General features: G+C 40.0%; 6 protein-coding genes and 1 long non-coding RNA gene across 13 annotated transcripts; 5 read left to right on the forward strand and 2 right to left on the reverse strand.

Moving 5' to 3' along the window:
* Positions 1-337: 337 nt before the first annotated feature.
* On the forward strand, positions 338-14008 carry LOC120724708 (caytaxin-like). The gene is given in 15 exon segments (XM_040017044.1): positions 338-449; positions 572-757; positions 3936-4042; positions 5232-5281; positions 5380-5510; positions 5512-5608; positions 7128-7286; positions 7480-7582; positions 9277-9408; positions 9577-9663; positions 9908-10006; positions 11793-11828; positions 11926-11973; positions 12308-12354; positions 13364-14008. Coding segments are annotated over 12 exon segments (1059 nt in total). The 5' UTR covers positions 338-449; positions 572-757; positions 3936-3965; the 3' UTR covers positions 12348-12354; positions 13364-14008.
* On the reverse strand, positions 9270-24003 carry LOC120724734. The gene is made up of 4 exons (XR_005693981.1): positions 23690-24003; positions 23273-23460; positions 9614-9710; positions 9270-9387 (listed from the first exon to the last, which is right to left on the reverse strand). It is a non-coding gene; the product is annotated as an uncharacterized LOC120724734 (long non-coding RNA).
* Positions 16168-18766, forward strand: LOC120724716 (nicotinamide riboside kinase 2-like). Of its 3 annotated transcripts, none has more exons than XM_040017056.1 (8): positions 16168-16356; positions 16445-16535; positions 17261-17309; positions 17547-17724; positions 17825-17896; positions 18004-18110; positions 18261-18346; positions 18447-18766. In XM_040017056.1, the coding sequence occupies exons 1-7, from the start codon at positions 16331-16333 to the stop codon at positions 18344-18346; spliced, it is 609 nt and encodes a 202-aa protein (XP_039872990.1). In that variant the 5' UTR covers positions 16168-16330; the 3' UTR covers positions 18447-18766. The 3 variants fall into 3 exon arrangements, with proteins under 3 accessions (XP_039872990.1, XP_039872999.1, XP_039873006.1); XM_040017065.1 differs by having other exon boundaries at positions 18450-18766; XM_040017072.1 differs by lacking the exon at positions 17261-17309 and having other exon boundaries at positions 16335-16356.
* Positions 24004-25858: 1855 nt separating the features above from the next.
* LOC120724705 (protein-lysine 6-oxidase-like) lies at positions 25859-34962 on the forward strand. The gene is made up of 7 exons (XM_040017032.1): positions 25859-27059; positions 27908-28016; positions 28464-28601; positions 28802-28958; positions 31666-31761; positions 31869-31984; positions 32806-34962. Exons 1-7 carry the CDS (start codon positions 26135-26137, stop codon positions 32810-32812), a joined length of 1548 nt encoding a protein of 515 aa, XP_039872966.1. The 5' UTR covers positions 25859-26134; the 3' UTR covers positions 32813-34962.
* A 10550-nt stretch (positions 34963-45512) lies between these two features.
* On the reverse strand, positions 45513-54846 carry LOC120724737. Of its 2 annotated transcripts, none has more exons than XM_040017104.1 (3): positions 53385-54846; positions 50881-51522; positions 45513-46112 (listed from the first exon to the last, which is right to left on the reverse strand). In XM_040017104.1, the coding sequence occupies exons 1-2, from the start codon at positions 54372-54374 to the stop codon at positions 50983-50985; spliced, it is 1530 nt and encodes a 509-aa protein (XP_039873038.1). In that variant the 5' UTR covers positions 54375-54846; the 3' UTR covers positions 45513-46112; positions 50881-50982. The 2 variants fall into 2 exon arrangements, with proteins under 2 accessions (XP_039873038.1, XP_039873027.1); XM_040017093.1 differs by having other exon boundaries at positions 45513-46115.
* A 28716-nt stretch (positions 54847-83562) lies between these two features.
* On the forward strand, positions 83563-114907 carry myo9b (myosin IXb). Of its 4 annotated transcripts, none has more exons than XM_040017146.1 (41): positions 83563-84020; positions 84206-85046; positions 92414-92508; positions 92669-92731; positions 92913-93012; positions 95183-95283; positions 96294-96417; positions 96638-96727; positions 97405-97521; positions 97795-97929; positions 98292-98413; positions 99941-100082; positions 100307-100496; positions 100703-100772; positions 100988-101110; positions 101188-101227; positions 101334-101456; positions 101634-101714; positions 101817-101927; positions 102046-102168; positions 102422-102571; positions 102752-102894; positions 103426-103752; positions 105659-105737; positions 105972-106163; positions 108511-108596; positions 108721-108800; positions 109355-109539; positions 109885-109989; positions 110152-110322; positions 110414-110446; positions 110533-110644; positions 110732-110805; positions 110913-111105; positions 111284-111412; positions 112239-112344; positions 112418-112549; positions 112652-112775; positions 113330-113427; positions 113516-113649; positions 114115-114227. In XM_040017146.1, the coding sequence occupies exons 2-40, from the start codon at positions 84267-84269 to the stop codon at positions 113643-113645; spliced, it is 5379 nt and encodes a 1792-aa protein (XP_039873080.1). In that variant the 5' UTR covers positions 83563-84020; positions 84206-84266; the 3' UTR covers positions 113646-113649; positions 114115-114227. The 4 variants fall into 4 exon arrangements, with proteins under 4 accessions (XP_039873080.1, XP_039873053.1, XP_039873062.1 ...); XM_040017119.1 differs by having other exon boundaries at positions 83564-84020; positions 113516-113637; positions 114115-114907; XM_040017128.1 differs by having other exon boundaries at positions 83565-84020; positions 103429-103752; positions 113516-113637; positions 114115-114907.
* A 1483-nt stretch (positions 114908-116390) lies between these two features.
* Positions 116391-138098, forward strand: mfsd14a2 (major facilitator superfamily domain containing 14A2). Its single transcript, XM_040017160.1, has 12 exons — positions 116391-116646; positions 120461-120556; positions 124286-124348; positions 127064-127191; positions 127326-127440; positions 127527-127745; positions 129197-129310; positions 130202-130273; positions 131111-131223; positions 132934-133031; positions 134051-134208; positions 134317-138098. The coding sequence occupies exons 1-12, from the start codon at positions 116560-116562 to the stop codon at positions 134527-134529; spliced, it is 1476 nt and encodes a 491-aa protein (XP_039873094.1). The 5' UTR covers positions 116391-116559; the 3' UTR covers positions 134530-138098.
* The last annotated feature ends 5467 nt before the right edge of the window (positions 138099-143565 follow it).

A 143565-nucleotide genomic window follows, 5' to 3' on the forward strand; every position in this document is an offset into this window, starting at 1 on the left:
GGAAGGTGAATTAGAGTCAGAGCCAGCAAGCAGGAGAAAAGGAGGGGAATCTGTGTGGAGGAGGGGCTTCATCGAGGGAGAGAGAGGTTATAAGAGATGGTGGGGGAAAAAACGAGAGAGCGAGAGACTGTGCGCGTAATGGGTGAAGATGCTGTTGCCAGGGAACAGCGCTGAAATAGAAACATCCATTTTTTCCCTGCTCTCCGGAGGAAACAAACTCCGTCAGTGATGGAGAATCCAGAATGGACTCAATGTGAGGGAAACAGGTGATCCTGACTCCGAGTGGCCTGACAGAATCAAAGAGAAGGTAGGCAGTTGTTATTACGTAACCATCATAACACTGTTCCCATACGGCTGACATCATCGCAGCAGGATTAAAGCCTGGGGTGGGGGCATTAGAGTTGGTGGAGGGAGGAGGAGGAGAGTGATCATCATTGAACATGCTAAAGGTACACGGTCAGGATTATTGTTATTTAGATCAGAAAGCAGCACAGTGAGGACGCTGGGAAGGTGAGAGCGGGATGTTTCTGCTGCATGGTGACAGACTCTCCTCTCATTCGCCTCTCTACAGGAGGACACAGTTACTGCCTCAGCCTCCATTAACAGCAGGGGTAAACAACAAGAATTATCCAGCAGCCCAGGCCCTCAGCACACACCTGCAGATGTAATCAGCGATGATCCACACTCAGCAGCTTTAAGGAAGGGGGACCATCTGAAAGGGAAGCAGGGACGCAGAAAGCCTTTGTAATTACAGTATGTGAGTATCCTGCTTTTAAACCATGGTTTTCTCCGCTTTCCGCTCTCATAAAGAGCTCTTCTTCTGAACAGATTCTACTGATGGGAGGCCCAGAGGGCAGAACATCAAACGTGACATTCAGTGCTTTGTTTCTTTCTGTGACTGCACGCAATTAATCACTGAGACGGTTTTCGTTTTTCTGCTAATTGAGGACTGGCAGTCGTGACACAATAGCTTCTTTGCACGCATTTAAAGGCCACGCAAACACAAATTTTCTTTGTCAGTTTCTCAATAAGAGTGATACAGTAAGACCCAAGATTATTCTTTTTATTATTAGTTTGTTTATTCTGCAGTGGAGCGGGCTCAAAAAAGGAAAAAGGGAAATGTTTAGATCACAGTGGGATGACAGTCGTGGGAGCCGCTGGTTTTCTGTGAACACAAGCTGATCTGATCAAACTGCAACTACACAGTCAGGATGAAGCAGATTTCAGGTGTCACACTCTTCAAACAGATCATTTTTTGACTTTGTTTTCAGTGTTGTCAGAGATATTAAGAGATGTTGAAAAGATGAGAAGTTTTTAGGCTTTTGACATCCTTCTCTTCAGGCTGTACATGACCACCTCTCTGTCGCCTTTCATCTTCAACTGTTCTATTAATGCTTATCTTTGAGTAAATGATTTCATAACAGAGACGAGCGAAAACTACCTCTCCGCTTCACTTGATCCCACCTGTTGTGTATCAAAGACAGAGTACTTGTCAGAAAAAAGTATGGGGTAACATTTATGCAAGTGTTGCGCCTGTTTCAGGTCTCAGGTTTGCCAAGCGCAACAGCATCAATAGTTCACGAGACAGCATTTGGGAAATGAGGACAGGCCTGCCATCTGGACATAAATCCCCACCAAACACGTGCCGCTGCAACATTACTTTGTGTCCATCAATCAGCAGTTCACTGTGCATGCAGCTGAGCCTTTGAAAGAGACATGCACACCACAATAAACCACATGCAGTCATCGTGTGAGATCAGAGGAAGGCAACTTGAAATGTAATTTAAGCAGAAAGGTCTCAGTTAAAATGGCATTTAAGGATCTGCACCAAACACTGCGACTTTCTTATCAGGCAATGCAGTGCAAATACCTCTTTTCTCCATCATTTAGAATCGATTTACAATACAGCTGTACTGGGAACATGTAGCTGGAGGACCTGCACCTTTTAGCCCACATTTGCTGTTTTTTTATTCCACACATCAGTGCCAACCCAGTGGACAAATGGATCACAGTAAAGTCTGCGTCTGTAGCCTGAGGAACTCTGGCTAGGAGAGTGACATAGGGAGACACAAGACTTACACATGATGTTTACTTTGTGCATGACTAATCCCTAATGGTCAGGCTGCTATAAATAAAACACTGTGAACCTTTACATCAAATACCAAATATAGAGCATGATGTCATGGAGGGAGATATCTGCTTTGATTCTATATAATATGGAAGCTTAGATCATGATCTGCTTTACAGAAGCACGTGCTTGTTGTGCCCTGAGGATCTGTATTGTATGAGAAACTGGATGTTTTATTTATGTCACCCTCCCCCAGGGATCATGGGGAAGGAAACCCACTGGGACTTGGTTATGTCAAACTATCATTTCTGTGATTTAACTACAGAACACATGGGGCTAAATTGTTCTTGGGTTCAGATTTTGTTCTTAAATACAGTCTGCCCGACACAAACAAGACAACGCATCTACTCTGCTTTCCTGATCGTCCAATTCCAGTCTCTAATTCCTCTGAGTCCATTGCTTCACCTGTTTATGATATACTCAACTACTTTAGTGCAACAGCTACATAATGAAGTTCATTTTATTTAACAGAGAGAAGCTGACAGAATCAGAGGTGGGTGACATATCCAAATTTTTGTGTCACCTCCAAGGTTCAAGCTCCGGACATGACACATTTCCCATGATGCAACTAGAGACAATACTGTGCATACTGTGACTTTTAATGCATCATCTGCCAAGATGATCCCACACCGCTGCAGTGATGTTGAGGTCTAGGCTCTGGTAGTGCTCCATTGTGTGTTTTGTTCTATCCAAGTGCGCTTTGCAGCATTTACAGTGTGTTTGGGATCAGTGTCATGCTGAAAAAAATGATATTGTTTCCAATCTGACATTTTTCACATGGTCTTGCATGCTGGATCAAAATCTGATGGTTCTATTCTGCATATATGTTTCCATCAATTTCGACATAATTCCCAACACCACCGACTGAAATTCAGTCCCAACCATGTTTTACAGACGACTATAAACACTCTTATATTGCTCCCCTGACCTTAGACATGCATCCCTCCATAAGACCTGTTTATGGATGGTTTTCAGTCTAGTTCTTGTGTAATTTGGCACACACCAGCCTTTTGTCCCTGCTTCCCTTTCTTAAGAATAGTTTTGTGCCGCCACCCTTCTACTGAGGTCATTTCTGAGGAGACATCAGTGAGGAGAAGAGAGATACATCAACTTAGAGGCCAGATGCATCTCTCATGCCACATCTTCTCTGTTTTGTTTTGTTTTTTTCCATTTTATAAGAACATGACTTTCAGATGCTGTTCATCTGCAGTAGATAGATTTTAGGTCTGCTACTATGTAGAGTTTTCAGCTAAGAGCTTTTGGGGAAACACCTTGTTGCTGCAAAAATGTTATTTTATGTCTGTCACATGGTGTTATCTGTGGTATTTTTCACAGATTCAACCAAAGAAACAGGAACAAATAATGTGTTTCACAACAGGCTGCTAGTAACAAAGTGCCTAAAGATATAATTTAAAACAGGTTCTTCCCCAGATTTTCTGTTAAGTGAAGATACAACACTGGTTCATCCCTTCAGTTAGGTGTCTTTTTTAATGCCCGAATGATTGACAGGTCAGGTTAAGCGTCTAAGCAAACAAAGAGATAAACAAACTCCTTGGTAGTGGCTTAAAACTTTTTTATGTTAAATCCTGATCATAAAGCAGCCACACTCATCTATCTCCACTTTCAGTTTGTAATAAAGACAAGTATAAGAAGCCAGAAAAAGACATCATTCAGGTTGTGTAATTTGGGTGGAGTGTCTAGTTTAATAAGGCTGCAACGACTGAATGTTTTAGCAGTGTGTTAAACCATTCGGTGAACTTCCTGGTGAACGGCTCAATGAATTCTTTTGTTTGTTTGCCTATTACAGCGAGCTGAAGCCCATCCTCGCTGTCAGAGGATGGGTACAGCGGAAGCCACTTTACGCATGGACAGCATGGAGGTTAAGGACGAGTGGCAGGATGAAGACTTCCCCAGGTACGAGGCAGAGAAACAAACAGTCTGTGTTTGTGCGTGCAGTTTGTCTGATTTGTGCAGAAGCTTTTTCAAAGAGATCAAGCTTCGATGGAAAGTCTGTCACATGTTGTGTGAGTGCGCGGAGGGCCGAAAGGAAGCAGGTGTGTACTTTCCATGATGTAGTCATCAGGTGTTATGTGATGAGGCTGTAGCAAGTCAGCGAACAAAATAGCAACCAGCAGATGGAAAAAGAGGAGCAGTCAAATACCTCGCAGTGTCCAAGCTATGGGAGACTAGCCACTCGCTCTACTGCTGGCCAAAATCTTTCTTTGACAGCAGGGGAAATATGCTTTTAGAAGCTGATCAGAGAAACCTTCATTATGTTCCAAAAACATCCACACACAGTACATGCAGCAAAGTCCTGTGACTGTCTGAAAAATGCTTTTGTGTCAGAATCACTAATGCGTGTGTTTAATGCATTTAACAAGGCTAAAAATATCTCAGGATGACTTCACATGAATTATGGTGGTGGAATATTAGGTAAGAGAAGTGGAATATTGTGATTCATCTGTGGGGATTTCAGACCTGGAGGTCTGTGTTAGAAGCAAATTATTTAACACTGAAAATTGTTTTTCTCTTCCCTACTGCTTAATTCGCTCTTGAATACTTGTCGGTGCGATCTTAACCTTGCTTCTACATAGCTACTGACAATTTAATAACAGCAATTATCCAGCAGCTCCATCAGTCCATACTTGTGGTGTTTCAGGGTGTGTTTGTCTGTGTATGCAAGTCTCTGTTATTGCCTGTCTGCATATGTGTGTGCACTCTAATCTAGCCTGCTCAGTCCCTCACCGAGGTTTCAGCTGTCCTATTATAAAATCAGAGGGGAGTTGGTAATTGCTGGTGTTGCTTTCTCAAACGACAGGGTGAAATATATTTAAATCGGGTTTCGCATCGCAGCCTCTCTAAAAACAAAGGGCAAAGAGCAAAATGCTGAGACTGACTGTTAGTACTTCATGGTTTTTTAGTGGTTTTCATCATCGCAGATTATTTAGTTTAACAGTTGTGCTTATAATATACAATTATATAACGGCCAAAACAATCGTTACTTGGCAGCAGGAAGACATTAAGCCAGATATAATTCCTATGTATGTACAATTATTTCCAATTTAACTGTTTATTTATGCTGCGTTCTTGTCTTTCCTTGCAGGCCACTACCAGAGGATGGAGATGCATGTGGCCTCTCTGACAGCAGGACCAGTAAGTGGACTAAATAGACACCATTATATTTTTTATACAGACACACACATGTTTATACGTATAAGGTGTATCCATACTTTCATAACATTTTGTCTTAGATCCTCCCACCACTCTGAATGTCGGCGAATCCATGACCCAACGTAAGCGTCGCACGCTGGTCGCCCCCGACATGAACCTGTCTCTGGATCAGAGCGAGGGGTCGGTGCTCTCTGATGACTTCCTGGAAACGCCCTGACGACCTGGACATCAATGTTGATGACATCGAGACTCCAGATGAGACTGACTCACTGGAGTTCATCAACAACGGCAACGAGCTAGAGTGGGAAGGTACATGCATGTTCAAATTTAGCATCCAAAAACTTCTATGGGGGAAATTATTAGAACACATAATGAGGACAAATCGACAAACTGTACATAATCTTTCTGTAATGATATAGTTTTATATGGTAGTTGTAATAAACCAGAACAAATGTAGAATAGAGGCACATTTATTTCCACAAGCTAAAAACAACACAATAACTATTAAACACACACAGTATAACAATGAAAACAATGACACACACTCTAAAAAAAGGGAATGCTGGGTACTGTCACAAAAGACAAAGCATAACAATAAAACATGATATTACATTGTACTGTGTGTTGATTTAAACAAAGGAGAAAAGCCGAAGAGAGTTAAAATTAGCCTTAACACTAATTTAAGGCTGGTGGCTCTAACATTATCAATCCTAACTCCTGTGTTGCTCTGGAGCTCTAGCAGTTTTACAGTCTAGTGAGGGGTTACATTTGATCCTTCAGGTCCCAGGTATAAGGGAGGCTTTCGTGTCTGTGCAGTACATGAATGTAAGCACAGTCAGTGATCAGCTCAGGTCCAGATGTTACAGCTTTTTCTAAGCAGTAGTTGCTTTTCGTTCCCCTCTGCAGGGGCTTTTGTTAGGAGCCCTTTGGTGTATCCTTTGCTGCTTCTCATTCTTCACATCTCTTTTAGTCATTTTTCCTCTGGATTTTCTTGTTCTAAATCTGTGCTTCCAGCTTTGATGGATCGTGCTGGTTTAAAACAAATAGCTGCTGGGTCTGTGTATCCTTTTGGGATGAGTTTTTACCCAGCTGAGCAGGTTTTTTTGTTTGTTTATTAAATTTTAGCAAAGCAAGAAGGTCACATCCAAGGGGAGCAGATATTTTGCTCTCTGGTAACATATTTTTGATCGCGTGCTTGAGCCATGCAGTGACGTCAGCGTTTTTTCTATGTTCCATTTAAAGGCGTTGTCTCTGTCAGTCATGTTGAGTAGTTGTATTGTGCGTTATTGTTGGTGTGGCCTCCGAGCTGTCTGAACAAGCCAATACCACATATTTAGTATAAAGGTGAGCTGAAGAGTAAGCCTGCATTGTAAATGAGGTGGAAAAATTCAGGATTTCATGATATTTAATTTTACAAAGAAGGGAAAATTTGAATTGCACCAGGTTATGTGCAGTAACTTTGGCAATATTGTTGTTTACATTGACAAATATGGACCTTTTTTGCCTCTGGGGTGGAGCAGGTCAGCTACTAACTGGAAGGATGGTGGTTTGAGGCAATTCTAGTCAGCCAAAGTATCCTCGGACAAGATGCTGAACCCCCAAATTGTTGTTTGAATGTTAGATAGAAACATTTAGAAGAAGAAAAAGGTGCTTGTATGAATTAGACATGTTGTAAAAAGAGCTTAGAGTACATTTTACGTTTGTATGCTAAATGTCATCATAAATCATGATTTATAGCTTTGAAAAGGTTCATTTCCCTTTTCCAGCTCTGCTCATGTTGGCTACATGTGTTGTGAGCAGCTGCTTTCTGGTGTCACCTTGTTTTCAGACGACACACCTGTGGCTACTGCTAAGCGTCTCCCAGGTGAGAGCGAAGAGGAGAGAGACTCGTCAGGTCGTCTGTGGCGAACAGTGATCATTGGCGACCAGGAGCAACGGATCGATATGCAGGTCATCAGGCCGTACCTGAGAGTGGTCACACATGGAGGTTAGTTAGACTGTTTCCCCAAATGGATTCCTTAGGATGGTTATGCTATTATAAATCTTATCGGCCCACTTCCTGGTATTAAATGTAAAACGTAGGTGAAATGTAAAAGAGTACAGACACATTTACATGTCCTACCTGCCACGTGATAATTTGCCACTACGAATGGAGCAACTGCATCTCTCTCTTATGTCAGGATATTACGGGGAAGGTCTGAATGCCATCATCGTGTTTGCAGCCTGCTACCTTCCTGACAGCAGCTGTGACGACTACACGTACATCATGGAAAATCTCTTCCTGTAAGATCCTTTCTTTGTTATCACATGGCGACAACCTTACTTCCTTCTTTTCTCACTCTACAATCCATTAAACGTTTCCAATGTAGAAAGTCTCCTATCCAATGAGGATGTAAAATAATGAATCAAATAATTCTTAAAATTAGAGTGGACCTGTTATGGTTTTTTTTTATATTATTTAAATCCATACTGTTGTAATGGGAGCGCTTATATTAAAGTTTGAGATAGTGATCCCTGATTTCAGACTGCTCAAAATAGTCAGTTCTAAACGGCTTGTTCTACTCTTGGCGCTGTGTGATGTCAGTAAGAGAGGATATCCTGATATGGTCATCTCAGTCACGCTGCTCTGGCTTTGAGCATGGAAGCCCCGCCCCCTGACCTTAAAGGGAGCTAAAACAGTTTGTTTCTGATGAAGAAAAAAAAACAGACGTCATGTTGAGATCTTGAGCCAGTAAAGTGCCTGAAATCTGTGCCATTATTTCTAATAGCCAGCAGGTGGCACTCCTGAGTTCAGATTCTAGAGAAGAATCCTCTGCTCCTATGACCTCAGTAAATGCCTCCAGTACTGTGCATGAGTTTTGAGTCACCCCTTTCTTCTTCTTTTTTCTCCTCCTGTCTTTTCCAGCAGTGTAGAAATCAGAATTGTTGTCTGAAGGCCATAAAATGACAAACAGATTTACTTTCACAAGTGGAGCATTACTAGGCATTATTGGCCTGAGATGTTCTAAGAGAGGTAGAGACCTGACCTGACACACAAAGACAAACAGGACAACACAAGCATGCATTCCCACCCTCATGCACAGGTATACAAACACTCACACACACACCCAACATGGAGACACAGAAATGGACGCCGTACACATACTCACCCTCCCCATACACTCCCAGGTCCTGGAACCAACAACCCGTAGAAGGGCAATCAGCCCACAGACCCAGGAGATGGCCTCCTTCACTCTGGGATGGAGACAAGTAGACTTCCCTGGCCTCCGCAGCAGCAGAGCAGCCCAACAGCCTCATAACCCTAACCCAGACCCTGACCAGACAGCCAGCTCTTCCAGCCCTGGATGGCGAACAGAGAATGGGAGTGTGTGTGCTTCACTCCGCCCGAACTATACCCACACCAGCATTCAGGCAACTCCCAGACTACATAAGCCAATAGAAACCCAGGTTAAGGGTTAGCTAAAGAGGCCCCTCGTTCCCCCAATACACCCAAGCCCCCCAGGTCCAGTCAAAACCCCCGCCCAGAGATAGCACGCCCCCAAGTCCCCAAGCCTGCCCCAGACCCACCCAGGAGTAACTACCAGACCGGTAACATTTGTTTGCCAGCACAGACTACCCAGCAGCGCCACACACAGACACCAGAAAACACCCCCATTGAAAAGGGGTGTTAAAGTAGGATATGGATCGGGGAAGACCGTGGGCAACATGTTTGGCTTCAAAACATGAAATGGTGATGCCAAAAATACTTAGCCTAAAGCTTCAAAACAGGGCCTCACTAATCAAAGCATGACATCCTGCAGGTACAGTTTATGAGATGAACTAGAGCTGGAAATGAGTTTAATGGATCCCCCTTTAAATGAAAGATCATTTTATCTCCACAAATAAAATATCAGAACTCTTTTTAATCATAAATCAAATGAGGGGATTTTATGTGCTGTTTTCATGTACAATTATAGGTTGTTCATGTCTGTTCTCAGGTATGTTGTGAGCAGCCTGGAGCTGCTGGTAGCAGAGGATTACATGATTGTTTACCTGAATGGAGCAACTCCTCGCAGAAAGATGCCTGGCATCAGCTGGCTGAAGAGATGCTACCAGATGATAGACAGAAAGTAAGATGAACAGTGCCAAAATAACTCGGAAAACAATTTGGGAAATTAGAAGCTAGTGAAGCTGAAGATGTTCTTGATGCTAGAGATGAAGATAACCAATATACATGGGATTTCATGCAGTTAAAAGTTATAATGGGGATTGTAATAAACTCTGTTTGTTTCCTGTAGACTGAGGAAGAATCTAAAGTGTCTCATCATCGCTCACCCAACATGGTTCATCCGCACTGTCCTGGCCATCTCAAGACCCTTCATTAGGTATATTTATGACACATTTGGCCGTGAAAGTTTGTCTCTTAACAAATCTAAAAACAAAAGAGAGAGAGGGGAAAATAGGTTGGAGCATTTTAAAGTTGTCACATCGCTACACTGAAAACATTAAAAAGAGAAAAGTGTTGCTGTTTCATAATCAGAGTACGTATGTTGTGCTACGTGGCTGAATGCACATATATTTTAGGATTAATTTGTGACAGTAACCCAATGTTGTTTATATTTTTTGAAGTGTGAAGTTCATGGATAAGATCCGTTACGTTCACACCCTGAAGGAACTCGGTCAGATTATCCCCATGGAGCACGTGCAGATTCCTGAATGTGTGCTGCAGTAAGTACTCTCAGCCACCAAGGGTCCCTGTTGAGATGCTTCAAGTGTCTTTCATAGCTTATACTCTGCTTTGCAAGCTTACAGCAATATAGTCAGCTCCATAAGTATTTACTACTGAATGCAAGACTCAACTCCAGGTCTGTTATCTGCTTAATTTGTTATGGAATAAAGAGGGAAGAGGTCACGAAACTGTTGTTAGTCTATTGTTCAGTCACCACTGACTCTCTGACAATTAGGGAATATATAAAAATAGTTTTTATTCCTAATCTATTTTTGCAATACTTTTGTTTAATTCCTTGAATTAAAGTTGAAAGTCTGCACTTTGGTCACATCATTAATGTTTTTTTGTGATATGATGTCCAGAGGCAAAATTACAAAACATGCATCATTGTCCAAATCCTGACATCTTGAAAGAATTCAAACAGTCCAACAAGACAGTGTTTATGGATAACTAAGAATGATGTACAGTTTTTCACATTTGTTTAAATGTCTGCTTCTCACTGTTTACTTAGATGGACTTGTGCAGACGAAACAGCAGGTGATTAAAATAATATTAATATTTAAAAAACACTTTATATATGTAGCAAAGTTACAACGTGCCTCACGGAAAGAAATTAAAAACATATAAGAAATCCAGCATGAGCTTTACAACTCTGAGTAGGCATTCACTTTTTATTTTTTTTGTTTATTATGGCAAACTGTGCAAGAGTGCTCAAAACTGAATTATGGCAGACAGTAATGGTCCAGTGAGTATTCACACTGATTTTAAAACAAATTCAAAAGATGATTGAGGCTTTGGAAGAACTGCAGTGCATAGTTAAACAGAAGAAACAGAGCCAACATCAGACAAACTTTTCCACTGTCGTGTGCAAAAGAAAGTCTCTGTGGAATCTGTGGAAAACCAAGTGCACCTTTACTGCTTCCATAGAAATTAATACATGCTGCTAATCAAATGTTAACACAACCCCACAATCTTCCCATGCAATGCTTAGAGAAACTGCAAAAAACCCAAGAGTTACATATCGGACTCTCAAGGCTTTGGTTAGCATGTTAAATTTTACCTTTCATGATAACACAAATAGAAAATGATTAAATAAGTGTTGCTTGTTTGGAAGGATTCCAGGGGAAAGTTTCGGACAGATTAGACCAAATGGCCGTAATACACAGCACCACATTTCAATAAAATCAAACACCACAAATCAACTGTCAAGCATGGTGGTGGAGGTGTGATGATTTGGGTATTTTGCACCTTGTAGCCATTAAGTCAGCTCTGTATACCAAAATATTCTAGAGTCAAATGTGAGGCCATCTGTCTGACTGCGAAAGCTTGGCCGAAACTGTGTCATGCAGGAGGACAGCGATCCCAAGCACAGCAGCAAATCTTCAACACGATGGATGAAAAAGAAAAGGATCGAGTCCAGACCTCAACCTGATAAAATGCTGTGGAAGGACCATAAGAGAGCTGTCCATACACAAATGCCTTTAAACCTCAATGACATGAAGCAACACTATAAAGAAGAGTGAGCTGAAATTCCGCTTCAATTATGTGGGAGAATGATAAAGTCATACAGAAAATGATTCGCTTAAGTTATTGCTCCTAAAAGTGCTTCTGCAAGTGACTGAATTTTATCTCAGGACTGCAGATTCCTTTAAAAACCTTCTCTTTAACATGTCTCTGCATATGAGCTGCATCAACACAGAGCGATGAACTTTTAACTTCAGCACTGGTGAGAAGGATGTTACAGAACTCCTCATCATTCTGCATTTCTATCCCCTTTTTTTAAAGGTATGACGATGAGAAGATCAGAGCACAAAAGGAAAGGTGAGTCACATGTTTTCAAGTGATTTTATATTAAAATTTCTTTGTTTACGTATGCTCATTTAAACATGCACGTTACTACTATGTGCCTCTCCCCCAGACTTGAGCAAGACCAGCAGCAGAGTAATTCAACACTCCCCAAAGAAAGGTGACCCAGTCCTACAGCGCATGCAGCTACAATATGGAAAAGTACTCATATATTGTTGCACTTAAATCCCGTGGCTGCAAGAAGCCACTGATTTTATATTTCATCTGTTAGAGCAATAAAAATAAAACAACTTCCTCCATTGGCATGAAGAGCATATTATGTAAGAGGTCCACCAGCAAATTGATCAGTGCGTTGCTTCTCTTTAATGTGATTGTGAATGCTTGAACTTCTGCAGACATATAGATTTGATTAAGCAACACAGCCTAACATGGTTTAGACGACCAGGCAACATATTTATATTTGTTTATCGTCAATTTTAATCTGTTATTTCCAGGCCGAAGTCAATGATAGCAGAGGTTGGCCGTGACATCTGACATTAAGGTAAGGGACTCATCCATCTGAGTGCCTCTACATCAACTCTTCAGGTTGGTTTGTAATGTCAGCCCACAGTAATTAATCTTCGACATACATGGAAATGTTCTTTTCTGCACATATCTGCTTACGTGTGCTAAAGAGATATGATACAGTAAATCACATGCTGGATGATAGCCCGTCTTGGGCCCAAAGGGTCAGCTTTCTGTTCAGTGGCTGTGGGATCCAAATTTTACTATGACACAGACTCGAAGATTTCCAATTCCTTGAAACAGTGCAGTCTCTGTGCAGTGCAAAAGACAACAATCATCCGCTTTATGCTGAGTTTGATGAGGTGTTGATCTAAAAATGCAAAAATCGCACTTCAGTTTCCTTCCGGGTTTCCAATTCTTCTCTGAGAGTGCTGGACGCTGAACAGGAACATGTCATACACTGCTGACTGACTGCTGTCACTCATCCCGTCCAACTCATTTTCATCTTTGCCAAGTCATGTTTAACTTCTTTAAATTCCGACCGTGCGTGGATCCAAGAAACGTTACTCAATCCTCAAACATCACCCCATGTTACATAAAGCACAGCTGCTTGTCTCTTCAGGCCTGCCTGCGTGCAACCAATCAATTCTATTTTTATTGGGCAAATTGATCTGCCCCACCGAGCCTGTCATAAACTGGGTGAAATGCCCACCACAGCCAGCCGGGATAGGTTAGGGCGGGTGAAGTGGATTATTTTAGAAACTGTCCCCGGCTGCTGACTGTTCCTATAGGCCCTCATATATCAAACGAGATGCCAACCAGTGGACTGGCTGACATCTCGGGAATGGACACGGGGACTGTCCCCTAACTAAATGCCAGCACAGGAAGCAGGGGGAAAAAATGAATGGTCAAACCTGATATGTGTCAAGTAGTTTAGATTTACTGCCGCTCACTGACACACTGCCAATTTTAACAACTGCATTACATGAAACTTTGTGACTGACGGGATTAAAGTGAGACTTAAACTTTCTGTATTTGCCTTGCAGAGCTTTAAACTGAAGAGCCCGAGGGGGAATCGTTAAAACAGAAGCCCACAAGCTTCTCAGCTGGGATTATATCCCCTAAATGGATCTATTAGCCAGAGGACAATCATTCCTCAATATTCCTCTTATTTCAAGTGACACGCTTGCTTCTAACAACTTAAGGTTCAGTTACACCAAAGCATCGCAGCTTAGTTAAATCAAAAACTGTCCTGCATGTCAAGTTGACCTTTACCTACAGCATGACTTTGCCTATGCGTGAATGAAAAGACTTGCCGGGAGCATTTTGTACATATTTGTAATATATTTTTGAGAAAAAAGTGTTTGCACACAGACGGTGTTGGTATTGTTTGGTTTATTGGCTATTTCCTGAAAAAAAGAAGTGCAATGATATCGCTCCTCCTAAATGTTTCTGATGCAAAAAGTGTGTTTTCAAGTTTTCCGGAGATGAATATGCAGGTGGCATGCTTGTTTATATCCTTCCTGTCTTTGTTACATTTGTTAAATTTCAAAAAGTAATTTTGCAAGATGGGAAGAAACATTGTTACAAATGAAAAGAATTCTATTTAATAAGAGAGTTAAAATGAATTGCTTAGTGTTATTTATGAAAACGTGCCATTTACTGTTTGTAAAAAAAAAAACTGTAATAAATGAGTGATCTAAAGCAAGTTTTGTCATGATTATTTGTCCCCCGCATTCAGCCTTAAGTCCTAAAACAGAAGAGAACAAAAGCACAGACTTGCTCATGTACTTTGCAGCTGATATTTTCATCCTTTTATTGCAGCTGCGTGTTTTCATCTTCCGTCCAGAATGTTTTTGGCAGTTGAGTTATTAACGGGGATAATCGTCAGTGGATGCTCGGTGGATGTCACCTGACCGTCCTGTGCTGCGTTTTATGGAGGTCTTAATGCCCTTGGAGTAACCCGTTTCTGTTTATGTACACAATACATAACCAATTAGAAACTGAACTTTGCCCTGCATTTTTTATTTTATTTTAATTATGTTCTATTGTGTAAATTCAATCATTCAGATGTGAAAGAGAATCAGCTTGAGTTAAATTATGATGTTATATTTAATTATGTACTCTTAATTGTTATTTAGTTTTATAAGAATAATCCTGCCTTTTGAAATATGGATTTCATTCCATGAGATTGGAATAAAGAGACGCCTGACACACAAAGGCATGGAGCCATAACACATTTAGATTTTGTATTAATACTTGAAGCACCAGGAAACAGCCTGCCTCTGTCCAAAGTTCACCACCACCTCTAAAGCTGACTGAATAACACTGCTGTATGCAAACAAATCTATACTTGGAAAGAGTTTTTGACCACTGATTTTGGGATGAAACGATTTTCCAGATCCATGTTGTCCAGAAGGACTTATGCAACATCCTCTGAAACCACCAAATAGCATTTTTTATTTTTTTGTACATCTTGAAACTAAACAGGCATTGCAGATCTGGTTATTGACTAATGTTGTGCAACCAGACTAGCTGCTTGTCTCTGCTGAGTTAAACTAAAATATTTATTACAGATCTACAGACATGCAGACAAGAATCTGCCTTTTTGTCTTCCAGTGTATAAGCCCTGGTAACGAGCGTATGGACATATATTTAAAAAGCCAAATTTAGACTGAGAGCAAAGGTAAGTCTGTCTTTTGATTCCAGGATGGAAAACGTATGTGCACCACATGCTTCCCTGTACTAGACCAGATGGTTTGATCCCCTATATGGAACAGATTTGTACTCTCCAGGTTCTTACGTGTACGTAACATTTTCTGTTTACTAACGCCAAACTACTACACAACATAAGACCTGTCAGTAACTTAGTGTGAGGCATCACTTTTCCACTGAGACTTTCCTGGCAAAAAGACCACGTGCTCCTGTATCTCCAGGTCAGAGTTCAACTCCTTCCTACACCAACAAAGAAAAGCGCAGTAGTAACATAGATTGCTCAAATACTGTGCAAACAAAATGAACGCGAGTTTATTCCGCACACATCCGGGAATGTGCGGCAATCTGAGTTGATAAGCAGCGGGCGCTTAACTTCAAAGAAATAGCCGTGGTTTATCACACCTGTAGCTCGAGACACTGTGGTCACATGGCTGGCTGCCATTTACTCCAACTAGTTGCATCAGAAATATTCGTGACGCAGCAGTCAGACACAGCCAGTTAAATATAGTGCTCCTGGTTTTCATTTACCCAGAGCTGTCTATGCATGGAAAATTCCCCCTTAAAATCACAGGTTCCACACTATGCTGTGATGCAGATTGTTTGGAATATATATATATATGTGTGTGTATATACATATACATATATATATATACATATATGCACACAATATTACATTTTTAATGATTTTTACAGTCTACACCCTTGCTATATAGTTTCTTCCATTATGAGAAATGTCCTCTGCATGTAAATCACAGTCTACTTTTAAATGGGAAAGCTTTTCAGTTTTTGCAAAAATACATCCCAAATTTTAGAACAAAACAAACAGCTTCCTGTTTGAGGCACTACATACGACCGTGGCACACACCTTAGTCTCATATTATTTTCTTTATCTTTTTAAGAAGTGTATTGGGTGTGGGATTATTCGTGCATTCGATTGGCTGGTGTTCACTGACTCCTCAGAGCAGGTGCAAATTATGGGCTTTGCTTTCACGAAGCTGTGAGGCTCCCGAGTCCTGCCCCATCATTGGTGCCGTGGACTGTGAAGTGGCACCTTATTGGCTACGAGACAAAGCACGCTGATTGGTTTGGGAGGCTGTGACACTGAAGCCAAATCCTTTAAATGCACGGCAAAGACTTTGTCTATCAATGAAGTAGTAAAAGGAGGGGACATTTGTGGAGGAGGAGAAGGGAGAAGGTTTTCAGTAGAAGCCTTTGAGAGAGTGTTTGCTTTGGCTGGGTTCCCTGCTTTTATTTACTGAATTCCAGAGGTGACCAATACAGAAAAGAAATAAGAAAAAATGAAGTTCATCATTGGCATAGGAGGGTAAGTCTTTTATATATATATATATACATATATAGATGTTTATTTATGGAAATTGAGAGAAAATAAAACTAAGTGGCACCCATTTCAGAGTGACCAACGGTGGGAAGACCACTCTGACAAATAGACTACTAAAGACATTACCCAACTGTTGTGTGGTGCATCAGGACGACTTTTTCAAGGTAAGATGCATGAAAGTATTTTATTTTTTTCTCATTTGAAGTAAACTTGAAAGCTAAAGTAATAATTTAATGGCATTAAAGTTGAGTTAGTGCAAGGCATTTTTATTTTTCATATGTCATTCGCTGCTTTATAATTTGTCCTTGAAGACATTTTGTGCTCAGAAATAAACCCTCAGTCTGACCTGCAGATGTCCTGTCATGGCAGTAGTCTAGTAATGCATTTGGCTGATTGTCTCCTGGACAGCTAATGAAAGGGCTGAGCGTCCCCACTTAAAGTCAGACTTAAACCTCACTTCGAGTAAAAGAAGCCAGAAGGTCTTACATCTACCACACCCATCTTTACATGATCCACTCACAGTCAGTAAAGGATGACTGACGTCGAAAGCCTTTTTCTTAAACTTTCCCCTTAAATGTTTTTAAGCCTTTTGAAGACAAATCAGAATCTCTATTTCGCAGACTCAAGATATTCCATCTCAAAGCATGTTTCACTATCAAGATGAGGCGACAACAAGCGTTAGTACCTTTTAGAATAGTTTTAAGATTTGATGAAAAAATTGTCAGATTTTCTAAGCCTAACGTTGGGAAGCGAATTCAGCCGCATCGAAAGCCGTCACCGTGTGTTCACTTTTGGTGGAGACGAGTCCTTGACTTGTCCTGTCCAGGTGTGATCAGTTCCGACTGGTTACTAGGTTGCAGCAATGTTTTATTGGTGACTGTTATTTCAGAAACCCGATCAAATAGAAGTCGGGGAGGACGGCTTTAGACAGTGGGATGGTAAGAATGGATTTCGCGTAAGAAAACCATGCAGTAATGTACTCTTTCTTTCCTGCACATTTCTGTAGTTTGGTAACCAATCAATCCTAAACTTTGTGATATTCAATCAAATATTCTGTGGATGCTAGAGACATTCACTAACCGTGACTAATGTGTGTTAAAGCACATTGGTGAGGAGTGTTGGTTTCGTGTGTGGTAAAACGTGCTCTTCTCTTTTCTCTACTTGTTCTGTATCAGTGATCACCGCTCTGGACATGGAGGCTATGATCAACACTGTCAAAGGCTGGCAGGAGAACCCCGTCAAGTTTGCCCGCTCACACGGCGTGAGCCTGTCACCTGAAGCCGAAGAAGCCGGCTCTGAGGAGAAGGGGATCCACATTCTCATCGTGGAGGGGTTCCTCATCTACAACTACAAGTGGGCTTCCCAGGACCTTACTCATTTTTTCTAAACTGTGCCCTACAAACCTTCTGACCTCTAAACCTTTTGAGTAATCTGACCTCTGCTTTCTCCGCAGGCCTCTTATTGATGTCTATGACAAATGTTTCTACATTTCCATTCCTTATGAGGAGTGCAAAAGGAGGAGAAGGTAACAAGTTCCTGCAGTGACTTTACCAGAATCCCCTTAAGAGCTGGACACCACAACACAGCCTTTAATAACACAACAACCCCACACTGATCTCTTTTTCTCTGCAGTACAAGGACATACACGGTCCCTGACCCAGCCGGCCTGTTCGATGGCCACGTCTGGCCCATGTACTTGAAACACAGGAAAGAGATGGAGGACAACTGCGACAGAATAGGTTTGTAAAGCAAGTGCTTTTCCTCTTGAAATATAAATGAGACTCTGCATCCCCGCATTCGTCCATAAGCCTATCCACAGATCTAAAAAACCTATTTAACCACCAACCAGTGAGCAGAAATGCTCTCATACTCCTTTCATTTCTGTGCAGAGTACCTTGATGGGATGACTTCAAAGGAAGAGATTTACAACAAAGTGTATGAAACCATTAACAACTCCCTTCTAAACAGCTTATAGGTAAATAAAAAAATCAAATCTTGGACATTTTCACTGACAGATCAGTAAAATCATTTGATTCAGCGTGGCTAACTTTGCTTTTCTCTCTCTCTCTTTACAGCAGAACGGGTCTAACAGCGGATTTGTGTATAAACTTGTAAATATAGAAACCTGAGTAAATGTATAACATCAGTTCAGTAGCTCTAAGCCTGATTTGTAAATAGATAATCATGTAAGATATGAAGAACTAATGGCAGAAGTGCTGCGTTTTGTATAATCCTCTGTAACTGTTGTTTTTCTAACAAAGATAAGCCACCTCTAGACCGCCCAGTGTTTAAACACCAGTAACTTTGGTCTTGCTGTATTTAAAAAAAAATAAAAACAAAGTCTCACTGTTTGGAAGGATTTTTGTCTCCTGATTTAAAACCCCACTGAAACCACTTGATGTTTCCTGTTTTTCTTCCTTCTGTATCTCATGAAACAAACACACATCCGCGTAGTTCCTCTTTTGAGGCACAAACCTAACATCTGGCTGCACTTGAATGAGCCTTCTTATCATATAGATAAGATTTAGTGCTCCACAATAGTAGGAGTGGCTGATTCCCCTTTGAAAGACAGGAATGGAAATATTTCAGGGAAAAGTTATTTATTAGACCTGCCTCCTTTTTTTCTCAAAACTTCTGATAAAGCAATATATTAAATGTACTTGGAGCATTCATGCATTTGAGAACATGGTGAACAAACATAACAAACATATATAATATAATAAACTCAGTCATACTCATTAAAGGTCTTTTACTTTTAATCATCTATTTGTGTAACTAAGCTGAATGATCTGTCCCACACACGTTGCTCATTTTTCATAGTGTGTATAATTTTGGTGATTAATGTAGAAAATAATAATTAACACAGAGAAGTCTTTCAGACATTCTCAGGTTTATTCAGAGAGTCATTCTGATCCTCATTCAGAGAAACCTGCACACCATCTTCTTCTACTGCTTATAACAACAAACGCTTTATGTAGTCTTGGAGAGAAGAAGCAGCAGCTTCAACCAGTGAGCACTTAACAAGACACAGTGTCTCCCTCTAAGGCTCTTGTGAAATTAACAGCGTGATATTTCTGTAAGCTCTGATGGGGAAATGATTTTCTCGCTTACATCTACTCTTAGAGGTCACAGCCCACCAGGAGGTCGTGCTAAAGCTTTAGCACTGGGAGGTAGGCTGGTTGAAAACTTCAATATGCTTCCCAGAGGTGCTCAACACCCCATCCAGCAACATTACACGACCTCTCTATCACCTATTCTGTAACACTCCTACAGAAATAAAGGAGCAAATCTTTCATTTTTGGCATCAGCTTCATCAAGCAGCAGTGTCTGCACTTCTTCAAAGTCCTTTAGAGTCACCCACATAGCACAATCCCCGGCCTCAGCCGACAGAAACAAGGGGAGACACTGAGCAATGCATTTTCACTTTTATTGATATTTTAATATCAAGCACCAAAATGAATTATATGGTTACAATAAGGGGTTTTAATTACTCCAGCTGATGACACAGAATCATTTTTAAACCATTAAATGGACAATTTCTGCTGTAAGGGGTCAGTGACAACCATAGCAATACTCAGTTCAATAGCTCAGTGTTGGATAAAGGTTTTGGTCATAAAAGTTTACTCATACTGTACATTACTGTGAGAAAAGTCCAGCCAGCTCTGTCCCTGGACTTGGCAGAGCCACAGAGGGTGTGTCGGGGAGAGTTCAGGGTCTTGTGATTCGTTTCTTGGAGTCTTCACATGCCAGCGTTGGCCTGCAGCAGGGGGTAGCTGCTCTGTTAGTTTATATTTAGGCTAAGTGCCTGAGGTGTCAGGGGAATAGATTTAGCATGCCTACAGAAATCACTTATTGCCACACACCCACTCGAGGCTCCGCAGCCCAGTCTGACTCAGGGGCTATCTGCCTTCATGCAACCGCCCAGTAAGGTGAGAACCTCGATACGTGGCATGTGCTCCCACGTCACCCCAACGCCATGGAAACCCCCCAAATAAAGAGCCGGGGTGTCCATATTAGGGTGGAGAGGCAGTGACACAGGAGATGACTGGCTGTCACAAGCTCAGCAGAGCCTCTGTATGAGAGAACGAGGACCCCTGAGGTATGTGAACAGTTGTGGTTTCACCAGTGAATGAATGACAGGAAAATTTATGGTGGCTCACTGAGACAAACATGTATGAACAACTGAATCAGTTCTGGTCTATCATATGACTTACACATGTAACAATAAGCGGGGATTAAAACATTTCAAATATTTTCAAATAACTTTTAAGCTGCTTTAAATTAATAAACCCACCTCCATACTTACTTATGGATCCCACAAGGTTGAATTGTAGGTGATAAACAAACAAATTTTTGTGAGTTACTATAAAATATTAAATGTTTAATTGGAGATCTTCAACTGATTTGTCATTTTTGGAATAGCATGAAGAACTGCAGACACAGCAAGTATTAAAGGGTAATGTTAAATATCTCTATGAAAAGATGATGAATTAATAAAGATTTAGGCTTTTGTGCTGAAAGTGCATGTTAGCTTAATCTGCATGACTTCTTCTGCCAGTCAAACACATGACTGACCATAATAGAGTCATATGTGTATTTTGGTCTTAGGCCAAAATACACACATGACTGTATTCTGGTCCTGTCCTCCAGCAGTATGTGTGTTATTGACAGCAACTATTAGAAACTCGACCCACCTGATACCAACAAATGATCCTGGCAGCAGAAGATAATTAACTCAAGTGAGGAGGAAAAACAGTTGTGTAAAAGAAAGCTTCGCAGGACTTTATGCAGTTGTGTGAAAAACTAACCATACCCTGTTATTCAGTCACTCGTAGAACCAACTTTAACAACAATAACTTGAAGTAAAACTTCATTAACTTGAATTAGTGACTTTCTGTTTATCTGAATTTTGGTTCACTGTTCTTTGCTTCAGTTCATTGAGGTTTGCAGGTATTTGTTTATGCACAGGTCCCATCACAGCATGTCAGTCAGGTTGAGGTCTGGATTTTAACCAGGCCATTGTAACCCCTTATTTCCTCTCTTTTTCATCCATCCTGTTGTAGATTTTATGCTGTGCTTGGGAGTTTCAGTCAGTCTTTAGCTGTGAGACAGACACCTGCACATCGACTCTAGAATACTTTGGTATACAGAAGAGTTCATGGTCGACTCAATTACTTCAAGATGCCCCGGTCATGTGACTGCAATACAAGCTGAAATCATCAACCCCTGCTCTGCTTGGTTTTTGCCAAACATGGTGCTTTGCATTTTGCCCAAGCATCTCCGATGTTGTCTCATCTGCCCAAAGGACATCGTCCCAGAATTCTTGTGGTTTGTTCAGATGCAACTTTGAAATCTAAACTGTTGTGCCATATTCATTTTAGAGAGAAGACGCTTTCAACCAAGAAAATCCTCCAAACAAACAACAGCTGTTCACTCTTTTTCTGATTTTTCCATTGTGAACTTTAACATTTGACATGCTAACTGAAGCCTGTAGAGTCTGAGTTCTTGTTCTTTGGGGTTTTTTGGCTTGTAATGAATTTGTTGGGATGTCCACTCCTGAGAAAAGATGTCCACTGCCAAACCTCTGCTTTCATAGAGGTGCTCAGAGTTCCTGATGAATATTAATCGAGTGCATTTGATTAGCAGCACCTGGCTGCTAATTACCCTCTTAATTCCTATGGAAGAAGTAAGGGTGTACTTAGTTGTTGTTTTTTTTGACACGACTGCACTGAGTCCCGTGAAAACATTTTTTTTCCACATGATTGTACACTCCATGAATTAATGACTGACAGTTGCTATTAGAAACTGCACAATTATTGCAAATTGACCCTCCCAGCAGAGGAGCACTCCACCTACTCAGGAGCAGACACATTGTTTAGTTAACATAAACAGGCTAAAATTCAATAGTTTAGTCTTTAATACCTAACATGTACCACGCAAGAGTGATTTAATGTAGTTTTGGATTTTCATTGACTTGCTCATTGTTAATTATTTGAAACAATACACCACATGGCTGATCGTTTATTTTTACAAGTAAACACAAGATTCATTTATTAATATGTTTTTTAAAAATGTGATTTGATCTAAAACATAAAAATGTATAACAGCGCTCAACCTTTAAGTACTTTGGTATACTACAGTGTGGTTTTGGAAACGTTTCTTAAACTTACAGAAGTTTCAGAACCAAGTTAAAAAACATGCTCATCATATAGATTAGCCCATAATAAATCAATATATAATATATATGTATTAGATATAAGGCATGTATATTATTTATTGGCTGTAATGTTGCAGCTTGTTTTTGCTGCTTTTATAGAGTTTTGTTTAATTTATTACAACATATCAAACTGAATATTTTTAATAAATGATCCAAATGTGGAAAATTATTCACATCTTAAGTTTTAAATGAAACAAAGTTGAGTGAAACTGTAAAAATGGAACCACTCAGTAAAGTAAAAGGACTCTGACAAGCTTAACCTTGAAAACACAAAGTTTTTGGCCCGGGGTCACATTAAGGCAGTTTTTAATAGGTTACATATCAAAAGTTCACCAGACAAATCGCCACGTGTGAATGAATGAATGAAAACGTGACGATGGACGCAGCAGCATGTGTCTCACTGATGAAATGTGAGGAGCGCTGACGGGCTGATTTGTGCCAAGGGTTAATCGAAGATAAGCAAGAAGCGTTTCACGAGAAAGCTGACGCTCTGCCGCTCCGACAGCCTATAATTAATCTTCCACTAGACATTGAAGCATTTTATTTCAGGTTACACTAAAAAAGGAACTTGTTTTATTTAAAGCTTTTTGCTTTAACAGGCATTAAACATCCACATGAGCGCAGAACCCAAAACAGTTTACTAACAAATGTCATTTTTCAAGCATTTTTTTTTCAGTATCTCACCTGTATTGTCTCCCCATGATCTGTGGTAAACCCTCTGGATCTATCATTATACTCCTCAGAGTGGCAGTGTGAGGCCTCAGGGGAAAGCAACAGGTATATTCCATGTAGGGGAAGTTTCTTGTGGTAAAACCATTTTAAGACCATCATCTTCCTTAACAAGAAGCAAAGCTGTGAGCAGCCCTGGATACCTAGATTCACGGGATAAGATATATTCAGTGTAAAAGAATTAGTCACCCGGGGAAGGATCTGCTGCTGCTGCTGTAGGTGTACCATGAAAACAACCAGAAACTGTTTATTTTTATTTCCAAGCACTCCCAATTCACAGTCACAGATTAGTTTTTGTGGCAGCATTTGTCGTGATTTGTTTACTTTCAGTTCAGACACACAAGAAAGACTTAATTCAACATTAATACTTACTGGCTACATTTTGAGGGTTACTTGTCCTGCTCGGGAAGTCTTGTGCCAAACCAGTGCCGAGGATCTGCGTCTCTTATAAATCTAGATGCAGGGGCGGTGCCAGACTTTGGAAGAGAGAAGGTTTCTCCAGCTAAGAATAGAAAAGCATGAAGGCTCACCATCTCGATGCCCTTTTTGGCAGAGGAAAGATACTGCGACACTTCAGCAGCACTTCTCCATATGTCAGTGTCTTTTAACCTGTTCGTGACCCATATCTAACTCATACCTTACCTGAAAAAAAGATCCTGCTGATGTTAATCAAACTCTCAGCTAATTTTCAGGTTTAAAACTTAAGACACGCAGTAAAAGAAAGTATCAAAGTATATTTGTTTGTCACAATGAATTTATGTCCCTGTTCTTTTTTTAATTTAAATGCTTTTTCTTTAATGTGTGAAAGTACTGTGCTCTCCATTTTTCTGTCACAATATTACAAAAAACAATAAAGTTCTAATATTGGGTAGACATAAAGGAACTTCTTGTGAGCCAAAAACTTCACACCTTCTGTTTGCATGGGACAGCCAATCAGAAAACGTCTGGCTTAAAGGGAACTAACACAGCAGCACAAACGTCCATTATAAGATTTGTATGTCTGTTGCTTTTGTTGTGCTTTTTCTTGTTGTTGGTTCTCTAATTTCTTCCCACTTTCTGTGTTGCTGAGTGGTTTTTCTTACTGTAGTTTAAAAAATAGGGAGCATGAAACAGGACTTATATAATCATTTTAATATATTGGACTTGTCTGGAACAAGAGAGTGTTTCGTTATTGTGCATAGTCACTGCGTCTTGTAATTGCTGATGTTTAAGACAGCTGTTGAGCTCCTAATAGCAGACTGATGTTTTTCTTTCAGTACTTACTACAGATCCTCTCACAAGGTTCATACTGTTATAGCAGTTCATACAATGTGATTGGGACATACTGGCTCATCATAACAATCTTAACATTGTGCCTTGAGCTTTGACCTGCTTACCTTCAGGCTCTGCTGTTGTGTAGCTGGCAGAGAGCATCGTGGGGCAGAAAGTCCAGAGCAGCAGTGGGAGACGCCAGCATTTCTGGCACACTTAATTAAAAAACAAGGTATAATAGTATACACCAAACGTGTGTTTAAGCTTGAACCCAAGCAGCTTGTGTGTCGAACACAGCTACTATCAGGTCCAACTGCAGCCTTGCAGACCCATCGAGCCAACTTCACACTGTTACACAACACCCCGCTCCATCTTAAACCTAACTTTAACCCCTTGCGATAAAATCTCCACCTCACTTCATTCAAATACCATGTGGTGCAGTTTCAGCTAAATATACATGATACTGTTCTGCTCCAGATAAGGGCGAATGAACTGTATTTTGTTTTTAAAGAGTGGGTTAAAAATTTGTAAAGACAGATCATAGTCTTAGCTGTAATAAAACAGAAAAGATGCAAAATATATTTATATTATGTAGGATTTAAGTCTGGAATCAGATTAAACATAATAGCTTGCTTGTATTATTTATTTGGTAATATATTGATTTTAAAAAAAAAGGTATAGCTGAACAATGAAGGCACTGACCATTGTTAGGCTTTGAAAAGAAATCCCCAAAGAAACACCTTTGAGCATAACAAACAGAAGCGTGTTTAAAAGCTGTGCAGCTAGCCTTAAAAAGAGTTATAGTCATAAATGACAAAAGAAAAGATGGACATATTTTATGGGAACGGGCTCCCTCCGTGATAGCTGTTAGGGCACTGCAAACTGGGATGGTCTGATACAGATACAAAGTGCCACCTTGTGGTCAATAAGACTATTTACGCAATGTGAAGTTTTTCCAGATTGTTGCATGTCTTCATGTTTCATTTGAAACTGTCAGCTGTTATCGTTGTTTTGTTGTTGTTGTTTTTTGTTCGTTTTTTTTTTTTTTAGCTTGATAAACTGGTCGTGCGTGACTTTTTAACTCCATATAAAGATATCTTTAGCTTTTTCGCATTTTAGCCGTGATCAACGTGTCAAATAACAAGGAGTGATATTGAAATAAAAAAGTAAGTTCTGCTCAACAAAAAATATTACTTAAACACAACAACTCATATCCTTTTGTGTTCTTTAGTGTTCCCTGAGCTTTACCAGCTCGAGGTGATGCATTTGGCTGAGTTAAGTTTACACCCTTGCGTGAAATTTACTCAGCAAACGTACTTGTCTAACCGCACGTAACCACAGCAAGGGATGGGTTAAATTCTTTAGAAGCTTGACTTAGTGAAAGTAACTGGACTGAATTCGACAAACGAGCCGGGAAAAAAGGATTCAGCCCTCCTCTCCTCTCCATCTCTCAGTCCTCCTGAGAAGTGCTATGTTGTTTTGTGTCAGAGCTGAAACTGGAAGCGCACTGCCTATTTTAATCCATTCTCCACGAAGCTTCAACGTCTGTGCGTGGAAACTTACGTGATGTTTGTTAACTTACACGTGGGCTTTAATTTATTAAGTTTAATTGCCATGGCTAAACGGTCACTTTTATTTTTATATATTTTCCAAGGACTACTCCCCCTCAGCTTTGGGCAGCAGCGCACGGTTGGCCCCTGGCGGCACCGGATTCAATGGGAGAACAACGGGCAGGTTTACAGTTTAATGAGCACTGGGCTGGAGTACCAGGCTCCGTATCGGTCCACCAGCCAGTCCAGGGTTTACGTGAGCAGTCGGAGGGATGGTACCGGGAGCCAGATGTCTGGAGCGCGCAGAAGAATGACGCTTGTGAGAACCGGACCAAATGACTCCAGACAGTTCAGGACTGATAACAGTGCACAGTCGGGACTTCTCACACCTGGACACGATGTTAGACCGTATGCGCCCGTGAATCGTCATGCGTCAGGGTTCAGACAGCGACTTGAACGCCCTACAGCAGCAGTTGTAAGACATCCAGGCGCACGCCATTTTAATGGTGAATTCACCAGAACCACGAACGCCTCTTCACCGGGGAGTTCAACAGATTTTTCTGGCGGTAATGGAGGTTCTGTCACTGTGGATAATACCGCACTACATACTAGAATAGGTGAATCCGGACCTGGTGCGCAAAACCAACAGTTACGCGCGGGGCCGGAGGTGACGCCCGTCTCCAGGCAACCTGCTCAGACCGATCGCTCCATCTCAGCACACCCGTCAGGTCCGGAAAATGAGTCTGAGGCACCGGCTGTATTTCCTGCACTTACTGAGGAAAACAGCAATGGAGAGGACATGGTCAATGACGACCCTCGAAACCCGCTTAAAAACCACAGGAATTCTGTTTTCTACAACATGTATCCGACCAGAGGGAGGTCAGCGGCCCGCACCCTCCGTCCGCCTGGCACAGGGTACGGCACAGGATATTTCCAAAACGGTAGGTCAAGTGTTCCATTTATATAATATTAGAGAAGTCAGATTATGTAGATCAGGGGTGTCAGACATAAGGCCTCTGTCTGGCCCACGGGACGGTGTAAAGGATAGTTCAGATTTTGAACTTTTAAGAGTAATTTATTAAGTTTTACAGTTTTTGCTATTGATCCATTCATACTACATAAAAGTACATTTTCTGTGAATTAATGAAAACTTTATATTCTAAATTTATGATAACAAGACAGAGCCTTTACACCTTAATCATTTCGTTTCACTGATCAGGCCCACTTCACATGAACGTCCACGATGTAAAATTCTTCAAATTTTATATTTTATATAGTTAGCCAAATGGATAGATTTGCAATGTAAATTATTGAAATTAAGAGTGGATTAAGAAACTGTGTCTGTGATCAATATTTTAAAATAATACAATTCCAGCAAGCAAAACCTGTTTTAGTGTTAATTTGGCCACTACTTTAAAACAGCTTTTTATCCATTATTTGGCATGAATATTACTGGCTTTACATTCATGTAACGGTTCTATGGACACACAAAAACACTGTTATATTTAAAATCATCTGCTTGTTTGATTATTTAAGGACAATTTTCATAACTTTATGTCTCACTTTAAACAAAAAGCCAAGGAGAGAGAGAAAAAAAGTCTTATTTGGCTTTTGGAGCTGTAAGGAATGTGAAACATGTTAAATTATGCCAACAAACACAAAGCAGCTTACATTTTCAGGGTGTCTATTTCTGTGGATTATTCTCAGCATGAATAAGTTGGTAACATTAAGATGTCAGGAGGAAAAAAAAAAAAAAACTTGGACTGTCCATTTAATCTCCTCCCAACAGGACTGCCAGACCTTGTGCCAGACCCATATGCCATCCAAGCAGGTACCTATGTCCAGCGCATGCAGATGTACGCGCTTCGCTGTGCGGCTGAGGAGAACTGTCTGGCCAGGTAATCTGAGGTGCCAGAAGTGATTCACTTCTTCAGTATGAACAGAGCAGCACGTAGACACTGAGGCAGACACGCATACTTATGTCTTTTGTTTTGTTTTTTTCTCAGTGGGGATCCGTTTTACATGCTTAAGAACAACTTTTAGTTGTTTTAGGGTTGCATTCAATTATGCCAGTGTAAGCTGTTAAGCATGCTGGGATAACTGTTTTGTTAAGCGAGTTACAAAAGCATTTGATCATATTACGTAGCAATGATTGTCCAACATGGTTGTCCAACATCATGTCCTGCCAAGACATAAATGTTCTGGTTTGGTTTTCCCAAAAGCATTAAGCACAATGGAACAAACCCTTTGCGCTCTGTTACTTTTAAGAAAACTAGACCTGGGAGCTCAGCCAGTTGCACTTTTCCAATGCAGCTTACGCCTTTTTCTCCTGTGATTCATCCAAGATCGGCTTATGGACCCGCTGTGCGAGACATCAACTTCAGAGTCCTCCTGCGGTTTCCACAGAAAGTGAAGAACCAAGGCACCGCTGACTTCCTCCCTTTCAAGCCCAGATATCAGTGGGACTGGCACAGCTGTCACCAGTGAGTTTGATGACTCCTAAATCCTTTTTCTTAAAAAAAAAATTTTTAAAAGGGATTAGCCATTCAGATATGACAACCTAGGAAGAACACCAAACCCTCAAAATTCACTTAAGACAATAAAATTGCGGGTTTTTTAGACATTCCTGAGCCATAACAAAATATCCGCTATTGATTCTTTTCCATCTGTTTTGCACCCACAGACACTACCACAGCATGGACGCCTTCAGCAACTACGATCTGCTGGATGTTATCACAGGACGTAAAGTGGCAGAGGGACACAAGGCCAGTTTCTGTCTGGAGGACACGAACTGTGATCCTGGATTCAGGCGACGCTATGCCTGTACAGCTCATACGCAGGTAACACACCATCATATGTTATGTGATATAACGCCGGACGGATTGATATCTGTTTTACACGAGAGCTGAGGAAAAACATAAAGAAAGAAGACGCTCAGTTCAGTTAGGTTTAATTTTATTTAAAACATTCATCCACCTATTTGTTTTCTGAGTCGGAATGCTTGTGGATTTACAACAGTTCTCGCAAGATTTCATAGCCCAACTTCATTTGAGGGCAGTGTGGAGATAAAGTCTTTTTTAACAGGAAGAACCCTCCATACCTTTGTGGGATAGGTCAGCAGTAGACATGCAAAGTCTTAAGATCTTTGTGAAGTGAAGGTTTAAAGTTGAGATGAGATGCATCATTCCCGATCTGGTAAAAAGAGATTTGTGACGGAGATACTTTTACATGCACTTAAATTTAAATGTAAAGCTACTGCTATCGCTGACCTATGCACCTCAGGTGAAGCATGGAGGCTGAAGTCTACTTTGCTTCAGGCTATTTCCTGGGTGTTGTTCCCCCACTCTCTGCTCTCTGAACTACCCTGTAAAGTAAAGACTAAAACAGCAGTAGAGACTTGCTATATATCAACTGTCACCACCTTTGTGCCAAACTCAAGCAGTATTTGACTAAATAAACACATTTTTTGCATTGGACTCTCCAGGATTCTGGTATATTTGAGGTCTTCAAGTTCATGGTGAGATCAGCTCAATCAGACAAGCCGGGTGTAAAATGATTTATTACAGCAGCAGAAAAATATACTCTCCCTGCAAATCTGTTACATGTAAAAGCCTGAAAGTGATGAGTAATGCAGGAATTATGGCTTCACGTATCTGTGAAACATCCATCCAAAGCTCTAACTTCACACAATTCAGCCAGCACAGAGACTACACAGACACATTTATGCGAAGTCCTCCAGAAAACCAACGGCTTGCAGCCCGAAGATGATGTCGCTAACCGTAGGTAGAAAGCTGATTGGCTAAATAAACTGAAGGAGAAACAAGAAAAAACCCATCATGGATAAATATAAATAAATAAAATAAAATAATAGATAAAAACTAGACTTTTGAAAAGGAAATAGCAGACTGAAATGATTTTGCGAACTTGGAAAACTAACTGCAATAAAATATGTAAATGTAGAGAAAACATCATTAGTTTTAGTATCTGTTACTTTGATTAATGCCTGAAGAGGCATTGATGGGCATTTACTGAAGCTCTGAATGTCTACAAGACTATGAGTCAGTATTTGTATTGCATTGATTTTCTTAAATATTGCCTCTTTCCATGCAATGAAAATTAAAAAACAAAACTAGAACTATGACTGAAATTAATAAAAACTAAACTAAAACTAAAATTTTACAAACTAAAATGAAATATGAAAACTCACTCTGTAAAGAAACTGAAAAAAAAAACCATATCAAATCGAAATAAAAATAAAAAACAAATTAAAAAACTACAGTAACTCCGGTACAGACACATTCTTTGTATACTATGACTGCATCAGGCCCAACAGCAAAAACATGTGAAGTAGCTCACCGGTTCCTCTACAGAGTTTTGACCCTGCCCCCTGACAATGTGGATCTGTAAAGCTGTGCACAGCACTTACACACTTCCGGCACACTACTGATACTTAAATATGCACAGGCAGATTTTAAGGAAGTGGAAGGAGCAGCAGTGCAGGACAGAGATTGCAAATTATGAAGCTTAAACAAACCATCAAATTGGGAGGGTGATGTGAGGAAAGTGAGACATGTCACGTGTGTCTGAAGCAATGCTGCTTGAGTTGACTGAACTGGCTCACAGGCTTCTCGCCATTTATTTCACAAAGCCCCTTCAGAGCCACAGACGACATTAAACAGCTGTGTTCACAGCCACTCACCATGATGAGTAAATATACTTGAGCTGTAAAATCAGTGGAGACCCACTTTAAATAGCAAATAAGAGCTAAACAAGAAAAGTAAGAATGGGTAGGACTTTTTAAAGTAGTTCAATAGGAAAACAACTGCAAGTGTTCATTTGCATTATTCTGAAGGCCCAGATACTTTTATGAAGAGCTTTAGGAGAAAATACGAGTCTTTATTGAGGTAAAAGTGAGTCTGATGTGCAGGTGATGAATCCAGACAGACAAAAGCACGAGGAGTAGACTAAACCAGATACCAGGAAACAGAACTGGGTAGAAAACACAAGGCAGCGCTCATTAAGAGCATGCTGGAAAGCAAAGTGCACACTAAGACAGTCTGGAAGGGAAAAAAGGGAAGACATACAGCTTAAATACACAGGGAAGACAGTTAGAGGCAGTGGGACGCATTAGGGCGGAGCACGCAATCAAACAGGAGAAACGGGAGGAGGTATTTGAAATGAGAGGCTGAGTAATAAAATAACACACACAGAAAAAAAGAAAAATATGTAACAATGGAAAAAAGTTCATAAGCTATTCAACAGACTTCTGATCCTTCTGTTTAGTTTATCACATTAGAAATAAAGATGCTTTTGTGTTTTTTGTCTTTTGCAAATCCTCCAAATCCACATCAGAGAAATGTTTTTCTAACTAGAACATTTATTCCAATAAAACTAAACATCCTGTTGCCACAGGAATATTTATCGTATCTTTTGTGTGAGCTCTGTGATTCTGACTCTATATAATGTTTAAGGTTAATGCTTTCTTATGACAGATATGCGTGCGCCTGTTCAAGTTATAAACCTCACTGAGGTGACTGTGTTTTGTAGGGTCTGAGCCCAGGTTGCCATGACATCTACGCTGCCAACATCGACTGTCAGTGGATTGACATCACTGATGTGCCTCCAGGAAACTACATCTTGAAGGTGTGTCACATGTTCATTCTCTGTATGTGTATTTCACAACACAGAAATAAATGTTTATAACCTCCTGCTACAGAATTTATTCATGATTTATGTATTTTTTTTGTCAGGTTACAGTCAATCCCAATTTCCACATCCTGGAGTCAGACTTCAACAACAACGTAGTGAGATGTGATATTACTTACACAGGCGTTTATGTTCAGACACGCAACTGTCGAATAACGAGGTATTATGAGAGGGTTTCTCTGAGCATGATCGTAGCATAGATTCGAGTGAAAAACAATGCTTTTTAGAGGGCTCAGTGCAGTCCTGTGAAAAACCAAGTCCACCCTGTTTTCATAAGAATTAGGAAGGTAAGTAGCAGCTTAAGTGCTGCTAATCGAATAGATTTGATTAACTGATCAACAGCAAGTGTGAGCAAGCAGAAGCTTTGTCAGTTTGTTGGTCTGTGTTAACCCAGTGCCACAATCTTCCTAGGAGTTGACATCTCAGCAAATTCAAGGTCAGACTGCAATTCTCAGAGAAACAGCAAAAAACCAGACGGCTGCATCTCCGACTCTACAGGCCACACTTAGCATTTAAAAGATTAAAGTTCACAACACCACTTTGAAAAAAGATTGAACATGGTTTATTTGGAAGGGCTAACAGGAGAAAGTCTCTTCTTTCTTAAACAAAGAAGAAGAAGAAGAAGAAACCAAAAAGAAAAAAAGATGAAAGCACATCTTAGGTTTGTATCTTGGGTTTTCACAGGACTGCACTCGTACTGCAAACACTTTCCTGTGACTGTAGGCTGTGTTTTTGTACTCTGGACATTTTAAACACCACATTCAATTTATTGAACTGGAATGAATGATTCATTTGGTAAATATTTCAGATTAAGTCTTTATATATGTTATCCAAATTAGTTTAAATTAGTGGTTCCAAAAATCTGGGACATTTCCCAGAAATGTTTTAGTGAAAACTATCAGGTTGTTGCATCAAAGCTGTATCAAATATATTTTATTCTAATTCCTAATGCTTAATGATTTTCTCTTTATCTGTTTTCAGGGGTTGAAATATTAATTTTTCTGGAAACATGCAGAAGTTTGGCAGTAAGACCCCCTCTGTACTGCACAGGTTCAACGACATCAGTGAAAAAAGGTTTATGCAGTTGGTAAAATGTTGTATTGTAATGGTGAGCTGCATTCCTGCTATGAAGTCTTGGGGTTGCGTTTATTCAGAATAAATGCAAAATTAGTTTACACAAACTTTGTATATGGAACTAGTGATGTCATCAGAATTACTTGATTGTGTATTTCTAGAAAAGTGCTACGATTGGTTACAAATTATGTTTTGGTTTGTTTTTCTTAACAAATACAAGTACTGTTCGTAGACACGTTTGTTCCTTTAAGTGCTACTTACTCGCTTGAAATGTGTGTATTGTTTGTCATTTGATGTCGTTGTTAATGTTTTTTTCTGATTTTTGTTACTATTATGTGCACATTATTAACATCTAGAGTTTTATTTAACCTTATAACATCCACTCTTTTGGGGAAACTCTCTTCCTTAAACATCACGTTGGATCGGGCTGGTCTGCTCACACCCAGAGCCTGATATATTAGGCGTGACCATATTAGGGGAAAAAAGCTGACCATGCATTTAGAGCAGTCTGATGCCTGATCTTGTGGATCACAGGGAGTACAGTACTTCCATATACAGTGACATTATTATTTGAAACTTTGATCATATGAATATCAACCACTGTAAAACTGTACATCAGATATCATCAAATGCTCTGCAAATCAGGCTTGAAAAACCATGGCAACCAAAACACTAAAGTTGACGCTTCAGAGCCAACAGGCAAAGTAGTGATGTTTTATAACGTCTGTCGTTGTCCTGTAGACAACTTAGGATGTTACTGTAGAACTCCATGTTGATAGTCTGGTCATGACGGGTGAATTCATGGAACACCCTCCAAACCCCCTCCAAAAACTCCTCGTCACACTCCTGACCTGAAGTGTCGCCATCGGGCTTGGAAACTTAGGACGCTTCAACTGAAAACTGCTGGGTCATAGCTGGAGGTCCAATTCTAATTACCAGCAAGTACCACGAAGGAAGTCGGTCTTCAATTTGAAATTAAATCAGGTATGTTTTTGTGTTTGTTTGTTTTGTTATTTTATGATAGTGTTCCTGGAGCTTTTTGACCATACCTTGTATATAAGAAAAAATAAGAAAAAGGTTAGCTCCTCTTATAATACAGGAGCTACATTAGTTATAATAGAAGGTCCAAACACATGTATGAAACCACATCTTAAAGGTTACTGATAGAATCTGAAACCTGCTTATTAGCCTGTGGCTCAGAGACATCCTAAACAGATCACCATCCAATCTGGTGGATGTTAAGAGGTTTTTACATAAAAGATATTCTAGATCGTCGCTACTGTCAACAATTCTCATGGAAAAACATCTAAACCAAAACTGAGAAGAAGATCCACAACACATGGTGGAAGGTTTTACAAAGACAAAGAGAAGTTGTATTCTCCAATAGGTCACTACAAAACACCCCATGGGTTAAAGCAGCCCATTTTTAGTCCCAGGACTGAGCTCTTACTGGGTGACTATTGTGTAGTGTGATCGTGGCCTTCTATAGGATCACACTGCATATGTATAATATATGTGGCTCTAAAAAAAACATAATTTTCTAAAACTGCAGCACACTAAGTAAGCGAACACTACTCAAACAGCAGTATTTATGGCAGCCGGATAGTGAATGAAGACTCCAGTAAAAATAAACCACAGCATCCATGTTGATGATAAAAGAAGAAATAAGTCAGCCGGTTAAAGAGTGTGACTCAGAATATTTTTCAGTGGAGCTCTTGGGAGCAGATGAATAACATGCATCAGGTTTTGAATAAACACAGACAAGGCCTAGTAGAAATCCTTCATTTTGATCTTTTCAGGGGATCTGTTGACAACAGGAAACAAACAAAACCACATCCAGCTCATCCTTTAACTTGGACATATTAGAAAACTGCAAATACTCGTTTTATGTTAAATTGTCAAGGATGTATGTTATGAGTATGTTTCTACAAGTGTGTGTTAGTGTATAACTGAGTGAATGGAAATGTTCACATGATAAAACAGTGTTGAAAATATAGTCTGATGTCTTGATGCATTACGTTACAAATCAAAGTTTCATGTTAGAAAATGCCAAAATATGTTTGGATTTTTTTCAAGATTGTCTGTTGATTTACTATATGAAAAGTAGTATAAATTATACTTTTGACAGTTTCAGATCTTACATCACAGTTGGACAACAGCTGTGATGTAAGATCTGAGATAACTCATAAGCACACTGCAGGATTAAAGCAGTTTCTATCCTCAGTGTGCGGCCTCAGAGACAAAAACAGGCCTGCAGGCAGACGCTGGCGGCATGTTTGCTGACAGACCTCTGTGAAGACACAAGATCTTCTGCATCCTTGCCATATCTACTAAAACACAGTCAGAGCATGATGAATGGAGGCCTTTTCCAATTCTCTTCTTCGATGCATATTTTAAAAAAGGGTTGTAAAATCCTTCTTGGCTCAGAATTCACCACATTTTGGTTTGACTCACATGCGCGGGGCTTGTCCGGGATGAGGTGTTTTTAATAGCTCTGGGATATTTTGTCTGAGTGGGAGGATTGACACATCACGCCAGGGAGGATGTCCAGCGTGTTGCTGAACTTTTTTTTTTTTTTCTAAAGGCAACCGTGTTTTTGCAGCAAGCAGTAGACGGTTTCAAACAGCAATGAGTGACGGAAGAAAAAAAAAAGCAAACCTGCTCCAATCACGTTCGCTTTGAGTGGATGATGGTTTGTCTGATTCAAAGATGTTTTTACTTACTCGTGCAGGTTTTGTACATTATGAAGTGGTTTTGAGTGATGCACTGGAAAACAGGCCCCAGACAATGAATGCGCCGTTAAATGCACAGATGTTGGGTATTTGCAACGGAACAGAGCTCAGCCTCGGCTTAAAAAAGAAGCAAACCGGGGAGATTAGACACAATTGAAATGGTTTGGAAGTTGCCAAGGTGCTTCCCTGCCAGAATAGATTGTCTATGTTATTGAAAGTGTCTGGAAAAAATCCCCCCTGCTCCTATTAAGTCGACTCCATTTCAGTCTGTCCAGGAATTTTGGAGACAATATTTACAGACTGTGACTATTTCAGCAGAGGATATCTGCAGCAGAGATTTAAAAGTCTCAGCATGCTCACAGACAAAAATAAATGAAGACTAAGAGTCCGTGGCCATGGTTGTATTAAGTGCAGGGGTTCAAAGTCTCACAATCTGATTTACATTGTTCATTTATTCAGGCATATTCTTTACCACAGCATAATTTTAGTGTTGGTGATAGCACTGCATTAAAAGTGAATGTATTTTAAATTGTATTTTTTAAAGTAATGTCTGTATTTTTATAACAAAAAGGCCATCTAACTTGTGCTACAACTGGAAATGTCAAGGATGATAGATGATAACACTTGAACTGATAACTGATACGAAACTGAATTGCTAGAGGTGTTGGATAAAAACACATTAGAATCATCTTAACCCAGATTTCATCTTCTTAATATTTCACAAGGTATTTTGCTAAAAACATAATGTCAAAATCACTGTGAAATCTGAGGTGGGGAAAAGCAAAAATCCACAAACAAGATGAAAGTATCTCTGCCTTTGAACACATTTTCTACTATTATTACTAAATTATTTCACTAGTAGTATTTTATTATATTTAAAATTGACTAATGAATACACTAATGTTTGAAAGGGTCATTTTTGTTTTAAGGGTTTATGATAAAAGGTTAACCTGTGATATCAAAAAACTGTCTACACTGTTTAATATGTGACACTATTATACATTAACTGACGTATAATCAGCATGGAAGATTTATGAGGTTAAAGTCTACACTATCATTAAAGTAAACAAATGTATGTATTTATCTTCATATTTCACCACTGAAGTTAACATTTGAGTTTTGCCCATTTGTAGGTCAGGCTAACTTTACCATCTCTGCAGTTAAGATGTTAACCTTTAACTCTGTCAGATTTCAGCTGGTCTTTTTGGCCCAGCATGTCATTCTAATCATGTCATGCTGTAGAGAAGACAGTGGCTGTTTGCTCAGCTGTGTAGCTTCACACCAACATCTGGACAGAGTCTTGAGTTAGGCTTACACAAGCCTGACGAAGCCAAAGGAAAAAAAGAAAAGAAAAAAAAGGAGTTTGGCACTACTTTTCATTCAGGCTCAGCAAATATAATCAAGCGTACAGGTAGGTTAGGTGTGGAAGGGACTGGTCTGCCATGTGCCTGCAGCCTGCTGTGGCAAGGAGAGACATTTTCCGGATGCATCTGCACGTAGGTGGACAGTGTTTGGAGAAGTTACTAAGGGCAGGGTTTGGTATTTGAAGGTCATATTTCAACAAAGCGGGGCCATGTGAGAGTCGGCAGGGACGTAACTGAGGAACGTGCTGAGCCTAAAGAGAGCATCCTGGCAGGTTGGTTTAGGCACGGGGCAGAGAAATTCCTCAGCAGCTCTGTCATCCTGCCGAGATCGAGAACAGAGCTGAGGTCAGCTGAAGACCAGCAAGGGTGTGCAGGGTAGACGCACTGGGCTACTTCCTCTTACTTCCTTGGGGGGGGGGGGGGGGGGGGGGGGGGGGAGTTACACAACCAGCAGACACACTGTAGTAAATTTGGCCAATGAAAACTACACAGAGCTCAGAGACAAAACACAGCGGAGTCAAACTGATGATGAATTCTGTTTCTCTTTCAAGCTGGGTGGTACTTTGACTTGGGTGGTATTTGGAGGGATGGCTCAAAGGATTTGCTGTTCTCTGATTGTTGATCCACTGCACCGTCTATAAGCTCTTCATCTCTTACTTCAAACACTTGTATTAATTTTTCTCTGAAGCAATCTGTTTAGTGCAAATTCATTTACCAAAAGGAATCTCCCAATGATGAATGAAATGACAAAACAGTGTTTTGATTTTGAGCTGAGAAGGATTTTTAGAAAATGAATTCCTGGTATGTTTGGCTTCTGACGGGAAAAAAAACACCCTGCTTTCATGCTGCTCTGCTAAACTCTGAAAATGTTTTTTTAGTTCTGGTTTCTAGTATGAGAAACAAGAAAGGGTATACGATGGAAATTAACTGATATAAGCTCACATATAATGACAACGTATCATTCATAAGTAACCCTGTTTGAACAATGGACTGTATATAAAAGATGGATGTAGCCACAGACTTCACCCAGTCCTTGCTTAGGTGCTCTAATAAAAAGCCTCAAGCTGAGTCCATCGGGGTCTTGGAGTTTTGAAACTGAACATGATGGTTGCAGTGCAGCTTTGATTCAAGGTAGACCCATGCTAAACCAAACCCTGTATTTTTCTCCCTTTGGACTTCGATATAGGCCATAATTTAGAAAACTAACATCACGCTGTCAGTCAATAAACCAATCAGTGAGATTGACATTAGTGACTAAGATCATAAAGCTGCCAGGAAAGTATTAGTAAGGTCATAAATGATTTGAAAGGTTTTTATTCCAAAGACTTCTATACAACCAGAGAAGTCGCCCCCTGCTGGTCATTAAAAACTTTTCAGATCCAGAAACTATATCCATCTTTCATATACAGTCAGTGTTTTCAACATTACCTAACAACGTATGACACCTGCAGACTTTGTAGACATCAGAATTAAAGCTTTGCAAAAATTTATTTCCATAAATGTTTTCAAATCTTTCCTATGATTTCATCAGTAGGAGGTGGCAACAGTAAGCCACCAACTTTCAGTTTTATCTTCCTTTTTTTCCCTTTGTCTCCTTCTTGGCCTAGTTCAAATACTTTTTAAAGCTTCTTTTTTTTTTGCTAAGTCTGCCATTTCAACTTTCTGGGAAACATACCAAGAGCTACCACACAAAGCAGAATCATCAGAAACTCACTCTTCATTTTTGCAGGAGATTTTGTGTCCAATGGAAGACAGAAATGCACAGCCCGAGTAATTCCTAATGTCCTAACGTGATACACGCCACCCAAAAAAGCACAATCACTGGAAAAGGAGAAGCTGTACAGCAGTAAAAGGATTGTAAAGACCTTAATTTTTAATTCATCAGACTTACATTTGTCATTTGTATACTTTTACTGACCTTTGCTGTAACTGCTGAACTTGTGATTATGGTCATCAAGCTATAGAAAGAATTTAAGATGATGATTTTTAGCAGTGCCTAAAAACTGCTTTTTGAATGTGCATACACTGATATATATATTGACAAGAAGGCAAAATTAAAATAAAATACTATGTTTAATGCTAATATTTGCCATTATGTTGTGAATGTAAATTATTTAGCCTCGTCTCATTTAAAAAAAAAAAAAAAATAGAAATGAATTAGCCCCATGTGATGTCTGTGTTATGTGTGTAAGGTCGGGGGGTCCCATTTTCACTGCAGGGCAACCTGCTTGTGACAAATAAAGCTTGATTGATTCTGATTCTGATTCTGATTCTGAATTAAATTGAATTAAAAAAAACTCTGATACACTGATAATGTTTCTTGTTAGCCCAAATCTGATCTGTGTGCATTTTCATCTCACTATATTTCTTGTTTTCTTGCATTTCTTGTCTTTATTTGAACCCTGCTCTGCTCTTTCCCCCTTTGGCTCTGTGTTTCGGGGGGCTGGTTAGACCCATTAGCACCTAGCTGTTGTAGCTGCCTCTGAGACAAACACTGCAGTTGTTCATCATGCTGTATTTTTCCATCCAGAACCTAAACAGATCAGGAAACAATACTCCATCAGCCAAGCACTGAGCACCTCTGGCATTAACTGCATCCTACTCATGTATTATTTTTGGTAGGACTAGACAAACTGGAGGTGGCAATACTTGCAGACGGTGTTGTTCTTGGTTTGAATCTGTGTCTGACATTCCAAACTCACTCCAGTATTTACAACAGCGGCACAGCCAACAGCTCAGCCAGTGCACTTTTGGTCTGACAAGATTCATAGACAGGATGTGCAGAAAGGCCAAGACATGGCCTTTGTCAAAGTCCACTGGGCTTCAGGTTCTGCAGACATTAGCTAACATCCAGCCTTACAGACTCTAAAATGAGTGCCCAGAGGATTGATGGTAGTTTCCTTGTCCTAACATATTTGGCTTACAAGTTATATTTCAGTCAAGAATAACAGCTGAAAACAAAATAAGCTTTTACTTTCTTGCCCAGCCCTTTGAGAAAGCAGGGTGATCCTGTATCTTCATTAAGAAAATATTCTGACAGTTACAGTCTGGAAAGAGTTAGTATTCACTCCTTCAGCATATTATTGAATCTAGAGGACTAAATCATGCAATGGTGAATAAATGGCTTACAGTTCAAAGTGCTGACTCAGTTAGTGGACCATGAATGTGTCAAGAGATAGAAACTAATAACTTTTCTAAAGAAAAACAAATGTCTTCATGTTTCTGAACAGGAAGGAGGTGCTGCTTTTTCCTGTTAACCCTGCAACGCCACGTGTATCATGTTTGATACATGAGTTTTTGAGCCTTCTACACCATCAGTGTACTTTTTCTCCCCAAAAAACGAAATAAATTGCACAAATTATTTTTAAGCAATCAATGAAAATATCTGGACATAACAAATATGATGCAAATCATAACTTATGAATATTTAATTTCTTCTTTTTTTATTTGACATAAGGTTCAGTAAAAACTCAGTGTTCAAAAACGCTGAATTATTTCATGGATCAGCCTTTACAATGTTAGATTACATTTTAAAATTAAGGTTAATTAAGGTTAATCTCTTAACCTCAAGAGACCCGAGCTATTGTTTAACAAAGTATGAAGCATCTCATAGAGCAGAAGTATAAGGTACAGAAAAGTTTAAATGTGATGTCCCCCATGTAAGGACAGACAATTTTAGGGAGAGAATTGTGCTATTGCTTTTCTTTTTCTGCAACTTTTTAATTATTTTGGGTTTAAAGCATTTTTTAAATAATGGAAATAATTGAACAAACCTTAAATCTTCTTCAAACCCAGCTGACTTTAATAGTTAAGTAGTTCATCCTGTTTTGAGCTAAAGACACCATTCATATGGCCTCAACACCTTGAACTCTTAAAGCTGTATTAAGTTTAAATCTTTGGGGGGTTTTAAATGATGATAGCTTAAGTTTCATGTCAATTTCAGTATGAGTTTTTAATGTATTTCCAGTTAGAGTGGGTGACATCAGCAATGATATTGCCCAATGAACATTTTCAGCTCTTTCATTTTACAAACTTTTTCTACTTCAGCTCTTTTTACTCCTACATTTTTAATCCACCTACACATTTGCCCTTCAAATAGTAGACATTTTGGTGCTCTCTTTGTGGTCTTTCATATAGACTGACTTATAATGTTTCCTCCATATTCATTCGAATTCACTCCAAAGTTAACTTGTTTCCTCTCTCTTTAGAAAAAACAGAAGTGGAGGCACTTTTAAAACAGCAATTTCTGTGCCATTTTTAGTGTTATTAACACTAAAAAAGAAAGTGTATGGACTACCTCAGTAACACATCCTTGTGCTCATAATGGCAAAAAATGTTTTCACTAAGAGCTGCTGTCTTTGTCTAGCAAGGAGCTATTCTAGGATCCTTCAGCAGGATTTTCTGTGCATTTCTGTGTCCCACTCTATTTGATGGAGAGAAGTAAACACAGCCATCACTGAGAAACAAACTGTGACCAGATTACCAACATGCTTTCACGTTGATTGACTTATTAGGTACTCCTGTGGCCACTCTGTGAAGTGCACTTTGGCCACTTTTTTGGATACACTGGTGGTAATAAAATGTCCCAACCTTTTTTTGAGACATGGCAGTTCAGCTCCATGCTCCAGAGAAAATCATTTAGATACAGAACCTTTTAGCCTTTTATGCACTTCGACTCCTTGATATGATTTACATTTTCTCTAAGCTGCATTTTGAAGCTAACCGGCTTCAAAATGCAGAAATCCCAAACCACTGGGTGATCTCACAGTAGCTACAAACATATTTATGCCGTCTCTGAATTTTCGCATGGAAGCGATGGTGTAAAAAAACCCTGTTTCCAGTACCAGGCATTTGCTGCTTTGATTGCAGCTGTGTCTTTTTAAAGTCTGTCAAGTGCTATTTAAGATAAATAAGCCCCCCCCCCCCCAGAAATAATCAGCAGCCATTTTTGGTTTCTCAATTCATGTGCAGAATATCTTCGAGCTAAGTTTTTCAAAACTCCCAGTGTACACTACAGCCCATGGGCTCACACCAAATATTTAAACTCTTCAGGAAAGAATCACTTGGCAATAGGATTAGGATCGGATTTTTTTCATAGCAAGTAATCCAAACCATGCAGCAACATATTAATAACTAACCTCGACCTGAGTATGGATCATCTCAGACGCTCTCCTGTCTGAAGTTTGGTCTCTTTTCAGCATCTTCTTCCTTCCACATGATGTTTGTCTCAGGCAGTTCAGGCACTGAACATAAACTTTGGTTACGAACAATTTAACCCTCATACTAGATCTTCACTGTGCTCATTTTTTATATTAGCCTAACCGTAGCTCTGTAGCTAGCCACCAGGTAGCATGTCATTACTAAGGTTTTTAACACAACATCATGCACACATTGCTCAGAGCTGTCCAACCACTGGTTGCTTGAGAAACGTATACTCAGCAACAGTGGTTATTTGTGAAGAAGGTGCTACACCAAAAAGCTTAGAGTTCTTCATGTTTCTCTGTAAATATTCACCAACTTCCTGTACTGTGTACATTTGAAGAAGTGCGATGGAAATTAGAAATGCAGACTAGCTGCACACTTTTTAACATGTTGCTGTATTTGCCTGCAGTTTGTCTGCAAATGTTCACTAAAAACGAGCTGAGTGGTAACACTACTTGAAAAAGTGTGACGCAAACCAAAGAAAATAAAAGTTAAAGTTGTTCCTCAGCACTGCAGTGAACATGTTTCAAAGGGTGTTGGTAGTTAGCAAGAATTATCACGAACTGGCTCAAATTATGTAACAAGGAAAGAGTCCACACAAATTGGTTACTTAAATATAAGATAATTTAGAAAACACAATCTAAGGCACAAAGATCACTAATGGGTTGATGTCAGGATGAGTACAAGAGCAACTGAACAGTTCATCTGGGCCCGCTTTATAGGCTGTAAGACACTTACCGGCATTAGCTGACAATCCTCCCATGCCAGGCAATCAACAGCAGGTCATGGCTTTCATGAGTCTGGGTCGTAACAGGATTTTTACAGACAAACATGAAAAACTACAGACAACCATGGCAATCTGCCAGTAACCGAAACAATCACTCAGAGGCTTTTGCCAACCAGTCCCTAGCAACAGGTGGTTGTCAGATGGTTATTGGCCTGTGTCACTTGATTATAAATTATCGTCACGATTGTCACCAGTGTTGGTCAAGTTACTTGAAAAAAGTAATCAGTAACTAATTACTGATTACTTCCCCAAAAAAGTAATCCCGTTACTTTACTGATTACTTATTTTCAAAAGTAGTTAGTTACTTAGTTACTTAGTTTACTTTTTAAGACATGATTTATCCCCTAAATAGGTGATAAAGCAATAGCTTTAGCTTCAGCCCAATTCTACTTTTTCTGCATAATCCATCATATAAAACGTAATCAAATGAAAAAGTCTCTTTTTAAAACTTGTTTTATTAGTTTTAATCTTTTAACTTCACGCATGAAGCAAACATTAAATTATATGCAACATTCTCTGACTGGAAGAAATTTGTTTAACATTTAAACCCATTTTGTGCACATTGCAGCACATAAAATATTTTTTTGTGTTTACACTCACTCTTTCAAATAGATGCACGTAAAACACAGCAGAAAATAAATAAAATCAAAGACTCAGCAGTCCTGTTGCTCTATTTTCACCTGTATAGCAGGGGTGGGGCAGGCGGAGGTTTGCCCTGGTGCAGGTGTGCCGCAGCGGTCAGTGGAAGGATACGGCAGTTTCTCTGTGAATTTCACATTCCAGCAGCAGCGTATTTGGTGCTTGCTCGACGTTTAGGGGTTTTTTCGCTGTAAAAAGAAGTTTTCTTCCCACTCAGTGAGCAGCGGACGCTAATGTTTTTGTCACTTTTTACGGACTCAAACTCAAAGTAAGGTTAGTACTTCCACGCTTTAAACGCTGCACTCGATATATTATCCATTTTTGATCTGCACACAGCTGTTGCCACAAACGTTGCACTCGCTTACGTCATTGTCATGAGACACTTGCAGAAAAAATCCGGGTTTTAGTAACGCAGTGTGCTTACGGGAAAGTAACAGTAATCTAATTACCTTTTTTGCAATAGTAATCCCTTTACTCGTTACTCGAAAAAAGTAATCGGATTACAGTAACTCGTTACTGCCCATCTCTGATTGTCACACATCCAAAATGGGGGTCTGTTGAATAAAAAATGACTTTTGGAAACATGTATTTAAGTAAATGTTTTCTACAGTCATTGGTTCAGCTATTCTAGCTAGCCTAACTTCACTATCCATGAAAAGATTCCTGCTAATTAGCTTTCCATGTTTATATCCAAAGTTATAGCAGTGCTGTGTTTTAGAAATTCTTAAGTCAGAACGTGGTTTTTCATTTTTAGACGTAAACTGGTCTGCTCACTCCTCTGCTAAACCTTGTAAATCCTTATTTACATGCATGCCTGGATTTTGAACTTTATCGTAACACCTTGATGAAGTTCTGAAGGAATCTGTTTAACTCTCAGTGCTAATGGCTGATATCCTCAGAGGCATTAGCTTTAAACCTGGAGATGGTGCTTTAATCAATCTCATCAACTTAAAAAATGATCTCGTTCAGCTAATCAACATGGCCAGAACTGAGGAGTGCACTTTCCTCTGTGTGTAAATCAACATTCAGAACCAGTTGTTTAAAAATTACCGTGGCGTTTGAGTGTTAAATCCACTGCCTAAAGTGCTGAGCTGGAGAGCTTGACAGACAGCTAGAGTTGGGTTAGTATATTCAACTGTAGTGATTTTTGGCTTAACACTGAGCTGTTGAGGTGTGATAGGAATTTATCATTATTTTCTTTGTTTATTTGCAAACTTGAGAAACACTTCAGGTCAGATCAGATTATAAAACCCATAATTTAAAAAAAATCTTTGGCTACAGCATTATTGTATATTGTTACCAGACAATGGTGCAATACAAGGCCCTGCTTGAGGGGCCAAAAAATATTTTTAATTTTTAATGTTGACAAGTTAATAACAGCCTCTGGCACATGACCTTCCCCATCTATCCACAGCAGCTTATCAACTCTTTACAACCTTGCCTCCCAGTCACACAGCACAATTACTTACACCACTTCAGGCTGCAGACAGTGAGTGACAAAACACCCAGGACAGTTAACAGTTTGCATGCTCCATCTGTCACTGTAGCTTTCCATCAGCGATACGGGCACGGAAAGAGGCCAAGAAACTGGGATATTTTGTAAGGGAGCTGGATTGTAGTGGCTCTCAGAGGAAGCAACAAGCGCTTGGATAGCAGCAGGCGCTTGCGAGAGGAGAGCGGTGAAATTCTCAGACAAGATTTAAACAAACAGAGACACAGACGCTGGCATTGCTGGCCATGGATACAGCCTCAAGCGCGCTGACAGAATAAGGCCATGAGAGATCACACACTGCCATCTCCAGATCAGGCCCAGAAGTATTCCTACAACAGCTCCTCTCACTTCAGTCAGGCTCAGCGAGTGTATAAATCATTTCTCAGAGGCAGGGGTAATAAAATGCTGGTGTCATTTCTTTTATTTCATATTTAATATTTAGTGGGACATTCAGCAGTCAGTGAAACTTATCAAGAATCAGATGATTAAGATGTTGGATTTATTTGCATGAGGAAGGTGCAGGAAAATCAAAAGTATTGCCATTTAATTTTAGCTTCCTCTATCCTCACTTTCTTTCCTCTTGTACTTTAAAAGCCATGTTACAGAGAGAAATAGTTGATATGGAAAATATCTTCACCATAGTTTATATGATATAAATCTTAATATAGTACAGGTAGTATCCAGACTAGTATAAGCTGCCTGAAAATAGATAATCTTTTTCAATATAAAAATAGTAGAAATAAATACTGTCATGAAAAGCTACCTTTATGTTTCAGGTTGATGGTTGTTGAGAATAAGTTTGCAGTTTATCCTTCTCATTACTTTCTCACACATTTAAATTCTCAGACGGTTCGACTGCCTCTCCTCCACACTTGTGCGCTCACGTGACGTGCAGTCACAGGTCGACTCTCGAGGGAGCTTTCCCTTTGGAAATAACCCCACTTTCAGGCCGTGCTCTGTTTCCACCAGCTGACAGCTCGTCTCAGTGGCATCAGCTCCTGCTGGAAACATCACATCAGAGAAGAGGGGAAAAAATTATTTAAATGCAGAACTCAGCACCTCAGTGAGCTCAGGCTTGGTGCCGCCTGCCCTTCCCGGTGAAACACAGTACATTCATATTAACTGTGCTTCTTCTCAAGGCTTTTCGTGCCGCATCACTCATTGGTGGAGCCATGGAAACAGAGCGTTAGTCTGTGCTGTACTGACAGTGAGGCAGTGCGTGTAGTGTCGTGTGTGTGTCCTTGTGAGTCATGTTGCTGACTTGTAAAGAAGCACCTCAAACATGGCTTTTATCAAACTTGTGAGAAGAGTTTTGTGTGTTTGTCTGTTCTTCTACGTCTGTTTCAGAGAAAGCCGCGGTAGGTTTCTGGCTTTCAGAGGAACGATATTTCTGCCATGGAGTGGGGGTTTTTTTGGAAGTGGTCACGGTCGAGTTTATAAAGGATGCTCCTGATCTGACTCCCTTTTTTTATTTGTAACCAAGGCAGCAGTGAAAGGATAAAATACAAACAGCATACACTAAACACTAAACACGCAGAACATGAGGTGCACATTTTTAAAGTTAAACTTTTAATAGAAAAAGTGTTTCAGGACTTAATCAGATCTATTTACTTCCTGCACAGACTATACTCATTTTTAAATTTCCATCCTTTTTTAAATGTAAACTGGAAAAGAAAATCTACAGTCCAGACTCAGTAAACTGTAACAACAAATAGGCACAATCTCATCGTCACAGAAGCCAGCCACGGATGCTTTGTTTTACTAGCTTTACCCTTTTATTTCTGTTTGGTTTTTATGCCAAACTTTCCCTTTGCCTTCTTGTTGGTCTGCATGACTTTATTCCTTTCTGTTCCTCCCAGTTTTATTTTGAAAGTTACCTAATGTGGCTCTACAAGTTCTTAATGGTTAAATCCTTTAGGAAGGAAGGAAGTCTCACTGAGATCAAGAGCTCTCTTTCAACCGTGGACAAAAAGCACACACAAAACTTGAGACAGACACACCAAAAAACAACCCATTATGCAATTTTTTTAACCTTCTCCCACTTATAGGCAGCAGTTTTTAAAAATTCAGGGTGAATCAGAGGTACAGCTAATGACCAGACACTGTAAGTACTGTGTTTCAGTTCAATCAGAGAGCAGAGGGAAGCGATCCGTCTTTGCAGCAGGGCCTTGTAAATAAACATCATAGTTCATGATAATGCTGCTCTCTTTGATTCTCCAGTGGGCCCACCTCACTTTTTAATACAAGATGCAATGATGAGTAAGAAAAGAAACGCCTGTGATAAATTTGGGCCTTTGTTTTCTTCCCGCTGATTGAGTTCACCTGTGCTTTTTTGCCCTTCTCCCTGGTGTGTGCTTAGCCTTTGGGCTTTTCTCATTTCACTAATTTGTGCCTCCTCCTCTCCTCCATATTCCCACCTATGACAATCTCAGTGCGCCGTGCTGAAGGATGTCTCAATTCCTAAAATGCATCATAGCCAAGCTAAGCCAAGCCAACTTTATTTATATGGTACTTTTAAAAGAAAAAAGCATGTGCTGATCAAAGTGCTTAAAAATTAAATTAAAGACAAAAATAAATAAATAGATAATTAATATTAATAATAAATAAATAAATATATTTAAAAACGGAAAAGTACCGGCAAAAGCACCTACAAACCGATGATAGGAGAGGGACTTTTTATACAACTCATCTTTTTCATTCAGTTTGTTTAAGTTTAAGATGATCAAACTTTCTGCCCTTCACTCTTCTCTGTGAGATTTAAAAAAAAAGGTTTAATAACTTGTCAGATTTCTCCATGTTGTGAATTTAAAAGTGTTGCTAAATATAAAATATGAGCACTCTTAAACCTGAGACTATAAAATACAGCAGTAGTTGGACTTTAACAAAATAATTTATGACACAATTGTGCCATGAAGTTGTTTTAAAGGCAGTGATGACTCATTTTGTTAAATGTTTGCTCCTTTAACTCGTCTTTCATCTGGTCTCTTCCTTGTCCCCTCCACTGGCAGGAGAGTAAGGAGAGTAAGGAGGTAAGGTAAGGAAATAATTAAAGGAATCGAGGATCATCGCATCTTCTGTCTCCTTTTTATGCTTCTGCTCACAATTTTTTTTCCTTGTATCCTTTTTTATACTTTTTTTTTTTTGATGTCTTGAAAACTTTTTTTTTTCACCTGTAAGTTAGAATAATTTTTTTGGATCACCTGTCTCCAGTTTGTGTCAGCTGTTGTGTCCATTTTTGAGCTTACCTTTAACCTCTTAAACGTTTTAAACCCTTGTAAAGAAAATATAATCTGATACTTTTATTAAATTATGTATATTTACAATATTATTAACCGAATTGATGCAAATGAGCTTTGAGGATGCAGGACAGTTTCCTGCTTCTTTGGGACTGTAGGTCAGAATTGGTTCGAAAGCCTGACCAATTTATCAACGGGACGATATTATCAGCCGATATTAGCTATTTGCTAATCTATGTGTTTTGGTATTTGTAACAGTAAATATGTAAAAAAAAATTAAAATCAAGTAAGCAACCATTGCCGTTGCATAGTTTGTCCCCTAGAGGGCATTGATATTGATATTAAAATATCTGATTTTTATATAGCCAATAATAAGTATCGGTAAAAAGCCTATATCAGTAGGGCTTTAATTGGTTCTATTACATATGTACACCATTATAGTGGTTTACACATTTGCCTAACAACCAAGAGATCCCGGGTTTAATTCCAAGAGGATTCGAACCAGACTTTGGGGTGGCTTTAGGAACGACATCCAGTATAAAATCAAATCAAATATGCAGCTCAACCTGCTGTAGTGACCTCTTACAAGTAAGGGAGCAGCTTATTCATAATGAATTACCTCAGTTGAAACCACTATTTGTAAATGTACAACTGTATCACTCATTATCTGTTTGAATGACCTCTGGTTTGTTTAAAGCCAGTTCAACCAGTTTTCTCATAAATGACAAACTAGCTAATAGTGATATCAATAAAATATATCAATACGTATCATTCTTGTTAAATATTAATAAATAAACATCATTAATAATAAAAAAAACAAAGCGTAAACCCTAATTGAAGTTAGACATAATGCTGTATATAACACATTCACCTATGAGTCCTCACAAAGATACAACCAGGCAACTGTCCCCACTGGCCAGGATGTAATTTTTTCTTGCCGGCACTTTTACAAAAAAATCCAGTGATCAACTTTGAGCCTTAAACATTCCTCCTGTAAATGTCTTACCTTTAATTTTTGCGCAGTAAATGAGGTATTTAGTGTTAGTCATGCACGTCATGGGAACTGATCACATTAAAGGAAGCTAATTGAAAATCTTTTAGCGATAAATAAAAGGAGTCAAGGAAAAACTTATGGAGGCACAGAATGTCTTGTGCTTGTCATTTTGACACTGAACCTGCTCTAGATGACTAATTCAGATGACTCAGACCTTTAAAATGTCAACAGCAACGATGCTTTGAAAAACTGTGAAAGGACAGTGTTGAGCGGACGAGCTATGTTACACTTACACCCTCATCTCATTCAACTGAAAGAATGTTCAAAGGCGCACGCCTTGTCGACCCTTTTCATCTGCCTGTCAGATTCGACCTGAAGCTGCAGCCTTGGATGTGCGCCTCTTCCTGCAGCAGTGGATGTGGAGTGCTTCTGTTTATATGGACATCGCAAATAAACCCAAAGTTTGCCTCATTTTGTTTTGGCACATGGCCGGGGGGTGGGGTGGTGGGGGTTTATGATTAAAACCAGACTGTGCTTGCCCGACTCGAAGCCAGAAAAATAGATTGTAGTTACGCATACTCTGCACAAGAGGGAAGTACAGAAACACGCACGTGTCTTCAGCATCTGCAAAGGTGGACTCTTAAAACCAGTGCTTAACTCTATATCTGCTGTCTAATTTTCCGCCTCTGCTACAGGGACTTTTTCACAGAGTCATCTTGTTATTAAGTCTGGCTCTGTGATGATACATCTGTCTGTGGCATGAGAAGAAAGGCTCAGTCCCACCTCATCAGCCCATAACAGTAAATTATGCCAGTTCTGAGGCAGAGCTATGATCTTCCTGTAAATCTAATGACGACTTTTTTTTTTGTCACATGGTTGCAGTCAGGCGGCTGTGGGGTCTTCTTTTGCCAGTAACGGCTGAGCTCCTGCCAAGTTCAAGTTCCCTCGAAGTTATGACTAAGGTACACTGCAAAAAAAAGTCTCAAGATTTAAGGCCGTCACATTCAATATATTAAAGTGCTTTTTTAAGCCAAAATAACAGCAATGAGTAATAATCAACAGCTAATTGCATTTCGCAAGATCAGAAATTTCTCAAATCTACTCGTAAAAGAAGAATTTTACTTCAGCGAATGAAATTTTCTCACCCTGTTGACTAATTGCAACCACATGTGTAACCAGACTCAAGAATGAACTCTAATTTCTCATTTCACTTGCCAAGACAGACACGTTTTGCAGTGTAGTGAAGACTGGGAAATCATGTGACATCAACAAAAGCAGACGCATAACAATCCCTTCGCTGCCGCCCACACACAGACAACGCGCACACGCGCGCGCACACAAAAACACATATATCAAACACATACATCCTTTTTTGTAAAAAGGGAGGAACGCTGCAATTCATTTACTGCCTTTAAACCCTGCGCTGCCAGTAAACAGAGCCAACGTAATCAGCAGTGAGCCCGGACAGAAACATCAACATTGTAAAAGAAGAGCGAGAGAGAGACAGGGAGAAAAAAAAAGTTCCTCTAAACGTACCATTAATTGTTCCCCTGCCTGGTCCCTCTTTGACCTCCAGTCACTACAGCAGGGTCTCATGTTTCAGGCCCCCATGGCACTGGAGGACACCACCCCCCTCCTTCACACCATGCTGGTGCTCTGGCGACCTCTACTAGGGTAGGCAGGGGTCCTCACAGGCTTGGGAGGTGGGTATGGGCCCTTCCCGCAGCGGCCGTTTTGGGGGTAAGGCGGAGGTTTTTGAGTTCTTAGATTGGAGGTGCTGTTCCCTATGATGACCTTAGGGTCTAGGGTCTGCGGGTGGGGTTCGGGACGAGCTTGGCTTGTGTGGTTGGAGTCTTTCGAGGGGTACAGGTGAGGCGGGTGGCCGTTCAAACCTGGTTTTTCGTGGTCCTTAATTAGATTGGGCGGGGTGAAGCGGCTGGTCTTCACTACCGACGCCATGTGGACAGGAGAAGGAGAGTTAGATCTGAGGATGACGCGGTCTTCATCGACGTGCTGTGATGCCTGAACTGAAGCTGGCTTGTGATTGGGCAGCATGGCGACCCTGAGGTCTCCTGAATGCGTTGAGTCGTGAAAGTTATTGGATGACCCCTGAGCGATGCAGGGCGGCTCCTCACTGAGGTCGATATTCGCTGTGAGACGATCAATCTGCTCAACCACCTGAATGAAAATAGAGAGAAATACATATGAACGAACTGCAGTGGGATTTCAGTTACAGTACTTTGTTTGTGTACTTCCATTTTTATTCGACTTTCTGCTGCAGTTTGCTGGTCTGTAGCATTCATGTGTCAACAAAATGCCACAATCATCCCAGGAGTGGACATCCGAACAAGGTCAAACTGTAATGCTCAGAGAAGTTTAAAACAACCCAATCTCTACACCTACAGACCTCAGTTAGCATGTTGAATATAATATTAAACTTCATGAAGGTACAATTGCTATAAGACTGAACAAATATGGCTTCTGTGGAAGAGTTTAGGGGAAAGACTTCGCTTTTCAGCATGATTTAAGTTCAAGACTCCACACCTCTGGGCAGATGACACCAAAGTTGAGACGTCATAATTCACAGCACCACAGTTGGAGAAAACCAAACACAGCATATCAACACAACCTCACGTCAAGCACAATGGTGGGGAGGTGATGAGTTGGACTTGTTTTACAGCCACAGGACCTGGGCACCTTTTACCATCAAGTCGACCATGAACTCCTCTGTATCCCAAAGTACTTTAGAGCCAAATATGAGGACATCTGTCAGACAGATAAAGCTTGACCGAAACTGGGTCATACAACATGACGATGATCCCCACAGCACAGCTGCAAATCTACAGCAGGGTGGCTAAAAAAGTAAAGAATCAAGGTGTTGCAATGGCCCAGAGTCCAGACCTCAACCTGCTGTGTCAAAATGCTGAAGTGGTATTTTAAGAGAGCTGTGCATAAACAAATGCCCGCAAACCTCAATGACTTGAAGCAACGTTGTAGATTTTGCCAAAATTCCTCCACAACAACAAGTGAGACTGAAAAGTCACACAGAACACAATCACTTCAAGTTACTGCCGCTAAAAGTGCTTCTACAAGTGACTGAATAATGGTTTACACTTCATGTTTCGTGTGAAAACTTTAAAAACGTAAAAAATCTCAATTTTATTTATTTCTTCCTAACCTATTGCTCCACCTTAATACCAGTCACATGCTACATACATCAGTATTAGCACATGCTGTTGATAGCTGTAGCTCTTCGAGGCCATAACACTTTAGTTTGGAGACTTTTGTGGGCTTTTGAATGCAGGAATTTGTTTTTACATTTTGGTATTTGTACTGAAGTAATGGATCTGAAAGCTTCTTCCTCCACTGCCAAACTCTATTTCTAACTACAACAGACTGAGACAATTTAACCAATTAGTCAAATTAAAGCTCTTTTTTGTCTCTGGATCTCTTTTGTTTACAACTGTCTCAGTTCACTATTATGGCGGTTTTTATTTGTAACAGCAAAATGCCAGACCTTGCACCAACGCAGTCAGCTGTGAATCAATGCCATTTTACAGCTGCATGCAAAATGGATACTGTAAGAGCAGGGCATAATTTAGTAACAGTCTCAAGCCAGGCTTTTTAATGTGCTGCCCGGAACGCTGCCAATTTCGGCAGCGTTTTTCAAAAGGTCAGAGCAAATCGTTCTCAATCATTGCTTCGGTAGGAGATGATGACTGAGTTGCAAACAATGCAGTCAGCATGCACACACACACACACACACATATACATATACATACACACGTATACACAAGGACACATATAATGACATGCTCTTCATGAACGTGCACTCAGAGATACACGACCTGTGTCAATCTGTTCTGCACAGTGGATTGTTATGTCAGCATCTGAGCTTTGTGTTAATCCTTTTAAATGTCACAGTTTCCAGGAGAGAATTGATGAAAGACTGGGTCATCTGCACCAGATGCAGGTTTTTCTATATTAGACACCTGATGTACACGTAAGGATTATACAGTTATAATAATAGACCCTCCTACCTCTTTCATCTCGACGTGAACTTGCTTCAAACCCCCCAACACATCCTCCAGATCTGTCACCACTTGTCGAATTTGATCCCTCACCAAATCCTGCCGTCTCTTTTGCTTTGTCACCTCCAAACCCTGGAGCTGGTGGTTGTTTCTGGATGGTGATTTTGAGGTTTCTGGACTGGGGATGTCGGAGGGAGGGATGTAGGACCCCTTCCGTCTGCTTTGGTTCAAATTCTTTTGTGGGACCTCAGTGGGGAAAAAGCCACCACATCCATTCAAACCCTCCTCTGATCCACCCTTCAGTCTCCCTGGGTCCTGATGGCTATCTCCTTCCTCCCCTCCCTCGGTGAACACAGGCCTCGGTCTACAGTGGCCATTTGGCATGTGCAAATGGCCCAGTTGGGGATTGTATAGGTCCAAATGATGGTTCTCAAAGTTGCATCCATCGCTTTCCTCCTCATCCACAGAGACGTACCTGACAGTCCTCCTGTGTCTGTACCCCTGACCTTTGACCTGAAGATGAGGGAGAGGATGTGGTATCCCAGCGTTAAAGGGGTGTGCCCTGCTGTTGCTGCGCACCACACAGCCACACTGTTCTCTGACAGATGAATAGTGTCTCACCCCAGGCTCCAGTGGGTAGTTCCACTGGGCAGCGTTCAACTCCCAGGGGAAGACTTGGCTCAAGTCATCTGACTGGCTATAAGGGCCCTGCCCTGCAAACACAGACCTCCTCTGTGGGCTGTGATGACCACTTTTCTCAACTCTGTCCACCACAAAAGCTCTACCTCCTACATCTTTAACCCGAGGAGCCCGGGTGTCTCTCCTGAAGTCCAGCGATGGGTGGTCTGTCTGTCTGGGTGATGCTGGTTGATATCCCAGTCCACCGTGATGGCCGTACGGCTCATAGTGGATGCAGTGCTGGCAGGGGCATGGGGCAGGATTGTTGCTGTGCTGAAGAAGTCGTTGGTGTCCCGTTGCTTGTGCGCCTTCTGTGTACATGTCCGAAGAAGTCCAAAGACTTGCGTCGAAAACGACTTAGAAAACAACTGGTTTCCTCCCCTCCCAGCTCTCTCCAGCCCAGTCATTCACTCGCTCTGTTTTCCTCATCTGCGTCTTCCCACAAGAAAACTTTTCACCAGCTCTTTTTTTTTAACTCTCTACCCAAGACTCCCTCCCCTTCCTTCCTGCCTGTTGTTTCCTTTCGTCTTCACTTCTGTAGTTAGTAATCTTTGCGTAGGTACTTTCCCTATACCCTCTTTCTCCTACTTCTCGTAACTTTTTCTTACTCCTTCTTCCTCACCCTGTAGCCCTCTCTCCTGCACGGGGCCCCTCTCCACCTCCCTCCCTCTCTCTCTGTCTCTCGTTCTACCTCTCCCGCCTCGTTGTTCTGTCTCATTTGCTGCTGCAGGCTTTCAGTCCCTCTCTCTCTCTCTCTCTCTCTCTCTCTCTCTCTCTCTCTCTCTCTCTCTCTCTCTCACTCTGGCAGTGTATTTCCCGTTTCCTCCCCTCCCCTCTCCCGCTCTCTTCTCTTTCTCCACCTCTTACTCAGTCTCTTGCCTCTGGTATATTCTCTCACTTCGTCGGCTGTACCTGAATTTGAGAATTTCTTCTTCACCCACCACCTGAAATCCTGCAGCTTTGTGAGGCTCCTCCGTTAAAGGACTCCATGGATCTCTGTCTCTGAGAGAAGCGTGTGAAAGAGTCCCAGCTCCGGTGCTGAGCTCATTAGACCAACTAAAGCCTTTGCACTCTGCAATTAAACGCTGCCTGGGATTCCTCGGCCAGAGACTGAGAGAGAAGGGGAGGGGTGGAGAGAAGCACTTGGGGGAGGTGGGGTTTCTAACATATACACACAAGGGAGTAGACAGCTCTCTGAGTCAAGGAGACAGAGCCACTGCCTTTGTACAAGGGGAGCATTTTTCACTTTTCTCTACCTCTCTCCACACCAATTTCTTTTCCTCCTCGTCCTTTGCCTCTCCTATCATCCGCACTCTGTCACTGTCTCAGTTAAAGTGACTTCACCTCAACAGTTGTGCAAAACTTCCTTCTGCTGAGGCAAGCACAGGCAGGATATCTTTGCTCCCTCAAATCCATACATTGGGATTTGAATGCCACTTAAACAGCACACTGTTAAATGTTTGCAAGCCATGTTAATTTCATCATCTGTTTGATTGAGTTTCTTCTCTCTTCAGATAAGATAATCTCCAGATGAATGGAGCAAAAAAAAACAAAAACAGAATTAGATAAGCATGATGAGTAATCAAGATCGCTCTCTCTCTCTCTGTCTCTCTCTCTTTCTCTCCCTCCAAAATAGCACAGTGCGTCAGTATTGCAGCTCTTTGTCCACAGCGTCTGAGGACGGCAAGGCGTTTATTTTCAAAGAAAATAACTGGAGCTTTGAAAACAATGGGTTGTAAAAAAGAACTACTGAGAATAACAGCAGAGGAAGATGAAGGGGATTCATCCATCGCAGCAGGAGGATGAGCAGTGCAGCTGCAGCCGCTGGAAAAGACTGGTGTAACACAGCCGGAGGAATTTATATATCTGTGTGCAGTTTATTTATGTGGGCACAGATATGCATATTTAAATATACAAAGGTAAAGTTGTTCAGATTGAGTGTGTGGTGATTCTTAAAATCTGCAATAACTCAATTTTCATCCACTTGATTTCTGTGGGAACAAGCTGTGATCGGTCATCGGTATATAAATTAAGTAGAAACTTCCAATGCTGAACATGCACCAACACGACCTGTTGACACATCCAGATGTTACAGACCAACATGTGTCTGGCCACTAGATGACTGCAAGTCCAATAATAATTCCTCTCCTTCTAGCCGTGTTTTAGTCTCCACCATCTCGGGGGGAAATATCTGCCACTGTAGATGCTGAATGCTTTAGCAGCTTCACTAGTTGATAACTTTTTTTATTTGGTATGCAGGTGGCTACAGTCGGCATTTAAAGCTTTTTGAAAGCAGTGAGGTTAAACTCAGACAGCAAAGCTGCAAAACAGACAGCTAAACAAAGATCTGAAGAATGTCAAAGACTCTATAGTGCTGAAGGGAACTGACGGTTTAAAATTTCTGTGGGTTAATCACCATGAAACGTCATTTACACAAGCTAGGAGTCATATGACCCTGATAAAGTAAAAATATTAATTACAGCTGCTTTAAAGAATAATTTCTGTCAGGGTATTTGTCGGCTACAGTAGCAGATAACTGTGTACATTATTTAGTATGCAAGCAGCTACAGCTGGGTTTTTTAAAGCAGTGAGGGTGGACCTAAAAGGTAGAGCTGCTGCACTGAAAGCTAAACAAAGATCTGAAGGAAGCCATAAGACTTTATATCCCTAAAGGGAACCAACAAGTGGTTTGAATTTTGTTTGGGTTAATCTCTATGAGCAGCCATTTTAGGCTTGCTTCTAGTCACATGACTGTTAGCAATCCTGACAGGAGTGATTGATCCCCCATTTCCAGCCAGAGATATTAAAGGGATAGACGCCTTATTTAAATGTTATGACAAAATGCCCCATTGTTATCTGTCTATAGAGAACAACAAACCAGACTGAGTACATTTTGACTGCTTTTATTAGCACAATCCTGCCGATACTAAAGAGTCAGTTAGCTGAGAGGGAGGGAAAAAAGCAGTCATCAGTCACATTTGAACACTTTCTCGGTGCCATTTTAAACCCATGAATATACGTCCTGCGCTCCAGCCATCTCGCTCTCATACATATAAATTCATTCAATCCAGACAGACAGACAGACGAGAAAGTCGATAAGAGAAGACAGAGCAACACCTCAGCCTGTCATCGGGTTCTCAGAGCTTCTCAGGAGGGTTTTCTCAGCCAGATCCTTGTCTGTGAGGTAAAAGGAATATCAAAGGTTGTCATTATCACACGGTCTGTGCCCATACATATAGATGGGTGCAGTATATGTGTGCATGTTGCCTCAGAAAGTTCCCAGCTTGTGCAGCTCTTACATCACACTGTTTTTTGTCAGCCGGCCCGCTTCACTGCACGACTGGAGGGGAAGCACCGAGTAGAAAATAGGAGCCACACTTCACCACTCTGAACTCTTTTGTCCTCGCCATGGTCAAGATGACCTAATTAGCACATGTGGATATTTCAAACTGAGCCCTTAACAAGAGCTCAATATGGTGTCTGGAATGTCCTGGATGGCATGTGGCCTATTTACCCACCTGCAGATATACAGACTTACTGTGGATAATTCAATATGTAGTGTTTGAGTATGTTTTGTCTGTATTATACTGTTTATTGTCATAATGTATAGGCTAGTTTTAGCCTCTCTGAACTAGCTACTAACTTGTATAAATATATAGGTTTATTTTTATTACCTCAGAATACACTGCTGAATATTTCAAGCCATGTTGTCCCTCAATAAGTCTGCAAGCATCAGAATATGATCAAATACTCCAACTAACCCAGTGACTGAACCTAAATGTGAAACAGAAAGGGCTTTTGTAAATCTGGTCCAACAAATTAGAATCAGCTTGACCCTTTTCTGTTGCTGAATGTAAATTTACAAACTGTTCTCGTGCTAAGAAAGAAAGAAAGAAAGAAAGAAAGAAAGAAAGAAAGAAAGAAAGAAAGAAAGAAGAGAAGAGAGCTTAGTCCTTTTATCATGAGCCTTATAATAAAAAGAAAAAAGCTTTCTGACTTGACCTCTAAATCCATTCCTGAGTTTATGGGCCCTGAGTTTTGCCCTTTTATTTTGAAATCTTCTGTAGAATACCTATATCCTCCTTTGTTCTTGTTACTCTATGTTTATTGATTTATCCCCTAAACACTCATCCCTTTTCATCACAATTAAATATACCAAAGTTGTTTCCATTAGAAATAATCTCTTTATGGATTGAAATAGAGTGAATGTAAGTCTGCTTCACAGCATATTTCAAATGTGTGTATCTGCAGACTGGTATGCACTCCCTCCATTTCAGTCTTCCACTCTTAGTGTGCAATTGTGGGCAAGCTTGGCCCCAGCTGCTCACAGCTTCTCTTGCTAGGTTCCCACGTGTGCGTTTAGTTCAGCAAAAGGAGGAAAACACATTCCTTCGCTGTTTCCCCAATAAAGACAACGTTTAACGGCCTTTCCTGTATCATTAATGATGAGTTTTGACACCTCAGTGTTTATCAGTGAAGATGTGGTTTGACGACAATTACAATAGCTTCTGGATTTTTCCATGAGTAGCTCTAGAAAAGGCAGTGATCTGGAAGCAGACCTGAAACATGACAAAACCCGCTCAGTCCAGAAAAGAGAAACAAGGGTCACCCCTAGCAGGCGTCCAAGGGGGAAAGGTCATTATTCTAGCATGTCAGGGGGGTCGGCTCAAAATATCCAGTGACTGCATCTATTAAACAAAACTGTCATCAAAAACAACACATTTACCCAGATTAATGCTTGCTGGGCCTCGTAAATTAAATTACAGTAACATAAATTTTTGTCAGCTAACTCAGAAACTATAAAACATGGGCACTGCCTTCAGGTCGAACAAAATTAGCCAATGTGGAAATGCCTAAAAACATTCATCTGAAGTCCACAAGACGGCGATAGCTGTAGTTGCTAAAAGACTTGTGGTCCTTGAAGAAACAACTTTTTTGACTTTACCTCCATTGCAGAGTTTATGGGTTCAGTCACTCATTTAAGCCTATTATTTTTTTTACCTTGGTCATACCATGTTTAAATATTGCAGATTATCCTTGGTGTGCAAGTGGTTTCACAGTCTGTCCCAACCCTCAGATGGCGGCGGTGAAAATGCTAATGTTGAGCCTTCAGAAACAAATGGATGTCAGGGTAGCTGCGTCCTTTTATTATGCTGTCTAATTAGTATCACAGGGCTTCTCTCATACTTTAAGTGCACTCGTTTCATTTCAGCGTAGTGTGAGTCCCATTGTTTTTCCTGTCATTTATATTGCTGGTAGACCTTCTGTTGTCCTCTCCTGTTTCACCGTGTGAATGTGTATCCGTTTCACCGCTCCATGCAAACACAACAAGAAACATCTGACTGATGATTATCCTTGTGATATGTAATCCAGCATATAAAAAAAACACATTTTTCCAAAAGTTAAAGTACTGATTTTAATCTGCAGTGGTCCTTAAGGTTTCTGCGCCTTTGCACAATCTTTGAAATGTGCCATTCATTGTAAGTATTCAGCATTTCTGCCTTAAAAGTCACTTATTATTCAAAATCCACAGTTTAATTCCTTCTTCACAACTCAACTCATGTGCTTTCTGCTGATATTTCCTGTTTATCCCTACTGTAACTGTAACATAATATAAAATCAAGTACACAACATGAATGTAGTATACTATTAGTCCAGACTTGGATAAAAACAAAGAAAATGTCAGACTGCATGACTGAGCGACCAACCACGATAAAAACAAAAATGCATATCCTCAATGTGTCAAGGCATTGTTTGAAATTGCTCACTGTTCATGATGACCACACAAGATCTATTTAGGAGAATTTCTGGATCACATCACATGGTCATCACGAGCAGATGTAGTTTCCCCAGTTGTTGTTATCACAAAAATGTAGATTACAGAGGGAAATGGAAATGCGAACATCCTCAATTCCACGAGAAGTGGGCAAACTCCATCTGCTCAAGCTTCAGATGCAAGTCGACGGGCCATGTGGTGATATTGTCTTCTCGACTCCAGGTTCCACATTCGCGAATGAACTATCTTCTTTCCACTTCATACTCCGATAAAACAAATATTTTTCTACTATACAGCAAAGAAAAGCCATAGTTCTCAACTGTTTTCAAAACACATGCTGTCAGGCTAGCATTATAGTAAACAAAACACTATAAGATGGGCAAACTATGTCTTCAAGCAGAAATGTGATCAAACTACATGTAAGAAAAAGCTTCAGTTAAAGCTTCTGATGTTCAGCAGATGTCATAATTCAAGAAAAATAAAGTAATAGTAAAACTCTTCAAAAAAGAAGAGAGTTGTGAGACTTTGACAACAAAATGTAAAAACATGACTCCCACATCGTACTGTGCCGGTATCTTGACGGCACACAGATCAGAGCACACGATCTCCGAACAGTATGGATCTTACACGGTGTGAAAGTGGCTACAGCAACAGCTGACTAGTATTTTGATTAGTTATTCACAAGAATTTGTCTTCTATAATATAACCTTATTAGGTACACCTGTTCAACAGGTTATTAGCACTAATATCGAAACAGCCATTCATGTGGCAGTAACTCAGTGCATTTAGGCATGTAGACATGCTGAAGATGGCCTCCTAAAAATCAAACAGACTATCAAAACAGAAAGGAGAATTTTATTTTACATTGTGCCAAATCACAACAACACTTGCCTCAAGGTGCTTTGTATTGTAAAGTAAGGACCCTACAATAATACAATAATATGAATGTGGCATGATTGTTGGAGCTAGACTGGCTGATCTGAGTATTTGCAAAACTTCTTAACTCTCTCGGCTTTGCAGAAAATGCTCTGACAAAGAGGAAATATCCAGTGAGTTCTCTGGATGAAAAAGTCTTATCAGTTCAAAGGTCAAATGAGAATGACCACACTGCTTCAAGTTGGTAGGATGGCAACAGTAACTCAAATAACCAGCATTACAACAAACGTATTCAGGAGAGCAACTCTGAAGTTACAACATGTCAAACCTTGAAGAAGATGGGCTCCAAGAATCCACACCTGTTGCCACTCTTGTCAGCTAAGAGCAGTAAAAACCAAGGCTACAATTCAAACAAATCACCAAAGTTGGACAACAGAAGAAAAACACTGTCTGGTTCGATGAATCTCAATTTCTGTTGCAACATTCAGATGTTACGGTCTAATTTGGTGTAAACAACAAGAAAGTATGGGCTCATCCTGCCTTGGTTCAGGGTAGCGGTGGAGGTGTAACGGTGTCTTTTCTTGGCACACTTTGGGCTCTTTAGTACCAGTTGAACATCATTTAAACACCACAGCCTACCTGAACATTGTTGCCAACACGTTCTCACTCCCAAAGCGTAATATTTTACGCTAGGTGACAAATCGTCAACATGTTACGCTTCCGGGCACCCAACACGTCCCTAAATGAAGAGATCGGAAAAATTGAGAAACATGAGAACTGTGTGGAATCAATCTACACATGTTCGTTCATGTTACTTAAATCGCTTTGGAAAACACTATTTAACATCATTAAGGTGCTGGTTAAGGTTAGGGGTAAGGTTATGGTTATGGCACCTTTCGAGTCCCTCAGGAATGCCGCGGGACTTGACAAATTGTCACGTTACGCCTCGGGAGTGAGAATGGGCTGTTGTTGCTGACTATGTCCAACACTACTGGCTAATGGCTGCTTCCAGCAGAAGAAGGGACCATGTTATAAAGTTCACATCATTGCAAACTGCTTTCTCAAACTCACAACACTGAGTTCTCTTTACTCAAACGGCCTCTACAGTCACAGGGGCTCAATCCAGGTGAGCACTTTTGGGATGTGGCGTAACAGGAGGATTGGCTTTGTGATGTTATGTGGATATAGATCTCTCTGGGGAATTTTCACAGTTTGTTGTTTTTTTTTCTGTCAAACTTCTCTTTACACCTTTTACAGAGAGAAGCTTTCTAACTCTGACATGACCGAGAAATAGCCCTAAACCTACGTAAGGCAAAATAATTTTTATTTTATTATATTTCCTATGATTGTATTGACATGGGAGAACAATTTTTCAAAACCTAAATATCACATATTCTGATACAATAGGGCTTAAAGGTATTCAGACATCACAGTGTTAATAAATCTGGGACAAAAAAAAGGACTTTACCTGTTTTCATGTTATTTGTCAAGTACACAACAGGGTGAGCCCTCTGAGTGCTTTAATGAGGATGAAGCGCTCCTGTATCTGTAGATGAGGTCAATGTAATTTCACTCCAAACTGATCTCCCGTTGAGAGGAGATTATTGGATTTCATGAGAAGCCCCCATCACGGTAAAAAAGCAAGCAAAAAAATTTCATCTAGTCTTGAAATGAGATTACATTTCTTTAATAATACGTGAACAACTCTGTGTGTGAAACATCAAAAACTGACAAGATTCATACTTAATCATGCAGATTTCTGCTTACTAAAGGTGTTTGAAAGGCTTTGAAGCAGGATTTAACTTACTCCGACAAGAGAGATGGGCTAAAAAAAAAAAAAGAAAGAAAAAACTGCAGATAGAAGCAATATCTCCAGTGTGGGATAGTGACTTGTGTCAAGCCTCACTGATAAAGGACCGCGTTAGATCAAACGCACAGGGAGGTCTTATCTTCTATCAGGGTTCAATGTGCTTGTGCATGTCCTGCTTTAAGGGAGCACAATGGTTAGGTTGTTCCAAAGAGGATTTACAAAACAATTCCCATTTCCAAGCCAGGAAACTCAATTGCATCATAGTGCCACAGAAAATGCTGCGTCATGTATTTCATTCACAAGTTATTCTTGGTTGGGAGCTCAGAGACGCTGTGCTTTTGTTTTAAAGGTCTCAAAAGCACTTTTTTTAAGGTTTATTTTATAACTCTTTGTGCAAGGCTTTTAAAAACCATTCTTCAGAAGACAGAAAACATTCATGCATTTAAATGTACTTTACATGAATTCAAATCAAATTTATTGCATTAAGTCCTTGACATGAGTTAACGTGGTGAATCATCACATGCGACTCCTTTCACAATACATGCAGAGAGTGAATCTGCAAAGACCTCCAATGACCTCAGGGCGCTGTTGTTAATTTGTCTTTATATGACCAGCACCAAGGACACCACGTGGCAGCCAGCTGTTAAGAAAAGGCCTGAAATCCAAATGACAATGGCAAAAAGCACTAATGGACAGCATAATGATAGGAGTGAGAGTGTTGCCTTGAGAAGCACAGCTGAGATGGCTCACAGAAAGCTGTTGCCATGGCTAACAGTAAGAAAATGGGAATGAAATGATTCATTTTGCCCTGTTAGCATAGGATTGCACTTGCCATGGGGACAAAGTGCAGAGAAGAGAACAAAAAACAGCTTGTGTTTACGCGGCTCCTGAATGATGACAAGAGGGAAGGAGAAGAGATAGATGGTGGGCACAGGAGCCCAGTTTTATCAGCTCTGCACTGACAGCACAAAAAGGACACATTACAGCAAATGCAGGTGCAGGGCTGTAGTTAAGGCCTCCTCAGATCAAGGCAATTCTAAGACCACATCTATGTGTGAAATATTGAAGAGAAATTTCTTTTCATGAGCCCACGCCAAGACAGAAAGGAGTGCAATTTATGTCTTCTTCTTCAAGATTAAACCCTCTATTTGTATTGTTTCTGATGTGAAATTGTTTAGGGTGGGATACAGATCAGTCATTAGTGTTTAAAGCTTTGTTAAAGCAATGTTAAGATATTGCTGAAGTTGCATTTTAGTGTAGTGAGTGTTTATGTTTGCCATGTTTACCTGCTCAGTTTAATGTATCAGCGTTAGTATTAGCCAATCAGCATTAAATATCTGTTATCTGAAGGTTTTTTTACAATTTAAAATGCTGATCTTATTGTGAGGCTCGGGGAAAAGAAACATGGGCACAGAACTGAACAAATTTATCTTGAGAGGGACATGAATTTTTCTCCCATCTCCAAAATTGATTCAAACGTGCATTCTTTCAAACTGTCAGCAGGGGGCCGAACCCCCAGGTTGCAACAAGAAAATGTGTGGAAAAAAAACTGTGGAAGTTTGTTTCCATCACTGCAAAACTTCAGAGAAAATAATTTAAAAATGAAAAAATAACTTGAGAAAATAAAACTTCCCAAGAACAAAGTCTCTCAAGGCTAAGCTCATAACATAGTGTAGCCAGAACACAAAGACTAAAGCTCCAAATTGTGGAATCAAAAAACAATGGGAGGTCTTTGCTTCTGTCTATACTCAGTGCCTTTATATTTTGGCCTTAGCAAACACTCTCCTTATGAATTTACAGACTCATTTGCAGTGTCCAAGGCTTCTTCAGTCACTTTAAAACTTTGAGAACATTTCACATTTCAAAACACCAAAATAATGACAGTAATAATGCTCAGCTAGAGGCTTCACAATGAGACTTCAACAAGCAATGGGTAATGTCACAGAGGTTATGCCCATATTGTATATACAGTCCATGTATTTTACTTCTAAAGACGAAGAATTAAATGTATTTATCCTCTGAAGAACATCCACAATCAAGACTTCGCATGCAGTCTATTCAGTCTAGTCATAAAGAGAGCTGCTGTATGCTAAAAAAGTCATTTCAAGACTCCAACGGTCACGACCGTCTCTGACAGACAGAAGTTCAGTATGTCAAGAAGGCGTTACTTCTGACTCAAAAACTACAGCATTGCTACAAGCTAAAGCACAACATAAAAACATCTCACTGAAGAGTCTGGCTCCTACCCGTACAGTATTTCATCTGCGAAGTAAACAGTGTGACACGTGAGTCACGGACATGAAAGCCTGGCCCCTCGACGTCTCTCAGCTTTGACTCTGCGCCTGAAAGAGGAGCAAAAAGTCAGACTGCTTTTCACTCAGATCTGACCTGCAGCAATAACATCTACTGACCCAGATAAGTCCACACAGCTATCTTCATTAAGCAGTGCAAGTGCCTTTGGTCATTAGGCCGGCACTGAAAATTTGAAATGACCACTGCCAAACTCTATCGACTACATGCACTGTATGTATTTTTCAATAGAATAAGAAGTACTCAGAGCTTTTACATACTTAATTACAAGTCCTGGAAGGTAAAAGTATGTGTTTAAAGTATTCATCATGATGAAAAATGCACTGGTGAAAGCTGAAGTTAAGAATTAGACAAAGCAATAATTAGTGTCAGTGTCCCATGGATAAATTTAATCTGAATGAAACATTTGGTGCATCTCTAAACATTTTGTAGGACTGGCAGGAGGAGGCATATTTGAGGCAACAGAAGCTCAGCGTGTTACAGACTGGCTTTCAACAATCCAACTGCTGAAGAGAAAAATCATGAATAGGGAACAAAGCACAAATGTTCTGTGAAGATGCTACATTTTGTTTGCATGTACAGTAAGTGGAAGGAGTTTGTTCTGTGTTGCGTTGACAGCAGGCTCTTGGAAATAGCAAAGAAAGAAAGAAATTCATCTACTCACCCAGTCTGTCTTTACCTGCAGCATAGAGTGCTGTCAGCTATCAGCCAAAGTGGTTTATCATTTTGTGTTTCAGGAAAACTGAAATCTATTTAGAGCAGTCTTAACAATTTCTCTGTGCCATCACACTGAAACTTGGAACAAAGCCGCTAAAGGCTAACGAGCATGCTAACATGCTAAGGGTTCTTTTCTTATAGCATGTTAGCATATCAGAGCAATGGACTTTATGATATATATGTGAAATATAAACACAGACTGAACACTTTGTTCGGTACACCTTGATGGTACCGGCTTGGACCCTTTTTTACCTTTATAACTGCTCCAAAGAGAGGGAGTATCTAATCGGTTCAGTTTGTTTGTCTGTTTGTTAGCAATCTAGCATGCACAGTTTTCAAGATATTATCTTCAAATTTTATGTGACGTTAGATACCAATTGCTGCTAGAGCTGATATAATTTTTTTGACAATTGGGTCACCTTGAGTGCTGATTCTTCATGATATGAATACAAAAACATGCTGTGAACATTCTTCAGAGGTTAGGGTAAGGTAGCCTGTGGTGTTTAAACAACTCTCGGTACTAAGGGCTCCAAAGTGTGCCCAGAAAATATCTCCTACATCGTTACAACACCAACAGCCTGAACTGCTAATAAAAGGCAGGATGGCTTTGTGCATTCATGCCTAATTTTGGCTCTACCATCCAAACGTCACAGCAGGAACATAGAGTCATGAGAGCAGGCAACTTTGGTGAATTGCAGCCTCAGTTTCCTGTTCTTAGCTGACCAGAGTGGTACCCCATGGGGTTACTATTGCCTTCCTATCAGGTTGAAGCAGTCAATTGTTCCATAAAAAAGGAGCACTCTATTTAAAAGCTTTCTTGCCAAGTTCTGTTGTAGCTCTGGAAGCAAACACTTTCCAAATATTGTGTTGGCAAAGACCATTCTGGTTTTTACACATGTATCTACAGAGAAAAGAGGGATTTATATGGTCACTTAGCAGCCGGTAATATAACGTAAAGCATAGTAGAATAAAGTATCCTACTCCCTTAAATATCAGACATGTGCAACCATATAGAGCAGATCACTGTAATCCAATAAATGCAGAAAGAGTATAGAAATCAATTCTCCCCTAAGGTGTTTCCTCGCTATAAGAGAAATAATATTTTAATTCTAAATTTGTCAGCTTGGATGCTTTTCAGCATCCTTTATTTATGAAATTCTGATCATAAATTTGCCTTGAACACTTTCATGTTTTCATGACCATTTAGGTTTTAAGCCTTTAAGAGGTTTTGATCTTAGGAAGATGGGAGGATAACACTTTGACATTTGAGAACAGAGGTAACTGTGCCGATCATGCGGGTGAAGTTAAGTGGAAGCTCTTCATCCTATGAAAATCGACCCAATAACTGTTGAGATACTTCCTTTTGAAGTAAAATAATGGTCTGACCACTTGACATTATGCTGACTATACATAAAACACGTGTATATTTTTTTGCCAAAATTAGTTTTCTGTCATTTTCTAAGCTTTTAAAACCTTATTGCAAAAATCCAACCGCCAGTGGCAAGCAAACATATTAGAACCACCACCTTAAGACATTTTGCACTACAGCCAAGGGAAATTTTGGGTCATCATCGCTTTATTCAGACTTATCTCTCATGTTTACCCACATAAACAAGTTGAATATTTTATTCAATGCCATTTAAAGATTTGCATCTGAAAACTTTCAGGAATTTCAGCAAACTGAGGGACGCGAAAAAGAGGTAAGTGTGGAAAGAGAAGACTTTTAACAGAAACGGTGAAGCAGCCGGCCTTCATAATTTTCCCTTTTGAAATGATGCACTTAAAGTAGAGCACCGAGGGAGAAATCAAAGCTGTACTCAAGTTGACAGGCCCTCACTTTCTATTGTGTTAAAATTCACATCAGCTACGATAATGCGATGAGATCCACCAAGATAACAAGGTAATGTCAGAACATCCTTTGCTTCTCACCATTTCACATAATCTTCAAACAATGACTTTAAACACACAGAAGAAAAGAGACATATTAAGCTGCAGTGACAAAATATATATAAAAAAAAAACCTTTATATACATCTTTATATGGATGTCCGGGGCTTTTATTATGAGGAGGTGGGCGAATAAAAATCGCTGTTTGATGTACTGTCGAGCCACTTGAGAGCAATAGCCTCTTGGTGGTGAGTCTATTACTTGGTTCATGTCTAATCTGAGGAGAAGCGTGCCAACATAGATCGAGCCTCATTAAAACGGCTGCTGACCTCATTTACAGAAAGTTTGCAAAGATTACTTCATCTATGGTCTGAGTTAGAAGAGCTACTGATGGTCAGTGGAGGTGTTGAGAGGGCTTTTAAGCTTCATAAACACCCATTAAAGAGAGACGGGCAGTCCTGAAAGACCGCGGCTGAACCGGTTCCAGGAAGAGCCAGGTTTGGGAACGTGGTTTAACACGCTGTGCTGTTCAATCTTCAATCTTGGCTTCGCAACCTCTTTTATTTTCTTAAGTGGCAGTAGTGCTGCAGCGCTCATCTAGCATTGTCTACAGGAGCCGAGGCTTCTTTGTCCTGTAACTCACTGTCTGAACTGTGGGGAAGATCATATGAGGAAATGTTCAGTCCAATTCAGGCCCATATTTTGAAGTTTAGTCTTAAAAGGTTTAAAGAAGGATTAAGTTATTGGCTAAAACTAAAGATCAGTCATTTAAAATGTGAATTATTCCAGTTTATACTCATGATTATTTAAATGTACTAGCCTGCGGCACTTGTTCGCTTCGCTCATGTATGAACACGCAGGCATGTGTTTTAATTTATGGTGTTATTCTTTTGATCTTCATTATATCACTGGATATAGTGAGACAGTAAAGCAGCTGTTCACAAACTTTCAAAAATAGAACTTTGAAACTCCTTCTGCTTTCATGCAGAAGAAAAGGAAGTGAAATGCTGAAAGCAACAGCGTGAGCTCATGAGCCGTCTGAGCGCGCCACTTCAGATAAATGAAATGTCCCTCAGCAGCTGGCCTCAGTCACAACAATGTTTTCCCTGAAAGAGCTTTTGGACGGCGGGCATCAGATTGATTGGTAGACAGCAGCTTGCAGTCATGCAAGCATTTTCTGCATGATTTACAGAAACGTTTTAGAGACATTTTCTGATTATTTCTTCCTCAGATGTTCGCCTCTTCGAAAAGAGGACTCTGGGTGTGGACATTTAGGTCACAGCTAGTCTAACACATAGTGTGCTCTTGCAGAAAAAGACAACAAAATTAAGTGTGCTTTAAAACATGGGGCTGCATACTAAAAATGCTTGATGCGTGAGAGCACTGAATGCCATTTATGCACTGTGGGTACTGGAGTGGTGGTCACACCTGCGAAGAATTAAAATAAAGTAGTGTCGAGGCAGCTGCTGAAGGATCTCCGAAAACAAGAATTCTGCAATTATGAATTTCCAGTTCAGTTCCTGTTGGTATTTTATACACAAACTGGCTAAATCCATCAAGATTAGCATGCAAATACACAGTATTCATGGATTTTGTTTCTGTCGTTTATGACTTTGATTTTCTAAAACCTCTGTTTTTGTGCATTCCACTTATCTTGAACAGTTGGCAGATTCCTTAAAGGTAAACATTTCTAGCTTTTTTTTATATTTCCGTCTGTGTTTTTGTTTTTTATCATGTATAATTTTTCAGCTGATTTTTCCTCCCCACCCTCTTCCTGCCTGAATTGTTTGCTAAGCTGACTGGTGTACAGGACATGGCCCCTGGCTCTCTCTCATAGTTTTTTCACTACTTTGGCACATTTCTCCAAACATTTTTCAAGTTCCTAAACCAGCTCTCAACCTGCAAGAAGTTGTAACTCGCACAAAACCTTTAATCCATGTGTTAAAAAAGTTGTAAATTGGTTACTGCTATCAAAACAACAAGTTGCTTTGACACTGTAGCTCTGTGTGGATAAAGTGTTTTGATCTGGGCTCAAAGGGCGTTTCTCATGTCTCTGTTTTCTTTTCATTAAAAAAAGCAATTTTATTTTTCCTGCAGTGGTCACACAACCCAGTACAATATAGTGAACAGGGAAAAAAATGTAAAATTTATTTTATATTTTTGATCAGTATAGATGGACTATTGTGTGTTTAATGACTAAAACTCTAACTTGTTGGACAGAGTAAAGCCTTGATCCTATTTTGAGTCCGAGTGATGAAAATGTCATCATTACACGATGAGCACGAGGGTCCGTGTGAATGTCTGCATGTATGCCTGCTTTTGTGACCGCTTGGAATCGTCCACAGAGAATTTACATTACAATGCAGCAACTGCACATGCAAGTGGACTTCAAAGTGTAATAGGAATGACAACTTGGCTTTCATGTCTCCAGCTGTCTGTGTCTATTTTGATCATAAATATACTGTACATGCATCAAGGAACTGTTCAGATTGTAAGAACTAAGTACGCCCTGTTCAATAGCCTGTAGAGCCACCTTAAGTAGCATTAACTTTTTTGGAGGGAGGCCTTTTTCAACTTTGATAGATACAGTGAAGAAAGGACAGGAAAGCGGGGACAGAAGACATGCGGTAAAGGGCAGCGGGTCAGGCTTGAACCCGAGCCAGCCGCTCTCAGCCATGTGGCAAGTAGTCACCTGCTCAAAGCACTGAGCTGTATGATGTCATCAGTCTCTCGCTTTGTGGATAAATTGTGGCCCCCCCTTCTATACAAGATTGATTCGGCTTATTGAGACTTGCTGCATTTCAGCTTGTTCTGCACTTTGACTTGAAACACCTTTAGTCTTTTCTTTTTCACTCATTCTGTTGTAGATAAGGGATGCTCATGGTCAACTCAGTGACTACAGGATGCCCAGGTTGTGGTTGTAGAACCAAACCACCATGCTTGGCAGTTGGTATGAGATGTTTTCGCCCATTTGCTGTGTTTGGGTTTCTCCAGACATGGTGCTGTGCAATATGGTTAAAGAGCTCCACTTTGATGTTGTGGTGTCCAAAGGATATTGTTCCAAAAGTTGTAGTTTTGTTTAGGTGTAAATTTCCAAACCTTAGTTGTGCAGCCATGGTCTTTTCAGAGAGAAGAGGCTTTTTCCAGACACACCTTTCAAACAAGCCATACTTGTTCAGTCTTTTTTTTTTTATTGTACGGTCATGAACTTTAACATTCAACAACTCACTGAGGCCTGTAGGGACTGCTCAGCATGACTGTAGATAACTGTGCTTAGTCATTTCCCTAAATGTGCTCAAACATCTGCAAGACTGAGAAATAGTAACATGAAGAGTTTCACATACTAGTCAACTGCCTTTGAGCTAAACCGAGGTCAAGTATTTGACAATAACTGTAAGTGACGAGGCAATGGCAAGCTGACTGACAGAAAATTGAATGTTGTTAACAATTTTAATTTTTTTTTGAAGCAGCAGAAGTTCCAGTTTCTCAGATATGAAAATTCACTGTCTCTTTATGTCAATGCAACAAAAAAGGTTTATAAAACAGACTGAAGATATTTATATCTCTTACAGAGAATCCAGTGAAACTCACAGGAAGCTGAATTCAGAGTTCATATCAGCTCCAACTTTCCTTCAACCAATGAAATATGCACTGTTAGTTCACGCCGCTATTTCTGGGCCATTACTCTGTTTTTTAGCTTAAAACTGAAACACTTATTTAGGAGCTCAACTTAAAATTTACTCACTATAATTACCACATGTGATACCACGTGGACCACAGAGAGCAGCTCTGCAGCTGAGCTGACAGCTCGGTATGCACAAGTGTTACTAAGTCCCAGTAACCACAGAGAGGGTCAAAGGTCAGCTGTCAAGTTGTTTTCACAGGTGTTCTTTTGCTCTTAAAGGCAACTGGGTCTCTGCTGATCCTGCAGTAAGTCAAGGATATCACCTAAGCTGCTTCTAAGTAAATGATCCCACTTGTATAATGTGAAATTTGTCACATTTTCATCCAATTTTTAACCAGGCAAGCATGAAATTGATTGAAATGATCTCTTATGCCTCTGAAATACATTCTCATCATGATCAATAGGTGGCACTCATGATCCTTGACAGTTTTGCAAGGTCATCTGTTTTCGGGAATAAATTTCCTTCAGACTGTGAGTCGGCAACAAATCCATTTCTTCCCCTGAAGATTTAACATTTTTAGTCCTGTTTGATGAAGAAAAATGTATTTTATATGCCTGTTACATCCCCAAACAGTATAGGTTTGATCGCAGTAAAATTATGTTCATCTGCTTTATGTTTTTCTGAATACACCCACAGAGTGAAACAACCTTTTCTGCCAACAAAACACAGACTGTCTCTGTCTTTCATTTTAATGCTCATTCTTGGCAGCTGAAGCTCTTATTCAGGCATTTATCACCTCCAGAGCTGATTAATGCAACAGCACCCTCTATGGCACATCCTCTAAAGACCTGCAGTGCATCCAACAACCTGGCTGCTGCCTAAGTGCGCTCTCTCTCTCCGTCTCTCTCTCCGTCTCTCTCTCCTGCTCTATTACATTACTCACTCCCTCCACATTTCCCGTTGGCTACACATGCAGCAAAGCATGCAGATCAATCTACTTCTCTCTGCATAAAGAGCTGTTCAACCCCTGTGGCCTTTTTAACTACCACACGCATTCCTTCAGGGCTGTGCCAAAATCCCGAAGTCACCTCAAGGACAAAAGCAGAGTCCTCCATTTGACTTTAGTGAAATAACATCAACAATCTCAAGTTCTTTTCTCATTTATCCAGACATTTTTGTTAATGTCAGGTCAAATGAAAATGACAGGCTGCACTTTCATTCACTTTCATGGCTGTTTCTCTCAAGGTGGATATGAGCAATAAATTAGGGGGGTGCACTTGTTGGTGCACTTTGGCATTTATTCTATGACTCTGATAGGATGGAGCACCATTCTTCCTATACATAATCGCTAATTTGGGGTTTACGGTGATGAAAAACTCTAATAGGTTGGTCTAAAATGTTTTGTAGGTGTGGGATATCCCACCTGTAGCTCATCTTTGGGGTGGCTGTGACTCAGAAAGAGTTGGTCATCTTGGGGCAAGACACTGAACCCCAATTTGCCCTTGATTCATCCATTGGAGTTTAAGTGTGTGTGTGTGTGTGTGTGTGTGTGTGTGTGTGTGTGTGTGTGTGTGTGTGTGTGTGTGTGTGAATGTTTGACAAAGTGCTTAGGTATAGAAAACTATGGTCTGTGACCCAGTATGTCCTAAAGATGGAAGAGGCAGGGCGTGTTGGTCCAGTCAACTTGTTGTGTTCTTACTGTCGCCCTTGTTGGCCTGCTTTCTCACTGCTCTGATTTATTCTTAGCTGCTCACTGCTCGAGTATAAACCCAGAGAGCGGTAGTCAGCCACTTCTCTTCTCCTCCTTCACCTCCATCAGCACTAGCTTTATATTCCTTTTGGTTTCACAGATTAGATTATTAGGTATGAATTGAGTTGGGAGTTACCAGCAGGCCTTTTTTCCCCCCAGTTTTGTTTCTGATAGTTACATGTTCCAGGACTTAGCTCAAGGCCTTCTTTCTCTGATTGTTTTGACTGGTTCTCCTTTGTAAGTAACTATAAATTTATTATTAAAATCTTACTGAAAATAACATGACTTATATATTTTATATGTCAGGTTCCCTTGAGCCATAAATGTAGGGACTGTAACAGTAACGAGACTTTTCTTTAAACCAAACCAATATTGATGGAGCCACAAACAATCTGATCAAGGTGACACAGCCTGTTAAGTACAGATAAGCCTGTCAACATTAGTGATCTGTATAAATATTTAGAATTTTTACCACTGTGACCCATCTGTTCTTGGCTGTTTAAGATAATTCAATGCTTCAACTTTGTGTTTTCATCACAATAACAATTGTGCATTTATGAAATTATAGAAATGAAACAAAGGAGAAAAAAAACACCTTTTTTGTAAGCCTTTTTTTGTTTTTCCAAAGGTACTGCTAAAATCATTTTCTTAATCATTTTAGTGTCACAAGGGGGGCTCAGGCCCATCCCAGCTCATATTGCGGGGTATAGCATAGAGGACGTCAGTCTGTCAAAGAGACAGACAACAGTTCATGCTCAGTTTCATACCTACGAACAATTTAAAATCACCAGTTAACCTGAAATGGATGGACCCCCAAATATGTCTGCAAAATGACCTTTGATGCATCAGAACCATCTGATCCTGTCATTATGGGACTCAAACGTTCAGATTTCTTGCCTACATTACCACAAAACTATAAAAGGACAGCTCGACCATTGGTATGTTTACCATGTTTAACATCGTTACCATGCCGACACCTGCAAGTCACAGTTGAACCCAGCCTTCCTATTACAGTGATTGGCCGGTCAGATTTTACCCGATGACTTGCTCTTTTCTTTGCATAGTGAGTTTCAGTTTCGTCCTTCTGGGCGGATGCTTGTAGTCCAAAGGTGCAGAACACATCAGCAGCAAAACAGCTTTGTTCAAGCAGCCATCACTCAAATGAATAAAGTGTAGCTGTTGATGTCCTGCTGTGTGAACTCGTTATTCTTCTTCGTTGTGTTTCAATATGCTTATGTTTCGAAAATGTGGATGTGAGGACTGATGACTCACCTACTGCAAACCGCATCTACTCACAGGTTCAAATAAAGTAATCGGATCATCTGGTATTTAGTGGTATTTTGCACTAAATACCAGTGCTGCTGTGGCTGGCGGTAATATCATCTTGTTTGCAGAAATGTCGTCATTAATTTCAGCTGATAGCAGTACAGAATTTCATCTAATAGTTATCAAAACAGAGGCTGAAATCACAGAAATGACACAGGATCGACCACTTCAGCAGGACTGAATGAATCCACTGAGCAGGCCTTTAAAATGTCCTTACCTGGTGAAGTGAAAACAATGACCTGCTGGTGGTGCTAGATGAATAGTGGAGGGGATCAAAAACGTGCAATAGGTGCAGCATGGATGACTGCACAGTATTTATTGCTGAGATATTTCAGGCAACATTGCCATCTCTACATCCATTACTGTGATTGAAAGAGAGAAAAGCCAGACAGAAATCATCAGTTTATGTTTTTTAAAAGCAAAAATCTGCCGTGCAGTAAAATGCCAATAAACAAACTGGTTGTCCAGCACAATTTTAGACAGGTTTTTAAAAATCAGCATCACATAATGGTATGAGACTTCAGGGACTTGCTGGCTATCAAAGCAGTCAGAGAGCCATTTACCTTTAAACTCCTCTAGCCGTAGCAGCACATAATGGACAGTCAGGCCTCTCGGAGCCAGCTAGCCCATTAGCCTGGGCTAATGCGTCCAGGACTCCCCGCCATGTGCTGCCCATCACTCCAGACTGGATCTGGTTTCACACAGGAGCCGCCTCATCTCTTTGTGCTCGGGGCAACTCTCGCTCCAAAACAATGACCTCTGAGAAACCGGACAGAGCAGATCATGGAAGAGTTGCTGCTGGATGCGGCACAGAGAATGATGCCCTTTTTTCTCTCCCTCATACAAATACAGTTTCTGTCTTTAGAAGATAAAAAGGTCTTACAAGGCTGTTAAGAGCTGGTACATTTACACATTTTCAGGGTTGTTACAGGCGAAAAGGGCTTCACAAGTTTAACATGCACTCTGAAATGTTCGCCACAGCAAATCGTGAGATGAAGAAGTCATACAGTAGCACATATCAAATTCCTGTTTCTCCTCAAAATGTAAAGTGGATATTGGCTCAATCAGAGGGTGAAATTGTTTTTGACCATGCCTGTGATCTTGGGTTTCACAGCTCTGCCTTGCTAAATGGACCGGGTGCATTAGGGGCCAGGGAGGAGCTCTCTGCAGAGTGCTCTTAAAAGGCGAGCAGAGAAAAACAACTTAAAGCAGCCTCCCTGCTTTTTCAGCCTCGCTGCGGAGGGACAGTGACATGTAGCAGCCGTGTAGAGGAGCGCCACATATCAGGTTGCAGCTGTCCAATCAAAACAATGATCCTGATGGAGTGACGGCAGGAATGTACAAGGAAGGTTTGATGACTGAGGGTCCTCGTGTGACACAGGATTAGAGTTTTACAATTCCAGATGAATAAGTAACAAAACTTTCATTTTGTTACTTATTCATCTCATTGGAGAAGGCATGCATTGTCTCACTGCACTGTGATATCATTATTCAGTGTAAATACTGTAAATGTGTCTCCTGGTGTCTTTCTTCTCCTTTGCTGCAAGTTGGTTAACTTTCAGTCTCATAAACACCCACAAACACTCGTGGAGTGGCGACTCTGGTAAATCAAACTGTTTAGAATGCCTCCATGTTTTAATATCGATATGCTGATGCAAGATATTCATATTCAGATGCAAAAGGAAGCAAAATCACATGTTGCAAAATCAATAATTTCTCCCATTTTTAGTCAACAAACCAAAATCAGCCATTTGTTAATCCATATCTCGGTGTTTTCTAACTTTCCTACCTGGAGCTCAGTCCCACGCATATGTGTTTCTAATGAAGGTGGGACTAATATTCTGCTGGGATGTACAAGGCCAAACAATGCCTTTGTTCAGGTACATTTGAGTAAAGGTTATCATATGAGGAGTAAATCAGGTATCTCTGTTGGGGACATTGGTTATAGCTGTGGTTTAAATGTGCTTTGCTAACTCGTCTTTTATACATATTTATTTTAATTACATAACTTTCTGCATAAAAGAGACTGAAAGTTTCTAATTTTGGGGCTCACATTTTGTCACTATAATAAAAATATAGACATTTACTGTAAGTCCTTATTATAATGTGTGTCAGTTAAACAAACAGAATGAATAAGCTATTTGGGTAATTTATTCACTGCCTACATAACTACCTATTGCAATTCGACCTTAATCAGTTTTATAATTCACATCAGCGTTGCACTCTTTAATAAATGTTAAAATACTGAACTTTAAAGTTAAAAACAACAAGGGCTCTACTTATGATTTCTGATCCCTGCTTCAACCCCAGTCCTCACAATCCTCCGCCAAACCCTGAGATATGGTACTTCTGTAAATGATTTTTCACTATTTTACTTTACATTTTTATGTCATTGTAGCTAACAAGTTTTACATGGAGCCGTAACAAAACAGCCAGAAATCAGAATCACCTTGACATTGTTTTAAGTGTGACCCTAGCAGTTGATATTAAATGTTTGAGTACCTTGACTATAGGTTCAGGGTGTTATGTTTATAAGTAAGTAAGCAAGTAGGTAGAGGTTATATAAACGATGCTTTTTGGGGCAAAAAAAGGGAAATCACAGTGCAAAGTGCTCCACCGATGTCAAAATGAAAACTAGCAGTCTTCTGTGCTTTTCCTACAATCTGCCTGTTGCAAAATGCTCATTAAAGAAGCTGCAGAGTTGTTTTCGGGGCCACTTGAAATGTAAAAAACGTGACAGCTTAAAACTCAGCAGATTGGCCTGCAGACTACTCACTCAAAAAGCCACATTTTCTCTCACTTTCACCATAACAAGGGTGACTCATCACACTAAAGCACGTATGCCAATAGTATGCGCTACCGGCGGGGTGTGTAAATTCCACACCTGTCCCATCATCCTCTCCCCCTCCCTCCCCTCGGCCCTCTCCCCTTCCCTCCCCTTCCTCTTTTGTGCCTTCTCTCTTTTCACACATGCTCCCCCCCCCTCATTCACTCCACACCTCACACCGAACAGCTTGAGGAGCAGATAGCAGCGCTGTCTTGCTAAGAACATGCAACAACAAAGCAGAGAAGGGTTTGAACATACAGAGGGCCTCGCTCTGTCTCATCATTCTGCTTTCCACCCCCCCCTGCACACAGGTAAGTTTGGATTCACATCTTTAACAGGTGCTTTTTTGAGATCAGTTGGTGCTTTGCTTTGCATGCAAGGTGCAATGGAATGATCATCCTAAGTGCATTTTTTCTTATTCTGGGAGTATTTTAGCAGAATTTGGTGCTGCAACTATTTTCTTTTCTTTTGCCTGTGCCACTGCATCCTTCTCTTTTGCTCATTTCTACAATAACAAGTTTTAAATGCATTGCTCGGCTAACCTTTGTTGGAGATAACATTACCCTGAGTAGAAGAAATCCAGAGAACCTGATTACGATTATGTGTGAAGTTGATAGCGGAGACTTATTTTTATCCTGCTTATTTGATTCTGAGAGGGATCATCACACTTTTTCTCCACAGGAGAGGTGGAGGAGGAGGAGGAGGAGGATGTGGTGGGATGACAAAGGCTGCAGCTGCCTTTTCTTCTCCGAAAGCTGGGTGAAAATGACATAATGGCCATCGAGCTCAGGTAACTTCACTTGGACACCGATACCCTTGAAACTAAACCATCTATTGGGATGTGTTTATGAGATTTGTGCCATTGTGAGAGAGTGAAATCCAACTCATTTCGAGAGCCGAGTCTACAAGTTATTATAGGAATAATTTATAAATTTGAAAAGCTTAGTTTGGGAGGGGTTTTGTACTTTTTCTGTGCATTTACTAGGACTGAACTCGTAAATCTGAGAGGAGTTAAGAGGCAACACATTCGGACTTTTTAACTGGCAGAAAAGAGCAAAGTGTAGAGCATCAGAGCTGATGTGTGCAGGCTCCTGAGCGAGGCCACACAAACCTGAGAGTAAGTTGTTTTCCACTGAGCGGTGATGTCATGACACCGCCGTTCGAGCGGACTAACAGTTTATTCTGAAAACTGAGCCCGTGTCCCGAGGCTCAGACAAACTATATGCGTCCACACGACGAAAACAGAGCACGCTCGCCAGGGGAAAGAATAAGGTAAGAAATAAGAGAAAGCTGATATTTGGGTTTGAAGATTCTGGGGCACAAAGGCATCGTGAATGTTCACATGCTCTTCAGTAAATCTTTTTAGTTTTTCCTGCACAAAGCTGGATCATGAATGTGAGAGGCCAGCTTTTCTTCTTTTGTGGTGATATTTGATTAGTAGTAGTATGCTCAAGTACTGAGGCAGTCTTTAGTTCAGTGCTTTGGGTTTTAACATTTTCTGTGTTTCACAGGAAAAATATGTATGTATGAAAGTGTTAGACACTATAACTCACTATATGAAGCTTTTAATCTGTGACGTTAAACTGTAGCTTATCAGAGCACAGCGATTAAATAACTTGCACTTTTCATATCATGAACACAATTTACTTTTAGTCATCTGTGCCTTACTTTAGCGAGGCCTAAATACCTTTATGTGTAGAAGAGTATTTTGTTACATCGCTTCAGGGATTGAAAGCGTTATTAAAAACGCAGGTCATGAAAAGAGCTACTCATTTATTGTATTTGAAAGTGAAAATGTGCTCTAACTCTTTGGCCACCCCCTCATCTTATGTCATGTTTGTGGCCGATTAGACTGATACAGCCTGTTTTGATGAGTGAATTATGTGTTTTTTTTATAGCAAGCCCGGAGTTCTCATTTGGAATGAATCACCGCATGAAAGCAGCTGATTGTTTTCTGCAGCAGACACTATTAATCTGTGAGCTCCATTAAAGAAAAACAATCTCCACACTATAATAAGTTGTATAAAGGTTCTTTTTCTTGCAGAATGAGCCTCACCGAGCTCAGATTTCCTCCTGCAAGCGGCACGCACCGGGCTGAGTTTTCTGAAGATGCAGAACTTAGCTCATTAGTGAGCATTACACAAAAAAGGAAATTGTTCACAGTGGCTAAGTTCAGTGTCCAACATGAAAGAATGAACTCCTGCATACCTGAGAGTCTAAGCTTTCCTCAAACTGAGAGCCGAGTGGAGAGAACGGACGCATGGGATGAACAAAAAGCGGCTGCACCGTAAAACAAAGAGGAATGCTGTAAAAGACTTTGCATTTCCAGACAAATTGGAAGGTAGTTTAGGTTCTTCTGATTTAAGGGGGGGTTTGAAGAAGAAGAAAAGGGGCAACGATAGATAACAGCAGGTTGAATCAGTGTGAATTTGCACAGCCCTAATTCTCAGAGGATTTTCAGCACTACATCTCACTTTCTGATGGGGTTATTATGCATGATTTGAGTCACAAGAATACTGGTGTGTCAAATTTGCGCTTTTCTTTTTATTATTTTTGCAGAGCTTAAAAATAGAACCACATCTTGTCAAAGTTGGTGCTTTGGGGAGTGAAATAATGAATCATTTTCCGGGGTGTGTACTCATGTGCCTACTGAACTGGATTCAGTGTGTCTTTGCAGAACTGGCTCAGTCCAGCAGGAACAAGAGTGACACCTAATGACCATCAGCATAACCAAGGATGCCATCAATATCCCCTCGAAACGATCACAACGTGGCAAAAAATGACCACAAACGTGTTTATCAACACACTCGGCAGCATGATTTCAGGAGAAATGATGACATAGAGAGATTATGTGTCCTCATTCATCCATCCAGTGTGTGTGTGTGTGTGTGTGTGTGTGTGTGTGTGTGTTCCTGTCTAGCTATCTTTGTGAGGACCGAAATCTGCATTCTACTATACTTGTGAGAACCAGCAGTCACTTGTGAGGACACACAACCCGATCCTCACATTTTTAAAAGGCGTTTAAAGGCATTTTTGAGGCTCAAAATTGGGTTTTAGTGTCAGGGTTACAATTAGGTTATGGTTAGGTTTATGGTAAGGGTTAGGGTTAGGCATTCATTTGCAGAGATGGGCAGTAACGCGTTACTGCGTTACTTATGACGCGTTACTGCATAAGGGATTACTATTGCAAAAACGGTAATTAGATTACCTTTACTTTCCCGTAGGAACGCTGCGTTACTGCGTTACTAAAACCGTGATTTTTTTGCGTAAGCAAGTGTGACGTTCATGACAACAGCTGTGTGCAGATCAACAGTGGATCATATATCGAGTACGGGAGAGAGTATGAGCGTGCAGCGTTTAAAGCTTGGAAGTACTGACCTTACTTTAAGTTTGATTCCATAAAAAGTGACAAAAACATTAGCGTCCATTAGCATTGTGCGTGGGAAGAAAACTTCTTTTTACAGCGAAAAAAAAAACCCTAAACTCCCAAGCAAGCTCCGAGTGCGCTACCACGTAATGGGAAATTCACAGAGAAACTGCCGTATCCTTCCACTGACCGCTGCGGCACACCTGAACCAGGGTAAACCTCCGCCTACCCTACTCCTGCTTTACAGGTGAAAATAGAGCAAAAGGACCGCTAGTCTTTGATTTTATTTCTTTTCTGCTGTGTTTTACTTGCATCTATTTGAAAGAGTGAGTGTAAACACACAAAAAAAAAATTATGTGCTGGAATGTGCAGAAAATAGGTTTAAATATTAAACAAATTTCTTCCAGTCAGTGAATGTTGCATATAATTAGATTTTTGCTTGATGCATAAAGTTAAAAGATTAAAACTAATTAAAACAAATTTTAAAAAGGGACTTTTTGATTACATTTGATTACATTTTGTATGATGGATTATGTAGAAAAAGTAGAATTGGGCTGAGAGATCTATCGCTTTATCACCTATTCAGGTTGTAAATCGTGTTTTTAAAAAGTAACTAAGTAACTAAGTAATTAATTACTTTTGAAAATAAGTAATCAGTAAAGTAACGGGATTACTTTTGGGGGGAAGTAATCAGTAATTAGTTACTGATTACTTTTTTCAAGTAACTTGACCAACACTGTTCATTTGTAATGGTTAGGGTAAAGGGCCAGGGAAGGCATTATGTCAATGAGGGTCCTCACTAAGATAGCTGAACGGGGTTGTGTGTGTGTGTGTGTGTGTGTGTGTGTGTGTGTGTGTCCTAATTTGTCTCCCTGTGTGGGTGAATCTGGCTGCCTCTGCAGGGAGTCGCTACCAACAGCAGCTGATTTGTGCTGAGTAACACTTTGCGTCGCCTCTCTTCATTCCTCACACGATAATAAGCTGTCAGGGTGTCTCCAAGCGTCTTCACCAAATTGGGATACACCGGCTCCAACACCTCTGCAGTCATTATATACCTGAATGGACAGGCCCTGCGTTAGCATAAGCAAAACTGATCATCATAAGACATGCTATCGATTCTGGACGTCCTCAGTTGTTGAGGTGCCGTGTGAACAATTGCTTTTCACCTTGGGCCATCAGCCTGTGGACTCATGCATTAAAAAAATCTGCAGAGATGTGCAAAAATGAGAAGAGCCTACTCAAAAATGCAATGGAATTTCATATAGATTTTCATTAATTCACTGCAGGTGAGCACAGTGCTACTGTGAACAACAAGAGAGCATTAAAGAGGGTGTACGGTGCATTTTTTTAATTTTTTTTTTAAAAGGTGGGGGCGCGCCCTTTGCTTTCTCTTTCAATGAAACTGTGGTTATAACAGCAGGGGAGTCAAATACACTGGAGCCTGTTTGAGCAGGTGACAGAAAACGTACTCCAGTTTATTTGAAGTAGTGATTCATTAACTTATGTTTAACTGTAAAAAGTCAGATCTTATGTTTCCCCCAAGAACTTTGTGCAGACATTATTATGCATGCATTTGGATGTCACACCCTTTATTATTACACTGTTCGTACAAATGTACAAACCTCCACAGTGGGCTTCATGATTAAACAAAGGCTGCTTCAGGTTTGTATTGATTTGCATAATAATGCACGTGTTGCTTTTTATTGCTTGTTACACGTTGAGTCTCCATATTGAGAACTATAAGCACTGTAGGGTTATTTACAAGCACACAAACGGCTTCAGCAGACCTTAAAAAAGACATGTAATTTTAAATTATCTTATATGAAACTCCTTTTGCACCCACCAAGCATTTTTTAATGTATGGATTTCAACATCTTTGCCATCCTAAACAGCAACTTTATATACGGTATAAAAGAAAAAAAAGAAAGAAGGTGATTTAAAAATATAGTCTTGCTACTTCTTAATTCATAATTTTACATTTTTGTGACATAATGCAGTGTTTTGTGGTGAGTTGATGAAAGAAAACTCGCCTGAAAGCTCTCAGACAGTACTTCTGAAATTGTTCAAATATCTTTAAGACCCACACAGATGCAATCATCAGTATTTTGTAATAAATGGACACATTTGAGGAGAGAAAACAATTTCTGGGGTGGCCTAAACCCTGTTGGTGGCAGCTAAAGCTGTTTTTGCCTTATATACACTGTGTTCCATGTATGTTTGCTCATGTTACAATAAATCAGCGCACCTATTTCTCATTTTCACAGGAAAATATGAAGAAATGAGAGGTCACTCAAGACTTTTTCACAGTACTATATATACAAACAATAAAACACTCCTTACTCACTGCTCAGTCAGTAAAATGAAATAAAGTATCATATAAAGTTTAGCTTTTTCTAACAGGTTACTACTTCTAATGAAATATTGTGACATTATTCCTTTGACTTTTATTGTTAGTACATGGTGTGCGTTCTTCCACTTCTGCATATGTTTGTATTTCTAACTTATGCGTAAAATAGCCTGATTCAAAAGGCTAAAAAAAATCTTTGGTTTACTACCAAACTACGGCATTAGTTCTCAAGGGACACCTAAGACATCCTTCATTTAATCAGTGACTGAGTACCACAAAGGTACTCTCTAGCTAGTTTAAATAGAGACTCAAACTTAATGTCAAACATCAGCAGCCATTTACACAATCAGTAGTTCTCTTTAGCTAGATCAGACTCCCACAAACATTAGCAGCAGCAGCTTTAATTATGTCCTTTTCATCTAATTCTAATCCTATTATTGGTGTTTTCAAACATTAAAAATGTGCTTCAGAAAGTTTTTTTTTTTTTTAATTGATTTTTAAGGGCCTGAGCAGGGAAATAAGGAGCAGTGATAGGTATGTTGATGGTATAATGTAAAAAGTTTTTTGTTTTTTTTTTATTTAATGTGAAAAGAATATTAAATTTATTTTAGGACTAGACACGTACAGACGGCATTAATGAAATGTGTTAGTGATTTCCTAATCCAAGTGAAAACAGAAATATTCTGTAAAAGACGATAAGGAGTGTAAATACAGTAGTTACTGGTTTTAAAAATACATTTAAAAGTGGTGTGAGTTGGTTGTAATACTCCAATTCTCCACTAGATGGAGCTGAAACCCCACGCTCACCTGTGCACACAAATTGGGGCAATTAAAGTTCTCATTCAGTCTGTTAACGTAACTTCTTCTGTGGTTTTCTTTCTTTCTTTCTTTATTTGGTGATGCTTTTGTTTCTTTGCTGTTATTCAAAGATAAATATTTTACAGGTCAGTGACGTACGAAAATATCGACGGGCGTGTTGCTGTTCGTGTGCGTGTGCGTGTGTAGAAATGTAGGAAGTAACGTTAACCTAACTTTCGGACCAGGACGACGCGGAGACGTAAATCCTGAGTTTCTGAACGAAGTTGTGATTTCTAGGAGGAAGGACGACGCCGACCTGCTGGGAAATTATTCTGTCTTCATTTGAAAGTCTCTCTTAACAGTTTCTTGGCTCGCTTTTACTTTAACACTCAGGTGAAGGTAGTTTTTTTGTTTGTTTATTTATTCCTCCTTAAAAGTAGTGTGTTAGGAGTCGGTTAGCGCCAAACGGAGGTGCAGAGATCTTCGTCTTCCCGCGGCTCTGAGCGCCTTTTCTGCTTTTAAAAGATGAAATGAGAGGTTTTGCTCAAAAGGTGAGGCTCGTTTTGGCATTTTAATTCTTTAGTGCTGTTTACCTGTGCGGCTGTTTACTTGGGAATTTAGATGGGAATAGTGGGAACTTAAACACTGCTGTTTGTCCTTCTTTTCCTGATTTTGTGTGTGTGTGTGTGTGTGTGTGTGTGTGTGTGTGTGTGTGTGTGTGTGCGCGCTTACACAGCGGACCCCTGCTGAGGTTTTGGAGCAGTGAGTTATGCTGAGGACTGTCTCTGACTATCAGGATGAGCACTACAGATGGATCTGGGGCCCTAGAGTATGATGAAGAGGCCCGTGTTGTGCAGATTTACCCCAGGGTGTCGTATGACACAGCTGCCTACTGTCCCCTGCAGATCAGTGTTGGGGACACCGTGGCGTTGGTCATCCACAATGCTGTGGTTACTCTGGACCTGGACCCCAACCAGGCATACGACCTGCTGGAGGTGAGGAAGAGCGGGGGAAAGGAGAGGCCGCTGGAGGCAGGGGACTCCCCTTTGGAGCGAGTCCTGCTGTGGCCCAGAGAGGTGCAGAAATGGCACCCTCAGAGCAAAGGGTACTACTTCATCCTGCAGCAGAAGCAGGTCAACAATGGAGGGTGCAGAGCAGAGATCTGCACAGGGGAGTGTGATGACCTCTGCAGCCTCTCCACACTGACTGAGGAGAATGTTCTGGAGGTTTTACGCCAACGCTTCTACAAGCACAAAATCTACACCTACGCCAACAAGATCCTCATCGCCATCAATCCCAATAAGTTCCTGCCTGTTTACTACAACCCCATGTACGTCAAAATGTACGAGAACCAGCCACTGGGAAAACTGAGTCCTCACATTTTTGCCATCGCTGACGTGACCTTCCGCGCTATGCTGAACAGGCAGGCTAACCAGTGTATTGTGATAACTGGTGAGAGTGGCTCAGGGAAGACTGAAAGCAGCAGTTATCTCATTCATTGCTTGACTTCACTCAGCCAGAACATGTACTCCAGCGGGCTGGAAAGGACCATCCTCGGGTCCGGGCCGGTGTTGGAGGTAGGTCACTGTTATGTGATGCTGCTCAAACCACTGATGTAAAAAAAAAAAAAAATTCAAAATAAAAGTTGGAGCAGTCCAGAGTTTGCCCCCCCTCAAAAGAGGCAGAGGCAACAAGATACCAGAGCTTCTCACATAGCACAACATCTGATAAAAATCACCTTCGATTGTTATCATTTAGGTGTAGAAACACTGAAGAATTCACATTGTTGCTTCCTGAGTCACCAAAACAGTTCACCAAGTCGACTGATTCCAACTGCCACAAACATTTTTCACAGCGTCTCTATTACCTGTTAAATATCACTGCAAACTGAATGAGCTAAACCCACGATTGGAAAAAAAATCAGTTCTTGCTTTGTGACATTTGACAAAACACTCAACCTTTTCTTTAAAAGAGAGGTGATTTCCTGGCATGAGAAATTATCACTTTAGATTTTAGATCTTGCAGATAGCAGCACACCCATCTACCTCTCTGGGTTTTTTTTTTTTTTTTTTTCTTTTACTGAAAACATATTTTCAGTATTTCTACCTGTAACCCCAATTTTCTCTCTTTCTCTCCCTCTCTTTTTTTTTTCTTCACCAGCACATACTGCAAACCCCAAATAACATTTTAAGTTTTGTTGAAACATATTAGTTTTGGTTAATTTTAGAGCAGGTGTGTCAAACTTGTTTTAGTTTATGGGTCACACATTGCTTGAGCTGACGGTACAGTGGGGCAAAGCAGTAAAACCACTGTAACATACACTAAATAAAAAAGATAAAAGAAGTGCAAAAAAAAAGTACATTCAAAACCTCCACCTGGGCCATGGCCAAGCCCTTAGAAAGCTGCAGCTATACACCAGACATCAGACGGATTAACAGCAGGGAATGTCTTGACAAATGTGGGGAAACGGTTAAATCTATACATCTTGACACTACTTTCATTAGACTACATTGCACTGTGGTTTGCAAACTGTAAAGTCATAAAACCTTCAGATCAATGGCATTTTTGCCATTGATGGTGGTGTAGTGGTTAGCACTGTCACCAAAGAGAGTGGCTCAGCGTGGTTTACCTGGGGTTCCTGATTCCTCTGTGTGGAGTCCGTGTGCTCTTTCATGTTTCACGTGTAACTAAATGCCCGCATTCACCAAGTGTTATTTGGCACAGATTTTCACACTGGGTGCCCTTTCTAACATGTCCACGATACAGGGATTTGTGTTTTCTCCCGGTCTCAAACCAAGATTTCTTGTATATTATCCGAATGTGTTAGCTGCTACACTGTGGAGTAGGGCTGCCACACACGATTATTTTGATAGTCGACTAGTCACCAATCATTTTTGCGATTAGTCAACTAATCAGATAATGCGTAAAACATACATCTTATTGCACCAGCATGCATCTTCTCTTATATAACTATCATTAGCTTACAGTTTAAGGTATGTGCTAACTAAAAATAAAGACAAGATGATCGTTTATTAAACTTTTAATGAAATTAGCAGATTGTCTCGGTTGAGTTTAATAAAGTCAGCCAGCTACTCCTTGCTATCCAAAATGTAACAGGACGTTGGAGTAAATTCTCGATCATCTCACACTTCTGTTAAATCAGTTGTCTGTTTGACGTTTATCCTACTGCTTTCGGATCTTACAAAGCTTCAAACGACGCGTCGACTACTAAAATAATTGGTCGTCAATGATTTTGATTGATTTTGTAACCAGTTGGGAAGTGGTTCCTGGCAGTTGCAAAGTGAAATTGGAGGACAAAGGGGTGCTTCACTGAAAACTTCTGTGATTGGTTTGGTAGCTAGCAGACTATCGCAGGCACCAATAGATGTCGACTTGTCAGTTTTTGTGCTATTTGTTCAAGTTTCACCTCAGCTTGCAGCATAAACAAGCATTTGCAGGCCTGCAAGTTTGACAATTTTGGTTTTTAGAGAGTGATTATGTCATCTCACTAGCAGACTAATGCTGATCATTTGATTCTGCTGCTGTGAGTGACGTGACTAAAGCAGAAAGATTGCTTCAAGCTGAGGTCTGACTTGTGCTGATACGAGTTTTCTGATAGATGAGGGTGATTTTTGTTTTCTTATCCTTTTTTAGACATGCAAATGAAATGCAGAATGTTCCAAATAGTGAAACCACTGACTAGTAACTTCCTGCAGCAGAAACCTCAGCTTAATCAAGAAAAACCACAAAAAAATTCAGCTCTAAAGGAAGCTCCTGTAATCATTTACTAGTGAAAAGCTCTGAAGAGCTATTAATACCATCACATTAGAATAGGAAAACAAATGAGCTTTGCTTTTTTTGTTTGTGATCTATTTGTTTTGCAAACATGTCTCACATCAGGACATCATGACATCTCACATCAGGATTTACATGAAGCTCAAACAATTTCCCAAAATCTGAAGGCACCAGAAAGTAAAGCAAAGTCTGCCGGCTGGGAATTCCCACTTCTTTTTTTTCTTTTTTTTTACCCACCGCTGTAGTTTCACTGTAGTCTGTGTTGTTTCTACCAGCGTCATGCTACAGTGTCCGTGTAAATGAGTAACGACACATTTCCCACTTGCTTTCTGTTTCATTTGCCTGTTGCACAATTGCACAGTGCATGACAGAGAGCAGACATGAAACTAGGCCAGATGCTTTTCCTCTTTTAAACGTGTCTAAGTGTGTGTTGTATTTGCTCAAGGACTGAGAGGAGTTCGCTGACTTGGTGACAGAGATTTGCTTAAATCTCTCCCAGCTACCAAAATGTGTAAGAATGCTCTGTTTGAGTTTATGTACAGGCTTTATCTCTCTGTTGGTACAGCAACTAACCTCATACAAAGGATATCATCCCACTTTGTTTCCGATTATGCACGCACACATACATTCACACACCCACATGCAAACACAATCCCAAAGGACCAGCTTTTCACTGGACAGTTGCTAAATATGGATTCTTCTTCGCTCTAAACAAGTTGAGCGAGTTTCTCCTTCCAACAGGTTGCAGCATAAATATTTTTCCTGTTAGCTGAGCTTTACCTCCTTTTATAGTGTGTTGTGCTCTGTTCCCAAAAAGCTTATGGGGAAGCGCCGATTTAGCTGTGTGGTTTATTTAGTATATCTTTATTTGTGTTTACTGTGGTTTATCTGTTGTATTTTATTTCTTTATTTTTTTTTAACCATCAAAATGTTGAACAATTTTTACTGATGTCTGAGTTGTCACGCCACCGTGTTTACCACAGAAAGTCTGGCCTTGCAGCAGGAAAAAGGCACTCTTGTAGCGATCCGGATCAGTTGACGTTAATCTCTTTCGGGGGGGGGGGGGGTTATTGTTGTGTAGTTAAGCCGCTGGGATTTCCTTGTATGCATGAGTCACGCCTCAAGACTTGTTCCTTTTTATCTAAAATCTGAAAATATTGGGCCTTCTGTTTTTTCCCTGTAACTTTCAGTGTTATCTCAACTGTTGTTGGCACGTAGTGGAAAGTACACCTAGCTTTGATCTTCCTGATGCTAGGAAACTGCTACTGACTTCAGACTATTTGTCATGTGTCATTAAAATCTGCAGTCTTTAGTCCGCAGATGACAACACCTTGCATTATCCAGAAATGGTGAATGATTGATTGGGTAGGTATTGGTGATCAGGAATGAGATTGCTGAGCTCCACTGGGAGGATTTGCAGGGTGTTGTCTGTAAGGGAATGAAACAGAGTAGAGAAAAGAAACAGGAACGTGTCAGAACGTGCTTGGGCAGGCCTGCTGCTAAACATAAAGAACAAAGTATAAATCACTTTTCTCCCTCTCTGTATCCCTCTGCTCTCTAATAAAGGCACTCTTTCAATCCATGCCCCTGGTTAGTTTAATCCATGGATCATGGATTTTCACAAGTCCACATATCGAAGGAGATTACAGATTATTTGAAGCTGTTCTCTGTCCCATTTTCCCCTTTTCCGCCTTCAGTATTCCACAGTCCATTTGGCACCAGTTCCATTACTTATTTTGATTTGCAAGTCAGCAACTGCGACATTTAGGTGTTCACTGGTAAACATGAGCTAAGCCAACCATTCCTAGTGTGGGAATTGGCCCCCAAAAAAGGAGAAGTTAAATGAGCAGGATTTCGAGAGCGTTTAGATGATGTGCTTGATGTATTTTACATGATGAACGTGTCTGTCTGTCTCAGTGTTTGTTTCTTTGCCCAAGTCTTGGTCTAGGACAATCAAACGTGACAAAAATCTCAGGCCCCTGATGGTTATTAACTATATCAGACATTATCATGTCATTTTGTTGCCTAGCAATCACCTAGCATTGTGATTATATTAGCTGCATGATAGCATTTATGTACCTATAGCAATAAAAGCACCAAACCATTTTTTTTATTGTCATGACAGTAACCTCTCACCTGTACTGTCAAAAGCCAAATCATACAAGCTTAAAGCAACGTGCTAGGTGATTTTTTTTTTTTTATTCTTTTACATATAACCATCCTCTACCACACTTTTCTTTTTTCTTTTTGCTTTAGTTAGTGTGATTACGTATATTAGTTTGCTAACAGAACAAATAAGTCAAACAGTACTGTATTATGCAAATGCATTAGTCAAATAAAACAAGACAGAACGTTGCTGCTGTTGATATAATATTCATATTCAAATCAGCGGTGAAAGGTGTCGCAGACTGTCTGCACACAAGCTGGAGAACCACAAAATTTAATGAAAGAATAAAATAACTACTCCAAAATCTGAGGAATTTTTGACATTAATGCCACGTTTTTTCGTGTATTAGCAACTTTATTTTTATTGTCATCAATTATAATTTCATTTCCAATTTTTTTTGTTTTTAATCAGGATCTCCATCAGCTTCAGTCTAAGCTGATCTACCTGGGATCTGTACACACACCATCCAACAGCCACGGCACATAAACATGAAAGAAGCAGGTTCCTCTTACACAAGCAGCATTGAGTTTCATAGACACAACAATAAGAAATTATTTTTAAAAAACACCTGCATTAGAGTCAATACATAATCACTCTACAGACATAACGTATTCTCCAGTATAATTTATATTTCATTATATCACTGCATGTCCCATTTACATATTTATACTTTGCACTCATATTCACACAGCACATATACATCCTGTCTCCATCAACTGTCTTCTGTATTCAGATAACTTTAATTACAGTTCTTGCTGGTTTCGGTAATACTGCTTTAAATTGTGAATGGGCTGGTAGTCGGTCCAACAGTGAGCCGGCCCAATTTACCATGAACTTTCTTTGAAAAGGACCAGAACAGATAACACGACACGGCATTTAAAACCTGTTTCATAATCTTAGCACTGCTTGAAAAATAATAAACTATAAAATGTATTAAAATTTATCACTGAAATTTTCTTCTTCTTCTTTCATGAAGAATAAAAAAAACAGCTTATTTTTTTACATTTGCATGTCCTCAATGTGGAAAAAAAAGTTCCCCATTATAACTTCTTTCACTTCTGGTATTTCCCACTATGGTAATTGCTTTTTCTCAAGGCTAATTCATAGAGACCAACCTCACAAGCGTCTACATATCTACCTGAATTAGTACCTCCATTATCTTTGGGTCTATAAAGGACCTCCATCTTTTTTCTGCATATCACGGGTTCTCTGAGTTTTGACGAGTGAGTGCACATTTCCAGCATGTGATTGAGGATGGGAGAGGAAGAATACCTGGTCTTTGTTATGTTCACAGATTGGTGGTTTACTGTAATGACTGTGATTTTTGTTCTGGTTTTCTTTACACCATCTGCGTTTGTCAGTGTTGTGATGGTTAAGTTAAAATTGTTACCCGTGTTAGAGGGAGCAGCTCGTTACACTGAGTCTTGATCCCAGTATAAAGTCTTTTTATTTATACTTTATACTGCATACCAGCTATCTTTTTGTCTCTCCACATACCTTTTATTTTTTCCCAGCTGCATCCACCAACATTATTTAGTTGCCTTTATTCTTTATGTGAAATTGATTCATCTGAAATTTAAAAGGCAATTTGATAGTCTGTCGAAATTTACATGGGTGTAATTTTGAGAACTTTTCAGTGATTTTTAAAGTTGTTCCTCCTGGCATGTGATCAGAGCCGTGTGCGTATCTAGCTCACTGTCTGCACCGCTGCTCTGACCTGTTAGGACATGACCGTCAGCCGAGCAGATAAAGAAGGGGTGTTAGTTTAGTTTGTCCCTCAGACATCCCAAACTGTTCTCACCTGGGCCTGATTAGGAAAAACTATTTAATCACTACCCAAAAAAATGCAGACAGTTACCTTTCTTTGAGTGTGAAGAAACGTAATTAATTCCCGTAAACATCGCCCATTACAACAAAACCTGAACAGCCTGAGGTTCCTAAGAAAGAGCAATTGAATCATGACTTTTTAATGTCACAGTCATCATGCTAAAAATACAGTGACACAGACAATTTATCATCCTTACTTCAGTGGCAGGGTGGTGACTTTGTCTTTAAAACAGTCAAACTGACCTAAGTGCTCTGATTTGGCTTAAATGAGCAGCCCCCAAAACTTTGCTTTCCTTTTTAGAAAGTTTTCAAATAATCTGGGGGGACAAATTGGACCGTTTGGTAGACAGAATCCATGTGCGTCTCACTCTGTCGCACATGCATGCAAGCTTTAGATGGTTGGCATGGATGAGTCAGCAGCATCTATTAAGTGACAAACAATTATGGGCCTTTATCTGAGACTTTTAATAGCGGGACTAAGAAGAGACCTGATAACCGTGACAGTGGTCATAAAATTCCTTCGAGGAAGGGAAATAAATCTTAGTTTAATTGATAACAAATATAAAAGACAAAAAGACGGTGGTATAAGAACCAGCTGATGTTGAGAATTTTAAAAGGATGCATTAATCAGCGCTTAGCTGATAGGTTTTAGTTTTTGAATAAACATTTGTGAGGTTGAGCAACAGCAGGCAGAAAATACCAGCCAACAAAGAAGGAACTGGGCCTTAAATGACAGCAAATCTCTTTTCTTTCTCTTTTTTGTTTTAGTTTTTATGAACTCATGAGCCAAACACAATTTCAATGAGCTTCTGTTCTCAGTGCTCCTGCTTGTAATAGAGATGAACAGCTGTTAGCGACCTCTCTGAGCAAAACAGGTTAAATATGTGCAGAAAACACAAAAACAGTTTATAAAGTGAAGGTGCTTTTTTGCTTTCCTTTTTGTGTTCACTCCTGATTTATAAGATGGGCCCTGAAGCACAACTCATTTACACCAACTCTATCCATGTCATTACATAAAACCGACTAATGGTAACAGTAATCTGCCATCCACAAACCTACATTTACTGTGTTTGGGTGCCAGTGTTTGTGGAAAACTTGCCGATAAATTAGTCTGTTTATTTTACTGAAAACTGATGTTCTTTATGTTTTAAACAGGCCTTTGGCAACGCCAAGACCACAAAGAATAACAACTCCAGTCGCTTTGGGAAGTTCATCCAGCTCAACTACCTGGAAAGTGGTGTCATCAGAGGGTAAAACGCCCTTTGTTTTTCTCATGGACTACCTCTGATTGAGTCGTGTCTCTTCAAAGTTAACCGTTTGTTTCATAGTAGTTTTTCTTCCAGTGTCACAAAAGAACAATTGCAGCTTCATGGGTTTTGTTGACGTTCTCTTCCTTTGTCTCTCGTTCAGGGCCGTTATTGAAAAGTACCTACTGGAAAAATGCCGTGTGGTGACCAGAGATAAGAGTGAGAGGTATAAATAAGACTCAAATAGAATACAAGATTCAAACATGTGCAATTTTTAGAAAATCTCTTCTGGCAATAATCATGTTCACACCACTCCCCAATTTGTACAAGAAACCTCATGTCTACCATAGCCCAATAAAAGCGCTGAGTCATTAGGAAAGTTGAAGTCAAAATTGCTTCTCCTGCAGAAACTTCCATGTGTTCTACTATCTGCTGATGGGCGCGTCCAAAGACGAGCAGGAGGAGCTACATCTTCTAAAGCCACAGGATTATCGCTACCTCAAACAGGTACCTTTGATCCACAGGCTTTACAGCAGCAGTGAGAGAGAAAGTGGAAGACCAGCTTAAATACATGCCATATATAACGTTATCAAATGCGTGAAAACCAGCGAGATATGTTTTATGGAAACAGACCTACAGGGTCTTGAAACTTCTTGGAAGTAAAGAGAAGCCTGTGAAAGCAGCTGCAGTATAATTAATAAACAGATATTCACATGAAGCTAAAAAAAAAACTACACTTTAATTGCACTTAACACCACACATGCTTTTCCTCCAAATAATATTACTATACGGAGGACCTAAGAACGTGTCTGACATGTTCGTTACTTTTCTCACTGACTCTTTTACCCTCGTCTCCCTGTTTATAGATGTAGATTTAACTGAAATTACAGGTTAGCCACCTGATAAGAGTGTCTCCTGTTTATTGCATCAACCAGGGAAAATTGATATTCCCATTTATATTTTTTAATTTTTTAGCAGCTTTTATATTTTAATGATGGTAAACATTTGTTTTTATATGTTTTCCTTATTATAGTCATGTGACATTCATCTGTCGTGTGTCATAGCCAGCAGCCCATAACTTGAAAGGAAGGTGACTGGATTTTGTGGCAACATTGACTCATACTATGTCACCACACAATGCAACAGTAACTGCAATGCTACAAACTGGAGTAAAAGTAATCCAATTCAGTTTCATTTCTATAGCAATAACAGCAATAGCTATCTGTAGGGGCTGAAAACATGCCTTCTATGTGAGGATGAAGAGGAACCATAACCCTAAAAAGAGCCCCTGGTACACCACCAACCTGTTCATGTCTCTAATTGTTTTTCCTCTCGTGGCGACACACCCACTGAGGAACAAACGCTGGGTAATGGCGATTCTGTTTTGAGACATGTTAAGCTAGAGACACCAGCCGTAGTGAATTGTCGTTTAAGAACCAGAGCAGGGGACAGTGAAGGGACTTGAACCTGCTGGCCAACGATAAACATAAATGTTGTGTCAGTGTAGATGTGTATGTATGCTTTACCTGAGGTTGTTCATTATGCAGCTGCTGTACAGGAAATAAACATCTGTTCACGTAAAGCTGAAAAACTGCACTTTTAACTGAAACACTGCCTGTGCTTCTCCACTAAATTACATTATTAAATGCAGGACTTAAGAACAAGTCTGGCATGTTTGTTTATTTTTCACTGACTCTTTTACCATTGTCTCCCTGTTTATAGATGTAGATTTAACTAAAATTACAGTTTAACCACCTGAAAAGAGTGCTTGTACACTCAGACATGCGCAGACTGTTTTCCTTCGTGGTGATGAAGGGAAATGCTGGGCTGGCATGTAAAAGGGCATTTATTCTTCCAGGACCTGAAGCTCAGTAAAGGACCTCTCCAACAGCCAAACCCATGACATGACATTGACCAATAAGATGAAAGGAAGAAAAATCTGGTCAAAATTTGTACTTGTAACTCTAAACTTGCACACAAGAAAAGGGACTTGAGCGCAGAGTTTTACACGTAGTTTTTTGCTTTCTGTGTGCAACCTGTGCGACCTTGACAAAAATATTTTTAACTTGTATAAATATTTTTTACAAACAAAAATCTTTTTTACACGCACACAAATTCTCATCTAAAGATGCACAAACATCAAATTTTCAGATATTTTGGTTTACAAGGTTACAAAACTCAGTTCACAAGTACGCATTTGATTTAGAAGTACAAATTATTTATTACCACAATTTGAGCCCATAGTGCAGCAGCTTGTATTCTGCCAGTGTATACATCTGCCACTGCTCTCGTGTTCTTTCCTCTAATAGTTCGTTCACTGTGAAGACGCGATTACTGCTGAAGTCTTGTACGTATCAGAAAAAGCGACTTTTGCTCAGTATTTCAAGTCCAACATGATCAGCTTAGTTTCACTCATGAAGACGTGCCAGTGCACAAGTATACATGGAAACAACAGCGTTACCCACTGCAATACAGACTCTATACCTGTGCATGCACACAAAAAAATCCACACAGAAAGCATTTGATCTCAGCGTTACTGAGTTAAACCAAACATACAGGTTTGTGCATTCCTCAGTTTGCATGTTCTTGCATGATGCAGTGTGTGGATTCTTATATAACTACATCCATAAACATCTGTCTTTGCTTAACATGTATTTGTGTTCTGCATGTTCCACAGGAAGACCTGCTTTTAGACGATGAGGAGAAACTTGGGCAAGAGTACAGGAGGCTCCATCAAGCTATGGAGATGGTTGGGTTCCTGCCCTCCACTAAGAAACGGTATGTATGATAATGATAGAAAGAGCTAAAATGCTACAGACTAGAATAAAAGTTATACTATACTAGTGTCAGTAACAGGTCAGAGCTTGTCCGAAAGTACCTGGCAGCCTCGGGACAAGGCATGTGCAGAAAAGCAAAAACAACATAGTTTGTATGCTGTTCAGGTTGGTTTCCCTGACAAAAAAAACACCCACAGCAATTCATAGTTTGAAAAGGTGGGAAGTTTAAAAAACAAAAGTAGTAATAAAGGGTTTCATAGATTTGGTCATGATTAACTCTTTTTTTTATATTGAAGGAGGTGCAGACTTACACATGCAGCTTGCTTTTAAGCTTTTTTCTTTTAAGATAATGTGAAGCACTGGATGTCCCAAAAGGCAGCACTGATATATTTAGAGCAACAAAACAATGTTAAATATGCCACCAGTTCATCAGTGATGTGTGGATGAGATTGAGGGGGGAAAAAAAGTTTAAACAGTAATGTAAAAGTAATTGTGTGTCCTTTGGCTGTCTCATTTGGTCTTGGGCACAACTAGATTAACTTTGCATGGTTCACAGTTTTAAGTAATCCGTATTTAGCTCATACGTTTGTTTTGTGGGTTTTGCTGAGATGACTACATTGAAGATGTTGCCAGTGTCATTTAGAGCAATCTGAGGTTTTAAGGAACACTGACCACCTTTAATATGAACACTTAAAAAGTAAAAAAACCAATGAATTTTCTTCTACTTATTTAATTAAAGGGGCGGAGGCCTGGTGCCTGCCCCAAGACAGGCCCTTGGGTTTGAATCCATCTGTGTGGACTTTGCATGTTCTCTCCAGGTGCTCCAGCCTCCTCCCACAATCCATTCAGGTCTTTGGACTGTGGGAGGAAGCAGACGAGGATGAATAGACAGATTATATTACGGATACAGATTATATTGAAATTGAAATTCTGTGATATTATATGACAAAGTGGACATTTGGTTCATACATTTGATAAGATTAACTGACTGTGTTTGTGTCCAATGTGCAGCATATTTTCCATCCTCTCCGCCATCCTCCACTTGGGTAACGTCACATTCACTCAGTCAGAGGACCCTCCGCGTTTGGAGGTTGGACCTCCTGAAGTCTTGTCTATACTGTCAGACCTGTTGAAGGTATGATCAGAAACAGCCGATTTAGTGTTACTGCAGTGTACTGCGTACTGCTACATTTGTAATGGTCACTTGAAAGGGTCCAGTTAAGTTCCAGAGAAAATGAAAACTAAACTGCGTCAGTGTGGTTTGTAAATAAACATGTCTCAGTCTGTAATTTTAGTGGCATTTGCAGAAGATTGAAGAAATGCCTCAATACTTATGTATTTCTTTTTATTTCCAGGTGGAAGAGGAATCACTGGTGAATACTTTGATCAAGAGAAAAATGATAACTGCCAGCTTCACCATAGCTTTCCCGTACACGCTAGATGAGGTAGTTTAAATGTTAACTTGATCTTTAATTTTACAAGTCAACTTTTATTGCCTTCTTCCTACATTAACGTCACATTTTAATCATCAGCTATATAGAAGAGAGAGATGATGCCACCCTGATGTCACCCAGTAGTTGGTTAGTTTCTTTTTAGGAAGCCTCAAGCCTCAGCATGTTCAGCGTCATCATCAAGATGACTAGACTCTGTGTATGGAAAAAAAAAAATCCAAAATTAGTCTCCATTCTGATTCTTACAGGAACCAAGATTTACAAAACAAAACTCATGAGGAAAAGTGTTGCTAAGATTATAGATCAAGGGGCTTGAGCCCTGTTTCTCTCATAGACTTTTATAGAATTAAACCCCTAAAACAGTGGTCCCCAATATTTTCATGGACCGTCCTTTAATGTGTAGCAGATAAATACAACAATACGACCAAGACAAAAACTGTGGTGTTTTGTAAATATAATAATAAACGCAAATTCAGTGTGTAACTGTGTAACTTTATTAGCAGCGTCCATATTACCAGTTGAAAACACGCCTCAACCAAATTCCATAACAAGGCAACATTAGTGATTCAGCAATTCCAAGATGAGCAATCATTTGCTGTTGGTTACTGTCACCGCAATCACTCGTGATGCTAGTATTATGTGACTGTAATGTTATGCTCCTGTGCTTTCAGGCCGTCGCAATGCGAGACTCCATGGCCCAATCTTTATACGGCGCTCTGTTTGACTGGATCATCCTTCACATCAACCATGCGACCATGAACAGACGAGACATGGAGGAGTCCGTCTCAGTGAGTCGCATGATTCAATATAATAACGATATAATTGAGATGAAAAGCCTTTCCTTACTTTTCCATGTCCAAATTCATTCCTGCCAGGCTGCTTCACTTTAGATTCATTTAGTTGGTTTTTTTTTATACGATTAGATTCAAATAAATCCATTAATATATGTGTGCTTTTTTTTTTTTTTTAAATGGAACAGGTCTATGTAATATTTAGCTCATAAATTAACACTTTTGAGTATGGTGCCTTTGAATTTGTCTGCATTGCTGTTTTGTTTTTAGTGTTTGTCCATCGGTGTCCTGGATATGTTTGGGTTTGAAAACCTCCAGTCAAACAGTTTTGAGCAGCTGTGCATCAACTACGCCAACGAGACACTGCAATGTTACATCAACCACAACATCTTCAGGCTTGAGCAAGTAGGTTTATTTATACACATTTACAACAAGAAAAAGTTCTTTTCATTATTATAACTGGACACACCATACACGTGCGCTTAACTGGCAAGTTCTGAAATACGTTCTTCTTCACAGCTTTTCACACACACACACACATATGTTTTACAACATACACTCAATGGCCACATTTTTTTCTGTTTTTCTCTTTTCTTTACTTTCAAATCAAAGAATATTGAGCAGTCAGACAACAAATTGAATATGTGCAATAAATTTCAATTTACTATCATTGCAACACTGTGTTACTAACGGCATTCCTGAGCTTGGAAGGCTGATTCACAGTAACACATGACGTGATTGCGTAAATGTGTTGTGATAAATGCCAGGAGGAGTTTGTGGAAGAGGGCATTGTCTGGAAAAACATCGAGTTCAGCGACAACACCGACTGTGTTCAGCTGTTCGACAAGAAGTCGATCGGACTCTTCGACCTGCTGGAGAAGGAGAGCAAGTAAGTGAACTCATACTACTGTAGACCTTATTAATTTAATTTTCATCTATATTTTTTTTTTTATTTAAAATCAGTTTCCATAGTTCATTTGCTTGTTGAAATTATTGTTTTGTTACATAAAAATGTCTAATTAGTTCAGGTGTTCGTTTTACACTCTAATTAGACTGTCAAGACACAGAAAATGTTTCAGTACTTAAAAAACACCTCAGGCTGGCTGTGTAGGGAAAAAAAACTATGACATGTTTTTTTTTAAAATATTGTTTGTTAGTTTTTATTTTTTTATTTTTTTATTTTTTTTTACTTTTGCTAAAATGTATTTTAAAACTAGTGTGAAATCTTAGTTTAGTTTTTGTTAATATTGGTGGTGGGGGGGTTAAAGAAACAAATAAAATTTACATTATTGAAACTATTTAATTGTTTAATTACAAGGTAATGTAGTTAAAATAGAAATTTTGTATTAATGAATAGCCTATAATGACAATTATAACTTCGGTGAGGACACACTTTATACTTTAGTTATGTATTAGCAGACGAGTTAAACTTTTTGCCTTTTGCATCACGTCATTTGTTACCAAAAATATACTGAAATCAAAGAAGTATCCGAGAGCACAAACCTCCAGCGAGGCAGCTCACATTCTGGGAAGTTTTAATTTTATTTTGCACATATTCAGATTGTTTTGTTTCATTTTCGTTTTTCTTCACACTTTAAGAAGTTTTTAGTGCAGTAAAAACAAGTTCAGACGGGCTTTTATTTGACCTGGTGAAAGACACATTGATATACGTGACATAATTCTGTGTGTAATCATTGTTTGTTTTTTTTTAATGCGGCTGTAGTTCATGTGTAGCGTTCATTTAATTGTAGTAAAATTCATTCAAGTGTTCGGTAATTAATATTAATTAATTAAATAAAAATTCAGTTTGAATTGTTTTTCGGGCAAATCACAGCTAATAACAGGTAGAGATGATTCAGTTCATCACAGTATACTTTCTGTATTGTCAGTCTAGCAAATATGCCAGAACCAACTCTTCTTTTTAAAATGTAATTATTTCTCTATGTAACGTCAGTTTAAAAAAAAAAAAAAAACACTATGGGATGAAATGATTTTTTTTATTTATTTTTGCGGTTGCCTTTATCTCGTCTTACCATTGTTTAGTCGTACTTTTATTCCATATGTCAGCGGTCCCCAACCCCCAGGAGTCGTTTGGTGCTGGGCTGCGAGAGTTGAGGCTTTCAGGTCTTCAGGGTTTTTATTGGTTTTTAATCTTTTTTTTTAGCGTGTTTTTATTTATTTATTTATTTAATTTTTTTGCGTTTTTTATCGTTAACTCCGTTTTCCTGGGTCTTTTCCTGGGTGTTATCAATAAATCCTCTTTTTTTTTTTTTTTTGTTGTTGTTGTATTTATCTGCGACACCTTAAAGGCCGGTCCGTAAAAATGCTGTTGGACATAAACTGGTCCGTGGCCCAAAAAAGGCTGGTGACCGCTGCCTTATGTCATGTATTTTTCTTTCTCACTGTGTTTCTTCAGCCTCACCGAGGCCACAGACAAGAGTCTGCTGGAAAAGATAAAGAAGCAGCATCAGGACAACCCATACTTCAAACCATCTCCACACACAGAGCCAACTTTTGTGATTCAACACTTTGCTGGGAGGGTTAAATATCACATCAAGGTGGAGTAAAATTCTTTTTTTTTTTTTGGCTTTGCAGTAACCTTGTTTGATAAGGAAGTGTGGGGGGAAAAAACTCTTTGCAGCCAAGTAAATCATTAATTCCCTCCACAGAGAAAACTGTGGAAGCATTGTTAGTTTTTAGTGTCAGACACATGTGTAAACACTGTGAAGGCTGTGAACCACACACGGTGGTGTACTGATCATTACTATTTCTCATTCATTAGGACTTCAGAAAGAAAAACACAGAGCACATGCGTCCTGATGTCATATCACTTCTACGGAGCAGTGAGCGCTCCTTCATCCATCACTTGGTTGCTTCCAGCCCGGAAGCACAGTTCAGATGGGGTGTCCTCCGAGCAGCCATCCGCATCCTCACAGTATTCAAGAACCTGGGACGTCGACGGGAAGAATTAAGTGGGTAGTTTAGTTATGGTTGACAGTTATCTAAAAAAAAAAGAGAGAAAAGTGAATTTCCTTTGTAGGACAACATTGGCACCTTTGTTTGACTTTCTTTCCTTAATGAGTTTGTCAGCCTTTATCAAGACAGTCGAGTTTCTTTAAGTGAAATGTTTCTCATTTTTGTTATAATGTACAACTAGCTTGCTTTACTGTCGCCACAGCTGCTGCAAGGCGGAAGTCTTTTAAAGAGATACTAGATAAGCGCCGGAGTACTTTGACTCAACTATCCAGGTAAATATAACACACAAGTACATGAATGGCACATATTGGGAGTTGGTCTCGATGCAGACACCAACAAGATATATGTTGTTTAGCACTGGATGATGAATAAAAAGCTTAACATCCAGTGAGTTAAGTTTCACATGGTCATATAAGCAAAAAAACAAAACATAACATAAGAACGGTTCTGTGCTGATAAAGTTAAAGAGGTTCTCTCATTCTTGCAGTACCAGCACGAGTCTGGATTTCTCCTTTGATCACTCTGATGAACGACCAGTTGATGTATTTGATTTTTTGGCCATGGGTCACGACCAAACCAGCCAGCCCGTCTGCTGTACTGGGCAGAAAAGGTGAGTTTGCGTTTGGTTAAACAGTTATATTATATATAACAGTTTTTCATAATCCTCTTTCTGTCTGTTTTCTGCAGGAGAACTAAAAGCGGTCGACAGAAGCAGATTATTCCAAAGGTAAAGCCTCATTATAACTCATGGATGTTAACTGATTCTTTATCAATAGTCTTTGATTTTGTTTTAGAGTCAGGAAGCTCACAGTTATATTTGTTTTATCAAACAGAACCTTGTTGATTTGCGTTCTCTCCGACACATTATTGGTCTCACGGGGCACGACCTAACCAGCAAATCCATCTTCCATCCTCACCGAAAATCAAATCCTTCTACAGTAGGCTCTCAGTTCCAGGTTTGTCTTCAGCATAACGTCTAAAATATCCCTGGTGTGGAAACATTTTAATACTATGTCATTCTTAACGGTGATATCCTCAAGTGACACCCTATCAGAAAGGCTTAAAAACTCTGTTGCCGTTTAAGATGAAGTACTTTAATGAAAACTTGCTCACTGTTTGTATGCTTCTTGCAGGCATCACTCACAACTCTGATGGACAGAATTGCAAAAGCCGAGCCTTTCTTCATTTTCTGTGTGCGCGCCAATGCTGAAAAGGTAATCTGTGAATCTGTGGCATCATCATTATGAAGTTTATATGTTTCACTGAATAAGAAACTTCATCATTTTTTTTTTTTGTTTTTTTGTTTATTTAAACAGAAGGAGCTGTGCTTTGATGATAAACTTGTCCTAAACCAAATCAGGTATACAGGCTTACTGCAGATAGTTCACATCCAGAAGTCTGGCTACAGTGCCAAATACACATTTGAGGTGGGCACTCGTTTTAATGTGATTCTACTTATAAATGTATATAAATAATCATCCTCAGGAAAGGAACAACTGATTCATTCATTTTCATCTTCTGATGCTGTTTTTCTCTCAATGGCAGGAATTTGTTGAGAAGTTTAGGATTTTGTTTCCACAAGGAACTGCTGCAACTCCAGCGCACATCACTGCACTGTTTGAGTGGATGGCTTTGGATAAGAAGACCTACCAAATAGGAAAAACAAAGGTAGATCACAATATCGCTTTTCAAACCAATCAGCCCCATATTAAATTGCCTCTGGTCTCCCTTTAAAAGCGTTCGTTAATAACTACAATTTCAGAATTACAATAATACATTTTAGAATTCTGACGCAAGTAAACTAATAAACACGCATAAATGTCAGAGAAGCAGGGTGTGTGTGTGCAAAAATCTAGAGAAGAGTTAACTGCACAAATGTGTCTGCATTTATTATATGTATGGCATCTTCTTATCTACTCAGGTTTTCCTTAAGGAAAAGCAACGGCAACTGCTTCAAGACACACTCAACAAAGAAGTGATGCGCCGCATCATCACCCTGCAGCGCTGGTTCCGCACGTGCCTCATAAGGTTCCACTTTCTGCACAAAAGAGATGCTACAATGATCATACAGGTGCAGCACTTTTGTTTATGCTCACTGCTAAACAAAAACAAAAAACTCTGAGGCTGAGCCAGTAAGATTTGGGTCACTTAGGCTCTGTTTTTTTTTTCTTGCTGTGCCAGTAACTGAAAATGTTCCTCAAAGTCAAAAACATACTTGATTAGGGCTAAAATAGTATTTCTGCTCTTACAGAGGAGATGGCGTCAGTTTTCTCTGACCCAAAATCGAACCGCTACATTGATGCAGGCAGCGTGGAGGACGTCCATGGAGGCGTCCAAACACACGGAGTGGAAGCAGGATGATGGCGGCTCCAAAGACCGGGGCGGACGGGAAAGGTACTGACGTGGCTGAAGTGCATTACAGGAGTAACAGCTCTTGTAGTTATTATTCAGATATGCCATTACTCGGATTGTGAGCATTACACTGATTGATCTCTTTGAATTGATGATGTATCCCACACTCAGTGCATTAGGCTCATTTATCTGGCGCAGAGTGCTGCATTCAAGGGCATGCAAGCAAGCAGTAGATGATTTCAGATTAATACTATAAGGAAATATGTGTTTGCTCACAAACACATGCTCTTGACAATCCAGTTTATCTATTTTTAAAGGCATGCATTTATCAGGGTATGTACGCTGAAATGCACCATTTGAAAAATATGCTTGTCAGTGCCCTCTGGTGGCTAAATAATAGTAGGACAAAATAGGATATGTGCTAATCTGCTGTATCTGTGATAGCTTTACGGAAGCAAAATGGTCTCTGGTTTAATAATAAATTTCAGGTAAAATGAGAATTTAGCAGTTAAAAACTGTTAGGATTCATATTCATTTCCCTTTTTTCTCTTATCTTTTTCTTTTTTTTAATAGCAGCTTCGGAAAAAGGGAGTTGAAGAGGCAGGAAAAAATGGAGCAGCCTGACCCAGTCAATAGTCTTGCTGTACAGCGGGACAAAGGCAATGAGAAACGTCAAGGCAAATCCCCTCCATCACTCACCAGACCCTTCTCCGTCCCTGTAGATCTAGTTTCCATTAACAATGACTCCACCAGCCACACTAAGGGAAACACACTTCAGCGCTACAAAGATTTCGGGGGATTCAAGGAGAAGGCCGATAGGTGGAAGGACAACAGACATAGTGAAGGAGATTCAGGTTCTGAAGCACTCTGGCAAAGAAATTATAGGAGAAATAAATTTCAGTAAGTTTTTCAACTTCTACAGTCAGTGGTTCTGCTAATATGGCCTCAGAAAAATGTTTTGAATACAGTCCAAGGTCCAAATTTGGGCAACCACCACAGTGCATTTTATTATTGATGTTTTTGAAGTGAAGACTTTGAGCTCACAAAGACTCAAAAGTAAAAGTTTAATAGGATGCCTGTTTCCTCATTCTTCAGTGATCAATTAAGCAGATAAGTGTTTAACTTTTTTTTTTTTTAGATTTTCACTGAAAATCTGATCGTGAGGCTCAGTGAGACGATGATGTAGGTGAAGGAGGCCATTGTTAGGCTGAAAAGAAACCCACCAAGAGATTTTTGAAATCCAATAAATTTTTAAAGAGTAGGGAGTGCAAAGCACACCAAAAGGCCCAAAATGGGAGACACGTTTTTTCCTTAGCTAAGAAAAACCTCTCCCAGCAAGTCCAAAACATTCTTTAGCAGGTAGGCGTATCATTGTCAAGGTCTGCAATCAAGAGACGCCTTCATGAATGTGAATAGGGTGAAGATGAGACAATAGCCGGGAAAATGTCTGTTACTGCAGCTTTAAAAAAAAAAAAAACTTTGCTCAGAAAGTTGAAAGTCACACTAAAGAAGGAGTTCAGTTAAACAGCGAAGAGCTCAGAGAGTCCAAATCTAAATGATTCAGCAAGAAGCTTAATCCCAAAATGAATGTAGGGCGTGCGGTATGACCAAGGTTTTCTGAGTCTGTCTTTGTGGCAGCACAGTGCAAACACATGTTTGAGAATGTGATTAGCTGCATCTCCACTATGTGGTGCAGAGGATGGTCATTATCCACAGCCACAGTTATTTGGATGACCTCCGCATCACCTGACAGAGGAATCCAAACAGTGTGTGGATTCACACTAGATCCAAACACCAGCAGCAAGGACAAATTCCCTTAGTGAGTAATACGGATGCATTTCTGCAGGAAATTATTACGCAATCAACATCCCAGTCTGCCTGAAAAGTCCTGAAGCTGTGGTCCGGGAAGTGAGAGTGTGTCTTCATGTAAAGCGCATCAAACTGCACTCTTTGTTCCCTCTGGTGTTAATCGGCTCACCACAGCTGGTCCATCTTATATTCCACAAAGATCACATGCTCCCCGATGATCGTTAGACCAGCTCCAGATTTCAAATCCCAGCTGGGATTTCAGACTTTGCTCCGGGCAGTCACATCATCATTGATGATCAGGTGTTGGAAGTTCTCTGTCGTTGAGAGTGCAAAGGAAGACAAGTAGTAGGCTTTTAGATCTTGACTTTGAAAGACTGGGGGAAACAAAAGACAGCCACTTCATTTGCTTGAATGTGAGCCAAAAAAAACAACGTTAGATGGAGATAAAGTTAGTAAAATGAACAAAAAGCACAACAGCAGCAGGTTCTGCCACTTGCTTCCAATGAATGGCGTAATAAAAGCAGAGGGTTTACACTGAGGCAAAGAAAGGCATTAAACTTGATTGGGCTCGCACAGTTCTGGAAAAGAAGACAAAAAAAATTTTGGACAGATGAAATCACCTGAAATTATGTCAGTTTGTCCAATTACCTTTGAGCCTCTGAAAATGGGGGACTGTCTGTGTTTTTGGTTTTTTGGGTTTTTTTTAAAGGCTGTAATTCCTAAACCCTGTACAATAGTACTGGTACAACCCTCGAGTTAAAGCTGCAAGTCTGCACAGTCTGCCTCAAAACTAAAAAGACAAAATTACAAAGATGATACCATTGTCCAAATAGTTATGGGTCTAACTGTATGACATGCTTTCTGTTTAAGCATCTTGAATAAGTATTTCTGCCTTAAGATCCTAAAGTATAGATTCTCATGCTATTAATAATGATTGGAAAGTGTTTTATATTTAGTCAAACAATCACTCATTGCTTTTATTTCCCTATACAAACAGCACCAAAAAGTCCATGTCTGCAGATGAACTTTCCAAGATCAGCTCATCAGGCTCTGACAGCTCATCTTCAGTCAACGAGGTAACATCAGCTCCTGTATCAGTGATTGACCTAAAAAGTTTAATTTAACCTGTCTTTATTATTTTTGTGCTCTTATTGAGTGATTGTTAGTGTCCTTGCTGCATGTATGATAGTGTTGTAGCTTTGTGTACTGTGAGCTAATGTTACAGTGAAAAACACATGAAAGGAGGCTTCTTGCACATCAAAGGAGGTCTCACAGACCTCGTACCTCATCACTTTCCCTGGCCCAATTAGGTCAAGGTCCGGGTCCGCAAGCGCAAGAAACACAAGCGGCGCTTAGCCTACGCCCGCAGTGGTTTGATGTGTAACTTTGCTGGCTCCAAGGAGAGCGAGTACTGGAGCTTTCCGCTGCCGCCCATAAGTCCCTGTGTGGCCAGTCTGACGAGCTTGGTCAGTAGCGCCGATGTCCGGGACCTCAAATCCAAGGTTGGATATAGGGATTTTTTTTGCCAACCAGATCTTTTCTCTGCATGCAACTCTTGCATGTGTATGTACCAAATGGTTGGATAGCTTGGATTGTTCTGGGACTTCTGATTTCTGCTGTGCAGGCCAGGACAGTGAAAAATGGGCTGTTGCTTTCAAGCAGAAGGGAAATATTAAAGCCCGTTTTTAAAGCTCATTTCTGATCTTTCTTGTCTTTCCGACCAAAATGAGGAGAGGGTCAGCAAGGACAGAATATTAGAATATGAAAAGAATATTATTATGTGCTCTGATGTCAGTGTGTTTGGTCACTTCTTGTCGTTATGGTTATGCAACACAAACTAACATACAGTATTTAATAGGCGGCCATTATTAAATCAGTTTTGATTTATTAACTTATCATCAAGTCTTTTTAATTGTGGACTGAAACTTCTATTAATATTTAACTATAAGGAATTGTACATATTAAAGTAACATATGTTCCCCTTGACCCTGATAATGCATATATGCAAATATGACTTGTTGATTTCCTCTTTACAGAGCCATCCTGGTCTATTAATGACTGCTTAACATTAGGGCTGCCACAAAAAGATTATTTTGTTAGAAACCGATTATTTTTGCAATTAGTCGACTAATCAGATCATGCATCCATTGGACGTAAAACGTACAGCTTATTGCACCAGCATGCATCTGCTCTTATATAACTATCATTAGCTTACAGCTTGAAGTGTTTAAGGTATGTGCTAACTAAAAATAAAGACAAGATGATAGTTTATTAAACTTTTAATGAAATTTGGAGTAAACTCTCTACCATCTCACACTTCTGTTTAATCAGTTTTCTGTTTGACGTTTATTCAGCTGTGTGAACAATATAACAGTAGTTATAGTATAGATTTGAATGCTCCAGGTGTAAGTGCAGCCACTCAGCCTGTACTGCATGTGTCACAAGTTAAAAGACAAAGGCAGACTATGCTTACAGGATGTGATGTTACAACACTAGTGAAATATTAATGTGTCATATTTCAAACGTATTTCTTTGTTCTAACAAAGAAAATTAAAATCATGATGAACAACAGGAGTAGTGATTACTGTAACTATGTGTATATAATTTGGCATTTTCTACTGATGTAGGCCTAAAATAAATACTTAATATCATTTCATTCAGTTTAAAGGTTTATTTACAAGACGCAAAAACAGACAAAATTGAAAGTTACAAATGTGCATGAAACAAATTCAGACGTGGTGCAGATGTGTGTGTCACAAGTTAATCTGGCTGTAGGCTATGGCACTTGGCCAAGGTGGCGCAAGTTGACTCGACTCCATTTGAGTGTACACAAAGTAAACTGCACACTTTAGTTGTGAAGCGAAAACGCTGAAATCGGAGTAATAAAACTTACGAGCAGAACGATAACGAATACAAGATTCTCCTGATCATTTAATCTTGCTGTCCTGTGAACAGCATCGGCGTGGTGTTAATTGTTTGCCGTTTTCGCGATCGCCTCGTGCATGAGAATATCACCAAGTAAACTCGCAACATTTTTAAACATTTTGTTGTTCAGCAGCAACAAGACTGACGGACTGTGTTTGAGGTAATATCACAAATGTCACAGATTTAATATTTGGTGTTTATTTGCTGGCTTGTCGGTAGCGGCCCTTTAAAAGCAAGTCTACCACACATCTGTTCGACCAACGCCAGTTGATCTGCGATGCCAGTTAATCTGGAACACCGGCTCTAGTGAGCCTTAACCACCCGGCTAGCTATCGAGCTGGTGGGTAACAGACGTCTCCGAAAACGTCAGGGCACTTTTGCAAATATGTGATGTCTTGATAAATTGGGCAAATATTTGAAGTTTACACAGCTACATTCTCGCCTAAAAATATCTTAAAAGTTTATTTTGTAACCCAAAAAGACACCCGACACAAATCTGGTAAAAGGGAGGACGCATTTGTCGCAGCATTTGGAGGAGTCTTTGAGTTTGGACATCCTTTGTCGCATCGCTGTTACGTAATCGACCTACAAATGCGGCTTCCGAAAGATGCAAAAGACACCTCTGAACTTGGACACAGCTAAGATACCGGAGACTGCTTCTTCTTCTTTGGCGTTTAACGGAAGCTGGTGATGGACTGTCACTATTGTGCTGCAGTTATATCATGTGCATTGGGTGTGGTTTGGTGGAGGCACTTGTAAATTTAAATGTAAGCCTTTAAGATGATATTGGTGCTTGCGCAGCAGGGGAGCACGGTTGGGGGGGAAAGGAGCGACTGTCACTTTGGATCAGAACGTGATTTGTTTTGTTGTTGTTGGCTTCTTTACACAATTTGTGCTCTAGTTTTTAAAATCTTTACGTTTCAGATAACTGATGGCTCAACGTTCTCCCTTCCAATCCACAACACCAATGAGGACAGCATAGGACATCACGACACCAGCACCCCTGATAGGTGAAGCCCTCACTCAGTTAATTTATAAAAATTCAAAATCCAACATTAACGTTCTGAGGTAATTTAATATTGTGCTACATGATATTCTGCTACATGGAATTTATGCAGGTTGTCTTTTTTGCAGGACTTGGTCTCTCGGTAAATTCCTGAGGAAAATGGCACCCAGAATATCCCCCAGCAGTGAATCTCCAACAGATAAAGCAGGTAACCACAAGTCTGGAAATGCAGATTCAGTGTATTTATATAATGCAACACTGCTGACACTTTAATGACTGACATGTAGTAAACTTTAAATGGGCTGTAGGAGATATTTAAAGATATTTAAAGTCATTTTTTTGTGTGGAAATGGAGAAGAAAGGGAAGTAAATGTTGTGTCTTCCCTATCATGGTTTACCTTGTGTATTGTCATACCACTGTTTGACACACTTGTTCTGTTTAGTGTAATAGCTCTTAAAGCAGCGGTGTCACACAAAAGCCCAGAGGGCCAAAATCTGTCTGTCAAAAACTCCAGTCTGGCCCTTTGGAAGGCTTTGGAAAATGTGAAGGAGGTCAAAAGATGTTGGATTTAGAACTGTATTTGATACGTTTTGTAGCTTTAACTGTTGGATAAAGCCCTCCTCCATGGCCATTCCTACTACACCAACATAGTTTTAAAAAATGAGCATTTCATTAAAATTACAGGATTTAACCTTCAGTTAAGTCAAATCTTATTGTAATGTTATTACTAATATTGCTATATGTCCTTTTGCTGCCAACAGTCACCTTCTCCAAGAACACTTCACATTCTAACCAAACGACAAACCAAAACAGTGCGAAATCAAATCGTAACCCCACCATTCGAATCAGCCGTGCCACACGGGGGTTGCAGTGGGACTCCTCTCTGGACCAAGAGGTTACTGACAGCAAGGAGCTACGAAAACTGGATGAGTTCCTTGGGAATCAGGTGAGATCACAACTTAAGAGGGAGAAGGAGCAGGTTTCTAACTTGAGTTTAAACCTACACGACTCTCTCATTTATACCATAAATGTGCTATTTTCAGGACTTACTTCTTAGGTAGATTATCATTGTACACATAGATGGGCAACATGAAATGGGTCCCAGTTATAGCCAGCCCAGTTATTTTACACAACCTTAAAACCAGATTTACAAGTTATTTAAAAAATGCCTTTTTTGGCACTAAATATTGTCCATATTTAGCACATTATTTCCTGTCTTCAGCTTCAATATCAGCTATCCACGTTTAGAAAAACTTCTAGTTGTTCACACTTTCCTCACCTTTGTCATCAGGTGAATGAGCTGCAAACTAGAAAGGATCTGTCGCCAGCTGAGACGATTTTTCTCACAGCCACGATGCAGTTCAGAGAGAACATCAAAGGCATGTACTCTGTCCAGGTCAGTCAGTGTTTTAACTTGTTGGCTCAAATGACAGAGGAATATGGAAGGCAGCTTTTTCATGTTTTCCTTGTGAAAATCTTTATTTTTTTTACACTTTTACTGACCAAATAGCTTGAAAATAAAATGCTGAATAACTGCACTTTCTATTGGCACCATCAGAAGCCCCAGATTCACTACAAAGATCTGATGAAAGGCTTCCATAACAAGGTGAACACGCTAGCAGGAGCCACTGAAAAGGGAGAAGTTCCAATGGTGGTAAACCTCTTCCAGTCTGTGCTGGACGGCTTCATCAGGGCCACAAAGAAACGAGCAGCGTCTGAACCTGCAAAGGTAAATTTTATTGCATTCAGTCGATCCTCAGTTGCTAAAATACTTTAAGAGTACAGCTCATTTATATGTATATTTCCATTCTGGGTTCTAGACGTTGAAGAAGAGAAGGAAAAAGGATAAAAGTGTAAGTGAAATATCATAATTGAATTTACTTCTCGTGAATCTTGCTGAGTCTCATGCGGGATCTTGCTTTATTTCTTGTGTCTACAGCTTGACAGTCCTCTGGATCACCTGTTCAGCACATACCAGGTGAACATTATGCAGTCATGTGACTTGTGTGGCTCCTACATCTGGGGAATGGAGAAAGCCTATATGTGCAGTGGTGAGTTAAGAAAACAATTTGTATGAGGTTTTCAAGAAACAATAGACAGTTCAATTTGACTGTGTTTTCCTCCTGTTTTTATTTTAGCGTGTAAGTTGATATGTCACAAGAAATGCCTGAGCAAAATCATCATGGACTGCTCGACACGGTGTGCCAGGCAGGTAGGTATTTTTCAATCAAATCAAATATCGTAGTATGAAAGAATAAGTATAAAAACGTTCCCTTTTATTGCTTGAGACTCATGTCTACTCTTCTTATCTTGTGATAGGATGGCAGTTTACCAGCCTCAGCTCACTTTGGCGTGCAGGTGTGCGCCCTCACCAGTAAAGCCAACCCCGTGCCCATAGTGATGGAGACGTTGCTGATGCACGTGGAGCTAAACGGCCTCTACATCGAAGGGATTTACCGCAAGTCGGGCTCGGCCTGCCGAGCGAAGGAGCTTCACCAGGTTCTGCAGAAAAGTAAGAAATTAATGAAAGTTGAAATGCACGAAGTTTCCAGAAAAACTATTTTACAAGAGTATAAATTCTAAAAAAGTCATCAAATCTCCAGAACCTAATGGCAAAAAAAGCCATTAAAAATAACCTCTTTTTGAGTATAATTTTTTTTGTGTATGTGTGACCTGTTTTTTACCTTCAGATCCTGAGACGGTATGTTTGGATAACTACCCGATCCACACCATCACAGGCCTCATTAAACGCTGGCTCAGAGAGCTGCCTGACCCCCTCATGACATTTTCCCTCTACCACGACTTTCTGCATGCTGTGGGTGAGGAACTGTTTAAACTTTGAGCACTTTTTTTTTCCCAGAAATGCCTTAATTCTCTGCAAACATCCTCTTAGACTTTGGTTCCATGTTTACATGTTAGTGTCACACAGCTTCTCCACATTTTTAATTACCTGCTCAGCCACGTCTCAAAGGTCCTCCACTTTATTGAGATCTGGAGACTGTGGAGGTCATTTAAGTACAGTGAACTAACTGTTCAAGAAACCAGATTGAGATGATTTGAGCTTTTTGACACAAGAGCAATGAGACAATGTGATCTTCGTTTGGCACAGTTGGTAACAATATGCAGGTAGGCGTGGCATTCTGAGATACTTATCAGGGCATTTTCGGCCAGAGAACTCCTGTTCATTCGGTTTCTGATCATTCTCTGTAAACGTTGTGTAAGAAATCCCAGTAGATAAAACACTTTCTGAAATAATCAGACCAGCCTGTCTGGTACAAACAACCACACCACAAAGTCTACTTTCTTCCGCATTCTGATGCTCAGTTTGAATTTAAGCTTGTTATTTTTACCATGTCTATATGTTTAAATGCATTGACTTGCTGTCGTGCATTTGGTTAATTAGATATTTGTGTTAATAAACAGTTGAACATGTGTAACTAATAATGTGGCGTGTTATGTGTATATGTTATTGCTTAAAAAGAAACATAGCAGTTATAACTGTGTGACTATTCTGCATAATATTGACAGACACTATGTACATGTTGACTCTGTGTTTCAATGGTGACTTTAAAATTTTCGGTATTTTCAAATATAAACAAATGTGAGTGCAGATATTTAAAATTTCCCCTGTTAATTCATCCCCAGAATTACCCGAGGAAGAAGAGAGAATAAAGGCCGTGTACCAAAAGCTCGAAGAACTTCCTCCTGCTAATTTCAGCACGTTAGAGCGGCTGATCTTTCACCTTGTCAGGTAGGCAGAGTCGACTTTTCTTCAGTCATGTGGTGAAAGTCCAGTGAGATTTTGACCCGTTTGTTTCTCTCAGAGTTGCAAAGGAAGAAGAGAACAATAAGATGTCACCAAGTGCACTTGCTATTGTGTTTGCCCCCTGCATCCTGCGTTCACCTGATTCTGATGACCCCCTCCTCTGTATGAAGGACGTGCCTAGGACTACACTGTGAGTGATCATATTGTGCACTACTGCAACTTTACACAGTCCTTGTTAGACACTCTCTGTATTTCTAAAATAATAATAATATTAATTGACTGTTTTGCACAGTTGTGTGGAGATCCTGATCACTGAGCAGTTTAGGCGCTACAACGAAAAGATGCAAAATATCCAGGAGCTGGAACATGCAGAGGCCATGGCTGTCAATCAACTCAGACTCAGAAGACAAGCCACGGTGAGAGGACGCTACAAAGGAAGAGCAGGACAAATGCGACACCAAACAGCGTTTGTTTAACTGCATCAGTCCGGGTGATGTTTTGCATTAAGACAGACCCTGCTAAAGAGAAAAGTAAACTATTCCAGAAACACATATTGGAACTGTCCTTTCTGGGGTTCAGTGACTGCTCCAAGCTCGAGATGCGTTGTTTGTGGTCTTCCACCGCTTCCCGCACAGCTTGAAATTTGGTCTCATACTTCTTGTAGGTGTCTCTTATTTCTGCCAAAGGTTCAGCTTTGTGCTCTGCTAGCTTCTCGGTTAGCGGAGCTGTGATTGTGCTAGCAAGGCTCGCCGACTCATCACGTTCTTGTTCCTCTTTCTTCCTATTTTTCGACATTTTCCAAAATAGTGGGCGCAAATGGTCCTTAGCAAACAGTTCTGACCACAAAAAAAGTAAAGTAGGTAAATGATTAAGTAGAAGTTATAAAAGTTCGGGAGCACTAACAAATACAAGAGAGAGAGAGATAAACCCACAGATAGCTCACAATAATGCTGCTCTGGCCTCTGTGCAGGTTGTTGAACAGTCCGAGCTCAAGGTTCCACAGGAAACACAGCCTGATGAAGCGGTGAAGACCCTCATTGAAAGGATCAAGTCCCTCAAGCAAGAAAAGTGAGCTAGTAATGTTTACTTCTAGTTGTACTCCTTTTATTCCTCTTATTTCTCTCATTTGAATGTTAATATCTTTTTTTGTTTACAGGTTGGACTTGGTCTCCAGGTTGCCTGAGCTGGATCAGGAAGAATCTGACATTGAAAACTTAGACTCCTCATCATGGTTGAGCACCGAGAGCCTGGACCTACTAGGGACACTGGACTTGGAAGGTCAGTAAAGAGGTATGGTACTTTGGCCTTCCTCTGGGTGTAACAATGAGAGTTTGTCACTTGGTTAAACATTGTAAAGTTGTTTTTCACAAACCACCATTCACTTAAGCTGTGTTCTGTGTTTTTTGATGTCACTGAGCTGGTCCGGGGTCTGTTTTGGCCACTTTAAAGTTTTTGCTCTCTCCCTCCCTCCCTCACTCTGAGAGTGTGTTTACGTTTGTTTTTTTTGGGAGGGGGGAGGGGTTGTTTTTTGTTTGTTTGTTTTGATATGATAGTATCTTTCACTTGCACTGATCTCTCATTATAGTGCAAAGCTTTAAAGTACATATTCAACACTGAACCAACTTCAGGTGTTATATCTGCTGCATTTCTAATGAAATTACAAAAGAATGTCAACAAATTATGACCTAAACTGGAGCTTCTCTTGTGTACTACATCTGCCATACCAAGTGTGTTTAGTAATGTTTGTGTTCTCAGGAAAACCAATCACGCATGTGAAAACCCAGGAACCTGACCTCCCTCCCAAACCTGCTGACCTGACACAGAGAATTAGACATCTAATGGTTCAACGCGATCATGAACAGAAAGAGTTCACATCTGGAGAAAAAGCAGATGTTATCCAGCCTCGAAAAGACACTCCCTCCCCAGCCAGCACGCCCCAGATAGCCAGTAAGAAGTTTAACGGGAGCTCTGACGACCTGGACATCCCTTACATTGACGAGGATGAAGATTTAAACGGAGAATAACACCATAAATTGTTATAATTTGAAAAATTCCCAAATGTGTATTAATGGAAACAAAAAAGTGTGCGCTTTGTTTTGTAGACGTTTCGATTTGTCCATGCTGGTATGGAAATGAACTGCTTTGAAAATGTATATGTATTTAATGGGAGATGATGCTGACTGTTCTTTCGGGGAGGTTTTATTATTATTATTATTATTATTATTATTATTATGGCAGATCTGGATTAGTACTTCTCTTTGTATCAGTATACTGCGTGTAATTTTTTTTAACCTATTTCAGAATTGTACAGCTCTGATTTTAATAAAAGGCAGATATTTTTGACGTGTTCTTTGTGACGAGCTCCGTCGAGAAATATAGAACGTGATAAAGAGCACTCAAGTACACAAGAGTGTCTTTTACTAATTAACTCTGAGCTCAATCACTGTGTTACTAATGAGTGCCTTGTGTGTTGTTGGGGAATAAATAGCTTGTGCTTGTACCAGAAAACTTCTGACCTTGTACATAAAGTGATTCTGTCTCCTAAAGACTTCAGTGCTGCATTTTGTGTTCTCATCCTGCTCACAAAGACATCCCTTTAGTTGTTATTTCTAGTTATATTGATTTAATTCTACACTACTGTGACTGATTAAGTTTACCTGACTGACTTTATTTGCTATTGCAAAATGAATTTAAATGTAATGCTGTTGACATTCAAACTCATATTTGCGGCAAATTTAATAAGTGAGTATTTAATTGGAATAAGTGTTAGAGTATTTTTTATTTATTCCAATAGCTGGGAAATTACAGTGTTACAGCAGTCAACAGTGAAACACAACTCAGTAAAAGAAACACAACATCGGAGAATGAAGTAAAGGTATGAAATGACACTAGAATAGAAAGAAGTGAAGCCCTGACCATATCAAAATTGAAATGTCAGACAATTGGAGCTTAAATCTAAAATGTATGCAGATATTGTCATATGAGGTGGTTTTGAAAAACTGTGACACTGGAAAAAAAAAATCACATATGTGAAAATATCAAGTTATCTCAAAATCTTTACTTAAAAACTTTACATTTCTAGTTATTTACTGGGAGGCTTGAGTTGGTAAGTTCAAATTGTGAGATTCTTATGTTATGCATGTTGGAGAGATACAGTTCTAAATTTCAATGTTCTTGTATAACAGCCATAAAGTTTTTACTGTTTAATTCTAAATGAGATTTCAGTCACAAAAGTGTGAGTTCAATAATGGGCCAAACTTGGAGGTACATGGTTTGTTTTGCTTTATTTGTGGCTCACTGTGAATGTTACATCTGCACACATCCTGTGGTGGTTTTGCGTTTCCATTACCCAGAAGTCTAAAACTTTCATTTGTTTTAATTTCTTTTTTCTTTTTCTGCTACACAAGCAAAAAGAGGCACCAGTCCCTATTTGCTTTACATAGTAAATTTTATGTTTATATATAACTAGACCGTTTTTGCTGATATTTTAAATCATAATTTTCGTATAACTATTTCACATTTCTTATTTGTTTTTATCAATTGGTGTTTACATATTTTCTCTCCCACTGTATTGATTTTTTAATGCCATGCAAACTTTTATTTTAAGGCTACATGTAACCAAACTTTCACCTACATCTATACTACACACACGCACAATCGCTAACTTAGTATGCATACTACACAATCTTAATCCTAGGTTTAATAAAATAGCCATCTTTAGAGTATGATGTTCATTAAATATTTTGAGTTTGAATACGTATTTCCTCCAAAGGAATTTTCTTCACTGGGTTCGAAGAAGTAGTCAGACACGGTTTACGTTTCTTCGTAAACACAGTCACTCTCCAAATAAAGCATTTCCTCTTTGTTACCCGCGATGTGATGCTCACAAATCACCGTGTGAGGATCGATAGCGTTGACATCATCTGAGCCAATCCAACGCCCTGTTCTGCTTCGCCCTTGTATTAGACAGCCAATCGCTGGACGTCATTGCGCCAGAAGGGGTGGGTTGACATCTAGTACAGGAAGCCAGGCTGAGGTGAGGTGGGGAGGAGAGATCACAAAATAGTTAGCTCGCTGCTAGCTGCCTCCTGGAGCCGATTTGCCCGAAGTGCGATGAGCCCAGGAGGCGAAATTAGTGGGTTTTTTTGGTTTTGATTGGCGCAACGATGACCCTCTGACCCCAAGAATGGACATAAGTTAATGATGACGGGGGAGAAGAAGAAGAAGAAGCGGCTGAACCGCAGCATTCTTCTTGCAAAGAAAATTATAATAAAAGATGGAGGAAGGGTGAGTTAAATATTTATTTATCTCCCGTAAGTTAGCCTGCCATTGAGTTAAACGGGCTCTCGGCCGCCTGTGCTGGAGTGTTTATTTCGTGAAAATACGCGAGGTAATGCAGCTTTTGTTGCGGCTGTCGGTGGTAGCGGGCAACGTTGACCGTTAACGGAGGCTGGGTGTTGGGAGGGCTAACACTGCTAGCTGTGGGCTAGCATTTCCAGTATTAGCGGCCTGCGTTAGCTGCTTGTTAACACGTCAGCTCAGGTAACGGTAGGTCGTTGATACCGTTGTTAGCTCCGTTTCTTTTATTGATAAAGCAGACATTCAGTTACCTTTACTTTTAGCTTTTTCACTCTACATTAATGCTAATAGGAACTCACGTTTCTTTAAATTATGTGGCACTAAAAGTACCAGCTGGGACTAGCTCAACGTTAGCTTACAAGCATATGTGTTTAATTGGGCTTATTTTTTATTTGCCCTTACTAGCTGAATAGTTACATCTGGGTAGTTTTAAGGTGCTGTATGCGGTACAAAGCTAATGTGCAGTTACTTGGTTAATCTTATAAGTAGGTGAGGGCAGCATATTTAAACATGGGGTTTGTCATGTTGGTTAAAAACAAGCAGAACACAACATCGGACAACTAAAAACATTGGTATTAGCTTCCGGATTTAGAGCCAATCCCGATCTGATGTAAGGTAGGATAAGTGTACGTTAGCTGTCCAGAGTTTGGTGAGTCAGGCCCTATTGCCATATTTTTCTCCTGTCTCTGGTTTATTGACACCTGTAAAGCTGTAATGTTGTGACATTTTTTTATTTTGGATATTTGTATAAAGTTGCCTTGACTAAAGGGCAACTCCCATACAACGGATTATATAGGGGATTCATTTAAATTTGTTTTGACTGTTGACTGTAGATGGTGGTGATTCTCCTAAATTAGGCTGCTGGCAGTGTGAGTATGGTGGAGCTGTTATAAACTCAGTGAGGCATCTGTACCGGTTACGTAATCAGTGGGACAGTAATGCCAAACATACTGAAAATCCATATGAAGACTAACAATTGTGATCATAATGAGGAGAACCACTTCAGATGATCACCTTACTTGATGGGGCTCTTTTCCACTCAGGCTCCATGTTTGTAATCAGTCTTTACTGTGGCTGTGACTGGTTCTGACCACTCAGCTATTAAGATTTCATTTATGAACATTGAGCAGGAGTGAATGATAGCATTAGACTCCCTAGTCAATGGCAGTGCATTAAGCTCTGAATGCGAGGCAGGGTGTCATTTAAATGGAGAAGTTGCTGCATCCATTCAGTGACACAGTTAGATGTTGTTCTTCATTTTCTCAGAGAAGCAGGCATCCCAGGGATACAGTTGTGATGGAGCAAATAGGGTGGGAGCTTATTTGATTTACGCCCCTGTCAGGCCTGCAGGCTAGTGTGGTATGCTGGGAAATTACAAACCGCACAAGAGTCTTTCGGTTTAGGCTGGCGTATTTTATAGTTTCTACAATTATCACACAAAGTCATTTCCTGCCATAATTTGTTCTCAGTGTCCACGTACACGGCATCATGCGACATCTTCACCTTTGCAAAGATTAAATTGAGCTGGAATATAGTGACTTCCTCCCCACGGTGTGGTTTTTATAAAAGGCAAAGGGGATTTCTATTTGCGTGTTACTCATTACAGATCTAGGCCTTTATTTTAAGAGTGACCCAGTAAGCTAAAATACTAACTGTTGTACTATGTCATCTGTTAAATCAAACTGTATAATTTAAATTTTTATGAATTTAGTAAATTATGATTGAGTAAACTTGGGTTTTCCCCTGGTTTACAATGGAATTTTGGGTGGTTAACATGATTGGTTTGAATATTGCTAAGAGTTGCCTTAATTGTTCATTTCTTGTTATTTCTGTCTGTTTGATAATGAAAAATCAATTTTAAGCTTCAGGAAATGAAACTCCACTTCAAAGAAAACGATTCTGGAGATTTTTACTTTGCGAGAATGTCAAAACCCATTTAGTAGGCTCCAGACAAACCTCGCATCTCTTGGTAAAAACGAATCCTCTTGATTTACCTTCTGGTCATTGTTTTGGACTTAGTGCAATTCATAATGAGGGCAAAGCAGTATAGATGTGTCTTAATGTTGTAAGTATGTAATGCATTAATGTAACCACTGTGCTTCTTTTGCTCATGTCAGCTTGTGCAATTTAGATTTGAACGCTGCATCATTTACTGCAACTTCCTGTTGTAAAGTGCGTTCAGAGAAGTGTGTTGGTAACAAAATATTGCTCATAACTTGGCTATTGCTAGTGAAAACAAATGCTAGTTTAAGTAGAAGCAATCTGAGGTTATCTGTAAGGTCATTTACTTATCTGCAGGCTAAAATACAAAAGAAACATTTCTTACTCAGTAAGTGTCCTTTAGTCTATTTTATTTATAGTTTTCACTAGGGATGGGTACCGGTTCTGACATAAACGGTAGTAACCAGACCGAAAAGCAGCGCACATTTCGGTGCTTTATTTCGGTGCTTTTTTTTCCTGAGCTGTGATACACTTCTAGCCAATCATTTTACGTTTCCGAGGATAGTAGGCGGGGCCAGGTACGTACGTTCTGTTAGAGCAGAGCTACAGATTAAAAATGTCCAAGGCGAAGCGGTCAAAAGTCTGGCTGTACTTCACAGCAAAATATGCAAACTCAGCAGCCTGCAACAAGTGCTTTAAGCTGATACTGTGATACTGTCAAAGGAGGTAACACCAAGAATCCGATTAAACAGCTGGCGACGCATAGCGTTTTTTTAAAAGCCGAGAAATGCGCCGTATTTGATAGCTTGCTGCGAGACCTCACACCGTGCACGTCGGGTGGGTTGCCAGTTATCGGACCCGGAGCAACATCCCCCAAAAACCCGAAGAATAGAGTCCTGGCCCCTAGCCCTGCCAGTGTAGCAGAAATGATGAGGATGATGATGCAGCAGCAGCCGTTCTTCTCTGCGTGAGTAGCTTAATGTTCGTGTGTAATTTACGTTGAGTAGGCTAAACACGTTATTACATTAATGCAGGTAAGGTGAACTAGCAAACATCATCATAGCTACATGCGGCTGTCTTCTTGTTTGATGGCAGATACTCCCTTCACCCTGGCCAAAAAGGCTAAAATGACCAAAGAAAAAGTGGGAAACAGTTAAACATGAGAGGTTTTTGGACAAAGTTTGTGTTTTTTCCATTGTTTAAGCACTGCTTCCAGCCAAGAGTGATACCATATATGCCCCATAGCTGCAGAAAAGGCACACATTGTTATCTTTTTACAAAAACCAGCTGAACATGAGAGGTTTTTGGACCAATTTTGTGTTCTCCATTCTTTAAGCACCGGTTCGAGCACCGTTTAAGCACCGGCACCGTTTCAAAAGTACCTATTTGGCACCGGTATTGGATAAAACCTAAACGATACCCATCCCTAGTTTTCACATAATTTATGTGCATGTTAATCTCCTAATCATTGTCTAGTTGAGTAAATGTAGTCGTTTTATGCAGAAAAAGCATATGAAATACGATTATTTAGCAGTGTATCTGTCAAGTCAAAAAGAAAAAATCCCGTAATTTGGACACTTATTCAAATACAGGGTATGAAGTGAATTTCACTCTTGTACCCATCTGTGGGTTGTTCCACAGAATCAGGCGATGTGGAGTCTGTATCATTTAGCAGATTCCAGCTCTAGGTTTGATTTGTTAATGTCTTCCCACAAACAGGCACTTAAATGCATGTTACGGTCTCTGTTGCTTGTCATCTAACCGCCTTTCTACCTGTATGTCTGTGTTTGTCTCCATTCAGCCTCAGGGAATTGGGGAGCCCAGTGTTTACCATGCCGTGGTGGTCATCTTCCTGGAGTTTTTTGCATGGGGTCTACTCACTGCCCCGATGCTCACGGTAAGCCTAGAGTGTACGCATGCACATACACACTCTGTTATGTATACTGACATAACTGTTTATAGTCTAACACACCCACCTTTCCTCCTTTAAAACCCCAGCCAGCGAGTGGCATTTCTCAGACCATTGGTGTCTATGAATAATTGAATCTCCAATCGATTGAGCAAGACCCTGGGTGGCGTGGTTTTGGTTTTTGTGAATGTGCATTGGCAGATGTTTTGCCAGCAGCTAATGAACTGAAAAATATGAAAAGGCCACCAAAGTGTTGTATTGTCTGAGCACTAGTTCTTTGTCTAAAAGGCTTATCAGGGGGTCGCTGGTTGGTGCCGTCAGCCCGGAAAACCACACCATACAATCACCTCGCTGCACCACACAGCAGCGTGGGGTGGGGTGGTTCCAAGTATTTGACTCGCAGTTTGAACAGCGTCATTTAGAGGAACTTCTCTCTAAAATGTCTCAATCAAGAAGTATTTTGCACAATTTCATATCTTTTTAAATAAATAAAGGGCTAAGATGACTGAGCCCAATGAAGTACTTTAGTTTATACCAGCAGGGATTGTGTGTTCATCAAGCCTGTAGACTCCTGGTGAAACATAGGACTGCAACAACACCACGCCAACGGGGGATTGTATGTTAATAGTTTTCATTCTTCTCACCCTGCCTTTTCACATTTCAGCCAAACTCGGCATTTACTGAATTCTTTCCTTTCTAGTTTCTCCTTGGGTTTTTTTTTTTTGTGCACATTCCTTTTCCTTCTCGTGTAAATGTCTGTGAGGAGAAACTGGTGTCTCAAACAAATAATGGGTAAACATCTGTGAGCCACATGATGTAAAGCAGACAGGCTTACGCAACACGTGCTTCACAGCAGTCTCCTGTTTGAGGAGCTTGTTGTATGTGTAACTGTTTAGCATTAATTACTGGTTGGATGGGTGGGGTGGATTGGGAGGGCTGTTGCCTTCACAATCCCTGGACAGAGGCAGGATTTGCATTTTAGACTAATCAGAGGACGCCTGAAGATGAGAGCCACTGCTTCACTGCTCCCAGTGAGTGCACTGCTTCATTAGTATCCAGCAGCAACAGTCTTCACAGAGCATTCAGAGTGTGTGTGTTGGGTAACTGACTCCCAGAGGAAAACAGGGGATTCTTAGCTTTGCCATCAGCTTTCCCTCAGTACCCCCCAAACAATAATCAGATCCTGTTGTTGTCCCAGTTGTGCTCATCGTGTCCTAAACTGCTTGTTCCTGCGCCAGTGTCAATGAACCATATCTGCCGTGGACTTTAAACCTGTGAACTTCATCTATCTGAACGCCTGTTTCTGTTCTGCACCCACTAATAATGAGCTGCTTGACTATGGCAAAAATCAGAATTGCATTTAATTTGGTTAATACTGAGATCATGTTTATTTAACAGGGTTACTCTCGGACTTGCAGAAAAAAAATAGTGGATTTTTCCTGCCATCAAAAGACACGCTAGGTACAGTCCTTAACAAATTTGTTAGATCACCTGTCGTAAATTAAATGCCAGAGAGAAATAAGTCAGAAACTTGTTTAAAACTGAAAATGACTAAATTAACTGAACTGAAGTCGTGTCTTTACACTCAGATTTGAGCTAGAAAACCAGATTTCTCTGAGAATTTAGAAATTAATCAAACAGATTTCAGGAATGCAAGTCAATGACTGTAATTTGCCATTTCTCTTTTTGTTGTTGTTGTTGTTTAAAAAATTCATGGATAACAAGAATTATTATATTCGACCATTACACTGGGTGGAGTCTACTAATTTTGTTAAGCCCTTTAAGTCCCTACAAAAGAATTTCTTAATCTCAAGAGTGAGACGGAGACTGACAGTTCCCACTTTTTTTCAGCTTTATTTGCAGATTCTTGATTTTTAGCAAATTGGTAAACATTTACTCTTAACAGAGCAGAGTGAAACAAATATGCTATAAAACAGAAATAATCATTTTGTTGATCAGTCTCTAACCACTCCACTCTGGAGATGATAACACCGAGGACAAAGGTTATTTATAGTTAACTAAAATTAAACCAAACAAGTAGTTGATGTCGTTTTAGTTAGCTGGAATATAAATGAACACTAGACTTTAAAAAAGGTAAAAACTAAGAAAATATTGTGTTTAGGTTAACCAAAATAAATTAAAAGTTTAGTTTAGATTCAACTGACAAATTCTTTTTAATATATCAGCACCTTCAACCTGAGATGCCTTTGAATTTATTGAGATGGCAGTGTTTTATGACGTTCGGCCATTTGGTTTGTAGTATACTGTTATTATAACAAACAGTGATTGTGAAACCAACAAAAACTGATGTGAAACTAAACATTTCGGACCAATAAAAACTAAACTGAAGGAGTCTAACCCATCGTGGTTACTAAAAGTGAAACTAAACATTTCTAACCAATAAAAACTAAACTGAAGGAGTCTAACCCATCGTGGTTACTAAAAGTGAAACTTAAAACACACATTTGAAATAAATTTGAAACAAAAACTAAAGAAAAACACAAAACTGTAGTCAGCATAGCGCTGAGCAACCCTGGAAGCTTTATTAGTTTAGTAAACTTTGCAGGTCATTTGACTGCTCAAACAAATGAGCCTGTGAGTTTATCTTCCCAACATAAGCAGAACAAAAGCAACTTCATCGTGTTTCCTTCCCGAATAAAATGTGGGCACTCCAACATGTTCGGGTCAGTTGTTGTGGAAAGGAAAACTCAGATTTACTAGGGACCACCGGGAGCATGTTGTCTGGAGCCTTTATGATCTTTGCGCATTTGCAGTTCGATTGTGTTTAGTGCTCACAGGTTGATGGGTAGACAAGTTTGTCTATTGTGTGATTCAACGTGAGCATTGAATCATGTTGTAATAAGCCATTAAAAAATAAAAAAGGAGTGGGAAAAGCCAGGTGCCAAACTCTTTAGTCTTTTTTTCCCCTCCTTTTTTGTGCAAGTTTTAACCTTTTTCAGTGACAGTGAAGTCTCTGGGATCTTTTTTCTGTTTGTTTTAAACATGCAAAGCAGCTACATTGTTCATCCAATCAACCAAGTGTGCCCTTATCCAAGCATTTTCCAAGGGCGACTGCCCAGATGGTTCTTTCATTCTGCCCGGGTTAACCTTTCAAACAAGATTGCACTGTTGACAGGAAAGGACGTTGTAGTGCAGACTTTCTTGCGGTGGCTGGGTTTTTGTTTGGTTTTCCTCCCCCTATCAGCAGCTCTTGACCTTTTGTGTATGATTTTTTTCCAGCACAATAACAAAACATGAAATTAGGACCTTTCAAAATGATCCCTTTTCTAAATGGACATTTACAGCATTCATAGTAAAAATAAATAAAATATTTCAAATGGCCCTTCTTGAAGATCTGCATCAAAACTTTTTATTGAATGAAATGGCAAGCAGAAAAATTAATGTTACAGAATTATATGTGACAGCAATTTGTAAAACTACATCTGCTGTAACCAGTGTAGCAGGGAGACAACGGTTTGTGGTATCATGGAAAAATACGTTTTGTTTTTTTGTTTGTTTTAAATCTGTGCCTTGGTTGGTTGTTGGGGTTTTGTTTTTAAATATCCATCTGTGTGTTAATGAGTAATCTTATTAAATAATAAAATTTGCAGTGTTCCCCCTAAATAATTGTGATCATGTTTCTTGCCATAATTCTGCAGGCTTAATTCAGTGTTAATAAAGTGGTTTAATTTACTTTTATGTGTGTTTGCTCTGCAGGTATTACACCAGACATTCCCCCAGCACACATTCCTGATGAATGGGCTCATTCATGGTGTGAAGGTAAGAGACAGCACAACAAGACAATACAATAACTGGTCCGATTCATGTGTCTCACTATAAGACAGCTGGTTCTTGTCCTTCCTTCTGATTGGTTGTGTGATGTTCAAAGCTGTTGGAAAATGATCAGACGTCTATGACTGTGTTACATCAGAATTATTGCACCAGAGTTTTTTGTTTTGAAATAAATAAATAAGGAAATGGGAGAAACACCCTTTAACCATCTTATCAGTGTTGAAGTTGCATAGGACTCATAAATAACTACATATAACAAATGTTATAGATATCTGGTTATGTTTCTTGTTATTGAAAGAAAAAGTACTAGTGGATTTATTGGATTTCTAAATCTGCAAATATAGAAGGCACTTGAGGAATGATAACAATCGCACAGTTAATGCCACTAATCAGATAAAGAGTATCCTCAATCTTTAAGCGTGCTTTGGTTTTTGTGTGTGTTTGCTGATAAGTTTCCCCTTCATATGTCATTGCTTAGCCAAAGGTGAAGAATTTTTGTTTTTGCTCATGTGTACATTACGCAAGTTTAGTGAGATTTGTGCAGTAACCATTTTACAAAGACCTTGTAGTTCACAATGATTTTACAACCATTACAAGGGTCATCTGTCCTTCACATTATATCTCACAAAATTAAATTGAGTGTAATCAATTAGGGTTCTTTTTTTTATTTATTTTTTTTTAAAGCAGGCTATAATCTCACTTTAATTTCATCACTGTCAATATATCTCAAGGCTTCTGCAGCAGCCGTGCGAAACAAAGTGATATATGAATGGAAATAAAAACCAAAGCCAATTTAAAAGTACCAAAAGAGGAAAAACAAACAGGGTTCTTAAATGACCCCATTAAAATCTTTCCATTATTGTTACTGCACCAAGTGGCCAGTTCCCATAAAAACCCAATCAGTGTCCATCATCATGTTTGCCATCAGTGTATTTCCATGTTGAAATATGACTGCAAGCTGTCCAGTAACTGTAGCAGGTTCCCAAGCTGGACTAAGAATAAATGAAGCTCCTTCAAAGGTGATGTGGCGTAAGATAATCTACAGATTGGTTAAGGACATGCTTGTAATCATTTCAAGTTTTTGGTTACTAGGATTTAAGAATTGTGGCCCAATAATTTTTCCTTGCAAAACTGCAAAGCTTGTTAAATTCAATCCTAAGCAAGGTTCCTCTATGACAGGTCACAGCATTTTAAAGATGGTCTCGGTTCTCAGCGTGTGTTGGCCTGTAAGTCTTTATTTATTCTAGATTTAGCATGCCAGCCAGCTAGCTATAAGCGCTCTGTTATTATTTTGTTTGCTCTGGTTTAAAGTTTCCATTAGGAGTAAGTAGGGACTGAGGATGACTCACAGACAGCTGGAAAAAGTTTTATATAATTTTATTTTCAGTCACAGCAGCATGTTAATAGCAAAACTTTGAACATACAGTACTTTGCTGTTCAGTATTTACAATACCCCAAGAGATAACAGAAAGAGAAGGAAAACAAACCAAAGAAATCCTTACAAAACTAAAAACAAACAACAACAAACACAAAAATAAAATGTATAAGGGACATTCAGTGTACAGTTAAATATGATAGTGATATAGAGATATGGTATCCGGTCATGATAAGGTGGTCATTTTAAATGTTTCCATGTACATTAGAAATGGCTGCCATGCCTTAAGAAATTTGGTGGTTGAACCTGCCAGTGTACATCTCATCTTTTCCAAGTGCAAAAACCTCATGAGCTCTGCAAGCCACTGTTCATGTGTGGGAGGAGCTTCCTGCTTCCGTCTTAAAAGTATAACGCGCCTTGCAATGAGTGAAGCAAAGGCAATAGAATTCAAATAGTATTTTGGCAGAGTGATGTTTTGAGGTATCACCCCAAAGATAGCCGTTAGAACAGAAGGATCATATTTAACGTTATATATCTCTGAAAAGGTGTTAAATATAGACACCCAATAGTTATGAAGATTGGGGCATGTCCAAAAGGTATGAAGGAGTGAACCTGTTTCTGCTTTACATCTGTTACACAGAGGGTCAGCTCCTGGATAGAACTTGGCTAACTTTTCCTTGGAGGTATGTAATCAGTGTAGGACCTTGAATTGGAGGAGCCCATGCCTGGCACATATCAAAGAAGATTGTACCGTATGGAGAAAAGATTGCCAGAGTTCATCTGTTATATTCATCCCAAGGTCTTTCTCCCACTGTGCTTTAAGGATGGAGAAAGAAGGAGATTGAAGACCTAACAATATAGCATCGATTTCTTTAATCGCCCCTCTCTTATGACTGTTTATGTTAATAATAATCCAAAGAAGTCTTCAAGTAATTCCGGAAATGAAGAAAAATAGACTCTTTACAAAGTGGCGAATTTGTAAATAGCGGAAAAAATGTTGCTGGGGAACATTAAAGTGCTTCAGGAGCTGCTTCACTGCTTCAACTCAACAAAGCTGATAGGCACGTTTTGACACAATTGGATGACTCAATTTGGAGCCAAGCTGGAGTCTCTGTAGTAAAATTTCTCATCCAGTACAGCATATTTTGAATATTTGCTGCCAAATATGGAAAAAGTTTTTTCAGTCATCGAGACTTATTTTACAGTTTTGAAACTCTGAGTTCTTGTTTACAGTGTGTGCATGTTCTTGAAAGTGAAGGTTACCCATTAGTAACATTACTGACACATCCAGCAGTATCTTATTCCTCTGTTCCCCTCTATCTTTTCAGGGCCTGTTATCATTTCTGAGTGCTCCACTAATTGGAGCGTTGTCAGACGTATGGGGACGCAAGTCCTTCCTGCTGCTAACAGTCTTCTTCACTTGCGCGCCCATTCCGCTGATGAAGATCAGTCCATGGTGAGTGCAGTATACTGACGGCTCAGTGCTGAAGCTTTGAAACGCCAGCATGTCACTGATCAACATTAACCAAAACAATCTGTAGTTTTAGCCGTTGTGTATGCTCACAGGTGAAGCTTTTGTCTTTTATTCAGGTGGTACTTTGCAGTCATCTCGATGTCCGGTGTCTTTGCCGTCACCTTCTCTGTGATCTTTGCCTATGTGGCAGACATCACACAAGAGCATGAGAGGAGCACTGCTTATGGTTTGGTAAGGAGGCACATTTCAAAAGCTTTTCAAAGGTGTCGGTTAAGAATCTGTCAATTATTTCATCCCTCTTTCCCTCTTTCCTTCAGGTATCAGCTACCTTTGCAGCAAGCCTGGTTACCAGCCCAGCCATTGGAGCCTACCTGTCTGAGGCTTACAGTGACACCTTAGTTGTGATCCTGGCCACAGTCATCGCTCTGCTCGACATCTGCTTCATCCTGATGGCTGTACCAGAGTCGCTGCCGGAGAAGATGAGGCCAGCATCATGGGGAGCGCCCATCTCCTGGGAACAGGCAGACCCCTTCGCTGTGAGTAACACAGTAATCTTTACTGATAAATTTCAGTGTACAGGCTGGGCCAACACAACAGCAGTGTGATTTATTATCTGTTAGTCTCTGGCTTAAAGAAAAACACAAAACATTGTGTGAACACTTACTTCACGCATAATTGAATGTTTCTAATTTTAGCTAAGAGCCTTAAACTGAAAGAACACTTAACACCGTGATTCACAACCAGTGATAAATTAATTGAAATAAGTGAGAAATAATGAGAAAAGTAACTACCCTTTACGTTCAAAGCACAACACAAAAAGTACAATTTTTTTTTTTTTTTTTTAATGAGTCATTAATAATAATTTTTAAAAATCCAAATTATGCATTTAATCATTTAGCTGCTGGTTGCGCACTTCTCAGATCTTGGTGCTGCTGACAAGAAAACAAATGATTTACCTGAAGTTGTTAAACTATTTAAAGCATAACTTCACAGTGTAGTTATGAAAGCTTAAATCCACTGTTGTGTGGCGATATGTATTCCTTGTATTCCAAACTTAATCTTTTCAGTAGCAAATTTACTCTGCAAGTACTTTGCTGAGCTGCTGTGAACACATAACACTGGGAGGAATTTGTACTAAACAAGAGCAGTCTGAGGTTTCATACCAAGGCTGATAATTCCAGCATTGACAACATGCATGAGCTGCATCCCTGGATCCAAGAGGATTATCTGGATCTCGATTAGCTTGTGATATTTTCTTGAACATCTAGGTGATGTCTCCCAGTTTTACTTTTCTCAGTTCAATATGTATTTGTGAAAATACAATGTGGATGTCCAATTTTGAGCTTTTTCATAATGCTAAAAAGACACTCTGACTTTAGTCAGTACAGTCCAATAACCGCGCCAGAGGGAGTGTTCGCCCAGGGCGCCAAACAGGCTAGGACCGCCAATGTCTGTTAGCATTTTAATGCAAATCTGTCCAATTATTCCTAGAACCTCATTCCCACCAGCAAAAACTTGCAAAGTGTCAAACTGAATGCAAACTTTGTTTTTGCTCTAAGGCACTGCGCTGTGGAGTTTTTCCTCCCATCTCTTGAGTTTTCCAGTGAAAACATGTTCAGATGAAATATTTCGATGTCCATTAAGAACAGAAGGAATACATTTCCTCTGTTTAACAGAACAATCTGTTTAAATGTGCAGATTATGGACTTCTCTCATTTTCACACAGCGTCTTCAAAAAGTCCTTTTATTACAGAGTCGTTATCATTGTTGCTGATGGTTTGCAGATTAAGATAAAGTTATGTTAGCGTATATATGTAGCACATGTGAAAGTAAAGCTTTAATTTGAACACTTCACCCTTATCGCCCTCACAGCCTTTGCAGCTTATGGCTTAATAAATAAGTATATTTGATTAAGCGAGCATGTCAGAAACCACTCCTGTTTTGAATTCTTGCTCATGTTAACTCTTCTTGTTGCTCTCTTGGTCAGTCTCTGCGTAAAGTGGGCCAGGACTCTACGGTGCTCCTCATCTGTATCACAGTGTTCCTCTCCTACCTCCCTGAGGCCGGCCAGTACTCCAGCTTCTTCCTCTATCTCAAACAGGTGAATGCCAAACTTTCTTCCTCACACATTTCCAGAAAGACCACAAATGCCTGAAATATACACCAAAGCAAAATTTAGACACATCACAACCACTTGGTGGGACTGAGCTGCTAAATAAAAATGGCATTACTGGAGCATAAAGGAGATGCTATAAAAGTGTAAAATATAGTATACTGGGGGGGGGGTGTTTTGTTTGTTTTTTTTTTATTGAGGACAATAAAATTTATTATTTTACATTTTGGGTAATTAAAGGCTGAAAAGCTCAGGGACATGAGAAACCTGCTGACCACACACTTCCACTTCCACTGCTCCAAGACTGGCCGAACAGGTTTGCTGAGCCGCACGTTTCTTTAAAACTAGAGCAGATTCATTAGGTTTCTCCACAAAATGCTATCACAGGAAAATCATTGCTTTACACCCTAGCAGAAATAAGTGGACGGCTTCATTCATTATGCTGCAGGAGCATACGGGAGCAGCTGTGGGATTGTTTCTGTTTAACTGAAAGTTTCGAGTGGGGGTTTGTTTAGTTTGTGTAAACGGTGTCAGGTGAACCAGTTAGGCAGGTCCTTCACACGCAGGCTCATTTTGTGGGGGGAAGAAGCGACGCTGTCGTTTTGGGGCACCAGGGCTACCACACCCCTTGTCCCCTCTTTGCTGTCTGCATTGATGGAAATAAAAGGGAGCACTCCTGGTGTACTTAGCATAAATACACCAGGAATGTAAAGAACGCATTTTCTCTGAGGAAAAAGTAGTAGACAGCCTGTGTTACTGAAGACTCCAACCAAACCCTGTTCTTCCAATGTGCACACAATTGAAGGTTTTATGGTAAGATCTGTGCTCTATTGTTCATGTCCTAACCTGCGATAGCTCAACGCTCTCTCTCACCCTCAGGTCATAGGCTTCTCGTCAGAGACAGTGGCTGCCTTCATCGCTGTTTTGGGAATCCTCTCAATATTAGCTCAGGTACTCCTGTTTATTTACATTTACATCTGATATCAATCATTCTACTTTACTTCCATTAAGCATGACGGTTTTTTGTTTTTTGTTTTTGTTTTGTTTTTTTACTGGCTGATTTATTTTCTCAGTCAAAATGCTGTCTTTGTAAACTTTATAGACTGGCTTTTGGATCATGTTGCCCCACTTTGATTGGTCTATTTTGATCGGATTTCTTTTTCTCTCATTTATGCTTTTATTTTAATGCAGCGCTGTCTTACTATTCTTACTATCTCTTATAGTCTCTATTTTGTTGATTTGTGTTCCCGAACACAAGTTTTCCAGCATTATTTTTATGTTCCTGAACACAATCCGTCTGCGGTCTCATTTTGCTGTCGATGTCCACCAAATTATTCTTTTCCACACAAAAAAATACCTCATTTGGGGGTTGGAGGCATTTGTTGTGGCAATGATGATTTTACTCCTGAGACCCAAGTTGAAATCATAGATGGGTTAGGCATTAAAAGCCATTTGGTTAGAGTTGTTAAAACATCATTTTTGGGGTCTCTGACACTTTTTTTTTTTTTTTTTTAGTTTGTTGGTTGACATGGTGACTCTGTGGACCCACATTGTCTGTACAATTTGCTCCCTACATTACTTTTAAAGCCGTGCCGTCAAGAAAAACATGGGGGAGTGTTATGTAAAAGAAGACGAAAACAAAATTTCTCTGTCATTTGAATTCATGCATAATTATTTCAGCTGCGTTTCAGGACTTGGATGAGAAGCTGTTTAAGTTTAATGTGGGTTTTGATTGTTGTTGATCAGTGCCTGGTATAATTTGGGTCTTTATGTTTTGTGTTCCCTTAGACGGTTGTGTTGGGGATCCTGATGCGCTCTATAGGAAATAAGAACACAATCCTGCTTGGCCTCGGCTTTCAGATCCTCCAGCTGGCCTGGTATGGCTTTGGATCTCAGCCCTGGTTAGTATTTCCTAATGCAAACACTCACATTTCTTCATTTATTCGCATCAGCAGAACTTGAGGTCACCAAGATCCTACTGGTTGAAAATTGGAACGTGTAGTTGTATTTCATATTTCTGTTTTCACTTCCTCCATGTGTAATGTGTGTGTTCATGGAGCCCGGGTTGAGTGTAGCATGGTTTCTCTGGTGACTGCGGTTAAATGTTGTAACACCATCCAGCCGCTGTAATGCTGATGTGTGCAGAACAGCAGGGCTACAAATGCGACGGAGGAGAGTTAAAGAAATGAAGCCAACGCCTGAGTGCAAAAGCACTGCGGCTCCTCTAGTGGCCACCTAATGCTAGCTACAAACGCCAGTTGGTTCCCGTAGACTCCAGTGCTAAAATGTCCAACTTCATAGTGTTAAAAGCATACTTATAGCCCCTTTGTAATGAATCCATGTGGGTTGAATTTCTTTATAACTCGTAAACACGGTTGCCTCAGTTGGGCGTGGTCTTTTTTGGCAGGTGTCCTAACACAGACAGTTGGACTATAAAACAGCCACAATCTGAAAACATGCAAATACCTGGCGTACCCCTTCAACACAAAATGAAATACAATAACTGTTGTGCCTATGATTTCAAAGAATTGGGGAAGGAAGTTTATCTTGACAAAATCATTTCCTGCCCTTTTTGTGACAGTGGATTCTAATCCTTCAGGATTAAAAATTAAAAAAAACAAGTAAGTATTAAATGTCTGAGAAAACTTAAAACATTTATCTGTCTTTATTTAACTTTAAAATAATAAGAAATCATCAGAAACACTTATTTACTCATCAATCAGCACAATTACATTTACTATCGTTAAAACCAGCATCTGCATATCAGGACTGTTTCTCCATTAACACTAAAAGCTTTTCTTATTTTTGCAGATAAATTAGAAAAAACAACAACTTTGTACTACAGCTAGTTATCTATTGGCACTCCTATTTCACTACCCTGAGAGACCACTAGAGGGAAGCAGAGACTTACCTAATGCTACTATTGTAACTTAAACATAAGATGTAATATTTTTTATGTGACTCTTTGAACACATAAATGATTGATTGTGAGACGTTAAAACAAAAGTGTAGATATTTAACCCTATCAAACTTGCACTTGACTCTCAGTCAAACAATTAATCGATTTATTTTAAGTCAGATGAATGAAAAATAATGTTTCAAGCTTTACTTGCTTTAAACCTGCTGATATGAAGAACTCGATAAACGACCACCCCGACACATTGATCACGCTCTGTTTCATTTCTCTTCAAGTGTGGTCATAGCAGCTTCAGTTTCTCATGTTGTTTTGGCCTGAAGGAGAAGACGGGCGACTATAATATCTATTGATTCTGAAAGAAAACATTCAGCATGTCTCTCTGCTGCTCCTCTGAGCTTTGGTCAATACTCTTTAAATCGGGTTAAATAAAGGTTAGACTGGCTGTGTCATATATTAAGGGGAGAATCCTCATGTTGCTCACAGAAGGGTAAAAAATCTGCCTTTAAAATCAGAATAGAAATCACATTCTGATGAAATGCACGTTGACACACTGTTGAAGTTTAGATTTTCAAATAAAACAGGAAGTGCAGCTTCATCTAAAACTAGCTTTGTCATCAGAAAAGTGCATATTTCACAATTTATTCCTTGAAGTATTAGGCAAGTAAAATCTTTGTGTTGTGTTTGGTGACTGTAGGATGATGTGGGCAGCTGGAGCCGTTGCTGCCATGTCCAGCATTACGTTCCCCGCCATCAGCGCCATTGTGTCCCGTAATGCGGACCCTGACCAGCAAGGTGAGAGTGTCATCGGAACAGAGGTCAAAGATGCACAAAAACATGCCTGTTGCCAAATGTCGGCCAACCGTGGCCTTTCCTGAAGTCTGCATGTTCTCCCCGTGTCTGTGTGGGTTCTCTGTGGGCACTCAGCTTCCTCCCACAGTGCAAACACATCTATTTTAGGTTAATTGGTGATTCTTTATTGGTCGTAGATGTGAATATGAGCACATATGATTGAAGGTTACAGGAAAAAAGACCAGTTTTAGATCTCTGTGGGAATCCTGTTCTGACCACTTGCACTTAAGTCAATGTGTGTACTGTCAAAAGTGGTGACCTTTCAACTCGCTTCTCATTTTTGAGAAGGTGTGGGGATCAAGGCAAGTGTTGAGCAAAGCAACGTATTATTATGGCCTGAAACTGCTGCCTCAGCCCACCAGAGTCCGGGTTGTTTCCACAGGATGTTCTGCCACATGGCGATACAGTAGAGCTCACCCTGTGACTGTTGTGGGGGGGAGAAAACAAAAAAACAATCATGACCCTGATCTTCTTCCTCACCTGAGGTCCTGGACACTGTAAACTGCTCAGATGCAGCTGGAGGCCCAGTTTATCACCAGTACTGATCCTCCAGTACAATCCCAGGAGGAGATACAAATCCTGTTGGAGTTGTATCAGGAAGGGCATCCGGTGTGGAAAGTCGGCCAAATCAAACTTGCAGCCCTCTGTGGCAACCCCTTGTGAATAAGGGAGCAGCTGTGTACTTGTGTTATTAGAGGGGTAGTTATGCTCCACATAGTGGCTCGTCTACAGTATATAGGTCGGCGGTTGATATTTTTCAAGGGCCAGGAGAGAACATATCATTGTAATAAATGATCAACATAATTCCCTTCATCTGTCAGTGGTTTTAATGCATTAGCTAACCCGTTCAGAACCAGAAACTTGTGTCCATTTAAATGTTATTGATTGAATGTTGTGTGTTTCGCTTTCCAATTTTTTGTGGGGGGATCTACTGAAGGTTTTTCCATATGCGTCTTGTTCAGGTGTTGTTCAGGGCATGATCACTGGAATTCGAGGCCTCTGTAACGGTTTGGGTCCTGCTCTTTACGGCTTCATCTTCTACTTATTCCACGTGGAGCTGACCGACACGGACGGCTCTGAGAAAGGTGCCAAACCTAACATGGCCAACCCCACTGACGAGGTGAGCTTGAATCAGAGATGACATTAAAGCCATCTGCAAGGATGTGTATACAAAATTTCCTTATTCATGTGCTCCATAATGACCAAAGTGTTGTCTTCTCCTTCTTAGAGTGCCATCATCCCAGGTCCTCCCTTCCTCTTTGGTGCATGCTCAGTGCTGCTGTCTCTGCTGGTGGCGCTGTTCATCCCGGAGCACACGGGTCCCGGTATGAGGCCTGGCTCCTACAAGAAGCACAGCAACGGGGCACAGAGTCACTCCCACAGCCCGCAAGGCAGCGGGGCAGAGGGCAAGGAGCCGCTGCTGGAGGACAGCAGCGTATAACCTCAGCTCAGGGGGGGCAGACTCCCTCGCTCCACCTCAAAATGCCCTGCACACATGGACAGATACACATAATTTATCACAAGGACACACACACACCTCAGGCACACGTCACACTCGAGTGCCGCAAAGAGATGTTTGTCTGTTTTGCTGTCCACAGCACAAAGTTGGGCGCTCTTTCCTTAGCAGCCCTTTTCTTTCTAATAGCTGGGTTATTGTGAGGACTTTCTAAAGACCCTGTGTGAAGAAAGTGTGTCGAGCATTATCAGGGCTGCAGTGGAAGACCGTGTGTGTGTGTGTGTGTGTGTGTGTGTGGCTGAGCTGGACTCCAATCTTTGGTTTGTCTGAAGTTGTAACAGTGGAGCACACAACAGCTTGTCCCCCCTCCTGGCACGAAACAGAACTGAAGTGACTTTGGTTTAAAGTGCGAGTGGGGATATATCTCTTATACGTTACTAAATACCTGTGTGACTCTTGATTATTCCTCTTTAGTTAGCCAAGTGGCACCTTCGTTTGTCTGAGAAGAGCGTAATGAACGCCCTTTCACAAGCTAACTTCTGTTCTGATGCTTGTCTTTATGACTACAGCTCTGTTTAGGCATCCAAGAAGGAAACATAGTTCTTCTTCTAGTTGTTCTTCTGTGGGAGCGCAGCAGCTGTTAAACCTGTGAAAGGAGCCTGCAAACCAGTATTGGAGAGGCGCTGCCTAATTGCAGTCAGGGTTGGCAACCAGTTCAGATACAAAAAGCTTTGTTAGGACCAGGTTTTGTTCAAATATCAAATTTCTTACAGAGAGATGACTAGAAGAGACCACTTTATTAGCTCAAAATGGTTTTTCAATGTTTACTTGCCATTCTCTAGATTAGTAGTACAGTTTGGGTTGTATATTTTTCTCTGTTCAAACTGAAGGCTAGTTGTGCTTCAAGTTTTTATTCAAGAAACAAATGTTGCCTTGAAGTCACTTAAGATAAATATGGAGACATTACGTAACCTGTATGAAGACCGAGGTCTGAGAAGGCTCTGTAATCTTGTGCTATTGCTCCCATCGGAGCCGTTACACACTTTTTATTCCTTTGTATTCATGCCCTTCCTGTTACTTTGTTTCCTGACGTTTATCACCATCAAGTTGAGGCTTACAGAGACACGGTTTTATTTTTAAAAAGCCTCTGGACCATTTGGAGCTGGAGCATTGCTATCAGGATGTCGGTGTCGGCACTGACTGTTTGAATTGATATCATTAGGTTCAGCAGAATATCAGCCATGCTGCTGCAGTAGTAAATACAAAGGGTAATCAGTGTGGCGTAAAGTGGTGGATAAGAATCATAACTGTGTCATATAGTCCCTGACGTTTAACCTGACATGTGTACACTCAAAGAGGCAGGCCACGCTTCTCCAAATGCCTGACATGAAGCACCTCACAGACGTGTCTGGCAACTTATGTAGAAGCTCTGCAGATGCCAGCCTGCGCCACCTAAGAGGCAGAAACGAATAGCAGTAGTGGATTAGATGGCTGAAAATGTTGATGTCATCCTCAAACAGTGAAGCAAAGTAAAATCTGGAGGTTGTGTCGATGTGGAGAGTATTGAGAAATCTGCAGTCATCCCAGATTTCATTAGTTTGAAAAAAGAGAAAAGAAGAAAAAAATCCACTTAAAAGTGTAAGCCCTGAATTTATATTATCGTCAATGCCTGCAGATGTCTCTGGGTTGGTCCGCAGGTCTGAACCGCTGCTGCCACGTTTTTGTTTTTATTTTTTATTTTCCCCTGTCAACAGGTGGCGCTGTCTGTACCTGGCATGCCTGTGAGGTGCTTGTGTGGTTGTATCTTTTTTCGGTCATTTGGATCAGCAATACTGCGTTCCCTTCGTTCACATACTACGTCGCCACCTTTCCACATTGTAACTTTGATTTGTGAATGCCTCTCGTAGCTAACAACTGGTTTCATGCTGTTTAGCATCTGTATGAACACGTATTTAGTGCCATATCTTCTTGATTTGCTTTTTTCTTTTGTACTGTGTGTGTGTGAATGTACACTTGTGTGATTTGAGTGTTATTGTTGTTCTTTTTATTTTCTCTTGTCATCATTTCTTTGACTGAAGATTTAAGTTTTAATGTTTTTTTTTGTTGTTTTTTTTTGTTTTTTTTAAATAGCTTTTTAAAACTTCAGTCATTTTTTAGGATTAATTGTCAAAATTGGATGGGAAATTATCAAATGTCCATCTGTCCCCTTTGTTATGTTTGTTTTGGATTTCTTTTTTCCAGCCTCTGTCTTCATTTAATAACAAGCATTTCACCATGGTTTGTTAAGCTCATATTTTTTCCCAGATTTCTCTGAATGTTTCGAATGAAACTGAACATGTTGACCACACATACCCTCAATACCCTCAAGGGGTTTTTGTCATGTAAGAGGGGATGTTACAGGAGGCCATTATTCCTTTTTTTTTTTTTTTTTTTTTTTTTTAATCATGTAATTGAAAAACAGAAAATCAGATCCTGCATAAATTGGTAAGATTCTGCACCAGCCCCCCACCACCACCCACGTGCACACCTACAGCCTCCAAGCAGACGACTGTAAATGTACAAAGATCACCTGTACCTAGAGAAAAATGTATATATTTATTCCTCAAGGAGATGGCCACCTCTTGGTCAATTTGGTTGTATGGTGCAATTATTATTATAATTACTATATATTTCTCCAGAATTACCTGCTAGCCACTCCTGTTTTTAGTACAATGTGGTTTGTGGCCTGAACCCCCCCTCTTTGTGTGCCTAAAATTAGCCAAGAAATGAGTATGGCAACCTAAGTAAGTAAAATGGTGGTTATTAATGTAAATATGGGAAACTAATGATAAACTATTTATTAAAGGTTTATTGTACAATGAAACGTTTCAGGTTGCCTCTGTTTTCTGGGTGGGTAACACAGGTGAAATCGTGTTAATGTGGCAGTGAGTGAGAGTCTGAGCAGCGATAATCATTTGGTCGTTTCGTTTAAGGCGATGATCCAATAGTTAACGGCTGCTAAATCCCAGTGAATCTCACTATAAACTGGTAGCATTCCTGTTGGGCTTTATTTGCTGTTATATTACTGCCCCCCCCCCCCTGTTTTGTAATGTAATGCTCTGAGTTTGCTGGCTGTTGGTTTAGTAAACCTGCCCTTTGAAGCTTAATGGTACCACTAATGCCTCCTCCACCTACAATGTGTATATAGTCGTGCATTGACCTGAGCTTATTTATGGGTGGTGGATTTGTAATTAAATCCACATGGAGGCGGTAGTTACATCTGGCAGAAACTTTAGAGTCTTCTCCCTGAATAACAGTGAATGCAAAGCGGGAGATGTAAAAAAACAAAAAACAAAATGTGATATTAATCCAAAATAAAAGAATGTGATAAAGTTGCCAGAATAATTTATTTTTGTTATCAATGTAATGTAGGGGAATTTAATGTCTTACAATTAGTAGCTAATAACTTGCCCATCATTTTGTTGAATTACTGTGTGAATGATGAAGTTTTACTGGGTCAATGCTCAAATCTTAATGAGTATTTGCATAATATAAAGCAATGTTTCCTGTTTGAAGCCTTACTTGTAGTATTTGTAATTACTGTTTTCTTTTGAAAAGCTCTTGTGGATAAAATTGTTCGAAAGGAGAATTATTAGATTCATTAATTCTTCCATAAAGCCAGCCTAACTACCCCAGCTTTCTTCTGATTGGCTCTAGATTTAAACAGTAGGTTTGAACAACAGGTGGTTAGAGTTGATGGAAGTACAGCCAGCACTGCCTGCCGTATCTCACGATGTGTACTCCCGTTAACCTGTCTGAAATTGACCTTTTTGGTCACAGGCATTACTTAGACATACATTCTACATTCTATTAGGCACACCTGTTTAATTGCTTGTTGATGCAAACATTTAGTTGGCCAATCAATGATAGCAAGTTGACGTAGACTGCTGAAGTTCAAACAGGCCATCAGAACAGGGAAACACAGGTAAGTTTAAGCGACTTTGAATGTGGTTGTTGGTATCAGATGGGCTGATCTGCTGGGATTTTCCCATGCAACCGTCTCTCGGGTTTACATTGAAGGGTATGAAAAAGAGCTATGATCTAGTGGATAAATCCCTTGGTCTGATGGGAAGGAAACACAAACACTGGTTACACTCAAAGTATACAAAAGTGCATCTTGGAGGAAGAAAGGGCTACAGCAGCAGAAGACCACACCCAGTGCCATGAGCGCACCAAAGTTGGACAATAAATCATTGGAAAAACATTTCCTGGTCTGATAAGTCTCGATTTACGCTTTGACATTCGGATGGTAGAATCAGAATTTGGAATAAACAATATGAAAGTGTGGATCAATGTAATGATTTCACCACACTTTGGGGTCATCATTTAAACACACCGCGATAACAGAGTATTGTACTGGCCATGTCCAGACCTTTATGACCTTAGTGTGCACATTTCCTGATGGAGATATGACATGAACGACCGTACGTGACAGAGAACTTTTGTCCTGCAAAATAATAAGTCTGTGGGATTGTTAAGAGAGTGTTGACACGTGACAGCTTCCTGTCATCACACTCTTCACACATGCTGACATGTTGCTGTTTCATTAAGGCTGTTTTTTCATCACTTTTTTTCTTGCATTGGAAAGATGACAAACTGGGGGAACTTCCAGCCACTCTATGCTTAAGGAAACATTTGCACTTAAAGAGAAATCTTTGCATGTCTGTGCAGAGTTCCTCTCCAGTGTTTCCTTGTGTCAGCATGAATATGATGATGTCCGCAAAAGTGCCCAAGTGGAGCAGCAGGTGTTACGTGGTCTTAACCTGGGATAAAAGAGATAATAATAAGGCTCTTAACCATAATCCATGCCCATTGTTTCCCGACGAGCACTCTAACAGCACTGGAAGCTTCGCTTGATTTAGTTACGACAGCTTTATCAGGACAGTGTGGACTCTATCAGTCCTCAGTAAATCACAGACACGCATACTTCAGTAAACAAATGTGCAGCGTGAGAAACAAGCAGTGTGCTGCTGTGGTTACATGGCACAATGATTTTGGCTTCCTTTACATATCCCATGAACACATTTGGTTTTAAAAAAGAAACAAGAGGAGATGCTTTAACTTTGCAGCCTCCACTGCTTGTAGCGCCTCAGCAAGTCAACAAATAGCAGGTTCCAGCTTTCCGAGAATTAGGGCCACACAGTCTTGTCGGGATTAACAGCTCTCTGGCAGGGAAAGGATTGGGCATGTTTTAACAAGCAACTTTACTGAGCGCTTTGGAAAAGCTACTCAGATGACTTCCAAGATGTAAGTGTGAGTGCAGGAGCCCATCTAGTGTTTCCCCTGTCGTTTATTTGTGCTCATGTTTTTGGATGAAACGAGGCCGTGTGACTGTTTGGAGGAGCTGCTGGAATGCATTGTGATGCAGAGTAGCTGTCATGTCGCATTTACTTTCCAGGCCTCTGTAAGGTGCACAAGAGTGAAAGAGCGCTTACATGTTTGAAAACGGGCCTCCTGCACTTGGCTGGAGGCCAGTCCACAGCACCACTGCTAAAAATGTGAGTGTCCATTAACCTCAGAGAGGCACCCATCAAAGTATTATCTTTGCAAGCAACGGAAGGAAGAAATCCTTCTCTGGAGTCGTACATCTCGTATGCCCCGAGGACGCCCTGGAAAGGGGAAACGGACCGAGTTGGTGGATGTCCTACTACGTCCTCACACACGGGAGCAGCTTTCCTGCAGTGAAAAAGTGTAGCACAGTGGCGTCTAGGAAGAGCACTGAGATGAATCATATGTGAACCTTATTGTTCCCTCCAGTCAAGCAGGTGGGGTTTTCGCTAACCTCTCCCTCGCTGACTCCTTTCCCATGTTCTATAAGCAGACCACCGATGCGTTCTCACATGACTTCCTGGCACTTGTGGTTGACGATTAACTTGGGGATAGGCGTGGGCCTAAACAAGGTTTAACATCACAGCTCTGACTTTTTCCTCTAAGTCTATACTTTAAAAATATACTTTACTAACTTTAAACTGGATTTTCCTCACCGGTACTGCATCTCCAGCACCTCTCACAGATCGCACGGACTGAAAAAAGGAACCCAAGTACGTGATATTCAGAGAGAGAGTCGGCCTTATCGCTCTGAACCCTGACCCTGTTGTTTTTGCTGTCACATTCAAACAGGGTGTTACCTACATATAACCATATGTTGGAATAAGGTAAAGTGGCAGAAAGTGCAGCTTCAGCTTTTATGTAAGAGCACTTTAATCCCTCTCAGCAGTGAGCTGATCATTTCAGACAGATTTATGTCATTACTGAGAGGGAGACGGCACACACCAACGCACCTGTGCTATGAGTGGCAGCTCAAAGTACCACAGCGGTGGCTTTCGCATCTGTGAGGCTTTTAACCACATGCCTGTTGCGCTGCATCCTGCTGTTTTCCACAGCACAACAAACGATTAGACCAAGTGTCTTCATCTTTAGCTGAACATCTCCACCCATTTTCAACCCCCAACTAAAAGTGATTAAAATGGGCCTGTTACAGTTAGCTTCATAATTTGTTGGACAAAAACGTAATTTTTCTAGTTTTGCCTCTTTACGCCCCTGCAGTTGATTTTAAGCCAAAGAATCAAGATGTGATTGAAATGCAGATTATGAGCTTTAATTTGAGAGGTTTATAAATACACGCGTTATTTTCATTCTTCTGTTGTTCTGTGACCGCCCCTCCCTGAGCCTGGCTCTGCAGCAGGTTTCTTCCTGTTAAAACTGAGTTTTTCCTTCCCACTGTCGCCAAGTGCTTGTTTATAGGGGCGTCGTCTGATTGTTGGGGTGTTCTCTGTATTGTTGTACGGTCTTGACTTTACAATACAAAGTACCTTGCAGCAACTGTTGTTGTGATTTGCCGCTAATTATATTAAAATGAATATTTGCAGGAAAAGCCTTTGTCACTGACTGCTTGGGTTGCTTTTGTATTTTGCTCTCGGTCTTTATCCATTTGCACTGATTTTCAGGTTCCAGGCGATTAGCATCTGGTAGGTTCTACTTGGCTCTGAATAATGTGATAGAGAGAGAGGACATCACTGATGTGGTCGTCTCAGACACACATAGTCCTTGCTGTGAGCACAGAAGCTCCGCCCACCTGTTGTTTAAATTTTTGAGAGGGAGCCAGAAGGAGAAAGGCAGCCTTAAAGTCAGAGGACCTAAAACAGTTTGTTACAAACAGTGTATGAACTGAGGGCTCCTCCAAGGCTCTGGGGATGAATATAAGATAAATAAAGATTATTTTGAACTGCGATCCATGCAAAGTCACTCAAGCAGAGTCCAAGAATACGAATATAGAGTTTGAATCAGTCTCCGCACAAAGATGGTTAAAATCTGTATGAATCAAAGACACATGATGGATAAAGAGTAAAAATCTAAAATAATACATTATATACTTCTACTGGACTTTTACATGGATTTCTGTTTACTGTTAGTGTACTCTGTACACAGTAAAAAAAAATATTTTGTGTGTTTTCTTTCATAAAAAGTTGCATTATGTTAATCTGCTGGTACTTTCAAAGTCAAATTCTGAATAAAGAATTCCTATTTAGCAGTTATCATTAAGACCAAGGTTAGTTCAAAGAGTCAATTGAGAAAAAGTTTAAAAAATATTTCTTGAAAAATACAATTATAATTTGGCATGCAGCTCATAAATATGTGGGCGATCCTCCATCGCTTTCACAATTTACCCCTATTTGGGGAAATGAAAAGTTCACGCCTGGTAAAAGTGATGGAGGATTTAAAATATGGAAAAAAATAAAGGCATTCAAAAAATTAAAGACCTATATGCAGACGGCATGCTGCTCACATTTGATCAGTTATGTAAAAAATATTTATTGCCCCCAAAGCACTTTTTTAAATATTTACAATTGAAAAACTATTTGTCATCAAAACTGCAAAGGATTGCTGAACTTCCACCATTGCCAAAAATAGAGGAGGCATGCATTAAGAATACAAAAGGGAAAGGTTTTCTCTCTATATATTATAATTTACTGATGCTTTCCTCCAAAGACTCAGCGGCAGATAAACTGGATGCTTGGAGAAGGGAGATCCAAGAGGACATAGATGAAAATGACTGGAACCAGGCTTGCTTAAAAGCACAAAAACAAACAATAAACACATACTTTAAACTACTGCAGTATAAATGGCTCATGAGAACCTATATAACACCTGTCAAGCTTCATCATATGTCCAATGATATTCCGGACATCTGTACTAAATGTTTAGTTGAAAAAGGAACTCTTCTTCATTGTCTATGGGAGTGTCCTAAAATCCAGGAATTTTGGAAAGATGTTATCAAATATCTGTCTGAAGTGTTTAAGGTAAAAATCCCTTTAAAAGGAAAACTCTGTGTACTTGGAATATATCCAAGGGAATTTAAGCAATCAGGGAAAAAAATGAAATTACTGGACTATGGACTACTTCAAGCCAGAAGAGCCATTGCGCTATGTTGGAAGAGTATGGATGCTCCCTCCATGGGACTCTGGAAGAAGGAAATTGCAGTCTCTCTAGGCCTGAAAAGACTAACATATATTGCCAAGGGCAAACAATGGGACTTTGTGAATATGTGGAATCCATATATGGATATTTTAGGGAGTGGAGGTGAAGGACATTTATGAAAAAGAAGGAAAAGAAGAAGGGAAGGAAGGGAAAATCTTGTCTATCCTAACCCATTGTATTTTTGTATTACTGTGAGAACTATGCTCATTTCTACATTTGAATGTGATGTAGGCAGGTTTGATGTATGGATGGGTGTGTGAATGTGAGGGTGTTCAATATTTGTTTGTATTGTACTATAAAAAAATTCAATAAAAATATATGGAAAAAAAATATAAACAAATATAATTTAAATGTCAGTTATTTGATGTGGACAGTTTTTCGCTTTTAATGACTGATCAGACACACAGATTAACAAAATACAGACACAGCAGGAGTCACAACTTTACAAACATCACAGGAAGCAAAACAAAATGTTCAAGCACACACAGCATCGGGCTGACATAA

This window comes from Simochromis diagramma, unplaced genomic scaffold, assembly GCF_900408965.1.
Source record: "Simochromis diagramma unplaced genomic scaffold, fSimDia1.1 OVJJ01000205.1, whole genome shotgun sequence".
Classification (NCBI taxonomy): Eukaryota; Metazoa; Chordata; class Actinopteri; order Cichliformes; family Cichlidae; genus Simochromis; species Simochromis diagramma.

Excerpts from the sequence above, each read along its gene's own strand:
- LOC120724716 (XM_040017056.1), top strand. The coding sequence starts at position 16,331 with ATGAAGTTCATCATTGGCATAGGAGG. Across the intron at positions 16,536-17,260 it reads ATCAGGACGACTTTTTCAAG|AAACCCGATCAAATAGAAGT; the intron begins GTAAGATGCATG and ends CTGTTATTTCAG. Across the intron at positions 17,725-17,824 it reads TTCCTCATCTACAACTACAA|GCCTCTTATTGATGTCTATG; the intron begins GTGGGCTTCCCA and ends CTTTCTCCGCAG.
- LOC120724737 (XM_040017104.1), bottom strand. The coding sequence starts at position 54,374 with ATGTACACAGAAGGCGCACAAGCAACGGGACACCAACGACTTCTTCAG. Across the intron at positions 51,523-53,384 it reads TTCACGTCGAGATGAAAGAG|GTGGTTGAGCAGATTGATCG; the intron begins GTAGGAGGGTCT and ends ATTTTCATTCAG.
- mfsd14a2 (XM_040017160.1), top strand. The coding sequence starts at position 116,560 with ATGATGACGGGGGAGAAGAAGAAGAAGAAGCGGCTGAACCGCAGCATT. Across the intron at positions 120,557-124,285 it reads TCACTGCCCCGATGCTCACG|GTATTACACCAGACATTCCC; the intron begins GTAAGCCTAGAG and ends TTTGCTCTGCAG. Across the intron at positions 127,746-129,196 it reads AACAGGCAGACCCCTTCGCT|TCTCTGCGTAAAGTGGGCCA; the intron begins GTGAGTAACACA and ends TCTCTTGGTCAG.
- myo9b (XM_040017119.1), top strand. The coding sequence starts at position 84,267 with ATGAGCACTACAGATGGATCTGGGGCCCTAGAGTATGATGAAGAGGCC. Across the intron at positions 96,728-97,404 it reads TCCCGTACACGCTAGATGAG|GCCGTCGCAATGCGAGACTC; the intron begins GTAGTTTAAATG and ends CTGTGCTTTCAG. Across the intron at positions 101,928-102,045 it reads GTGCCAAATACACATTTGAG|GAATTTGTTGAGAAGTTTAG; the intron begins GTGGGCACTCGT and ends TCTCAATGGCAG.
- LOC120724705 (XM_040017032.1), top strand. The coding sequence starts at position 26,135 with ATGTTTGTTAACTTACACGTGGGCTTTAATTTATTAAGTTTAATTGCC. Across the intron at positions 28,602-28,801 it reads GACTGGCACAGCTGTCACCA|ACACTACCACAGCATGGACG; the intron begins GTGAGTTTGATG and ends TTGCACCCACAG. Across the intron at positions 31,762-31,868 it reads CAGGAAACTACATCTTGAAG|GTTACAGTCAATCCCAATTT; the intron begins GTGTGTCACATG and ends TTTTTTTGTCAG.